A 144,179-nucleotide genomic window follows, 5' to 3' on the forward strand; every position below is an offset into this window, starting at 1 on the left:
CAACTACAATTCCTCCAGTGGTCCATCTGCACTTGAATTAAACAGCATTCTTCTGAATTTTACAAAGTTGTTTGCCCCGGTTGCAGCCTCTGGAATACCAGTAATGTATTCTCTCCTTTCCCTCTCCACATGATTGCAGCATAATCTCCTACTCACTTGATTTATTTAAGCAGGCCTTCAGATGCTCCAGTAATGGGAGTCATTTAGGTCCCTCTGCAGATATGTATTTATTTATTGCTGTTCATTTAAACTGCAGAGCCAGTTGGCAGGAAAGAGACAAGACTGGGGTCACAAGGATGTTAAATTATTCGCTGTCAAAAATAGCTGGTTGAGAAAGTTAAATTAAGCAAGGTCATTCAAGGTCATAGTCAGTCACTGGTGGGAGGAGAAGGGTGTTAATTAGCTGTTTTATTTATGGGGGTCATCGTGACTAAAGGACCAGCAGTTGGTAACGAAAAGGGAAGCTATAGCAACTCCTCTTGTTTTTTGGCAGAAGCAGCTTTTGGAGGAGAAGCCAAACTGCTGTCCTTGACCACGACGGGGAAGTTGAGGCTATTGAAAGGCAGCGTTGCGATGCTCACGGAGACCCTGTGGAGCCCCGTGAGGCATGGGCCAGTGAGTTCCCCCTTGCACAGTCCATCTTGGGCTGAACTTGGTGATGTTCCTTCCACAAAGACACTTGGGCAGCAGCTGGAGAGGTGCTTAGCAGGGGCGGAGGGCTCAGAGGGCATCTGAGATACTTTGGTCGCTCATGCACACAGCTCCTTGCCCAAGATTTTGCCACCTGTCTTGGCAGAGGGTCCAGTAGCTGCGCATCCTTTCTGTTAATACTTGTGTTTCTTTTCCTTTTTGAACTTCGCCAGCATCTTCTTACAGCTATTATCAGAACTTGCAATATTGTTTTCCTCCTAGTTTAAGAACTCCCTAAGATCAGACATCTCCTCCCTTTCCATTCTCCTCCACCACGCACTACCATGGACCAGCTAAGGTAGGAAAATCAGTTGCTAAACTGGGCAGGTATGACCTGGAGTCACTAGGAGCCAACAGATCCACACCTTGTAGCTTCCTGCATGGCCTTCCATAGGAGAGCAGCATGATCACAGCAGCCGGGTCTTTAAGGATAGCAGTACTTGGCCAGAGGAGACCTTTCCATCCAAAGGTCCATATCATAACCTTTCATCATGAAAAGCCCCATTTTTTCCCTATTTCTTCATAAAATGAGAGGTGGAAATCATAAGCCCTGACAGAACCCACCCTCTGCCTCACTGCCCTGGTGAATGCATCAGCCACGGTTCGGGATGCGCCCGTGCCGTGATCCGCACAGCGGCCGGCTGGCAAACAGCTCGCGCTAATTGATAACTCTGCCAGGAAATCCGTACCATTAAATTCTCCACTTAATTGTCTGTATCAGTGCTTACTTCTGCACAGTCACAAATCAGGCAGCTTTTTAATGGGCCAGCTGCTATTAAGCAAGACAAAAGTCAACCAGCAAGAAGCTTCCTTGAACAGGAATGAAAACATGACGTTGGGGTTTATACTGGAGGAGAGAGAGCTGATGTTGCAGCTGAGATCAGAGTGAGAGCTGTGGCCCAGAGAGATGCTGAGAGATTGGCCTTTCCCTGAAAAGCTAGCAAGGTAAGTCAGCAGAGGGAAGGTTATCCATGGTTATATCTACAGAAGGTAACTCAGGTATCACAAATCAAGCTCTGGCAGCCCAGGGCTGCTTAAGCATTTAAGCTCCTCTATCCTGAATCCTCCTTGAATCCTCCTCCTTGGGGGTGACACCAGGTGACACAATTGTGGGGAACAGGGCTTGGGTCCCCAGAACCTTGGCCGTCTGAGCAACAGTGCATAATTAGGGGAGAGCTGGGCATACTCTAACAGCTTTCCTACCCCGCACAGATCTGCTCACCTACACAAGTACTCGCCCGCTTATGAATAAATGACTTCAGAAGAAAATACTGAAGTGCTGAACAAAAGATGGTGTTGCAAAGCCTGGTCTAGGGATGTGCTGCAATATTAAACTCAAATGTGCCAGCCCAGCCCTGCAGCACTTCAGGGTAATCTGCACTTAAGGAGATGAGGTTGGGGCAAGCGTCCTGGCTAAACCCCAGCTGAGTTTGCAGCCGAACGGCTGAGCAGCTAAACTGCTGTGCAGAATGGGGAGACACCACCGAAAGGGCAGCTTGGAGGATGCAGATGTGAGCATTTCCCACCCTCTTAACCCACCATAACTCCCTCTGGGCTCCAGGAGCCGAGTGTGACATGGCCTCTCTATTCCTGGGCTTTCAAAGAGCCTAAACCCATCTTCCCAATAGAGCAGAGAAACCCTCAAATTTTCAAGCCTTCTGGACATAAGCTGATGGACCTAGGAATAGCAGAGAACTGAATAACAGCTAATAGTACACCTTCATCTTACCTGTCATCAATCCTTTTGCTGGATTAATATAGAAAACAAGGAGATAACAACTCCCACCACCATGTCCCTTATGTTCCTCCTCAACTGAAAAGAACAAAATCTTTCCTGAAACCTCAACGGGTTGCCAGGACCAGGTGGGGATTGGTCAGTAATGACGCATGGGTGCTGCCCTCCGCCAAAGCCCTGAGACATCAGCAGATAAAAGCAGTGACCAAGAGCTTCCACCTTGCCAGGGTTTCTCATGGCACAAACAGCACTGGAACGCTTGGAAGTCGATACCATTGCCTGGCCACAAACCCTCCAGGACTTTGGTCATCTTTCAGCCATGACCACCCAGCTGGAGAGGACCAGGGCTCAGCTGTTTGGCAGGGATGCACCTCTGCTTGGGAGCAGACAGCGTTATAGGAGTTCAGTCAATGATCTTGATTTTTCCATGGGGTTTTCCACAGTGAGAAGCAAGACGGTTTGGAAAACAAGCGGGTTGCCAGCAATCCCACATTGCTTGGAGCAGAGAGGAAGGAAAGGAGCAAATAGCACTGCTGTCCTCTCAGCTGCTCTTTATTTATGATGGGTCAGAAGCCACCCTAACAAATGTTGACTCCAAACTGTCCTGCCAAGAGCTTTTTAGGCAATTTTCCTGCTGATTTTCTCCTTTGCCCCAGAGACAAAAAATTGACAGTTTTCCTTTTTTCCCCTCTGTCACCATCTCTGCCTTCAGCCCCCAGCAGACAGACATCTGAAGCTCCCATTTCCAGCAGCTCCCAAGAGCATACAGAGAGCCGGGCAAGGCAGAGCAGCACATCAAGGCTCTTCCACACAACTCTTCTTGCAGATAAGCAGCTTGTTGCAATATTAGGACAACTTCTGATCTTGGCTTTACAAGCCTTAATCAATGCTGGGATTGCTGGAATGACTTTGGATTTACACTGGTGTAACTGAGACCGAATTTTGCTTGGTAACAGCTTCCTTCTGCTTCCAGTCACGCTCGCTGTGCAAACTGGTGGCTTGTTTCTGACATCAGAAGGACTCACAGAAAGGCAGGATTTGCTTTTCCTAAGCAAATCTTAGAAAAATTTTGCTGTGTTTTGAGTTTCTCTTTGTTTCCCAGTCGCCTAACAAAACCGTCCATTTATAATGTGTAGATACATCAAAGCACTGCCTGGTTCCTGTGTCAGAAGAGACTTTGTCCTTCCAGACGGTGATCCTCGGATGTCGCTTCTGGACTGCCCTCCTTGGCTTTTGGAGTGGCCAGCTCTGGGGGGGAGGAGCAGGCAAATGTTGGACCTCATGGGAACACCCTTGACCAAGTCCTTGCTTGGACGTAGAGCAAAGCTCCCAGAAGACGACAGGGTCAAAGATGACTCAGATGATTCCCTACAAGACAAGACAGTAACATGAGTAGCCAGTGGACCTAAAAGGACAAATTTCCTCAGGGACTTACTCATTTTGTGCAACATATTTCTGACTGAGCTACCTCCAACACCCACCAGGACCTGTGGGTTGGCCACTCACATCCATTGCATTTCAAGGAAATGGAGGTTTCAGAGCAGCTGAAGATAATTTGCCATGGTGGCCATGTGTCCCAGCAGTCCCTTCACCCACCTGCACCAGGAACCATGCACCCATGCTTCCATCACTCACACCCCATAAGAACTTGTCATCTGGGAATCTCCCCACCATTTCCAAGGCAGATATTTTCACTCTACAACCTACTCTCCTTCAGCAGGAACACCTCCAGGACATGTCCTGGAGGCTCCTAGGGTATTTCCTTCTACTTATTGCTTATCAGCCTAACCTTAACCCCAACATCAGTGTACAGCAACTCCAGCACTTGTGCTGACTCCTGCACTTGGTGAGGAAGCCAGCTCCAACCTCTGCTCCTGGACTGTCTCCGATTACAGAGCTCGGGGAAGTTCTGTGAGTATTAATTAGAGAGGTCACCTCTACATCTCAGCTTCATCCGGGCTTAGCTGCAAACACTAGGCAAGCATAAAACCATTAGCACAATCAAGATTTATTTGCTGCAGTACAGACTGGCTGGAAAGGTGGAACTGAGGGTGTGGGAAAAAACAACGGCGATGTAATTTCTTCATGTAAACCCCAGCAGCGAGGCACTGCTCAGCATGCTCGTCTAACCCCTGAACCATAATTCAGCTGCTGTGTTTGGGAGTCCACAAGAGCCTTGACATGGGTACAGCCCCGCAATGCATGCTCAGAAATCATCCTCTTTTCTTGCAGTGTCTAGCAATTGGCTTCTGCCTCTTCCTTCTCTGCAAGTTTTATATTTTAGGGGAAAATACTGTACTGTAGCCAAAATGAGTGTGTAGGAGAAGGAGATGTTCCCAAATGTACTTTTTTCAAAGAGATCGTTGACACCAGTAGTTTTTCATTGCTGCCAGTTTGTGAAGCAGACTCAACCATCATTTTAAAAGCTCTGGATACACTTTTTTATCATATACTAGGAAAAGCAGCAATTATCCAGCACCGCTGATGAGACTGCTGGTTACCATCTGCATTGCGCAGATACTCCCCTCACACACCAGTAATACAGATGACAATGATACCAATGGCTTCTCGCATGCCTTGATTCCCCTCTTTTTCATAGAATCATAGAATCGTTTAGGTTGGAAAAGACCTTTAAGATCATCCAGTCCAACCATTAACCTAACATTACCAAGTCCACACTAAACCAATCAAGGGTAGACTAGACTAAACCACATCCCGAAGTGCCACATCTACCTGTTTTTTGAACGCTTCCAGGGATGGTGACTCCACCACCTCTCTGGGCAGCCTGGTCCAATGCTTGACTAGCCTTTCCATAAAGAAATTTTTCCTAATATCCAATCTAAACCTTCCCCGGTGCAGCTTGAGCCTATTTCCTCTTATCCTATCGCTAACTACATGGGAGAAGAGACCAACACCCACCTCACTACACCCTCCTTTCAGGTAGTTGTAGAGAGCGATAAGGTCTCCCCTCAGCCTCCTCTTCTCCAGACTAAACAACCCCAGTTCCCTCAGCCGCTCCTCATAAGGCCTGTGCTCCAGACCCTTCACCTTCATCTCTAAACCTTTCAAAGTTTTAGAGAACAGGGATGTCTCAATCAGAAATCTTGAGGAGAACGTGACACTAATTTTAAATGGTCTGTGTAGCCAGTGCAAGCTCAGGCATTGCATACATGGTGTTGAGGCCCCCTATATCTTCAGCGGGTTCCTGGGAAGGCTTGTCCACCAACCCCAACACTGTGGTATGCCCAAGGCCCACCTAAGCTTCAGCAAACCCTGCTGAGTTAGCTATGTTTTTTTCTTAAAACCTCATTTTCTTAGCCCTCCAGATAGCTTTCCCCCCTCTTTTGCACAACACAACTGCATTAGTCAAGTAAATGAATAATGATACACTTTCTGAGCAGACCTGTGGTGCTGCCAAGAAGCTGTTGCCTCATTAAATCTGTGTCATATCTACTTTCACTCACACAAGGATGCATGCCTTGGCTGCTGGGCAGTGTACGCGAATTGAGAATTTGGGCTTTTTTTGTGTTTCAGATTATCTTTTTCTTTTTTTAAAGGAGACAGCATTGCACAGTCTGTGGGAAGGTCAACGGAGAAGGAACCAGGAACCCTCTGATCCTGCAAAAAAGCAAATGTTAATCTGGCTTTCGGAGAAAAATACATCCAGCTCACAGTTTGCATTTTCTGTTTTGCAGTGCGAAAGGAAAAGCAGTTACTCCAATTCTCTCCCAACTCTGCAACCTTACCGGCTTGTGCTGTAATTATGCCTGATCTCATTAACAAAGTGCTGCCAGACCTGGCTGGGATTTGGAGAGGAGATCTAGGGAAAAGGCAGGTGTTGCAAGAAGTGGCAGGGCTGATTCACAGCTTGGCTATCTTCCCTCTGAATCAGCAGGAAAATAATTAATATCCCAGGCTAGCAACAGGGGACAGCAGCCAGCTAGATGATTATACGGTCCTCCTTACGATCTGAGGTCCTCCTTATTTTTTAATAACTCAAGTAATCTCACTTACTTGCCAGTTGCGAAAAAAGGGCTGTATTAATTGGCAAACAAGTGCATTGTGCGAAGTGTTTGGTAAGGGAAAGTGAAGACAAAATGATTAACTTTGCTTTATATTCTCAGCGGAGCTTCTTATTTCATCTTGGGCGGGTGTTTGCAGCTGAAATCCAGCCCCTGGACTTGCCGTGGTGCTCTCAGTGGACCTCAGCAGGTCTGGGCTGTGGAAGGAGGTATTTCCTGCTGCATGGAGCCAGTGGGACAGGCTCGGGATGCCTGACCGCATGCTGCAGCTTTTGGGAGCCTTTGGTCTTGCTCAAAGGGTTCCCAGGGGAATGGCACTCTCACAGGGGCATCCCTGTGTTTTACAGGGGAAAACAAGAGAAAAAGCAGACCCAGCAGAGGTCATATAGCACAAAAAGACCAATCGCCACGTATGAGGCTGGGAAATCATACTGCCCAAGGATATAAATCCATCCCAAAGCATGCAGATTGTTTCCTCTTTGCACGTGGTGTTTTAAAAGAAGTCTAATGATATACAGAGCCAATGAAATGTCTTTTCATTGCTATATGTCTTTGCCAAAAAGAAGGCATTGATGCCATAGAGATAGAGCAAAAAAGGGTTTCAGAACTGAAAAGTTTCTATTTCAACTCTGAAGACAGGGAAAAAAATATATAATCCAGTTCAGTGATACTAAAAAAATCCAGTTCAGTGACATCAATAGTTTGGAGAAAAAAAAAGAAGATGGAAATCCCCTTCACATTCAGCTTCTTACAAGGAGAAAAGCCCAAAGGAGGGACAAGGCTTGTATCTACTTGAGATATTAGGGAAAACTTCCCGAGTCTGGCTTTGGAGCAGGCAGGCAGGCAGGGGAGACTGTGGCATCCCTGTCCTGGGAGATTTCAAACATCATCTTGGAAAGGCTGCGTTGTGCCGGGGCATGACAGCCGGGGGGTGCAGGTGAGGGGATGGAGCATCGTGCTGGCCCTAAGTGGCTCACCCCGTCCCCCCATTAGCAGGGGGAAGCAGGGTGACCCCCAGGCACAAGCAGCCCCGTGCTTTTGGGTATGGCTCCCACTGCTACAACATCGCTACGTGCCAGTTTTTATCTAGGGAGGTGAGTCCCTTCCTCTGGGCACCTGAATCGACGACGTGTTGCTCCAGTCGTACCCACAGATTGATGCTGTCAAACTGGGCTCTGCCAGGGGAAATCCCACAGTCTGGTATCTGGGTCAGCGCAGGGGATCGCAGAAATCACGTTGGCCACTTGCGAAGAACCGGGTGGGCTACTTCTCATCAGCTAAGCCAAGAACAAAAAAGAAACAAGGCCTTTAATGCAAGTGCAGTAGGGTTTTACTCTTGACATTGACATGGACCATACCTTCACAGCTCATATAGATGCATGTTTCTTTCTGGGACCGATGTATGAGACTTACAACTACTGTTACACCTTAATGAATAACACTGGAGACTCCTGCTCTCCCTAGTTTGCTGACTTCTGAATTGAAGCAGCAGGAGCCATCTCTGATATTATCAGACTGTTTGTGTATATATATAATTAAAATCTGTCTTAGTTGTGTTTCTCCCATTTTGCTCTTTCTCCCTGATCCAAGATCTCTAAGCAGAAATAGCCAAGCTGGGCACGGATTCAGGCAGGAAAACACCAGGGTTTCATTTAAAATCGGAGACTGTAAAGGGATCTTCTCCTCCACCTCCAGCCTTCCCACCTGATAATGTTTCTGCTCCAGATACTCATCACCACCCTTGCTGGAAGCAATTGCCTCCACCACTCTGTCTAGCACTGTTAAATCTACTTAAGGCAAGGATGACCAGGTTTTTATGTTGATTTGGCATTGTGTCTTTAAAAAGATATGTCCCGAGTGGTGTTTAAACATTGATTTTCCCTAAAGCCTGATCCATGCCAAGATCTCGTCATGGGTTTGGACTGGGGTTGTTGCTGTGATGGTTGAACAAAGCTGACGTGCAGCTGCTGATGCGCCCCGAGATGCTTACTGGAGAGGAAGGGGTCTGCTGGGATGTAACATGAATCATGGTATGGGAAAAGCGGCTTTTACTCCATCCCGAACGTGAACACCACGTGATGTGAGCGTATGGACAAACCCACTGAGCATCAGATGTCCTGGGCGTTACTGAAGAGCCACAACCGCTCTGGAGGGGCGTACGTGAGCGCATCGGCTGCAAAGCAAATTGATAGCAAACTCTCAAATTCAGGGGGATGTGGCCCAGAAATCTTCAGCCGAAACAACTCCACAATGTTTATCAGCCCTCCTGCTTCGGTTAATGGCAGCAGCAAGAAAACACAGCTGGAGTTTGTTTGCTTTTCAGATAACCTGTATAAAAATATCCCTTCTGTAACAGCTCTGCTGTGACGCTGTTGTTTGCAGGTTCATTGCTGGTTTTCATCTTGTAACTAGCACTTAACCTTGTTTTCATTCCAGCCAAGGCGGGATGTTAAAAACAAGATTAAAGAAAAACCAAAACAAACAGAAGGGGGAAAAAAAAAAAAAAAGGAAAAAAAACCCCAACCTTGGAGAACTCCAAACGAACAAAATCCTGTTAAGCAATGACTCACAAGTGCCTGGACAGGTTTGCCTGGGTGCAGAGTGGATTTGGCCGTCCTGTTCATCACTTCTCTTACCTGAGGAGAGGAAGTTGGACTTGTCCCCAGGCTTCTACAATACTGCAATATTTTAACAAATTTACTTCGTTCCGCTGTTAGGCAGTGAGTCAACACGCCAGCTATGAGGAAAAAGCAGTGCTAAGGTTAGGCAGCTACATAAATCACTACAGCTCTGCTGCTCGGCTGGCCTATAAATATTAGGGGTTGGGCATCAGTTTACATCAGCAGAGTAATTCAATTAATTCAATTTCTGTGGGATCATGCGAGCTGCTATTCATTAGCATTCACCTACTTGATCTCAGCGATGAGAAACCACTGAGTCAGAGCCCTCGAGGTCTGCAGGTGTCGCCGGGTGCCGTGGGTGCACGGTCCACAGGAGCTGCACACGTGAAGCTCTGGCTGGGCCCCGTGCTGGCCCTACATGCGTGTCGGTGCCATTAATTACTGCTAATTTCATTAAGTCAGCCTGTGCCTCTTGCATGCAAATTACAAAGTCAGTCTCAGTGAAGGAGATCAATGAGGTTGGATGTTTTTCAGTGGCTATTAGGATCGCCGTAGCAGCTGGAAAGCGTCATGCACCGAGACCCTTGGGTGTTGCATGGAAGCAAGGTGAGACACCCAGCTTGGGGGTATCTCAGCTTGGTGAGGAATTTAGGAGCCAGGATACTGAATTAACTATATTGATTACAAAACAGGTCTAAAGTAAGTCCATGCAGTTGCTGCTTGTAGGTTGGGGTGTTTTATCCATCACACATGGTGCTCCACACATTAGGTCTGCGTTGGCAAACACAGGGTCCCTCACATGCACAAGCTGAACGAGGACATCCCAGCTCCACTCCTGCTCCAGGTGCACCGGGGGGGAACCTCATTGAGCTCCAGGTCTCACCACATTATCCCCTTGGACTCTCAGGCAACTGAGTCTGAATCCAGACATTTCTCCTTGTCCTGCCTCTGTTGATCGCCCCTCCCATGCCAGAACAAGCGTGGTGGAGTTGTCTGTCTGTCCTGTCCCCATGGGGACCCATCTGAGGAGCCCCGCTGAACCCCAATCTGGTGTTCAACCTATCCTTTCAGGCAACCCAAGTTAGCCCTCTCTTAGCTGTTGGAGTAAGGGCTGTTTGGGGAGGCAGAGACAGGGCAGATGGCCCTGAAGATGTTCTGAGGACACAGAGCTCTCCCGGGTAGTGCCAAATCACCGATCTCACCTCCAAACAGTTCAAGTCTTGTTTTCCATAAGGCCAGGAGATAACATAAAGCGTGTTGAGTAAGGTAAGAGCCAAGCCAAGATCACTTGGGCTGCCTGAGGTACATTCGCAGCGAAAAGGAGTCACCCGCTGACCCTCAGAGCAGACAGATCCATCGTAGCTCCATCAGTGACTCCATTATCTCCAACATCTCCATGCACGTAGCACCAAAGGTCCAGGCTGGATCGCCAGCTACTCTGTCAAACTGGCAGCAACTGTCTCCATCGCAGGTACAGCACCGAGCACAGCAGCTCTCCAGTTAGAGCCACTGGGATTAAAGTGTTGCAGTTTTATAGCTTCAACTTTAGCCTTTGAACAGGCTGAATAAAGAAAAAACAAGGGGGGAGAAGCGGGGGAAAGAGGGAATGGGAAATTAATAAAGCTGCAAGTAAATTGGCAGTCTTGAAAGGGAACTGTCAAGCTCAAAATTGAATTTTCTGGTTGGGAGGAGGTCTTTCACAGGACCACAATGTTTTTATCCCTGGGGAAATTTCAAAGTATTACTCAGTTCTAGGCTAGCTGCAAGCCCAAAATGCAAAGCTGGATTTCACCTAGCCCAGCATTCAGACAACGCTTGTCTGCGGAGTTTGGACGTGCCTCCGTGTGCAGCACCAACAAGCAAGCACCAAGGGGAGGTGGCACTGCTTCCCCCAGACATTTACACCACTGGCTTTGAGTTTTCCTGCCCTGTGGTTTGGCCCCTGAATATTTAGTTCAAGGTTGTCCCTATAGAGATGTAGCTGCAACAGACACAAGCAGGAGAAAATGGGCTGAGTAGGACCTGGGAGAGGTGCCACAAGCAGGGGAAATACCCGATGGTCACTCCCTGACTCTGGCTGCTGGAGTGTGATGAGACTTGCCGGGTAAGTGCCTACTGGTCCATGATTTCTGCCTGGAGCGGTTCTGCTTTGTAGAGATTCTCCTCCTCTCTCACTGAAAGAAACAGGAAAAGGATGAGGCAAAGGATGTGCAAACCGCACGCTCCAAGCCGATGGCACATTCACCTGACTCCTGCCTTTTCCTCTCCCACCCATGTCAGGCACCTGAATTCCCTTCTAACTGGCGTGCGCTGGGGAAGGCCTCTGAAGGCGAGAAGATCCTGCACTATTTGCAGCCAGCACTACGCCTCCGAGCAAAGTCCAGTGCTCACAGGGTGCCAGCACAGGGCAATAAAGACTGGGGAACCCCAGAGCCTTGCACTGGAGTTCAAAATGAACACAGTCACATCTCCTTTCTTTTTAAAATGTTTCTGCGTTTGCTGGATGGCTGCACGCAAGAAGCCAAGATGACCAAGCTTTGTGCTACTACCACGGGAGCTCAGACTGTCATAGTTGCAGGCAGGCAGCTTCCCCATCACTGATCATACAAATCCTGCTGTTCTAACTTGTGCACCCGCCAGCCAAGACACAGAACCACACATCTACTGAACAGCATCAAGACGAACCGACCAGCCCCGTGCAATGCAAAAGCCAAGAAACACCTGGGAAAAGTTGTATTTAAAACAAATTTCTTTAATAGTTTGCACTATAAAGACACAAATTAGTGCTTGACTGCAGCATGAATAACAAATGTAATACATTAAATATTTCAAAGCTGTGCTTTGCAAAACAAGGTATGCTGATACATATAAGCCTAATGTTAGTTACCAGCTGGTTTGGTACAAAGAATCAGTTCAGTATATCAAAATTGTCAATAAACATTGCTCAATGCAGCTGTGTTTTACAGGTCAGCTGCTATTCATCTGTCACAGTGTAGTTACCTATCTGCAACAATATACTGAATTTCAGGAAAAAAAAAAAACATTACGTTAGAACTAATAGTGTCAATGTTAGAAAGTTTGGTCACATAACACATGGGGTATTTCATGTCCATTACCGGTGGACAGATGTTATTTGCTAAAACAGTAAACATCATCAGTGCATTAAGCTGAGTTCAATAGTCAATATCAAAGAGTCAACATCAATTTGGAAGATCAAGAGAAAAATCAGTTCCTGTTCAGTCTAAGGAGTAACTACCATTTATACTGCCTGAAACCCTCTCTTTCAAAATCCAAGGAGCAATAGTATATACGACCAAAATTATTCCGCAGCGACTGACCAAGGCTTTAATTTAGAAAACATTTTGGTACATGATTTGCTATGAGCATGCGTGAAAGCCCATCTCTATTCAACATCAGCTTTGGAGGAACATATATATGTTCCATGGTTTTGAGGAAAGAAGAATCTGAGATTGTGCTTACAGCTATTCATATGTTTTGGTGATGAAGGAAAAATAATCAAAAAGACCCTTTATCTTTGCATTTGTAAAATCTCAACAATCTGCTCTAAACATCAGGCAGATTCAACTTGTGTGAAATAAGTGCAAAAAAAATTGCAGGCACTGGTTTAGGGTCTTGCATTAGCTGCATTCTGAACTTGGTTCTTAAATCTTTAATCTGCTGATTAAGCAAATGAATGCTTAATCAAATCTAAACACTTTCAACAAATAAAAAGGGAGAGTTCTGAAGTAAAGCACGAGGTTCAGGCATCAACCCTGCGCCAAAAATTGTACATGTGAAGCCCCATATCCCCAGTCCTGTTTGGAGCATCTGGCTGGGAGCTCCAGTAACGGAGCTCTGCATAAAGTGCTTGCTTGGCTGCTGCGCCCTCACACTGCCCGTCGTTCAGCTACACACACTAAAATAAACACCAGCTGAGGGGCTAAATCCCAGGGCAACCAGCTTTCGGAATCTGAAAACATGCAACAGCATCAGGGATGTGGGGTAGTCAGGCTCAAGTTTGAGCCAAGCAGAGGCAGCCATGTACTGGATAACTATGTTTCTGGAAAACGACTAAAAAGAGTGCTGGGACTCCTGCAGTAGCAGAATTTTTAACAAAAACCAAACTGACCTCCCACCGAACAAGGACCTCGTCTTACAGACCCCAGGAGAAAACATAGCCTCAGCTCTCAGAAAAGCCTTGTGACAAAGTGATCAGGCACTTGGCAGCTGTAGGCAGTCGTGAGCAAGAAACTGAACAAAGAAACCCAAACCCAATCCTCACAGTTGTACAGCGTATCCTCTGTAGTTACGTTACGGACTCTCAAACAAAGCTGGCAGAGGACGTACCAGATGGCAAGAAATGTATTCATTCATGTACAAAACAGTCAGTGTCACGCTCCATCCTCATAAAAAACAGCTGAATAATCTACAATGAACCAAATGTAACAGAGTCTACATCACTTCTATGGTAGAGTGAAGAGTCAGCATGGAAAGTTAAATGTATAAATAGGAAAACATTCAAGCTCTTTACATAAGTATCTAAAGTGCAGTTATCAGGAGGGTGGCTGACCTAATACTACGGGATGCTGTGCTTAACCTTTTGTTACTCTTTTTCCATGTAAGATTTCTTAATCTCCTTCTGGCTTTCGCTTCTCATGGGTAATAGACTCCCTCATTTATCCCTCTTCATACTACAGTCTCACAGTTAAACAGTACTTTGCAGTTAAAGCCTCCCACTGCCTACTTATAAAGTGCAGATGGGGTTTCTTTAAAGTAAACCATTTTACCTGAATATGTTAATTTAAATTATGGGGCACATATTCCGCCAAAATTAAGGTGTGTTCCTGGATTCTGAGGTCTACTGCAGAAAACAGCAGTGCTGCTTCGTTAGAGCTCGTCTTTCACTGAGAAGGGAATCCAATTGTTTCACCACCTGCTATCAAATGCCAAAAATACACCCACAGAGTGAAACAGGTTTAAAAAAAACCCCACGGTATTACCAAAATTCTTGAATATAGACTAAACAAAGTGGTAGTGATTGTGAGAAACACTCGTGATACTGGGAGTATTTTCTGTTGCTAAGAGTTTCACATGGAGGAGTTAGCTGAAAAACTCATTCAGCTGTTCAAAACCAGGTGTGGAAGCAAATGCACTACAGCCAAAAGAATCGACTGCATTTCAAATCACACAATTTTTCTTCAGCCAAAAAAGACAGCACAATATTAGATTAAAAGAGAATTAAAGCAAATTATAAAACAGTATTTTCCATCACATCTCTTCCAAAATCATGTAAAACAAGTTATACTGTTTGCATCTTAATTTTAAATGTAGCTTAACGGCCAAAAAGGTTTCACTTCACCCATCTGAATTAAAGTCCTCCTACTCGTATCTCTTTCTAAAGCAGCCAGACTTCTGCACGCAGATGACCAGCAGACTGAGCATAACCTAAAAGTGACAGAGACCGAACAAGTCAGGGTGTTTACGGAGAGTGAACAGAGTCAGCCACGGATCAATACACCACTGCCGCAGACCTCAGGGGCTGCACGGTCTAAGTCAGGCTGCTCTAACGTCTGCACATTCGGGCAGATATAATTAAGGGCACAGGTATTGTACAATACATGACAGAGGTAGATCGACAAGTGACAGACTGCATATTCCAATTCTGACTATGGGGTAGTCTTCCAAAAACTCACAGGTAGCACATCTTCCTTGTGTTAAAAGAAAAAGCATTAAAATGAAGTCCGGAGATGACTAATACTGCTAGCTAACAACACTGCCTTCAAAACACGGATGAGATTCGTCGTGATGGCAGATTTCCATTTATCAGTTCTGGATAATGCATGTCTTGAGCTGTATCCAGAAAATCTAGATTCCCGGCATAAGGTATGGTGTTGATCTGTACTAGGAGAGTAATTTGGAGGGTTTTCTTTTATTTTCAAGGAAGAACTGTTCAGCTCATGGTCTGGAGAACTACTTGCTGCTGATGCGTGCCGAGCTGATGGTCGTAAGGTGGTAGAGTTCCTGGTTCTTCACGGATGTTAAAGACTAAGAGTTCAATGCTATCAAGTCTGTCCAATACATGCTGTAGGATTCAGATTAAATGACACCTGCTACTTCCCGAATTCCCTTTACAGTAGCTGCTGTCTGAATCCTACTCAAAAAATAGGATCAAAGACGACTCACCTTCTATAAGATGTAGTGCAAAAAAAGTTTGGGATATGCTGCTCTAAGGCTTGTAGAAAAAAAAGCAGCATGTCATACAAGTGATATAAATAAAAAGCAATTTAACAAACATTTAACACATTATAGGAGTAAGGATGTATGTCTTTCCAGGCACTAGAAAAGGCAGTCTGAATTTCAGTGACATGCAGTTAAAACTGGCTTGCCATTTTCAATATCACTCACAAGATCAGTAAGGCAGTGAAACCAAAGCACCCATAATTTTAGATTACTTATGTTCAGAAGGATATACATGGAAATTACATTCTTCAGGGCCTAACATAACCTGAAAGAAAGGCTGCTGGAAGGGTGGTAGAGGTGTGCATGGTTTTGGTCATTCAGAATGAAGGAAGAAGCCAATTGCGTAATTTTTTTAAAGATAAAACCCATCAGTGACAAATGATATGTGAATGAAAAGCTAAGAGCAGCATAAAATTAAAACAAGAGCTTTTCAATCTTTTTTTGTAAATCCTGACAATTTAATTCAACAAGATCTGAAAAGAAACATACACTTCCTACTTGCAAACGTGTAGGAGAATCAAGAAATTTTTTAAAAATTTACCACTGTAGAGATGCCTTATCAATAAGAAAGCGGCTTTTCAGCACACTCTGGTTCTTGCAATTACAGGGAAACCAAAGAGAGCCCCCAGATCCTCCAGTAACAAAACTAAGGCCACCAAAATAAAGGCTTTGTTTGTTTTCTTAAAAATAATACCATACCTAGCAGATGTCACAAATGACTGTTGATAGGTCTCGTTGCTGCTCTGCTCCTATTACAGGACTCTTTCCCTAACTTATGAAAACATGTAAACATACTAATAAGAAAATTGGATACAGTGTACAGAAGCATGCTTGAGAGAGCCTGGAGGTGAGTAGGCAGGCACTTATTTTTAAGCTACATTTTTAAAACAGTTCTCGAATCTCTTTACAAAAAAATATGAAATATGCCTTCTGGATAATTAAAGACAGTTGATCCAAGACAGCATTCTCCTACCTCCACACTAGTTATTCCAACATCTTTCAGTCCGAAGATCAGTCAAAATTTCCCAACACAGATGCTGACCTTGTCTATGGAACTGGAGCCTACTGACACCAAATCTGTTTTAAAATTTTCATTCAAGAATCTTTATAGTGGTTTGCTGATTACAGGTTGAAATGCACTGCTATCAGCACGTGCTTAAACTTCACTGAAGTTGCTCAAGGTTAAGTGTCTTTTTCTAGCCCTGAGTTTGGGTCTATTTGAGCCCAAGAGTCCAGGGTCAGTCACATAACAAAAGCCACGATTTTATTTGGAGATTCACATCAGTAGGAGTGTTACTGATGGACACAGAGGATGCAGCTAAACTGCAAACAGGAAAAAAAGATAGTGAAGGGAGGAGACCATTTTAGTCAGCATTGATTGTACAATACAGATTTCAGTCTGACTTTTTCAGCAGTTGGAGCAAGGAAGCTTACGCTAGCCAGGACTTTGTGATCTGGGAGACAGCTTTATAGCTACGTTACCGTGCCTTGCGGCTGTGGGCACGTTTTAAAATCAATACAGAATGGGCTTTCCAATCAGTCTGAGCATTTCCCTTTTTTCTTTCATGGCAAGAAGAATAAAGCCCTCAGAGCATCAAAAGCAGACAAAAACTGCATAGCGCGGCAGAGGCCCAGAGGCAGACTACGTTAGTTGCCCCAAGATCTAAAGAGTCTAAACCACAGCCTCCAATATGAGGTATATTTTGAAAAACTGTGTTAGTTTCATGTTTTCTTTATGCTTACTTATTAATTTCCATCAGCTGCAATAAAAATTGCAGAAACCAGAGGGTTTGTCCCCCCCCATTAATCCCCAAAGTTTGGGTTTAAAAAGGTGGTCAACTTCCCACAGAGTATCATGTGATGGACAGATTAAGAGCAAGCAAAGTGCTGCCAATTATATTTTGGGGTGTCCTCAACATCAATCTTGTTCTTTACTCTTTCTTCAATATTTCTGAATAAGAAGATGCTTCTGAAAGTCAGAGCAATATTTAAGACTTGTAAAATAAGCAAAAGAGATTAATTCAAAGCTGAACTAGAACACATCTAAGGTGTTTGTCAATCTGTAGTATGAATGGGACATGGGGAGTAAAAAGTAGAAATAGAAAAGAAACACATGTAAATAATAATTACAAAAAAAAAAGTGTTTCTTGTGTTTATAGTCACCCTGCAGTCTCCTGATGGATCACAGGTGAAACAAATTAGGAATTCAGTTTCCACACACAAACAAGAACCCCTGCACCATCTTAAGTGTCTTCTGCTGGTCACACCCTGGAACATCCTCCACGATGTACCTCAGTTGGACTAAAGAGAAAATGGAAGCTTGGTACAAAACGAACTAAATGGCACAGGTACCCCAACTGTTTTGCTTAAAATATAAATTGCAAAGGAGTCTGTGGAAAAAGCAAGATAGAATAAAGCACTAAATCAATCATTACATACTTCATTAATTGTATAAAAGTGCAAGATTAAAGTAGTTCAGGTTAAGCATTCAATTCACTATAGGCCACACAAATGCTTCGCTTGGCCATCAATGACTTGTTTTTGTCATTCAGTTACTAGTATTAGTTTAAATCACAGAAAGAACAAGAACTGAATGAAAAACATATGCAATCCACTTCAAAAATGGTTAGTTTTCTGTGACCAGCACGAAATATTAGCTCAGTATCATCAGCTACACAATATATACATAAAAATATTGGGTCTTAATCTTTGTTTTAACAACTTAGAATAAAGCTGTACTAAACATTACTTCCCTAGTGTGCCAACTCTTTGCTCTGTTCCGGCTGGCTGGCCTAGTAACAGAGAAGTCCTTTTGTACCAATGGAACTTGAATCGATCCATAATTTTGACACTTCAGCCATAGTAACTGTTGAATCGCTTTATTCAGCCAGGCTAGGAGTTCGCATGTGACTGCCTAGGTCTCAGTCAAAGCTTCTTGGGCGGCTCCACAAGAAGAACAGGCCATATTCCAAAAACAAACTGTTAAAAGAAAAATAGGAAGAGGGGAAAGATTTCTTGGAATGTTATGTCCCTTGAACAGAAACCAAACACTGTTAACCATCATTTCAACTGCATTTCTTGGGATGTAAGTAGAAATCAAAGATAGTACCCTAACAGGTATAATCAGTGAGCCCCAATGCAAGCTCAAAGCACAAGATACTCAAATGCTGCAGTGCATTAATGGACACAAAATATTGCTTGCTTACCTTCACCTTTGGCCTGTGTTTCAGGAAAAGTGTCCTTGTGTATAAACTGAGGAAAAGGAGAAAAATGTGCTTAAAATTTCAGGTATAAGACAACATATAAAATAATAATGATGTACTAATCCCAGTTTTATTTTCCAACTAGAAGAAAATTGCTTCTGTGATTGCAGAGCTACCCATTCTGCCTAGATTTACACAAAATAGGAGACATTAGCCTACAGTAAATCCCTCTGAGCTAGACTATGATTAGCAAACTAATCTACCCTATCACCTATGTGGGGAGAACGAGAGAAACCCAGAGAAGTAAATTCTCTCTCCACTATGGAAAAGACTAAACAGGGACTAGAGCCTATCATTCTGGAAGGACGAAATTAAATCAGTGTACCACAAAATATAGCAGATGTTAAGGGCGGGGGGGAAGCAGCATAGCTTGATTCTGTAGCTCATTTTTCTTCTTATACACCCTCTCCCCTCAGTAGATCCTGGTGAAGGGTCTGGAGCACAGGCCTTATGAGGAGCGGCTGAGGGAACTGGGGTTGTTTAGTCTGGAGAAGAGGAGGCTGAGGGGAGACCTCATCACTCTCTACAACTACCTGAAAGGAGGGTGTAGCGAGGTGGGTGTTGGGCTCTTCTCCCAAGTAGTTACCAATAGGACAAGAGGAAATGGGCTTAAGATGCGCCAGGGGAGGTTTAGGTTGGAAATTAGGAAAAATTTCTTTACGGAAAGGGTGGTCAAGCATTGGAACAGGCTGCCCAGAGAGGCAGTGGAGTCCCCATCCCTGGAAGTGTTCAAAAAAATGGGTAGATGTGGCACTTCGGGACATGGTTTAGTCTAGTCTACCCTTGATTGGCTTAGAGTAGACTTGGTAGTGTAGGTTAATGGTTGGACTGGATGATCTTAAAGGTCTTTTCCAACCTAAACGATTCTATGATTCTATGATCTTCTCCTGTGTATGACCTCACTTTTTTAAGTGGACATAGGTGATGCCACTGTGTGGCTGAGAAAATACTAGGGAAACTAATGCAGGGAAAGCATGTAGTTTGTGCAAATGCAAATCGGGCATCTGCACGTTCCCCAAGGGCTAGAGGATGCAAACCCAAATTATTTTCTCTGTGCAGCATGCTGGAAAAACCTTGCCTATGCTATCCAAACTCTCTGCATCAGCTTGCTTTCTGTAAGGAATTTTCTTCAAAAGATTATCTCAAGCTGTTCAGGGCAGCAGACAACCGGCCAGCTAAAATGGAGCAGCTTGTTTCCACATACCATGACATATTTTATATATACACATATACATACAGGTACATATAGATACACATCCATATATGTAATGTGTGTACATATATGTATACATTAAAAAGCTATCAGAATAGCTACTGGAAATGTACTTATTTTCCTTGCATTTTCCTTCCACAAGCCATTTTAACATTGGACAAAAAAGGAGAATACTATGTTAGAGGTAGAACATAGAATGTATCTGCTAAACAGACATTCTCTTATGATTAAATGGTAAAATATTATTTCATTACATAATGAACAAACTACAGAAATTCTTCAGATTCCAGCTTGAATTCTATTTTTGTTCCTGGTTCCACTAGATGGTGGTATAGAGCAAAAACACAGACCCAAATCTGCTGGCTGCACCTTGCTAACTTAGGCTGTCATTTCAGTCTCCTTCTAAAACTAACATCCTGCACTTCTGGGAACAGCTCTGCTCCATCCTCTTCATCCGTCACCCTTCTGCTCTATAGCATGATGCGTGCTAGTTTTCAGGAGCGATAGTGCCTATCAAAAAGATTAGTTATGCTTCTAAAATTAAACATGTTTAAGTACTTCAGGATTGCTGCTCAAGAACAGAAAGGCATTAATAGCTTATATTTTGAAATTAGTATACTGTCAAATAGTTTTGCAGTTTAACTGCCATAGGGTTCCCATTTCCAAATTGGATTTTCCTGAAGAACCATGAGTATTTAAAGATTAAGGATTACATTTTGAAGAATATAGATTACTTTTACGGAGTTTTTAGAACAGTTGCAAAGAGGAAAGAAAAACTCCCACCAGTTTAGTAAGAAGTCATTTTCCTGCTCTTCTGGCTGACACACATTTTGAAGTAAATCCAAACCTGGGAACACTAAGACTGCTTGCTGAACATCCAGTTTAGAAAACATTTCCTACCTTAGCAGGATATGAAGGTAAGAGCCCAGCCCTGTGAGAATATGCCACCATGCATGAAACTGTGTCACAGCTCCCACAACAGGAGGCATCTTCTCTCGTAGTGCTCTGTAAGAAAAAAAAAAAAACCACCATGCAATGCTGGTTGGTTTTTTTTTTTTTTTTTCCCCAAGCTAAGCAATCTCACATTGCAGTGCTTCATTGTCAGATCAGACATTACTGTTTCCGTATCTCAGGCACATGCTTCACAAGTGAGGCTTCACATAGTCAGGCTTCCAGCAGGTGACGAACAGCAATTACACCTTATACTGTCAGTATAGAAAGATATTAGCAAACTGGCTTTCTTACACATTTAAAGACAGCACACACTTCATACAATGACTGATCAGTTACTTCTGGACTCAAATTTCATGTAATACATTTGTGGCATCCCACAGTTCCAAATGAGTTCTACCATCCTCCTTCCCAAAACCTGGTGAACCACTGTCCATAGGATAAAACGCTGAGTTTAAGGTTCGAGAGAGGAAATGGGATTTATCAGACATCACCACTTTACGTGTGGCAATCACACCACCTATTCTCCAGCTCCATGGAAGCGTAGCTTGTTTTCTCTGTTGTCCTCTAAAACAGGGACAAACTGGGTGTTTAGTGAGGAAGCAATGGAAGTCGAGGGTCTGAAATACTCCACCAGCATGCTCTGTATTTTGCACAGTTATGGGGTGTGAGCTACTTGGGAAGAGGCTAAGGCAGAGAAAGGAAGGGAAGGAACTACACTGCCCTGATTTCTCCTGCTCACTAGGCTTCTGCAGATAATGCCTATTTTGGTTAATGGCGGAGCAAATGTTTGCATCTGCCCGTCTTCTTTTTTGACTTTCATTTCACATTCAGTCAAAACAAAAAAGGGAAAACAATGATAGCAGGTGTTGAGGAAGAAAAATCTGCAGCTTCTGTAATACTTATTTACTGCTTGATGTTACAGTGTTCAGTCCCCCTGACTAAATGCTAATCCCTGAGCTACTGCTTAGTTTCCAGAGCTGCTCAGTCACGAATATGAACACAGAGCTTCGATTCAGTCAGCCGGGGAATGATTTAGTGGAACAGACAGACTGTCACCCGGCACAGCCTCTGAGCCTTTGGATGGCAGGAAATCTCAAAGCTCAAGTTCAAAAGTGCATGGATCCAACCAGGGAGGCTGAGTGCTATAGATTTTTTGTTTGTTTGTTTCTGTGTTTGGGTTTTTTTGTTTGGTTTTTGTTTTGTGTTTTTTTTTTTTAAATAAGCTCCAAATTTAATGAAATATGAAAAACCAAGAACTGAACCAAAATACAATTTTGAACATTAAAACCAAAAAGAGCAGGTAGGTGGATGACTCACAAGTTAGATCTTCAGAGAATAAAAAATTACAAGGAACTGGAATATATTTTCTCCAAAGGTTCGAGATATAATACAACCTGGAGAAATTCAAGGCTCTGCAGACATCTGATTAAATATAGTAAACAAGCATATATATTTTTTTTTCCCCAGCACCATAACCAAACAAGTATTACAGGAAATATCCTAACTTTTTTTTTCCCTTTGCAAAATGAGGATGGAAAAAGTGCTTCAGCAGCTGGTGTAATCTTTGAGTCTAGGAACAAGTTCAAAAGCCCCACGGACCTGCAGCAGCTCAGCAGGCTTAGTGAATTGGGAGTTATGATCTCACCAGTGATGTGATGCAGCTGCAAAAATCAACCCTAATGCCAATATTTGCAAAGTCACTGTATACCCACCCACTTGCGCTGGCAAATAAAACTTTTCTATGCCATCTGTATCAAGTGTTTCTAGGGATGAGGCACTGTATGTTATATTCAGAACACCTGTATTTTTTAAAAAAGTTTCAAGAAAACTCTGTTGGAGTTAACTTTCAGTTGGCCTAACCTAAGTGTAAGGACTACAGAGTCAAAAGGGACAGATGGAAAACACTAGGTTTCTTTACAGCACACTATGATGCGACCCTGACAAAACAACCTACTAGGACAATTCTGTACACCACAGATTCAGCAGTGTAACAGTAGATCAGACAGTAAAGAATGAATTTTCTGGATGCTGGCATCAGCCTTTCCATCTCCTCCAGCTTGTGGAGGAACACAAGCATCACGACTAAGCAAAAGAAAGGTGCAGTTGTCCAGTTCCAGAGGGACACCCATTAAGGGAACAACCTGTTGGACTGGTGTTCTTTCTTGCATGGAGAGGGTATCTAGCCATATGACAAGATGGTGGGTTCCTACAAGCTTTATCTGGAAGCCTTTTTTACCCCATTTGGCAATACACTAAACAGAGAGGAAGTCTTTCCTGGCCTCCTCTACAAGTGCTAAGCCAGAAGACCTCAGGCTAATAATGACGTCCAAGCACGGTGTATTGGCTCACAGAGTTACTATTCTTTCTGAGATGCTCAAACAGCTGTTGTTTATTGGCAACAGATATATTGCAATAGATGTTTCTTTAACCTGCAGAACTACTGCTTCTCATATTTTCCTTGGAAATGGCAAGAGCAGAAACCACAAAAAAAAAAAGCACGATAAAAAACTCATTCAGATGAAATCAAGCGTGAATAGCAGGCTTTAGCAAGCCACAGATCCTCAAAATTACTTCAGTGACATTACTTTCTCTCAATTTAAATTGAAGTTAAAGAGAAATATCAATTATTTAAAAAAATAAATCTATTCATGGATAAAAGAAACATTAAAAAAAAAACCTGTTGAGTGCTGAATCTAGTCATGAGCAAACTGGATAAAACCCTTGTGAATGTTTTGTAGGCAGCGTACCACGCATACCATGAGATGGACTTGAATATACACCACAGAAAAAACAAGTTTTTATGCTAAAAAGACTATTAAGAGCTATCCAGACAAAATGAAAGAACTCACCTCAATTTATCACAGAAAATGTTGTCCACATTCCAGAGAAAAAATCCCATTAAAAATACAGTTAAGGATGTATAGCCTAGACCTCTAAGCCATGGGTATACCCTACAGAGACAGAGAGAAATAATGCAAAGTTTAGTTCAAGATTCTTTAAAGGCAGATTTTATGTAACATACATAAATACTATTACATACAAATAAACTGCTTTATTTTTTTTTCCCCAAAAGGAAAAACATCAGCTTCAAATCTCATCTATTTAAGTATTGTATTTTACCTCCTCCCCTCTCTCCTGAATTCACATTCTACGAGACTGGTCTTTTAAATGTTTTACTTCTATATTTCTAATTGTTCCCCTAAATACTGCTCTCTCCTAACACAACAATTAAGTGGGAAAACTGAAGTTGGCTAAAAGGTACTAATTCTTCAGTCCCATGTATAAACTTTCAGTTAAAAAATAGCCATGTTACAAATGAGGACCCTCCCAAAAGACGAGGCTCTTTTCCAACACATGATATCCCTATACTAGGGGACTTATTTAAATAAGGTCTTTCAAAATGACTGTAGTCTTTTGTGAATGTAGACCATGACCAACAACTAACCAAATTAATGGTTTTAGAAAACAGTAATTTCATGTTGTATTTTCTCATTGAGTGCTATTGGGGATGGAAAAATATCAATTTCATTTTGGGAGGAAAAAAAAAAAATCCTCTTTAGGATATGGTAAACACACTGAAGAATCAATGCAATACAGTGCACCATTAATAAATTTACCCTCACTATCTGCATTCAGGTTGGACCATGGAATTGTAAACTTCCTGCATGGAAGTTGGTAGCATTTGCTCCTTTCCCACTAATAAAACAAGTTCAAAAGCAAACCCAATTCCAACCCTAAAAGGCCACCATGAAATACTGTTCAAGTTATTTTCTAAGTGTTATGAATGTACGGTTTAGATTCTGGGTTAAAACGCATTCCTGAGCTGCTTTTTCTCCACTGTGTTATACACGTTTCAGAGCTGAACAAAATGTGTAAAACACAACAGGTAGAGCTTCTTCCACAGGGCAAGCTAACCAGATACAAGTTGTACATATTCACAAGTGTACTGCCAATATAAACTAGCAATATTATTACTATTTGTTTAGTCTAATAAATGCATGGAGCACCATGCGGTACATGGCAGAGACTACACTGTAATATTCCCGACTCGGTGCTCTAGAGACATAAGCAAGCCCAGGACATGAAAGAGCACTAAATGGTATGTTACACATGCTGGTAATTGGGTAATTACAGCTAGAATTGTTCAGGGAATTAACGGTGGTGTTTTGTGACGGAATGAGAGGCTGGCATCACTTATTAACGGGGAACGTGCTTTGTGAACAGAGAACAACATTTGCCAAGTTGTAATCTTGGGAAGGAAGCAGACCCAAGAAAGAGAAGAAAAGTGTGGGGGGAAAAAGGCAGGAACAGCAATAAATGATGAGGACAGGAGGAGGTAGCAGCCTGGAAGGAGTAACATGCTGTTCTTTGAGATTTTTACTCTAAGCTCAGAGCGACTTCAAGCCCCACATTAAGAAATGAGTGATAGGAAGCTAATTAAGGAAGTGAAACAAAATAAGCAGAAATTGGGGTCAATATGTAGGTTGAAACATGCTTGGACAAGTGTTAGCACCATCAATGGGAAGACAGGAATAAGGTTTAGCAACACAGGGGAAGTAAATCCAAAAGTATATTTGGGGAAGACTTTTAGAGAAAAGAAAGGGTACCTTCAGGTTGGCACAGCTTCTCTAGCAGAACTAATTTAAAATCAGTAGTAGCTTAGTTAAAATTTAGAAGTAGTTTAAACCTACTTCTCTCCCCATCCCAACTTTCTAACCAGCTTCTGCGTTATAACCAAAGGGGGAAGCAAGTCTTTGTAGGGCCATGTTGCAATGAAGTGATCTGGCTAATTAAGAAAATAACACTTCAAACCCCAAAAATTGAAGTGAAAAAAAATAGGTGGAACTTCAGAGACAGACTTTGCTGGAGGAGAACAATGAATGATACCCTGGGAGGGAGGATGGTGGTGCTACTGATAGTGACAGAAGTCAACAATATGCTTCCGAAATACTGAGAATGCACAAGTGTGTGGAATTTGCAGAACTGCAAAGATAGCAAGCCCAAGGGTTTGTCTACGCAGACAGAAAGAAATTTAATCTAAGTAACTAGAACTGTGCTAAAACCTTGTATAAGAACAAAATTAAAATGACCTGAACTTGATTCAACTTACTTTCCCTTGGAAGTGAATTAAGATAATATCACTTAAGATCTCTAGTTAGGATTAAAATTTCCATGTTCACAGGTTTGAAAAGTGCCTTTCAAGTGATGATTTTTTCTAAAGCTGCAAGCAACACGCTATCAGTTTTAAGTTCTTCTTGCTTAATAGAAGTCTGTGAACATTAACACTTGGTCTGTGGGGATTTCTTGGGGAAAGTCAAACCAAATTAACTGACATTGCAATTGGAAGGTGATTCAATGAATCTACTTTAAATTCACACCTTTTGTTAAATTCTTCCTTGCGTTCCTGAATTGATATACATGTAATTCAAAACAAAGTTTTAACAAAAAGCACATTTAGAATGAAGACCATAGAGAGAAACCACTAATTTTCAGGGGCAATCCCCAAACACAGAACACCAACTGTTCCCAGGGGAGAGACAGGAAGGGGCAACGAACTGAGCCCGAGAGGTAAAGGTGTTTACTCCAGTACTGATTCAATCCCTTTTTTTCCACTTTTACCCACCAAGTCTGTGCTCTGATGATTCTAATGCTTCTCCCAACATTTCTAATACCCTTTTGTTTGTTATAAATAGTTTTTATTTCAGTTTCCACAACGCGTACCTAACTTTACCCAGTCAAAACTGTAAGGAAAACTATCATTTAAACTTCTGTGTTATCACCTTTTACATTTGAATTTTAGATACTTGAGTAGGGAAGAAGAAAGGAAAATATTAACAGATGGTTCAGCTCTGCAGTCTCATTCTCACCTCTCTCCAAGTATCATCATTAGATTTTGGACACTGGCAATAGATTTCCCATGTTACCCAGCAACATGAAGACAGAACTCCATTCCTCTTGAAGTGCCAGGCTAACAGCTGAAGCCACTAGCAGAACACCTGGCAGTGAGCACTGATCATAAGTGTAGAGATCTCAGTTTTGTCTAATGTTATCCCAGTGGCTTCAAAAAAACAAAAAAAAATATCCAAGGAGATGAGCCACTCCCTTCCAACCAAGCAGAGCACATGAGCTAGCACTATGAACCCAGTTAAAGAAATTTTGCCATTGCCAATTTCTCATGTTAAGCCCACCAAAAAAAGACGCAAATGCTAAGTTATACCTTATAATGCTGAACTAAACAGTTACTTACCATAATACTATATAAACAGATCGTAGAACTATAATGGAAACTAGCGTTCCATACATGATCTGGAAATAAAAACAGAGATAAAATTCAGCAGTTGGATTCAAGAGACTTTATAAAACACCACAGGAGTAAAAAATTTTTGAAGCCTCTGTTGATTTTTATTTCTTAGTCTCAGGAAACAGTATGCCCTCTAACTTCCTCTCCAGAAAGTCTTCCATCAAAGTGTCAAATAAAAGTATGATTATAAACCATGCCCTTTATGCAACTGCAGGAAAAGTCAGTTGTGTAAAACCGCTGTTTCACTTTTTTGAATTAGAAAGCAAACACTAGATGGCACTCAGTAAGCACCCTGAAATCAAAATGGTAACTAACTCCTATCATCTCTGCTGTATCTATGCATTTTAGCCCAGGATTGCGTAAGCATCAGCTAAAACCGTTTTTGAAAGCTATACTTCCTTCACTGATATTTGATTAGTACTTTTTCCTGAAAGCAAACACCTGAATAGGCTATGCACTATGCCCACACTGAGCACCAGTATGGAAGAAACTTTCCAGGAAGCATTTAAAACCAACTATTACAGACTGTTGGGATTCAATCTAATTATACAGTAGGAAGGCTGCACGTGCTGAGAAGATCCATGAGCAAAATCTGGCTCACCATAGGCTTGATGAATCTGAATATGATTGCAAGACTTACATAAAAAGTCAAAGTAATCATTTATTTTCTGCCTCGTGATCTTTAAATCACTCTCCCTTTTTTTATTCACAAGCTTAGGATCCACATAACACCATCTCCAGGACGTACAGACTAGAGAAGAGAAGAAATGTGGTCAGTCATGCCTGAAAAGTGATGCAGAAGCCACTGCAGCAGGGAGGATTTTCAGACACTGGTGACATTAAATAACTCTCCGTGCTTTTTATTCTGAACAGTTTTCCTCCTGCCAAAAGGCAGTTTGTTCCAAGCAGCTGTGCTTTGCTCTTTGCCCCTCTCCAGCGGCCCACAAACCCCACGCTATTTCTTGTTTCCTTGTTCACTGACTTTCCTGTCTCATTTTGCTTTTAGTTAACTCCTATCTAATGCTGCCTTGTTTTACATGAAACAGAAAAATGATAAACCTTTGCTGCCTATTTTTAAAAGCCACTAAACCTCATAGAGGTGTGTTTACAAACCAGTGTCCTTACCACGTTCTACTGACCTCCTCATACCTTTCCTTCTTTTAGACTACACTGTCTTCAAGGCAAGGACTACCTCTTACTCTGCTGTAACCGGGGCATTCAGCTATTACTATCCTGCAAGCACACGCATGTGGTTAGTCGTCCGTCATAAAACAGATTGCTGTGATAACGGCAAAGTGAAATCTACCTTTCAAAAGTCCATAAAGGCAAATTTACAAACCCCTTTTAGCTTTAAGGATGAGGTTAGTAGCACACACCATATTATCAGTGCATATATACAGAACAAGACAGACAACAGAGCTCTTACAGAATCACAGAAGGGTTTGGGTTGGAAGGGACCTTTAAAGATCATCTAAGTCCAAGCCCCCTGCCATGGGCAGGGACATCTTCCACTAGATCAGGGTGCTCACAGCCCAGTCCAACCTGGCCTGGGATGTTTCCAGGGATGGGGCATCTCCCACCTCTCTGGGCAACCTGTGCCAGTGCCTCACCACCCTCAGCATAAAACATTTCTTCCTTCTATCTACTCTGAATCTGCCCTCTTTCAGTTTAAAACCATTACCCCTTGTCCTATCGCAACAGGCCCTGCTAAAACGTTTGTCCCCATCTTTCTTACAAGCCCCCTTTAAGTATTGAAAGGCTGCACTAAGTTCTCCCCGCAGCCTTCTCTTCTCCAGGCTGAACAACCCCAACTCCCCCAGCCTGGCCTCGGAGCAGAGGGGCTCCAGCCCTCGGATCATTTTGGTGGCCTCCTCTGGACCCGCTCCAGCAGCTCCGTGTCCTCCTTGTGCTGAGGGCCCCAGAGCTGGGCGCAGGGCTGCAGGTGGGGTCTGCCCAGAGCGGAGCAGAGGGGCAGAATCCCCTCCCTCGCCCTGCTGGCCACGCTGCTGGGGATGCAGCCCAGGATGGGGTTGGCTTGCTGGGCTGCCAGCGCACATTGCTGGCTTATGTCCAGCTTCATCCCCCAGCACCCCCAAGTCCTTGGCAGGGCTGCTCTCAATCCCTTCATCCCCCAGCCTGCATGGATACCGGGGGTTGCCCCGACCCAGGTGCAGGACCTTGCGCTTTGTCTTGTTCAACCACACATGGACCCATTTTTCGAGCTGCCCAGGTCCCTCTGGATGGCATGCCATCCCTCAGGCATGTGAACCACACCACTCAGCTTGGTGTTGTCTGCAAACCTGCTGATGATGCACTCAATCCCACTATGTCATTGATGAAGATATTAAACAGTACTGGTCCCAATACAGACCCCTGAGGGGCATCACTTGTCACTGGTCTCCATCTGGACATTGAGCCATTGACCACTACCCTCTGGATGCGACCAACCAACCAAGTCCTCATCCACCAAACAGTCCACCCATCAAATCTGTATCTCTGCAATTTAGAGAGAAGAATGTTGTGGGGACTGTGCCAAAGGCCTTACAGAAGTCCAGACAGACAATATCCGTGGCTCTTCCCTTGTCCACTGATGCAGTGACTCCTTCATAGAAAGCCACCAGGCTGGTCAGGCAGGACTTGCCCTTGGTGAAGCCATGCTGGCTGTTTTGAATCACCTCCCTGTCCTCCATGTGCCTTAGCATAGCTTCTAGGAGGATCTGTTCCATGGTCTTCCCAGGCACAGAGGTGAGGCTGACAGGTCGGTAGTTCCCAGGCTCCTTTCTATCCTTTTTAAAAATGGGTGCAATGTTCCCCTTTTTCCAGTCACCAGGGACTTCACCTGACTGCCATGACCTTTCAAATATCATGGAGAGTGGCTTGGCAGCCACATCAGCCAATTCCCTCAGGACTCTGGGATGCATCTCGTCAGGTCCCATAGACTTGCGTATGTTCAGGTTCCTCACATGGTCACAAACCTGATCTCTTACAGTGGGAGGAACTTGCTCCCCCAGTCCCTGTCTTGTGGTCCATCCACTTGAGAGGTGTGGAAAGAGAGGTTGCCGGTGAAGACTGAGGCAAAGAAGTTGCTGAGTACCTCAGCCTTCTCCTCATCTGTTGTTACCAGTTGGCCAGTCTTGCTCACTGGGGGGGTTCCCTTTGTTGCCTCTGTCTCTGGTTCTTACCCATAAGCTTTCAACTTGCTCGTGGCTATTCTCCAGAGACAGCTCTTCACGCTCTATTCATTTCATGATGTAGAGGGCAATGCCTCTGGCCCCTCTTCCCTTGCCTGTCCCTTCTGAACAGCCTGTGGCCATTGATAGCCACACTCCGGTCATGGGATTTGTCCCACCAAGTTTCAGTAATGGCAACTGGCTCATAGCTTTCTAGCAGCACAGTGGGTTCCAACTCCTCCTGTTTGTTGCCCATGCTGTGTGCATAGGTGTAGAGGCACTTCAGCTGGGCTGTCGGCCGTGTCACCTTTTTAGAGGAACACTCCTTAATTCCTTTGAGGTGTTTCACTGGTGTTTTCCCTGTTGACTCCCATTACCTCAAACGCCCCTGGCTCATCTCTGTAAGGCTTCAAGTGTGCTGCAGTGTAGGCAGCACATCTCAGAGCAGCAGGCTGAGGGCCCTCGCTAGCACCCCGTCCCTCTAACCTTGGCATGTCATCCCACAGCTTGTCACAGGCAAGCCTGATATTATCCCCCTCCCCCTCCAAGTCTAGTTTAAAGCTTACGTTTGACAACAGGTAAAAGTAAGCTCCAATATTGACTATGCAAAGTCATTCAGCACAGCAGCTCTTTATTTGCATTCAGAGTGAGATCAAACAACTTCAGTAACTAAACTACTACTACTGTGTGTTCTGCTCTGTAGAGCTAAACAAAGCAAAACGATTTGAAAGGCTAATTGGTTCTGGCTTGTACTTTATATAAAACTGTTAGCTAATTCCAGTCCCCTTGCTGGGTACAGCACATAAATTGGGGAAAAAAACCCCAACAAAACCCACTAGACATGGCCTGAGTATCAAGTGTTTATCAGTCCCAAGCTAAAAGTAGAAAGGGGACTGCTCAGGTGTGCTAGGTGCTGCATCCTGGTACACAATTCATCACTAACATTTTGCCTAAAAAGACCCCACCATATAAGAAATACAGACTAAATTTAAAAGTTAAATGCCATTTACTTCATCAGCCTCATTTAAAACAGCCTGTTTCATTTTCCTAATCAAATCCAGTCATTTATTCTAAGAGAGGAATGGCACAGAGGAAGAAGCTCATCGAAAGGCTCCACCGGAACCCAAATCACAGTTTGATGACCTTCGCTTGCTGATCTCCTCCTCCCTACAATTTCCATTGCTAAAATGCTTTTCTGCAGCTGGGACACAGGAAAAACCTCCCCAGGAAGAGAAATTTCTATCATACTTGTTAAGTGTGTGACCACCTTCATGCTTTTATGCAATTTGCTCTTGGGTTCTTTGTACAAGGAGTTAAATAGTGTCAGACCATGCCGAGAGAAATAAGGCTTATAGGCAGCCCAAAGCCCAGGCAAAACACAGGCTAAACCTGCTATTTTTTGCAGTTGCTAAAAGCAGGAAAGAGCAAAACCTAAGAAAGCTTTCTTTGTAGAGCCTCTGGCATGGTATCTCCTACTGAGTTGCTTAATGGCTTGCAGAAGAGGACAGTCTTAACGGAGGGAGAAAGGAAAAAAAAAAAAAACCCAACCTTGCAATGACTGAAGAAAAATGTGCCCACAGCTGACACTTCAATTTCTTGCCTTTTCCGCTCCCCCACACAAACAGGTTGTTAGCAGTAAAACACATTCGTGTTTAAAAGCCTGTGAAAGACTGGAACAACAAACTGTTCTGCTCTGCACGCTCCAATCCTCCTCTTCACACTGACGGCAAGCATCGAGGAGGTGTTGCTGTGATATGCAGAGATTGTAGCTGCAAGTCTTGCTACAGCTGTTTCTTACTAGAGGCCTATAAACTGAGCTACACAACTTAGTTTATACTTCAGGGAGCAGCGCTTACTTTTACTCCTTTACCACCCACAGATTTACTATTTTCATCACGCCAAAAATTTGTTAGGTATTATCCGTCCACCCAAAGAAGGATAAAGTATAGAATAAGAAAAAAAGTCTACCTTATTCAAATAGACTCCTTTTTTTGAATTCCTTTAACTCTCTTTGTTCTTTCTCTTTAACTAACACATCACTTAAGTGACAGATGAAAACCCAAGCAAGTTTTGTGTTATTTTGTCTCACAGTGCCTTTAAATTGTTAGCCAAAGAACAGCCTTGCACTACAATTGAAACAAAAGGAAACAGCAGAATCTCATCATCTTTTGTTATCACTAGACAGTTCCCTCTTTGCTGTTTAAGATGCAAATAAATCTGCATGTATTTCAGCTTTGAAGCCTGTATCTTTGCAATAGGGAAAAACCCAAAGTCATATTAATACACAGTGGATTACCTGGTAAGAAAGCCAAATATGAAGAACATCCTTCTAATTCACAAATGGGAAGTAGCATTTCAGGGCTCGGTGTTTGGCAGTATTTTTGATGTGGAGGCAGTTAAACAAATCATATAGATTCATTTCTTATGCAAGTCAGAGGCAAGGTTGGTACTCCACACTGGGGGAGCATACAGAACTGCTTCTTCGTCTACCCTTCTAGTACAGAAAGCAGCAAGAGCCTGTTATTTCCACTTCTCTGTTTCTTCTGCTCCTGGCCTTCTGCCCATCCTTAGTTAATAAAGTCAATTTATCAGCCTCAAATATTAGTGTACACATTGGGAACCACACTAAGAGTTTTTGGGTTCTTGGCAACCACTGCTTATCTATTAATATATCAACCAGCTATCCAAAGATAGTTAGGCTAAGTACTTGAAGTTGGAAACTGTATTTGCAATTTACAACAAAGAAAACGGACTTCTACATGTTCTTGGATTTCTAGAAAAGAAATCTGGGCAGAGAGAAAAAGGAAGGCCAATTCCACAATGACACTGAAACACCAAGTAACTCAGCATAGTTACGGTTGTTTAATATCAGATGCTGCCTTGACAGCTCCTGAACAAACTAATTCAGACTGACTTGGTTTGGTCCTGTTTAGATGCACGTACGTGATGGCAAAGTGACACACAAGCCACTGCTGCTGCATGGCACAGAGCAGCTCTCCAGAGCTTCTAGGACACTGTCTGTAGCAGTAAACTGAGCCTCCCCTCCGATGACATGCAGAGCTGATCCTTTGGAGAATCTGAACGTCCTTCCACATTCCCTAAGCTATTGTGCAGGTAGAGGTACTAGCCAGAACGCAAGCTGTACTCGCTTTCTGGAAGACATCCCCAAGCAAGCTGTGTAACAGAGTGAAATGTCACTCAAATTAGTTTCATACGTGGTCTTCAGCAGGACTATACCAAAGTAGAAGAAACTCTGTGGTAAAGACATGCCCTGAAAAGGTAATTTTTAACAGCCTGCTTGGCAACCTGAACGTGTAGAAAGTAAGACAACACATTCCACGAAAAGGCACAATACATTAGGCCACAAGCCTACAACTAACTGTTGCCTTAGCAGCAGGAGGGACTCTGGAGAGCTGTAGGACATTGACTGGGTCCACACAGATTCCCCAAAATGGGGAGTCCTGTAAGTTTGAAGAGGTTGTCCCCTGACATAACATATTCTTCATGCAGTTTCAGGCTCTCATATGTACTTCTACATACACACTTCATACTGATTTCACTACCTTCTTTGCATTTGTATATTTAAAACACCCATGGAGAACAATTTTATTAATTTTTTCATTGAGGCAAATGAAATGCCTTTTTCTCCCACACTCACTCACTCCCTCTTACCCCAAATCACCTTAATTGGTAAATCCAATATTTGTATTTTACTTCTATGACTGCTGCAGAAAATTCAGCGGTCATATTATTACGCTGTGATCAGCAATCATATCCAGGCACTCCCTCTCTCCCTCCTTTGGTGATCTCTGTGTAGTTTAGAACAAGAATAGATGGTATTTGCCCATCACTGCATGCTCTGCCATTTTGAATCATTTGTCATCCTAGTCCTCAAGGTTTCTCAGTTATCTCCATCTCCTCCTCTGTACTCAGTGATGCCTCTGAGCTTCGTATCATCACAAGTATCATCAGCACACGACTCTCTTTTTCCTGCTACAAGTCCTTAAATAAAAGCAGTCCCACTACTGATCCCAAGAAAGTCCAGACCGAGACTACCTTTCATCATCTCCTTTAGTCATTTCCCCCTAGTCACTCCCTACTTGCAATTCTCATACTGATTGATCTACTTCTCCAGCTTGCTTAGTTTCTCATGGGACACCACAACACCACCTCTGGAATGTCTATACAAAAGACATTTTTTAAAGTCACATTTCCTAATGTAGAAGAAACAGCTACCAAAAAAAAAAAGCTACCAGGTTAGCCTGAACATTCAGTCTCATTTTCTATTTACCTTTTAATTACTTGTTTGCTCAAAATTTGACCCAAACTCTTGCAGCAGATGACTATGCAAATAAAACAGGGTTTTAGGTTTATTTCATTATTCACATAACTTGGCCCACTGGCTGGATGAGGTTTCTGTTCACTACAAGTGTATAGCCAGCATATGCTATGTAGCAAGTAAACAAATCAGATGGAAAACAATGTGTTGCAGGTGACAGCTTTCTAGGCCATATCATATTAGAAAGAAGGCTACTTGTAAGACCTGAGTAAAAAATTTAACCATCATGGTAGTTTCTTCTATCGCCAGTGCTGTCTTGTATTTGTCTGTCTATGGATTACTCCACAGCAGCAGCCAATCTTCCCCTACCCCTTCCTTGTATAAGCACAAATATACCTGTGGCAAACAGGGATGAGCAACTAATCTGACTTAAAACTAATTCTGAGCAGAGTTTTAACCTGTTCAGTTCCCCAGTCAAATTCTCATCAGAGATTAAATTTGTGTGCCAGATGGGAAGGAGGGGAGAGGCATAGCTGTTCTCTTTGACAATGATGCTGGCTTAAAAACAACTAGGAAACTGGGATGTAGGCTTGTTTAGCATCATGGAAAATAGGCAATAACAGTGCTCTAGCCTGAGAGATTTTGACATAAACAAGACAATATATGCTTGTAAAGGCCACTGCTATTTTTCATTTAATTGATGAAGCTGCAAAAAATACCAGATCAGCTGTCAGGCAGAGAAGAGTTTTTTTCCTTCTAATGATGTGTAGCCTCCAACTGACCAAAACGTGCATCTCATCCCACCCGTGGTTAAAGCACTAAGACCCTTAAAGATCAGCTATATGTGGATGGAGAAAAAGAAGTTGGTTTCTGTTGCCTCTCTGCCGTGAATAACAAACTGAAATCCCCTTCATGCCCTGCTGGCAGTAAGCAATTTATGAGCCTAAGTTGGGAAGGAAAGTAGAAAGTAATTCACTGAAAAATGAGGCTTGGATCCTGGCGACTAAATATAATAGGATCCTTTCCCATTCTTTTTGCTCTCCCTTCAGGGAAAAAAAACACACTGAAACAATGAACAGTATAAAGCTGTCCATGTAGTTATTCCCCTTTTTGCAAGGCTGACAAATGATGATGATCACAGACAAATACCTAGAGGAATCAAATGCTACTTTACATCCTGACGCTGCTTTCCAATACAGTTAGGGACCGAGACTGTGATTTAAACTATGACTGCACAAGCATATTTAACTTTACTTCAAGTCTATGCAACCCATTCAGTTGGATAACGCTTACTGAAATTATACTGAGATTTTTTTTTTGGTGCACTCTAAAGTAAAGGACAAGTATTAAGAAAATAACCTTGCTTAGCTGTGCAGTCAGAGAAATGTTTCCTCTGGATTTACAACATATTTGGCAAAGATTGTGAAAAAATGAGTGCAGTACTTGAACGTTTGGAATTTGGCCATAGCTGTATGTTCTCCATAAAAATCAATTTGGAAAGAGTTGTTGTAAAAAAGTCCAGTACTTTTATGGGCCTAAATCTTTTCTACATTGATTCCTCATGTATAAATTATAACAGGGAATTCATATTCTGAACCTAAGAGAAACTAGATGCAAAAAATTAAAGGCCTGGGCCAACAGTTTGAAGTTTCTCCATTTCCCTCTTTCCTGACAAGTCGTAATATCTATCATCTTAGTATTTGTGACATGGGATGATACCTGTGTCAACGCATCAAACTGGAATATAGTGAAGCTGCGATGTGTTTCTTGTGATAAATGTAGGTTGAGTAGATAATTGATTAAAGAAATAGAAGTCCAATATCAGTAGTAAATTCTGCCACTGTTGTTAACAAAATTACTTGAAGTCACTTCATTCAAAACCAGTTATAACCGGCTCAGTAAAAGCATCAGAAATTGCCGCTGTCACCCCAGCCAATATCTTACTGCCAGAAATGTACGTAGGGGGAAAAAAAAGAAAGGATTTAATTAATATTATCAAAAAAATCCTACACGTTTCTCTTTTTATCTACAGGTAGAGTAACAATTCCTGTTTCTAGGAGAGATTATTTGGAGCAGCTGGGAATTTATTTTATTCATCACTGCTTCACTAATCCACCAACAGGAATCACGTATCATTTTTACAACTGCTGATGCAGCAGGCACATTTTGACAAGCGATGGCACTACAAATTTCAGAAATTAAGGCTTTAAAGCTCTGTCCTGCAAAGAGCTCAGTGCTTTTGCTTGGCAATTTTTCAGCTGTTATCCCTAATCAAAAAATCATAAACGAGGGAAAGCTACTCATGGCATACACAGACGAGCATTTCTAACCTTCTGCGAAGAGGCAAGCGATAAAAGTCCTATCCTCACAGAGAGTGGATGCATATTAATACTCTGGGGCTGCTACAAAAGGAACCTGCATGAAACGTGCCATTAAGCCTGTAAGACCATAACAACCAGTCTGCTACAGAATGTCTATTCTGTGTTTAAATTCAGCTTGAATTTACACAAAGTAAAATTGAGTAGTTAAAAACCAGACTGATATGTTAAAGTGGAGAGAAGAACACGGTGCTAAGTCACCCAAGCCGTGTTACGATGTCAGGTCACAGTTTCACAGCGGCTGCTAATGGAAAGAAGCGGATGAGGACTCATTAAGCCCTCCCTCTCACACACACCTTAGCCCATAGCGAGGGTCACCTCATTACACTTGCCACTGATAAAAACCACATGTAAAATATTAGGTCAAATGCTAAAACACAACACACATTAAACTATTCTAGTTTTTCAGGTCACCAAGTTATAAGATGGCAACATGACAGGCAGCAATACCGCTTAAAGAAAAAGCAAAAGGCAAATTGTGCTTGCCTTCCACCTTCCTGCCAGCTATAAAATCCTGTAAAACATTCCATTAAAACAGCATACTTTAAAAACAAGATTAGCTTCTCCAACAGAGCAAGATTTACCTGATGGAATACAGGCTCTTTCAAATTTAAGTAAATCTGGAAAGATTAAAAAAAGAGAAATAATTTGCAACAGAGAACAACCATAACATTATTCATCTAAATATTGCCAAGATTTGTGCTGTTAGAATCAAGACAGAGTGCCTATCCATGCACTATTAAAGTTGATTAAAAATTTGAAATGTCTTCTGACAAAACCTGAGGTTTTAACTGTGGAATTATTTTAAATTAAGAAGGACAGAGACATTAACATCTAAAATCTCCTCATTTAATAGAGTTGCAACACATACAAAAACAATTAAGATGCAGAAATTACCAGACACATTCTCAATATGCATTGGAAGAAGAAAGTGTACTCTACTTTGATTTGCTATTACTAATGTTTTTGACAATCATAGAATCATAGAATGCTTTAACATTTCAACTCATTTTACAAAACGCTAGTAGGTCTTTCTATTGTTAATGTAATTCATTTAATTTCTGCTTTTGCAGAGAGAAGAGCGCTAGACCTTAGGCATAACATGCCACAAGTGTAAAAAATTTTAGGAGGTACAGAAGAGAAAAGGCACATATTTTCAAGGCAGAAGACCTATAACACTTTTTTTTTTTAAGAAATGGTTATCAATAGAAATAAAGAAGGAGATTCTATCTGCAGTTGATAGCTAGCAAAAACCTCATTTTATTCATAAAAGGAGCACATGGCACTGAGAAAAGGAATCAAGTTAGCCATGACACAGTTAAGTGTGTTCTAGTTTTTTTAACAGCTAAGTTTCTTTCTTATTCTGGCTGTTGTTTTAAAACACCAGTCACTATCCTGGGCTGTGTTATCACAGTTCACTGTTTGCAGTCTGTTGCGCAGGATTACTCTCATTTCTGTAGACAAATTAAAGTGAGGGAAGATGAGGAATGCAGCTGGTCCAAAGACTCATAACAAGTCAACAGTGACTGTCTTTCTCACATTCCTGTTCTAGCAGCTGGATTACTGCTTTTCTTCTTTATTTATTCTATACAGTGGTTTAGATAGAAAGGTTTCAGGTTTCTCTGGCCAGCACATGATTATCCCAACAAAAGAATAATTTGTCCTTCTTGAGTGGAAGTGCGAGAGATTCAGTACTGCCTGTATAAAGTTCCTTCACTGGCAGGAAAACTGTCAACCTATGGGTGAAAATGCCATATTAGAAAAAGTTACTTACTATGCTGACTACGAAGCTGTATGTTATTAGCAAGAAAAGCAGTGGATAATTGACTGTGTTCTTGTACTTGAAACATTCATACCTGGAACAGAACATAAAGGAGAGTGATGACATTTATCACTTACCATATAAAGAACACATTTTTCAAGGTGTATTATCACAAAATTTGTGAGAAAATTGATCCAAATGAGTCTTAAGCCCTCCAAGAAATTGTAGCTCCTCCAATAAAGATGTGTAATTTTAATATAAAAATTCACACTTTTATCAATAAATGTTTTTTAAAAAAAAAATCTAGTGAAAAAACCCCAATAAGCTCATGTATATACAAAAAAACAACCTACTCAGTGAAAAGAGTTTGGGAAGCAGAAGCTTTTTCAGAAGGTGCTTAAGGGGTGATAATGGATGGCAAATTAGAAATGAGTTTAAAATGCAGTACAGCTGCCAAAACCATTACATCGGTGAGCTAAAGGCAGTGTGGGAAAGGGACTGCCTTACGAAACAGTGAACTCTCGAGATCTGTTAAAATGCAGATTGTTTATGGCTTTACTACAGTCACAGTCCAGCACATTTGCTAGATTGGGTACTGGTAGAAGTGGAAGGTAAAAACAGCTAATAGCTCCCAGTATGTAAAACAACTAATTAAAACTAGCTTCGCAATCTCTACGCTACACTTCAGTCACAGTTGTGATGGAATTACACACAAACACATCCCAGACCACACCTCCATCAGAAAAAAGGTCCAAAAAACCCAACAAAAAATGAACTTTGAGAAGCACAAAAGCATTAGGGCTAGAGGAAGTTGTCTATATAACTCCAAGTTATATCTGCCCAGTTTATTTTTTTTGTAAACAGACACTATCATGCATAAATAAAAGGAAACAAAGAAAAAAACATGTAGGAGTATGGGGGGGGGGGATCTACAAGACAGCACAATGTGCTACATTGCAAAATGGCTTGCTAAAGTAATTACACAGCTGGAGAGTCAGTAGGACTGAATGATGTATAAGGGAATGTCCTGTGCAGAACCACCCCGCCACCCACCTTCAAGAAAACCAAAATGATTATTAAAGGCCTCGTTTATGAGCATTAGCTCATTCTTCAGAACATTTTAATTACTACCAAACATACGTACACAGCATCTTATTACAGCTATAAATGCAGTAACAGACTCCAGTGCTTTTGAAGATAATAGAGCAACCATTGCACAAAATAAGCATGATTATTTTTTCAAACAGATTTTTATAGCCACTTCTCATCCTTTTCCCCAATCACATTCAAATCAGACAAAAATGCAAAGGCAATTTCAAGGAAATAGTGGAAATATTTTCATTGCAGCTCCCTAACAGAAGCATTATGATTCTGGTCCTGAGTTTGCACAAATCATACTAATGTATAAATCACAAACTGATGGTAATTTCTACAGATATGGATTTAGACCTATAGCATCCCATCTCCATTGCAAGCTACCAGTAATCTTCAAAGATATTCCAATTTTCAACGGCTGAATATTTGATATGTTCAAAAGCAAAAAGCCAATTTTTTTGTCTTTTTGTCTGCAACAAGTTGATTTATCGTTTGGATTTTCCAAGTGACAGAACAAATCATGTTAAATCCAGGCCCTGCAGCAACAGACAAGAAAAAGCCAACTTACAGAATCTTTACAGTCACCAAATGCTACATTGCTCCCAAAATTAAATGGGAGGAAACATCCTGGCATGGCATTAAGCTGTCACACATGTTTCCAAGACACTCTCCACAAAATATGCACTCAGCTCCTCATAAAATCTTTTTTCTTTAATTTTCCAGATGAGTGAAAAGCAGGTTTAACCAGAAATTTGAAATTTGCATTTGGAGTCAGACTACATCATAGAAATACAGCTCAAATAAATTACAATGTTGATAGTTTTGTAGACATTACTGAAGTTGATTTTATTATGTCTGTTGTTTACATTACCAAGTAACATTGAGCTCTCGTTGCATACCACACAAAGTCTTTAATGAGTTCTTTTTTTTTCCTGCACAACAAACACAGGTAAAACATCTCTAAATTAGCAAAATCTATGACTAAAGCCAGCCTGGTGCTCTAATGGCCAAGTCATAATGCTGTACTGCTAGCAAAATTGAGATCTCACTGAGATCAGTAGAAGCTTCAGTGTCAGCCTCACTATACATTAGATTTGGCTTCACAGATTCTACATTTCAAAAGTTAGTATTTCATAAATATTCAGAAAAAAACATTTAACAAATACTTACAGGCAGTAGACAAACACACAACAACTGTATATCATTGGCAGTTCATCCAACAGCTACAAAAAGCAGAGACATCAAAACATGAAAACTACTTTTAACTCACACGCTTGTGTAAGTTAATTAAGGAGAGAGAAGTCTTAAGAAAACAGAAGTTTTTAAGTCATTTGGATATCCACCTTCTTGACTGTACTTCCGTACGCAGCAGTGTCAAATCCTACTCAACTACTGAAAGCTTGCTGCATTAATAAGCTTATTACTCTGAATCTTTTTAATATTGTTTCCTAAAAAGCCCACACCTTCAAAGAATCATGCCCTTTTCGCTGTTCGTACCTCTTGAAACATTTATAAGAATTAGTTTTGTAAAGTCAGATTGAATAAGATCACCCCATTTACAGCCTGCTCAACACAGTCAGTAGCATTTCCTTACTTCTGTACAAACTTCACAGAGAAACGGAAACAAATTTTTTCCGTAACATAAAATAGAACTTTAGCCCATTAGGAAGTACCTTGCGATGTGCTTCCATGTTTATTTCCTCATTTTGGAAATTTCTTACATAGTTTTAATTCAGAGACAAGTTTTTTTTGTTTGTTGTGGGGTTCTTTGGTGTTCCCCTCCCCCCCCCCCCAAATTATGACTGCCATATAACATTTTATTGTCTTAAATAATTTTTATACTCTGGGAGAAGATTGTCGTGTTACAGCTAAACCAGTTATTTCTCCAGGAACTTGCCACCTTAATGGAGATGGAATTAAAACAGTAATCCCAAGAGATGTGATTTCTCAAGAACAGGTACACTCAAAATTGCCATTTATTTATCATTAGAGGGGAGAAAAAAAATAAAACTCAGAGCATCGTTTTCTTCTAAAACTTTTCTTATCAAAGAACATTAACAAATTTCTGCTTATATACAGTTAAACTTACCTCCTCTTATGAAGGACTGAAAATGATGAAAATGCAAAAACATAAAAATGGATCAATGAAGATGCCTCTGATTGCTAGTATGTTAAGCAAACGTTAATAGTTAGGCATCTTAGAATTATTACACCAGGTTTGACTCTTTCCTAAGAAAAACAAGAACTGGATGCAAACAAGATTTTGATCTTTTTCCATCATCACTCTGAAAGTTGTTGATGGCCACGCCTGTACAGAAATGACCTTCCTACTACTGGTATAGGGTACTTAAATTCACAACCACGTTTTTCTGAATAATGAGACGCATTAAGAGCAATAGCAGCTTACACGAACCCTTTTGTAAAGCCAGCCTTACTCTGCTTCGTTTGGGAGAATTTTTCTAACTGCACAGGCAAAAAACTTTCTTTTAGTTTTGAAATTTTGTTTGGGGGCAAAAAGTGATCTAGTTCTTTACAGAAGGAGAGAGATGTGTTATTCTGAGTGTGAACTATTAGCTTTTCGTGGGTTTTGGTCACAGAAACTTAAGGAAATGTTTTACAGTACTGTTAAACAGATCTACTGACTAGCTGCCACTGAACTCCCAGGTCTTGCTTCCTCACCCACACTCCCACTGCTTCTCTTGAGTGAGGCCGTCACGCTCGTCTGACCCACCGTGAGCCAGTTCCAAGAGCTGATCCAGCACACAACTAACCTTGCAGAAAAAGGTTTAAATCCCTGAATCCATGCATTACAGGCTCAGGGACCGCAATAGGTAGCGCAAAGAAAGTTATCAGGAACATAGATGGCAGTTGAAGCTAACAGGCGTTTCAGGTGGCACCTAGTTTATCTTTGCTGTGATGCCTTGGAGAGGAAAAACCAGTAGCAATAGCTGAACTCAGCTTTACACTGCTAGTTATAAGTTCAGTGATATGCTTTACCAAGTCTGATAGGAATTAGCTGCAGGATTAATTCATGCAGCTCTTTAAGCGTATGAGTCGTTTAAGGCCTCATAGAAGGGGGGAAAAAGGAGTAAGAAATAGAATATAGCAAAATTTTTCAAATTTTGACAGCTGACTACGCTCTTAAGTTCACATGCTGGCAGTATCTCAGGGACGTGACGGTAACATCAAAGAGCCTCTCAAAAGATCCCAGTTAGAATCTGCGTGCAGAAGACAATGGCTTCTGTATCCAAATGAATTAATGCTTCCAGAAATACTGTCAACAGCATGACCGAACATGTCTGAACAATGAAGAAACATGGATAGAAGGAAACTCGGTGAGCTGATTTTGCTGGTTAAGTAAGCATTTTGGATTCTTGAGGAATGCACAATCAAGCACATTCCCATAAAAATAAGAGAAAAAAAAAAGAGGTGATTGCTTCCGAAGTATTCTAAATAACTGCTTTCAAGAACAGAAGCTTTCACATTTCTCTTAATTAAGCAATCTGAACTGACTATTTACAGTATTAAGATTGCGAAACAAATGTAAAAAAAAAACTCTCTTCAAACAGCTGTCAATGGTGACTTTTAATCATAACAAGAGACAAAGTGAACAAGAAAAGACTATTTACTGGTTGAAATGTTTCCTCTGTGGTGATTCGTCAACTAGCAATCAGAGTAATTATGGGCCACGTGCAGATTTCACTTGGCTGCCAAAATAGTAAGTGTACTTCCTCTGTCTCACACGAAGCCTTTTACACCAGTTGGAAAGATGATGCAAGACATTCCTGCTCCCCTCTCATCTACTTCTGTCCTCTCTTTACTTACCACAGTTCATAGGCCCCTTAGTTGTTATGATGCAACACTAGAACTACATGGTAAGTAGCTTAAAAGTGACTTGGATTAAAATAGCCTCTACAGACACACACAAAAAAATAAAACCCCACATAAAAATGTTTTAAGCCTGGATCATTTTAATCATCTGGGTTTCAGGGTGGCCTTCCTCACCTCTGCATCAGTGTAAGAAAGAGGATTTGAGACACTGGCAGGGTTAGGAACAAGCAGCTGAGGGAAGAGAGATGAAAAGGTGGAAATTCAGTACAGTCTCACCACTTAAGAGGATATAGGTAAATCATACCTCAATTTGGGAGGGAGTGGTGAAATGGATCTAGAAACCACCTTTTTCATGCCAAGAAGAGCACCAAATATTCTTACGTGGTGGCAGAAGTACGCTCCATGGAAGCTGACAGTCTCCAGCACATGCCAGAGATACAAACCAGAGCATTATGTAGGCAAACATCACTAGACTGTAATTCAGCTCAAGTTTAAGACACCTAACTTCTGGTGTCGACATATGCAGGGTCTCAGGTCCCATTATGATGAGTAAAAATCCAGGACTCTTCAGTTGCCACGGCATAGGTGCCTAAAGCCATCTGAGGTGCTCTGTCATCTCCAATACACCCATCCAAGACTGGCAGATGTGACGGGGGGGTCTAAGAGACCTGCACCTCCGTGGGATGGCAGCTGGAGGCCAGACAGAACACTCACAGGGTCTAAAATGACACTAAATACCTATATTCAGGCAAACAAATATTATTCAAGTTAAGACTGCCAATGGAGTCTGGAGAATGATTCAGCCCAGCTGACTGGCTCTCTAAACTCCGCTGATTTAAATGTATTCCATTGACTACGGTGGGAGCACTGACTTCCAGCACACACCTTTAAATGTAGGTTTCCTAATTTTGAACTGAATCCCACTTCACCCTGACTTGGATTCAAAGATGAATTTCCTTAATCTTCTCAGACCTGAAACAGGACAACAGGACGCAACTCCTTGCGTCCCTTTAGAAAATGGGAAATACCAGGACCAAATCCTTATGCCCAATGATATCTTACAGAATGCCTTCTACTTGAGAATAAGAGAGTAAGACTCAACTATTGCTACTCAGAAGATACTGACTTCAGTATTAATGTTCAGGTACATCTAGATAAAAAATAATTCAAACAAAACCCATGCAGTAGGGATTCATTTTGTGAGATCACCATTTCCGAACCTTCTTCTTGGAAGCTCATCCTTCTATGTAATGATTTTTATTATTTTTTTATTATTTGAATTTTAAAATAACAACTCAAGTACAAAGATAGTATGATTTCCCAAAGGATAAAGGGTCTTCTACCAATGTAAGCAATTGATTATAGCTCTTATTTTAGATGCAAGTATATCTTCCTGTATATCTATCAGTTGAAAATATCTGATGAAACAAGACCTGCGCTACTCTTTTGTTGAGAGTGGAAGTCACATACAATGATACTTAAGGTATATTATCTCATCTTATACGAGTTTCATCTAGTCAAGAAATGGCAATATGACTATATGGTGAAATACACACATAAAATGATTCACAGCTACTTATCAATACTCACCTGCATTTCATACTTCAGGGTCATGTGGAAGCACCAAGATCCCAATCCCACAGCTGAAAACAAATCAAAACTACGGTTAGCATAAAAGTCTACATGTAAAACATCCAGGTACATTAAGTTAAATGCATGAACTTTACTGGGAAAAAAATCAGAACATCAGCATCCCATTTCAGGGACAAACCCTCAATTTTCCACAGCCTTCTATTTTACACTTTAGTCAGTGATGTCCTTGAATTTTTTTCTTTTGGGGGGGGGGGGGGGGGGGGGGGAAGGAGCTGGGTGTTCTCTTTCCCTCCTTTCAATACTGTCTCCTATGAGCTGGTATAATCTCAGTGAGGATAGGAGTGGCAAGAACCCAGAATACATGGAACATTATCATTCTGTTTCTCTTCTTTTTTTCTTTTTTTAATTTTATGTACATTAAGATTTATCTGTCTCAATCCTTCTATAACGCAAAGCATCATTCAACTGCTAGTACTCCTGCAAGCCTGTGATATTTCTGCTTATTGCCCAGTTTTAAAAGGTAGATTTTACAAGGAGCTTTTTGTCAGCTCTAGAAGCAGAAATTAATAGCTAATAGAACTCAGAAATAGAAATTCACAGCAAACAAACAAAACCCACGCAGTAGGTATTCGTTTTGAGATCACCATTTCCAAACCTTCTTCTTGGAAGCTCATCCTTCTATGTAACAATTTTTATTATCTGAAATACTTTATTTTTAAACTCTAAATTCACTTCTGAAATTAATTTATGAGATATATACTTTGCCCATACACAGCTTTTTCAGTGAGGCAAGGACAATGTTTCTGAGAAGTTAGATTTCACCATTTAGAGCAAAGCTGGTAGAGTATTTAATGTATCATTCATTACTTTGAAATGTTATCGGTTAAACACTCTCATTAAGCTCCAGCTCATTTTTATTTTGCAAGAACGAGTACACTAATGCCATGTCTTGTCTTCCTTCAGGAAATTATGTTTTACCTCAGACTCTAGTTTCAGAGAAAGCCAAGTAATTTGCACTCAAGCCTTGATCACTGGGTAGTGGGGCTGTGCTTTGCCGCAAGAGCATAACCTTTTCTACACGCAACAGCTAGATTTCACTGACGCGTAAACAGACCTCTATCTAACAAACTGCGCATTTTGTAAAGGATTCCCAAGACGGCTGACAGACACTTCTGGAGATGTTTTTTTAGATGCTATTAGACTGGAATTGTGATTATAACACATACTCACTGAAATTAAATACCTAAGCATGTAACTTTACTGAAACATAAAACTGCAATAGAGCTCCATTTAAAAACGTATTGCCAAATACTTGAATGTCATTAATTTTCTGGGAAAATTAAGCATGGCTGTCTACCAGAACATAAACCACCATATGCGCTTCTGTAAGTTCTGATTACATTGTTTTACTTCTGAAAAATCTTTCCAAATGATAAGCAACAACTGTTTTTCACCTTCATTGAGATTTTAATGAGAAATTCTCAAAGCCATTTTTCTATGTATACAGAATATATTGCAACTAATGTTCATTCTGAAGAAAAGAACCCATTAAGATAATCATTAAAACTGTACCATCCATTATCCTGGCTGTCACAGTGACTTCAGTACCTTCATGATACAAACTCTTACAATTTGTAACAAGTGTAATTTTCGAATACAGGCAAAACCATTGTATAGGAAATTTCAAGTGATTTTAAATTAACAGAATATGTTGTTAGGGTTTTTTTGCTGATTTGGGGGTTTTCAGGTTGGTTTTTTTTTTGGTTAATGTTATTGGGGTTATAAATCTCAACAATCAGCTACTGAACTCCTCCCCTTCCTCCTATATGATTAGGAGCAGTTATTTCAAGATTATTTTCCCTTTCCAGTCTTTGCAAAACTCAATAATGCTGTAGATACTAGTGTTTCAGGTCATTAATCCCATGACTACAATTAATTTCTAAAAACAATTAAAAAAACTCTTTCTTCTACGTAATGATCACACTTGGAATTTCTTTGATTATGAAATTTTACTATGCATTGGAAAACGATGCTCTAGCTATGTTGCGTAGCAATAAAATAGTTATCTGAAACAAGAAAAGTTTACAGGGACTTACCATAGGGTACTTCCTAAGTCAAAAATCTCTACTGGAAATGACTGTAATGCTGATTGCTGCAATCCTGACAAGAGCTCACGCACATGGTCAAGTCTGTCTGGTATTTAACTGCATTCAGCAGATAACCCAGGATGTTACATGACTAGAAATTACATGACTAGATTCTTCATCAGATGACACCCTCTCTCTCAAGACTGCACAGACAACATTTCCTCAAACTCTATGGGGTAACTAGGCACAATAGCATGTTTTTGAAGAGATGGTTTAAATGAAGACTTCAAGAATGAAACATGATTCTTTACGTATCCCATTCATACCTGCTTATTGCAGAGGCGTAACTTAAAAGGGTATGTTTTACATTGCAGAGGGATAACTTAAAAATGTTTTACATCTAGAAGTCAAATGAGCTAAGAACCAAGTCCCTCGTTTGCTACCTTTGGCACATGTTATATCTTAACACAGAATTGTGCAAAAAGCTTCATGAATCTGTTCAAAAAGGAGGAATAAGGAAACTGCATTAAGAGATGATGACCTGAACTCTAGCAGCTGAAGCATACATAATACTCTGCTTCACTAACATCCCTATATAACTGCTAAACTTCAGCAAAAGGGAACTAATAGCTAACACTGCACTCACTGGGCTGAGAGCTGTGCTAGTCAGAGTTGCTGTCTCGTGGCTTAAAATGCAGGGTTGGTGTTCGGTGCTGAAAACAATGCAAAGTAAAAGGAGGAAACACCTATCGCAGGCCAAGGATTGCAAGGAAATCTTTATTTCCTCTGCTATGCCCAGAGCACACTACTTTCTTGTCACACTTAAAGTCTAACTTGTAAACTTACAAGGGGCTTGACACATATTTGTCTCCAGTAAATAGTGGTTTAATACTTAAGCTCGAATGTCTCCACATGTAGCTTCTACCTGCAGTTTTACAGGAATGCAGCTATCTTTAGATATACTTCTCATCAGATAACTTCAGGATCAAGACATTTCTAAGGAATATTTACTTCACAAAAACCATCACTGCAATGAGATGTTCTACCAGCTTTGTACTTTTCAAAATATGAGTGAACACGATCACTGCAATTACACCAATTTTCAGTAGAAGGAACTTTCCCATACAGCTATTGACAAACTGAGCAACAGATTTGCTCCTTATCTTGTAAGCAGGGGTTACAGTTTTCATTCTAGGTGTTTCCTTTGGCAAAGGACCTTAACTCACCAAAAGCCGCCTATCTGTTGTGAAGTTTTAACACCATCTGAAGCAATCCCATTTCCTCTCTAACTATTGCAACTCACTTTTCATAGATACTGCCAGTCACTTGGCATTTTTACATCAACGAACCTCTCCAGTTACAGGGTATATACATAAATTATGTAGTGAGCACAGAATACACATGAAGTCACAATATTATGAGAACAGAATAGCACTTAAAAAGACCAGAAATGCAGGTTAGCTGCTATATGTAGACTAAGATGGTCTTTCTTGTCCGGCAGCAAACACAATGTGTGGTTACTGCTGGTTGATAAAATTGTTGTGGTAGTGATGACATAAAAGCCATGCATCTGCAAACTTCACTTCATACACAGTTCTTCCACTGTGCTTCAACACCGTCAAAGACTTCAAGGCAATTCCCATGCTAGAAATAATCTGACGTTACACACGAGATCCAGCTCCATATATGTACCATATAAACTCTCAGGATCTGAACCCTAGAGGGACACAAATATCCCCTAGAAATTTTTCAGTAGTTTTAGGAAGAATCAGAAGTATCACAGAATCAGTGATAATTTATTTCCATATAAGACTACCATCAGCATTCAAAATTCTTCTCATAAGCCTAAAGCCTTTCTAGAAAAAGCAGTTTATTAGGATTTCATAGACGTAGTTTGAATTTAAACTGTACAGGCAGCGTATGAAAACATTCTGAAGGAAGGATGCTCCAGATGCAAACACCTTTGTTTAGGTATCTACACATGAACTAGGTGTCAAAGCTTCCACTAAAGAGAACGGCATTATAAAGAGTAATTCAGCTGGCCAAATATAAGGGGATATTTTAGGATAAGCCAAATGACTCTAACGGGAGACAGACCCCTCTGCACAGGTAGACACACATGTTTAGGTGTTTGAATCCAGAGCTGAATTCCACCTAGAGTTTCTTACAACAATAGAACTGAACCAAGTAACAACATAGTGCATGATAAACAGTCAAAGAATGGAACACGATGAAAAAGTAGAATTAAATGAACAATTTTTATTGAATTATTTTGTTTTGTAATGGTTTCCCTCCACAGCATAAGAGACAGGAGAGACCTTGGTTACTCCAAGGGTACAGCTCTACAAGTAACTCGAGCATGGCTGGGACTGCTCCCAGACACTATAATGCAACCGTCTCCGCTAGTGAATTGTTAGAACAGTTTGCGGCATGAATCTGGCCTGTTCCAACCAGCACTTTCCCCCAGCAGCTCCCAGGCACAGCCCAGGAGCCAGAAGAGTCCAGGGCCTGTGTCCAGCAGGGAATTTGTATGCGGTCACCTTGTTTTGGAGGCTAAGGCGAACAGACACGGGCTGTTCCACACTACTTGGCTTCAGCACTCAGGAATGTTCCCGAGCACATTTGATTTACTAACACTGACATGGCCTAAGCACCTCTACAGCTGCTAGGTAAGAATAAGGGAATTAAGTCTGACTGAAGGGCTTCCAACAACTATTTTCACAGATACAGAGTTTCACTGGAAATGAAGTTTAGTAAGTTGTTTACGAGTTCCTACAGCTATGTCTAACATAGAAAACTTTTTGCATCTTTTTTTCCCTCCACTTCGGCACAGCTTGAATGACCAAGCCCTATCGAACATGTCAAAGAAATACAAACCAGAAAAATCCTTCCAAATTTCAAGTAAAGTACCTAATGAAGTATGTAACTCCACTGACTGCTTTTTCTTATCTTCTTGGGTCCAAAACAGTTACACTCTCTTTCATATATATATATAAAAAAATTGTTTTTTAAATTGAGACGCTTCTAGAATATGAACCATTTGGGAATCACAATTTCCCAGGACACATAAGGAAATGACTTACGGTAGAACCTGATACAATACCACAGCATCATAAGGAACTATCCAAAAACAACTGCTTGTTCTTTGAGATAGTGACAGTCTGATGATTTGTTCCACCTATTTCACAAGATGCAACATGCTAAAGTAATTGCTTAAGATTATTCTCCATAATTTATAAGTTGATTAAATAGTTCTCAAAAGCTTAAAGATCGTATCCAGTTCCTATTGAGTTCATTGACAATACGTCCTTTGAGCTGAAAGGCAGCAGAAATAAGGGCTGAGAACAGTGTGCTTTATCTCAAAGAACTTGCTGAAAAGTGCAACTCGGTCTCGGCACCAATATGAACAAGAAATTTATTTGAACAGTTATTTAGAAATCCTCCTTCTTGTCCTACCAACTTTGGATTTTAACATGTATGTGAAATGAACAGTGCTTCCCTAATTCAAAATGCATTTGGTTCAAAGAGGAAATAAATGTCAGCAAAAGAAATTGTGGGGTATAAAGCATGAAGTGCTGAACATGGTGCGATAAAACACAAAGGAACTGACAATCAGCTAAATGTCTAGAAGCATCCAAAAAAACCAGCTGATTTGGATCAAAATAACGTCTAGAAACAACACTTCTTATGTTCTCAAATGCTAACAGATTTAATTTTAATGTCCTCTTTGACAGCTGTCTTTTAACATCTTGTAAAATCTCCGTAATGATTCAAAGTTGTTAAAACCTAAAGTGCCCTCCCTTCCACCCCCATCTTCACAGCAGAGTTGTTAAAGAATTTCTACTTCAACAAAACAACCCTTAGACACTACTAGCTATATGAGCTAGAAGCTCTGCTATATGGTCTGTAACGAAGCCTGAAGTGAAATCAGCAGTTTGTGTAAAATTCACTAACCATTTATAGATTAAGTCGATACTTGTTTGTCACAGATTAAGTATGTAGAGTGAAATCTGTTAATAAAGATGATTATTGTAAAGGGAAAGAATTCTCTCTGGTACTTTCTTACAAAAAGAAATTTCTGTACACTTACTCTATCTCCACTTCAGTACGCTTCTCATTCAGCCACACGCACAGAAAGAATGCCAATGTTCCTGGCACATTTCAACTATATTTAAAATTTTGTTTATCTTCTCATTTGCTGCTTTTAGTCTGTAGTAGAACAAGTGGTAAGAGGTTTGTGATTCCAAACCATCCTGTTCCTGTTTTTCACTGAGACACTATAAAGCCTTCTATATTCCTTTACATCTTTCAACTGGTGTAAAACAGTCCAGCGTTACAAATACCAAAGTAGAGACAAAACAGAAGAGAAATGTTTTTGGGAGTGACCTTTAATGCTATGTTCCAACATACGAGATAAAAATGAAGCCATGCAAGCGTTTATCACTTCAGACAGGAGTCAAGGGCATCCCAGTCACAGATGAGCAGAGCCCAGCTGGAACTCAGGACTGCCCTCCAGCACTGCTGTCAAATACGCAGGCTGAGCTCCCCTTCATGAACACCCAAGAACAGTATAAAACTGAAGTCTATGGTATTTATTGTGATCAAAGACAGACTTGTTCTTTTTTAAAAAACATTTTAAACATTAAACAGTATATGAGAAATGCCCACTCAGGGCAGTCTTGGTGTGACAGCCTGACATTCTGGTTAGATAGTGGCACACTTTGTCCATCATGAAGTGTCACTGACAGAGGTAGCCACAAGTTACGGTGAAGACCAAGTCTCAAACACAGAATTTTACAATTTTTTTTTTTTAAGTTATAAAGAATGGCAGTATAGAATACTTTGATTCAAGAACATGCAAAGAGTCAACTTCAGCAAATTCTTATACAGTTTCTTTCCCTGTCTTTTAAAAGGAAACCCTGACCTTCAAGAATTCCTTCTGCCAAACTCTTTTATACCGAGACAAAAATGAATAATTACTCAAAACCATAAAAAGCCTACAAATGGCTATTTGGAAAGTGTTCAGACAACATCCAAAGCTGTACATTGCTGCTGCTTCTCTTTCACACATACCAGCAAAGCTGATGTAACTGAAAAACCATGAAGTTGTATCTAGTATGCGTTACAGTTTAATTGGCATCAAGAATACATTTAGCATATGGACATGTGGTTTTCGACAATGTTTGTCTAAATACATAAGTATGCCAATTTTAAAAGTAACATTTACAGTAAACCAATCTCTTACCACTGAGAAGACTGGGAAAGATAGCCACCACTGAGATAGGAGCTATAGCAAACATAGAAAGCCTGTGAAACACAGAAATTCTGTGAAATCTACTTCAAGACCCAACTGCCAAATCTGAACCATCTTCAAACATCATCTTTTCTCATAAGGAACATGACTTCTAATTGCATAATTAACGTTTTAAAGGAAGTTGGTTCTTGTCTGGACTTCGTTATTTTAGAAAAAACAGACTGCCCTTCAGTTCACCCATGCATGAATATCACACCATTCTTCCACCCTTGCAAAACTTCCCAGATAAAATGGCAGTCAGGCTGTTGGGTGATACATGCCAAAGAGGAACTGAAAACAAATTCAAACTCATGAAGGAATGCGTTTCGAGTTCCTTCAATGTCTTGGCCATTTCTTGTATTATGGTTCCATACAAATGACACAAAAATATTAATATAGTGTGAAACTGTTTGGAAGTAAGACACATGAGATATCTTCTGTAAATCATCATAAAAGGACACAGTAAGCTAAGATGCACTAAGTAGGACTTAAAGCCAGAAAAGGATCACTTTAAAAAATCTCATAAAGTTATTTACGGAGTTCTAACTTCATGTCCTTCCAACAAATACCAATTTTCTGTAAACATTAACAAGTATAACAAATTGAGGTTTACGTTTCACACACACAGTATTTGGATTTAACTACTTAGTTTATTTATATGTGGATATTGTTCATTGTACATCTGAGCTCTCTTTATAATAAAAGAGCAAATTAAGTTTTACACATACCTGTAAGACACAAATATGCAGCTAAATACCGTTTTTCAAGGCCATCTTTATAGGTCTGAATCGCACCATAGATTGGAGGTAGAATGAAAATCAGGTTACTCACTGTGTTCCCTGTAGGACAGAAAAGAAAAGCAGACATTTAGAACTGGCTGCATTCACTCATGAAAGATAGGTTCAACAGTTTTCATCCAGAAAGCTACACCTTTTTGGAAGTTGTTATCTGCTTTTACACATGATACAAAGTTAAATTTTGGTACAACACAGTTGACTACTTGAAGGCTAAGAACATTTTAACTCTTCTGTCTTTTTTCACATGTATGGATAGTAATAAAATACTAATTTAACCAAAAAGTTTGACTTAGATGGTGCTTACTTTCTCGACAGGAGGCAGAAAAATAGGGTTACCTTGATTACACAGCTCATGAATTTAAACCCGATTCCTTAAGGAGATATAAGCCCCAAATAGTTCAAGCCTGGTATTTTAAAAGAGCTGTTTGTTTGTTTTTTCTTTTTTTAAACCCATTCTTGGAACTCCCTCCTCCACACTCCCTTCAGATACCCTAAGGTCACCGAGTGATTCGTTCCCAAATGAAAGCAGTTCAGTCTTTATTATTAGTGTGCTAGTCACGGCGCATGCACAGAACAAGCCGGGTGGGATGCTGCATCGCCAATCACAATTTAAGACCAAAGACTGTAAGAGGGTACGATAAGGAATAGCAAAAACTCAGAATCCGCTACTGATCAGCATGAGAGGCAACTGTCAAAGCTTATCAAGAGCCTGAACTTCAGCAAGACACCACTGCTCTCCAACCCTCCTGCTGAAGCTGGGACTCAATGAGAAGAAATGACACATGTTGCAGAGATCGGAGAAAGCCAAGAACAAGCCAAGAGCCCAGCTCTTGTACCGGGGGCATGACGACTCTTCCAGCACTGGGGAAGATGAAGGAACCTTTCTTTTTGTTTTCTTTAAGACTACTCTCCGAGTCCGATTTAGATGTTTATTTCAAACTGTCCTGGCCTATGCAAAAGTACAACGAAATATTGAGAAGTTTAAGTGAAGCATAAGGAAACGGTACATTTCTTGCCGAAGGGATGCCGATTCAGCTTTTTAGTCTAACCACAAATCACAATTTTAAGAATAAACGTTATGTAATGGGAATAAAATGACATGCAATTTGGGAAAAAGAGCAAATCTATTAAAAAAGGCAGAACGTTGCTTACATAATTTACTGCACACTTTCACACGCCATCAGTTAAATAGATACAAAATTGAAACTCTAACTTGCAAATATCTCAATGAAAAGTACCATATGTGAGGCTATGGAGAAGCCAAAAAAATCCCCTATTTCTGGCTCTTCTATTCAGCAGAAAAATCTCAGAAGAGTTTCACTTTCTAAAACAAAGAACAAGAGTGAGCAGGCCATGTCTCAATCACTCCTCTAGTCCAAGCATCTATTTTTCAGGAGTCCTACTTCCCAAGATCCATCCCACAGAAAAATTAAAACTACCAAATTATGAACATACAAGCCCAAAGTTTTACAGAGCCTCTGGGAACCAAAATCCATACTTTGCAGGTTTACAGAAAATTCAAACCCAAATGGACAAAAGGTTATTTCAGAACACATGAAACAGAAGTGTACCCAGTTAACTTCAACAAGTTAGTTCTTCTAAATTCTCACAAAGTAGATTTAAATCTCAGTTTGAGACAGTCTTCTCGACCAGATAAATACCACATCTGATTTTTTTCAGACCTTCTTTAAATTGCTTCCTTATTGATTTAACATCATCTCCTGCACAGCCACAAATTTCACCAAGTTATAACAAGCAAAACAGAGATGTGCCAGAGATCTTGCTCTTCTAGTCAGCTCTGTAGTAAGCTCCTCCACGTAAAAGAAGCCCAGCTGAAATCAAAACAGCTCTGCGAAGACATACAAGTTTATACCAATATAAAAGGCCTTTTTCATGCTTAAATTCTTTGGGGAATCATTAACCTTTTACCACATTCCCACAGCGTTGCAATGGGCAGTGAGTCACTTGCAGTGGAGACCCAGTTTGGAAGAAATCCACTAGAACTCAGTATTGTGTGGTATAGTGACCAATTACCACGTCCTCCCATAAATCACACAAAGATGTCATCCAGCCTCAAAAAACAGAGTAAAGGCTATGTAGTCTGGATAGTGAATCTTCTGCTTTCTAAAGCAGTTCTCAACCATGCCCATTTTCAAAAGAAGTTATTAGACATTACATAAATATCACTGTTCAAGGTCACTTCCTTACAAAACTGTCAAAAGCCTGGCAAAAATTCAAATATGAAAATGCTGAACAAAAGAAATACCATGATGTTTATCCGCAATTAGGAAGGCACGTGACTTTAGAAGAGAATTGCAGTAGGATAACAAACTTCAGATGGATGTCAGAACGCAGAAAAGAGATTCTTCTGTAGGAAAGCGAAGGTTTCGACACTTCCTGTAAAGCTATAATTATGTTAAATTATTGAAAATTTATGAGTGTTTAATCTAGGACCATCTTGCTGAGAGAGGAAATACCATAGACTTAATCTAGCTGTAAATTCCTGCCGCTCCTTCTCTGCACTTTTTGGCCCATATTATTCAGAACATTTATAGCACGGATTAGGCAAGCCTATCTGCAAAACATGCTTATTGAAAGTTGTGTGAATTTTTTAAAAAGGGAAATGGGGGCGAGGGAACAATGAAGTCCTCTGGCATACTGCTAGCAAAATTACTTCTTTCAACAACAAAAACTACAAGGCCTCTTTCAAACCTGAGGTCCCTAGCAGTGCATATTTCATAAAAGTCTAGCTAGTCTTTACAGGATTATCCTCACATAGAATAGCTTATAAATTCATTAAAAGGGATTTTTACTAATTCCATCAAAAACCAGCAGTGGGATATACACAGAGATTAGCAAACAATACCAAGAAAGAAGAAAAAGGTGACACAATTACAGAGCCATAACACTGAAGTTAATTAATGAACAAGGAAGTGAAACAAGTTTTGAGAGAAATAGGTGTGGAAGTTGAAAATGGGGAAAAAAAGTTAAACTGTCAAGAAACCTAATCTTTTTCATCAGATTTTCTTTTTTTTTGAAAAAAAGGAAAAAAAATAACGCAGCAGACCTCCTTGGGAAAACCAGAGATTGGAGAATTTGCAGCTAGGGCATGAGCAGAAGGTATGCAAAATAATTAAAGAAGAGATTATTGGTTATGCATGTAAGAAATACAGTATATCAGAAATCAGACGGATGCATGTGGATGGACCTGGGCTTAACTCTGTACAGCATTCTTATATTTCAGTACAGGATTCCTTGAATACTGGTCCAGGGAGTGATCTAATTTTTCTTTAGTGACCAAAGACTGCTCCTCAGCATTTTCTCTTCAGCATGTCTGTCAACAGAAAGGAGGACTAGATTATCAGAGGAAGAAATGAATGAACTCGTGGACTGAAATGACAGGAACAGGATTAAATATGATGGCCAAGAACATGCCTTTCAATGCAAATATGAATCCTTATTCCAAATGTAGGATTTATCTATTTGAAGAGGCAGAAAAGTGAAATAAGATCGCATGGTGATTGACCATAAGCCATCACTGTAGGCACCAAACCCCCTAAATTTATTTCCAGTAGAGGCAGGGAAAATAGTAATGTCTTCATGCAAGCCAATAGTAGAATACACTGTTCTCTAATTACCAATAAAAGAGAAGAAAAAGCATATCAGGTGCAGAGAAGAGTCACTCAGATGGGAGTGATGAATGGGAGCTTACAACATCAGAAGGGACAGAAATCGCTTAGCTTACCTAGCCTAACAAAACAATGGCTGGGTGGAATAAAACTGCGCTCTGTAAAAACCCCTTGGGTTTTTACAGCCAAGGATGAAAGGGAGCTATTTGAACTAAAGGATAATACTGACAAAAAAATAAATAGATATAAACTAACCCTAAATAAATGCAGGCTAGAATGAAGAGGAAAGCTTCCCACTGAAGAGGAGGTATTTGCAACTGCTTCCCAACAGAAATGGGCAGCATGATGAACCTACCTGCTTTCAGGGTGAAGCTCAGTAAGCTCAAAAGCCAGATTACATGATGTGATGGCCTATCACAGTAGTAAAACAGACACTGTCCACAAATATTATAAATGGTACTAGCTAAAGTGCTAAATTAGTGCCTAATGACACATGCAGGCTGTGTGACTGACCTTACAAATTTTCATAAAAGTCTTTCATGACCATTTTAATACAAACCATTGTTTCAAAATACTGTTTTATTCATTGAGAGGATGTCACACGGTACCAGAACAAAATCAAATTTATGCAAAACATCATTTCAACAGGCTTCTGTCTATGGGAAGGACAGCTGTATGAATGTTAAACCACATTTGCAGCCTGTTACACAAATAACAACAGCAAAACCTGACAAGCCTTTTTGATGAGGCATGTACATTCAGAGCCATCTTCAGATCCTAAAAAATATGCATATTATCATAAATGCACAGAAATCTGTAAGAAGAGATCACCTCAAGGACAAAAAAAAAAAATATAAACTTAAAGGAGAAATAGTATTTACCGGCAAACACAGGCACAATATACTGCTTACTGTTATACAGACAGCTTGGTACAGTTAGAGAGCACACAAATTTGAAGTACCTTACTTTCATAAAGTTTCCATTTCTCCAAATATGTAGTTAACGCTACATTAGAAAGTCACTTCTACAATAAATTTGGATGAGGAGTCAAAAGGTTAAAACAAGTAACGTTGTAAATAAGTCAAGTTGTAACAGAACGCGGTCATAAAGAATAATATGCAGGATGTAAAAACATCAGGAACACAACGCTGGGAGTTAGAATATAGGTGATGTTTTCAGTGAGGGAGGAAAAGTGCTATTATAAAAACAAAACAAAAATTATCATCTTCAGCTTTTGACAAGGTGACCAATGCGACTTACACAGTGTTAAGAGATGCTTTCTCCTATGTTTGTACACAGCATGATTGCAAGATTTACCAGCTGCAAGGATTTTTTCAAATGTTAAAATGTTCTCTCTCTGTCAAACAAAGGAAGATTTTTCACTCTGCTATGGCTTCTACAAGACTCAAAACCAATAGAAATAGATGTTACCCTCAGAGAGCAAAGAAGAAAATTTTCGCATTTAAAGTTGACTATACATAAAAAGCTCATTTAAAATCAAGACCAGCAAACACACCATTCATTACAGGCTTTCAGCCTCCCCTTAAGGACAACTGCACCTCACTGTGAAACAGGAGAAAGTGGCTGCTATTTTCTAAAATAGATACCTAAGCCGCAGTAAAGTCAAAGTGTCCCTTTAAGTAAAACAAACAAGCAAGCAAGCAAGCAAACAAGATTTTGAGGCTGAAAACATCTGTTTCATTGTCTCGATATCATGGTGGCTCTGCACAGTCAATTTTAGTGTGCTTCCTGAATCACGTAGCTTTTTCTTTTTCCATTGTTGCAGGAAGAAAATAAAAATAATTTTAAAAACCAAAGACTGCCAGATGGCATCATGCAGAACTTCAATCGTCCTTCTAGCTGCTTGCAGATGTAAGGAATTCTATCTCATGGCTTTTGTTTCTGGAATCACCTCAAGCAGCTCTGGTGCAAACTACAGCTTGTTATTAGAGGGCGTACCAGATTTAAAGAAATTGAGAAGCAATGCAATTCAGGCATGTTTGAGAGCATAACCGTCTACCATTAGGTAACTTCTCTTTTAAAGAAACATTTTTGTCTTGGAAGGAGCTCTAGGGATATGAAACCAAGGATGGACACAGAGAATAACAGTGAAAGGCAGGCGTAAAAAGGGTAGTCCTGTGGCCCAGCAGCACCAGGTAAGGTGAAACAAGGACAGACAAAAAAGTGTTTGGAAATCAGATCTGAACTGGAGGAGTAGCTAGCTTAACAGCGTAAAGAGGAGGAATCTAGGGTATTTCCTTATAAGAGTAAGAAACTCATTCAAATCTAATACGGGAGACCTTGCTAAGATACATGTACTTCATAGCTCACCCATCACAGCATTCTAAGTGTCAACAGTGGAATTAACTTGAATAAAATCCGACAAGTTTCCGTACAGTATATGCTATATATTATCACTCAATAATAACTAAGCCAGAGCCCAGAGAAGGTTTGCATCATTGACATTTCAAAATACAGGCATTTCATGATTGTTCAGAAGACCCAACTACATGGAATCAGCTGTTTTGGCCACTAACTTCAATCTTGTGTTGTTTTTGCCTACGGCTTATCACCAGGAGGGCAGTATAGCAATTAGATTTTCACTTCCACCAGCCATTTTTAATATCTTCCACTTCAAAGTCCACAATAACCGCACTTCAGAGTGTCAGGAAATGAAAACTCCTGTCTCCATTTGATATTTCAGAAGGACCTCAAGGGAAGAAAACCGAGTCATCCCGATGGGAATTTTGCCAATATGTAATTACTAAACTCCCTACTTGCTAAGGTACATGAAGGATCAATATAAACTTCCTGTTACTCAGTGAAACATAACACAGCATTATTCCAGGCTGGAGCACATGACCAACACTGACTTTAAAAAAAAAAAAAAAAAAAAATTAAAAAATGGGGGGCAGAGGTATTTAGAGTGTTTATTTTTAAGCAGCAAGACCCCTTTCTTAGCTCCTGGAATTCTCCTTTCCAAATATTAAGCAAGCCTTGGTTTTGTTTACCTGGACATTAACTAAAGTTGCAAATTCAGCAATTCAGCTGCAACTTGTATTAGCCACCACATTTCTAATAACAAAATGGGAAAAATACTGAAGGAAACAAATAGTGAAGCACTTACTGAACTGTGTAAGCTATGTATGAAAGCTTCCTGAAGAACTATAAAAATAGGTACAGATGAATAACACTTCAAACTAATGGGTTATTAGAGGGACTACTAGATCTCCCTAGGTGTTTAAAATAAAATCAGAAATCTAAAGAGAAAGTTCATATAGATCATAGGAATCGTAAAATTAAAAGGTAGATAAACCACAGAAAAAAAGCAATAAAGTGAGTACATTACAAAGGAATGCTGCATTAATCTAGCTCTGTATAGATGTTGGCATACTATTATGAGAAAAATTGTAAGGGACAAGTGAGAGGGAGGGGTCAGATACAGCAAGCAGTACTACAAAGGAAAAGAAAGATCTTAAAAAAAAAAAAAAAAAAACCAGCTACCTAAATGTCGGCCAGGCAGCAGCTACAAGGAAGCAACATGAAAGCCAACAGATTTATGTGGGGGAAGGACTGGGAAAAAAAAAAAATATTCATATTACTAAAGAAGAGCATTCTGATCAGCACTAACAGAGCAAAACAAGGAAAAGGGAAGTTTAGGTAGAACATCTAGAAATCGAGTTTATTTGGCAGCAGCAACATCTCTCAAAAGAAGCCATGAATCCTGGAACAGTTTCAAACAAGAGCGGACAACAGGCTGCAAGAAACACGAAGAAAACAATCCACCTTGGGCAGAGAAAGGAAGGAAAGGAGGCAGGAACGCAGCCTCCTCCTCCTCAGCGCTAGCACCACCACCGATGCATACCACTAGTGTGAGCGCACCGCCTTCCAGTCGCACGCGTCTCGGCCCCAGCCGCAACCCAGCGCTGCTTCCAGGAAGTCAACGTGCTGGGACAAGGCCAAAAAACCGAAAGGCAGCGCCGCTGCTGCAGAGCTGGTGGCCAACTGGGAGGTTTCAGTGTTTCAAGTCAGCGTGCAGGGCAGTGCTTCTAGATCTTCTAGGCTGCTTCTCCCTCGCTGGGCCTCCATTGCTCCAGGATATGTAAATGTATGTCAGTATCTTTCTGAAGAGGTAAACCAATCCAGTGATTTAGTGGATTGGGGAGGGGTAATGAGGTAATTTTAGAAAAAAAAAAATTAATTATTAACAACACAATTTGATTTTTATTCTCAGCGCTCATTTATGAGCGGTTCCAACATGCTGTGTCAAGTAATACGTTCCAATTTATGACGTTACTTTATATTGCAGCTGCAGAATTCATTCCCTTGGCATTCACCATACTAGTTCAGCTAATATTTGTGTAGCTGTTTTTACTCTGATTACAGTATTTCATGTTACATTTGTGTTCTTCAAAACAATCAAAAGGTAATTAGAAGAAAAAGCTCTCGACACTCCTGACTAACAAAGCACACGCAAGAAAGCTCAGTTCAAACCTGTAAAGCGTGGGTGTATTTTCTAATGCACAAGCCTCTTTGGTATGCACGTCTTACAAAAGCACTTATTATTAAACTGCTTCTGAATTGCCCTAGGTTACAATTAAGCTATCCTTTTCTTTACCCTCACCTCTCTGCAAAGTGCTTTGCTACTGTGGAGTGAAGACACTAGAAAATTAGAACCTAACAGGAGACTGTACTAATGCTGACCTTGCTTCTTACGTACATTATACTAAAAATAAATGAGTGAAAGCTAATACTACACAAATCCAAATTCTAAAGCTCCGCATGTTTCTTCATAAGAAACCGATACCCTTGCAATCTCAGAAATCCAACATTCGCGTTCGTAATGCAGATTCAAACTTAGATGGTGAAACATTCATTGCTGGGCTAAGAAGTTTTTTTCTCTTCCCCCTCAAATCTAAAACGTACTGGTTACCTATTTAGTCTCCATTACTGCAGTGTCTGAGCAACCCCAGTCTTCTGCGTACTTATCCTCAATACCCTTGCAAGAAGAGGGCAGGCTAGAAGAGGGTGCCTGACTCACAAAGAAACCTGCATAAAATTCAAGCCAGGACTTTCAAACACCGAAGTGTTCCTCTAGCCACTAGACCATCCTTACCTGCCACAATAAAAATGAATGAGTTCACCACAACACCTCTCGTAAATAAAGCTTCAAAGTAGAAAGTACATCAGAGTGAGAACTGGGTACTTTCCAGAAAAAACATTTTTGTTGCCAGTTCTTACAATGTTTAGCGTAATGGAGTCGTCCTCCTCCTACTGGAATTCTTAAAGACTATCACAAATGAAAAAAAAGTGTCTAAAGACCTAGAGCTTGGATTGATGGGTTTTTTTGAGGAAGGATAACTGATTATTTTTCAGAGGGATCTGTCTTGAAGCCTTTCATGAGTGAGTCCGAGGTCTGCATGAGATACCGTTCCTCAGAGGAGGGTTAATAGGTCAGATTACAAAATGTGGAAGACCGACTGTGGAGTTTAGCAGAAAATTATGAAAGCAACTGCAAGGGAAATATTCTGAGGTTGCAGGCCAGAATAAAGATAGCTACAACAGCTAATTCAAAAAGCCATGGTCCTCACTTCCAAAGCCAGTTTTGCTAATTATCTTACTGTGGCTCTAACTATGTCTATCACACCTAGGCCTGTCACAAGTGCAGGGCATTCTGAAGCATTAATAAATGTTTTTGGGGTTACCATTTAAGGACCATTACATGGAAAACAACAGTATATAAAGATGTAACAGAAGTGCTAGAATCTATCCTTGGTCATTTTTTGAGACTGCAGGAAGCAGCCTGGACAAATATGATAGTACAGAGCTGTTTACAGGACATTTTATTCCCAATCCAAGATATCCACAATTAACCAGACTAGGAATAAACATCCATTACAATTAGCCGATATGCTGGAGTATGGGAAGCCTTATGGAAAAGAAAGCATCAGTTCCCTGATAAACATGCACCTAAGATGATAGCAAGCAGACTAATTACTTTGAAGTACACCTGGAAGGATTTTGCAAGTAAATTTAAAGTAAAAACAGTTGACATAGGCAGATCATTTGAAATATCAATCTAGAAATCTCACCGAAAGCAAGTGCTTACAGCCGGGAAATGCAATCAAAGTCTAAAGAGATTAAGCTGAGATGATGTAAAGTTAGAATATTACATGCAATAAGCTCGTTGCTGAAGGGCAGATTTGCTGCTATTATAGCTTTTACTAGAAAACAAAATAAAACATATTTTAAATGTTATTTTAAGCCAGGCTGACGGTGTCAGACTGGAAGGAAACCATCAAGGTGGGGAAGCTTACTCTTCAGCCACTGCTAAAACCAAGCAGTGACCAATATGATGTTACAGCAACCATCCATTTAGTTTTCATCATACTTAACTCCTTCCAGTTCACCTTTCTTCTTCTATGTTGGTGTCAGCATCCTGGCTTCATGTTCAGTGTCCGCACCAACTCCTCTAAACCTAAGGGTCTGTCCAGAACAGAAAGCACAGCTTTTGGCAGCTGACAGTTTTGAGCTACCATCAGCTCTAACATCCAGCCCAGCATCTGTCGGCTCTCACCACAAATAGAGATACCAACTTGAGGCACAGTATGCTGACGGTATCATCTCAGAGATTCTGTAGGACTCTTGCAGGCACTGCGCAGTGAAATACGAGCGCTAAGCATTTGGGGAGCCCAATATGCTCACTGGATGGTGGGTGGCAGAGAATAATGTCTGTCAGTGCCCTCTTCCAGGTATTTGTAGCTTTATTCGGAGTAGCCCTTCTTAGAAATCCAAATCCTCTTGCTTTCCTCCCTTTCTTGCTATCAGCATGGATCTCCCCTGGGTGTCCAGAATGATTAAATCTCTCCTACTAATGACTCATGCCATTCTTTTGCATTTTGCCCTACTTGGATGGTAAGAAATGAAAGGTGAGATGCTATGTGACAAATGTATAACAGAGCGTGTGGGGATAATAAAACTAATCAGCAACCACAGCCTGATTCAGATATACAGCAATCATTCCAACATTGATTGGTGACAACTCTTCTCTTATCAGCAGTACTAACAGAAAACCCCATCTGTAACTATCTTTTTTAGCAAGACTGCCTTAAATGAAAAACCCTAAGGCTACCTGGAACATGTGATAACAGAAAGGCACCTGAAATTACTCAGACTTTTTTTTTTCCTCACTCCTAAATACGCAACTTTCTCTCTTTTGTGTAGGCACTTCTTTTCTCTAAAGTCTTCATAACCTTCTCCACTTAATATGACAACCTCTGGCAAGAACTTTCAACAGTACCCAAATAATTCATTAACCCAAGACTCGAAGGTTGTCGCTCCTGGTCCACAACTTCTAACTTCAACTCTATTCTTCAGTCACTGTCCAATTGTCATTTCAAGACAACTTTCTTGTTCTTGCTTGAAAAATTACAAGAAAAAAACTGGCAGTTGCCTATCCGCCCACAAGCCTTGGCAAAAGCTATTTCTCTAGAGGGAAAATGAAGACTCTTCTCCACAAAGTAAGATCAAAGTCCAAATCTTAAGTATCTCACAATCTAAACCAAATACAGGAAGAGGTACGCAACACACTGAAGATTCGATCTTTAAACACTGTCTTTTTGTTACAAATATAACTTAATATAGTACCTACACAGGAACAGTTCATAAAGTGAGTGGCAAGCATCGGGGCAGAAGTCAGTTTTACCAAATAATGATATGAAACAGTTGAAAACTACACAAAATCAACCAAGTTCCCAGCACAAATGGTGGCCCAAAGACTGGCAGAGGAAAACTTTCAGAGGACAGGTTTGAGACAAACGTAGAAAAAGTACCATAAAAGCAGAAAAAAAAAAAGTTAATACGAATGCCATGAGGAAATCAGCATGGAAGAATTTAAAGGCAGGAAAAAGAACTGAAGAGCTTGGAAGGGAATGCGTTCAAGCAAAGGAAATGCCTTTAAAATATTTCTCTGCAGCCTAGAACAGAGAAAGAAAAAAAAAAGACAAGAAAAATTAAATTGGGATGCACTCAAGAGTTTTAGCATTCGAGTACTGTGCTGATGTTAGACATTGTACTGAAGACTATATTCTGAGGGGCCTCACAAGATGATAAAACTTGGGCCTTGAAAGATTTAACAGTCACCAAACCCCAAACCTCTGAGTGAAAAGCAACTGTGATATCACAGATCACAAAGCCATAGCAGTTTGTTTAAGTGAACGAAAACAACATCTGCTGTATGATTTCACTACCACGGTGCACTTCTCTGCTGCCTTCCAAGGCATCTACACAATTCAATTGAGCTGGTTCTTATTAGAGACTGCACTCACCAGCTTGAAAGAGGCACAAGCGATACAAACTGGCAACGCTCATCTGGTTTTCACTCCACTTCTTGTGAAGAAAGCCATGAACTTCCACGCTGCTGCTGCTGGCTGCAGCTTTATGGAGATGGCATTCAACTGCACCCCGTTGCAGAAGCCAGATCTGCAGGCACAGGGCGCTACGAACAAAAGTGCACTGCCAACCTTCTTTCTAAATTTCTGTTACTAAATGGACAAAATAAAGAAAAATGCTTTGCTTCTCCAATTTTTCAGTCTGTTTCCTCATGCACTGGTCAGTACACCGCATACAGTTAGCTCTCTCTGCTTATATGGGTCATTTCCACAACTGCGAAAAGGACTTGGAAAAACCCAAAGGGCGGGGGGGAAGGAAAGGGAAAAAAAAAAAAAAAAAAAAAGATGAAGGCATCAGTTTTCATTCATGAGCAAAATATCACCTGGAGCAACTCTGAGTTTATATATTTTGTAATTTTTTTTTTTTAAGTCTACATGATTTAAAACCTGAAAAAAAAGAAATCTGTATCCTGTGGGAGGAATGCAGGGAATATTTGTAGAAATACACCCTGCAGCTCTCCTCCCGAGTGTAATAACCCACAGAGCAGGCTCTGCAGCTTGCCTGCTGCAGTCTGGGGCCAGCGCTGGACCAGGCAGTGGCTGGCAGGAGGAGAGCGCTGGAAACTCCCTCCAAGAGCAATCAAGTCTATAATGAGAATCACACAAACATACCCTTTCTTACACAGCAAACCTCGTTAAGTACTTGTAGAGGAAGAACACACCCATTTTACCTAGAAGAAATGTGAATTCCACTCTGTGACAATAAAATCAGTTCTTTGGGTCATTTTTGCTCCCTGTTGCAGGTAACCCATTTGATTTCAGAGAAAGCCAGATCTGCAGATCCTGTTTCTCAAAGACATTTGAGTAATTTTTCAGGTATCCCTGGGCTTCCTCATTGTAAGGTCAAAACACCCATTAGAAGGGACCACAGTAGCATGATTTCCAGTTAGGAAGTAGGTCTCTGCCTGAACAAACAAATAGTGTTGACCAGGGAAGATGAAGAAAACCTGATGAACAAATCGCAGATCCAATGCAGAAATACTCTGTCCCAAAATTGTCAGTGTCCAGACTATTTTTAATGCTCAACTATGCTACACAGCTCTACAGGACTACTTCTTTGATCTAATACTGCATCTGATTCCTAGAGGTAGATCTTCTCCAAACGAAAATCCTTATCCAACTGGAAATAGCAATTACTAAAAATCCAGCCTACAGGGTAGTAGCATCTTGAGCTTCCACTGAAAATAATGAGCTCATTAAAGCACTGTATAAATCAGAGAGCTTCCAGGGTCATGTTTTATGACCGCAAAGTTGATAGCTTGAAATCCTACTAGTTGGAATTCATACAAAACGTACTCTGGTGTCCTGTGCCATACACCCATAAACTCACAAAAAAGCAGATGTGAAGGAAGAAACTGAGGGAGAGGCATGGCTAGCATGAGTTATGTACACTGTCCTGGCTTCACTCACCTCGTGCTGTTACGTATAGGCAGATGTTCAGCTCACCCTCAAGACCATGTCTTTTTCTAATTCTGCTTGTCTGCTTTCCTGCCTAAAGATGACCAAGTCTTGCCTTCTCCCCAAACCTAAAAGCCAAGTCTCAAACTAACGTCACGAACCTTGTCCAGCTGAACAATCCCACGCGCTTGTCCCCTTCTCCAGCTCCTCTGGTTAGAGAGGAGAATCAGGGCAACACTGCCTGGACTAGGCTGCAAGGGAACATACCCTCTTGCTCACAAAGCCAGCTGGAGATCCCTTAAGAGACATGCATCCTGCACACATCGTTCCTGGGTCACTCCAAGGACACTGGATTCTGAAAACAAGTCCAAAGGAACCAAGGAATAATGCAAAGCCAAATAAAATACAATAAAGCCCGAGGTCACAGCTGGGAAACAGATACACTGCTGGACACTAATCTCAATTTTGAAATAAAGTTTGTAATTTTCCTCAGGAAAGCTCTGCAACGTGGAGGGCAGGTTGACTCAACAGTTCCTGGAAAGGCAAAGAACTGCAGTGGAACCTCATATGGCTGGGGAGGGCACAAAGGATGCGTCTCCCCGCTGGGACTGACAGAGGGGGGCTACTTCTGCCTCCCAAACTCCGGACATGCTGAAGTACGTACTCTGCCAGAGCTCGATGGACCTTACTGTAAAGGACATAATGATCCTGCAGATGCTGACCGCACTGATCACCTAGAAAACGTCAGTTTTTCAGTCACTGATCACAGTCCCTATGCACTGTATTTCTTCAAGGAAATTAATTTTAAAAACAGCTAGGAAAAAAAAAAATCCTGGTCAGATACTTCAGGTTTTTGAGCTAGCACAAAACCCCCAAGTATTTTACAGTTGCATTTTCAAGGGCACAAAAGGGTCTGTGCCTGAAGCCTTAAATCTAAACGGTGTCCAGCAAAATCACTGCAACTCTACCCAGAGCTTGCCTATATGGGGATATTCAGATCAATTAATGGTAAAAGATCGACACTAAAGCAGTGCTGTTCTGTTTTTTTTTTAATTGTAACATTCTCTAGAAACTTCTCTCTTCCTGACACCTTCCTTCCTTCTTCGCAGCACTTCCACAACCACAGAATAACCAAGCACCTTTAATTCATGCAGCAGCTCAGCTTCCCTGCTACCAGACTGAGAAGTGGCAGTAATTAATGAGGCAGGTGTAAACAGCCCCACACCTAGAAAACCCAAAGCAATCAAAGGTAGGTAGCTTTTCCCTGATAACCACTTGTAAGTGGGTTCCCTTCTAGCATTATAAATTTCATTTTTTGATACATACTTTGAATTAAAAGAACTCTTCACATTTTCTTAACTTTTGTGATCCATGAACCTTTCTGTGATCCTCTTCATGCTTTTGAGATAGTCAGAGACTAACAGTCAAGTGTGTTCGCGCTTGCATGCGTTGCAAGATAAAATGCCTATTTAACTGCTGAGCTGTTAGGACTGGAGACAACTCCCAGAGTTCCTTTGAACGTTTTTGCAGCAATTATTAAATCTTTCTTTTGTTTAAAAAAACATCTTCCCTACTGATCTGTGAAAGGTTCCAGCAAATATGGAAAATGCATTACATAAATAGCAGTTTCACAGACACACACACAAAGACACAACAAACCCCAGATTAAAGACATTTTTGTCTTTCAATTATGACAACAGTCTTCTTTTATCTGTGACTAAGGGCTCCATTAAAGGCATTTAAAAGTCAGCAGTGTTCCTTTACCATAATTTATTTTACATTAATCTTCCCATTGCTAGCTACAAATATATATTCTTCAAATTCATATCATGCAGTTTATAAACCTGTCTGCCTTAGTTTGCACATAAACAAAATTAAATTGTACAAATGCCACTGCTCTGTTACCATTTGGAGTGGCAGATGTCCAATTGCCAGCTGTACAAGTACTGAATATGAAGCATTAATTATAAAGTAATCAAACGCTTTGTTAAACCATATTTAAAAATTTTGTCGTCACTTAATAACTACACAAGTATTAGTAGATAAACACACATGTGGTCCATTACCACAGCACCCGTCAAGTTTTAAGCATATCCATAATGTGATGGATGAATGAGAACTGTTGATTGGACAAATGTAGACTTCCCAAAAGCCTTTGTCCCTGTCTTTCAATGAAAGCTCTTGGGAAAACAGAAAATTAAGCTGTCATGAGATGGAAGGTAGAGTTGCATCATGGATTAGAAAGCAGCAAAGAGACAAAAAAAAAGGAAGAATTTAAAAAAAATATATAAATCATTAATTCTGGCAAAATGCATCAAAACAGTGCCACAACATTATCTTCAGGCTTAAGTCAAGTATATATTTTTATATATATACACACTATATAACCTGGGAAAGGAAATAAATCAATGCCACAGTATTTGCCACCGACTCAAAATAATTTAAAATCATTACAGAAAAGGAAAGCATGACAGCAGAGACCATCCATCTGGCTTATGAGTTTACTTCCACTATATTATCCTTCGAAGGAAGGAACCCCCCTTTGAACTTCTCTTTTGTCCGCAGCACAAAAAGCAAGTTAGAAGTGTTCATCTTAAAAAGCATCCCACAGCTGAGCACTGTTCTGTACACTCCACTTGACTTCACAGCCACCATCAATTAGTTCAATATTCCCTTTACCTTTTCATCAGTCCTGCCCTCTAAGTTGAGGGAGCTCCCTCAAGGAGCCTGATAAATTTAAAGAGGAAACCTGTGATGTGGCTTCCTGCAATTAGGTCATTAAAGTTACACACTCAAATCCCTTTCAGTCTTAAAGTCTGTGAGGCAGTGACATCGTCTTCTCTTACATTGCATTTTAGAACTCATCTATGTCACAATGTCTTTAAATAATTCAGCTGCAGCCAGGCAGTTGGGCTGATCACACCCAATTAATCCTGATGATTCTTCCTTCACCTGCCACTTTATTACTGAAAGAACAGACAGAGCTCTTCAAGTCAGACAGAGTTGGCTTTATTTTATTTTTTTTTAACTCAGATATCTAGCCCAACAGTTGCTGGCTGCTTTCCAATGTCTCTGGTAAAAGAGGCAAAATACAGCAGGATGCCCAAGAGGAACAGGTGACAGTATATATGTGGCAGTCAAAATTCAGTATTCATGACATTACTCTAATTTAAGTAAATTTTGCAAGTTGTTAAGTTCCAAGGTAACGATCCCCATGCAAAACAGAGATCTGTGCATCTTTGACAGCTGTCTTTTTTGAGCAAAGCTTAAAAAAAAAACCCAGTATTTTTTTTGTGTCATTGTTCACAATGTAGAGCATGCTTGGATGGCAGTCTACGGGTTCATGACAGATCTCACATCTAATAATACAGGTAACAGTATTAATCTCTTATCTCTTGTCTGAAGCAAAAATAGGAAGGATTTAAGGAAGAGCAGCAAAAGTGGCTAGAAACATAGGCAGATTCACATGATTTCCCCGTCCCCCCCAAATAAGGATCCCATAAGGAAAGCACAGTTACAAATATTTGTTTACCAGATCTCTAATGAAAACAAAAAGCAATGAATTTAACTCTGGTAATTAAAAAAAAAAAATTTTTTTTCGTATATGAAGGTAGCAGAATGTACTGAGGCAGCACCAGAAGCCAAGAAAGAAACAATTTCACGAATTCCTTGAGAAGCCTGAAGCTATATTCCACATGCTTGCTGCTGTAAATACCAACATAAGGATATACGATCTCAAAAGCAGTCATGTTGTACACGATACATATTGCTCAGGACAATCATAGCTCAAGGCAGTATTTCACATACCTGGAAACATCACTCAAGTTTGATCCAAACTGAAACACAGCACTGAGTTGGTAACAACAAATTTGCCCCCACGATTCTCCTGACTAAGACTTATAAACCCTCGGGTACCACACAGGACTCCTTTGAATTTAAAGTATTTGTTTAAATTGCTACTACTCTCCATGTTTTCAGCAAAGCAAATCTACAAAGATTAGTTATATCCACTCCTCATATTCTACAAGACAAACCCTTCTTGGAGGGATAACAGTGAATGCAAGAAGGGCAATACACTTGTCATACAGACATTCACGTCAAAACAGACCCCCAAAATGGAACACTACCTGGGCTAAACTGGCCTGAATCATCAACCCTGCTAAAATAAGGAGTAAATTGTAACATTTAAGCACTTAGTGTTAAACAACAGCACTTACATTTGACCTTGTTCTGTTTGCTTGGGTGGGAGGAAGCTGGTTTTTTCCTTTATTATTATTACTTTGCTTAAGTTGGTGTACAAACGGTCAGGGAATTCAGCATACAAGCACTGGGAGCTGGAAAAGATTAGTTGGTTTGTTTTGCTTTTTTTTTTTAAAAAAAGGCATCCCTACTGTTTGCCCTCTAGCACACAGGAGTCAATCAAACTCCTGAGAAACCCTGAAGAAAGAATAACTACACCATACAATAGATTTGATCAGTGAGGGATAGAAGAGTTATTTTAGGGCTTAACGTAGTTAAGCTGGTGAAATAATTCTTTTCAACTGGTTTTCCATTTCAATTGGTTTAATACTCTACAGAATGACGTAGAGCAATTAGTCATCCACCTCCACAAGGGAGGAAAACTGGCTAGGTGCAGACTCAGAAAGGCAAGAAAAAGCATTTTTCATTATTAAAAAAATTAATCTTTCAATACAGGTCATTGTCTTTGGGGTACATCAAGAGAATGCAAATATGAAGTGCTACAAAAAAACCTTACCTCACCTTCACATCTCTGAACACCTACAACTGATTAGCTGCCATAATTTACACTAGTTCTTTAAGGATTGAATGGCAAAGAACTGCACTTAGGCTTCTGGAACACAATGTAGCAATTTATACTAAAATTAGCATATTAAAACCAAATTGCTAAATGGCACAAAGACATAATTTGCACAACAAGCTTTCAGTTTGGCTCTTCAGCCTGCAACCTAAGGAAAACATAGTATTTGATTTGGACCTCTCAGTATCCTTCAAGCTTTGGGCCTCCCAACAGTTTCTTATAAATTATTTATAACAAACATTTAATGCAAAATTTTTAAATATACCATCAGCTTAACTGAGTGGTACCAAACCAGCGAGAAATCAGTAACCGATTTTCACTCTTCTGTAAGGTAAGACTTAAAATAATACAGGCTATAGGTAAGTTTTAAAAACAGTATCAGCAACATCACAAATTAGCACAATGAGAACTCAGAGATGAGAAAAATATTTTTGTACTTTCTGGTTTGTTTGCTCTCTGAATTTAAATTTTTGATAGAGTAAGGAGGCCATAAAGGGACAGCAACTGACAGAAGACTGCTGGGCCACACAGACCCTGAATATACTCTCAAGCTCTTCTGCTAAAGCAACTGGATTTCAGGGTAGCATCTCTCTGATATTCCAAAGTAGTTAGCTTCACATTAAGTATTTTAGAGAAAGTAGGGAAAGACCCCTTAGTTGTTTTATGAAAGATATGTTGCCAACCAACTTTTGCTGGCTAAGATTTAAATGGAGTAGGTTCATATTCTCAAAGAAAAAAAAAAGAAAAAAAAATTTTTTTCAAAGGGCAGTTACAGAATTATTGCTAATTTAAACCATCTTGACATCTCTACTGAAATTATCTACTATTAAGCTAACCCTAAAAGAAAGTGGGTTTATTTACTGTTTTGCTTTTTAAACTCGGACCATTTAAATGCTTAATTTACAGCACAGCCCTTATACGCATTTTTTTCAGCGCAGCTGACAGACCAACAAATTGTGGTCCCAAACACTAAAACTGTAAGGAGGGACCAGACCTTCTATAGTTAGTCCCTTTTTCACCAGAACACACACCTTTCCACCTCCCACCATTAATCTCATCCTCATCTTCCTTCTCCTGCGTAATCTAGAAGCAGATGAAAAGTATCAGTTCACAAGGCCAACAATGTGGGGATTATTTAAAAAAATTTACATGCTAGTCAAATTTAATTTTACCTGGGTGAAGCAACAGAGCTTCCTCTTCCCTATGAAGATTATCTCACAAATTACTTTTACCATGAGGAAAACACAAAGATACATACTCTGCAAAAGTCTCATTCTATTTAAAAACTTCTAAGTTTGTCCCATTTTAAGAGTATTTAATTTTGTTCTCTTTTCAGCCGGCTTGCCTCTTCTCGGCCATAAATCTACACACCAACTTCCTTTTTCCTCCGAGTTTCTGTGCCGCTGATGCTGCTGTTATTCAGATCCTGTACTCCTTCCCATTCCCACACTCTGAAACCTCTTTCACAACTATTCATTTTGGTCCTTCACCCATGTCAGTGTTCGTAACCAGGAGTCAGCCTGGCACGGACGCCCAGAACCTTCTATCTCCTGCATGCCAAGCTCTTCCAAAGCGCTGCTGAAGCATCCCAGCTATGTGAAGGGCCTCCTCAGATTGCCCACTCCAAGCACTTCAGGGTAGGTGAGCCTGTTCACTTCAGTACTGTTTTCCTAGGATCTTAACACTTCAAAAGCAGCCGCCTATCTTATACGTGTGAAAGCTTAATTGTAGGACAGGGCGTCTGGCAGGCGGCAGCACGTAACTACTACTACTACACCCTTTAAAGCCGCTGCCCAGGACACAAAAACATTTAATTTTTCAGCAACACATCAGTGAAAGAAGGCTTGATCCTTTACCAGCTACCACAATGTGCTCCCTTCGCAAGCACCTGCTGGATGACCCTGCAGTCCAAGCACCTTCTTCTTTCCCTAACGCATGCTTGAATGTATCTCAATTCCTGACTACCTCTGAATAACAAGAGTTTGGAGGACAAAACAACGGCCTGCTCTCTTAGGATAGCTCGCAGCAATGGTAAAAGACCACCACCTGCAAGAGAGCAACCCTTCGAGCTACTCTAACTCCCACCACCTGCAACAGAGCAACCTGATGATGGTCAAGACCCACCAAAGACCAGCTGGTGAAGGTGCCTCTCCTGGACGAAGGTGTCTCTTCCGTACAAAGATACCTTCTCCCTCCCTGCTCTCCCTGAAGAGTTTCGCACAGTTTGACCGTCCACGGCTGGGCAGATGCTCGCATCTCAAGGGGCGCAGAGCTGCGGACCTGCACGGCTTCCCAGCGCGGCACCCCAACCACGATTTGACCGAAAACTCCCCTCTTCAGCCACCCGCGTAGTGCCAGGCAACCACCCCTGCTCCAGCGCCAAGCCCCCCGAGACCCAGCTCCGCCGGCTGCCCCACCTCAGCCGCCCCCCAGCCCCCTGGACACCCACCGACCACCGCTTCGGACACGGGCCAAAGGGACAGCCTTGGCATGGGGGGGCCTAACAACACGCTGGGAGTACAGGGGGCTACACCCCCCTCTCCTTAGGGCACGCATTTTGGGGGGAAGGGGACAGGAAAACACCCGCTTCCACCCGCCGGGGCCGGCTGCGGGGCAGGGGCCCCGTCACGCCGCCATTTGCCCCCCTCAGGGAAGAGGGGCCATGGAGGAGGGGGGGCTCCCCTGCCGCGGGGCCTAGTCAGTGGGGTGCAGCACGGGGGGCTGGGGGGGGACCGAGGCGGCGGCGGGACGCGGCCCCCGGCCCGGGGCGGCCACTCACAGAACTCGGCGATGTAGTAGGAGACGGCGTAGTTCTCCTCGCACCACTCCAAGGTGGAGGTCGGCGGGCCCCAGTAGCCCTCCCGGTCGGCGGCCGGAGCCATCGCGGCACCCGCTTGCGGCCAGAGCGGAGCGAGGCGAAAAAGGGGGGAGGAGGGAGAAGGGCGCCGGGCCCGGAGCGCGGCGGGAGCCGGGGCTGGGCCCGCCCGGCCGGGGGAGGAGCCGCGGCGGCGGGAGCGGGGCCGCCGCGTTGCCATGGCGACGGGCTGCGGCCTGCGGGCGCGGCGAGGCCGGGCCGGGCGGCAACGCCGAGGGGGATAGCTCGGAGGGGAGAAAAATATTGAGGGGGGAAAAGGCAGATTTAGGGAGCATCTGGGGGGAAGGACGGGCTGGGGGCACGTTTGGCTGCGAGGGCCCGCGGAGCGGGGCAGGGCGAGCGGCGGCGCGGCCTTGCCGCGGCGGCTCTGCCCTCACCCGCTTTTCGGGCCAGACACGCTCCCCGGCTCGCCCCGGTGGCAACGAGGTGCTTCCCCCCGCTCGGGCTTTCCCTGTAGGCTGCAGGGAGGGTTTGTAACGGGAGGGAGGCAGCGCGCCGGCTTCATGTTTTTAAATGAGAAGGCAAGTGTTTCTCGTACTCGTGGGCCGGGAGGAGGAAGGAGGTTTTTTATAGCGCTGCCTACTCCACGGGGGTTTTCTCTCATCTGATGCCTTATTTAGCTTCCTCAGTGCTTACTACGCATACTTTACTTACACCCAGAATATGCAAAGTGCCTTTCAAACGGAGTTGGTATCCAAAGGCAAATACGAGTCTAAAAAGGGGAAGACTTGAAACAATGGAAAAGAATAAAACACACAAAGGAGAGGCCTAATAACATCCCGTGTTTTTTATGTTTCAGAAGAAGGTCCAAAGGCTTGATGAGAAGCTTCGGGGTGACCCTGAGGGCTGTACACAGCGCTTACACCTGCTGGTCAGCAAAATTTATTATACCTGCATATAAGCACACAAACTTCTTTTTCCACCTCTTTTTTCTCCTCACCTCCCCTTCTGTAAGCGAAAAAACTCCAGTCTAAACACAGACCTTTCCTAGTGTAAATGCTGATGTTTTGTATTGCATACATCTGTCGTGAAGAATAACCTGCCTTCTGCAGTTCAGCTGGTATATAATTGCTTTCAGCGTCAGGCAGAGAGGTATTTAACGTTTTTCATGGTGAGATAAAGCCTTCAAAGCAAAACTGGTTTTAGTGATGGCAATGATAAAATACTTAGATTGTCAAAACATCGTCAAAAGCACTGTGGATTTTTTTATGCAGGCCTGTCTTTTTATTTCTTTCAGAGCTAGATTATCCTCCCCAGATTTAGACTTTCAGGACTGAGCTCTGGAAGAGTACCAAACTGATTCAGAAGCACAAAACTGGTTGTAAACAATGAAGAGGATTCTAGCCTGATGCGCATTAGCTTTTTGGACTTTTGAAGGTTCAGTTTATATAGTAAGGACTTCTGTAGGGCTCTGATCTATCTTTTGTTATCATGGTTAACCATTTTAAGATGAAAAGTTCTTTGCAGAAAAATAATTCCAAGTTTGAAATTGCAGTTGTTCGGAAACTAAAGTAATAACTATTAAATATCCCATTTGCACACCAGGAGCACAAAATGGGAACAATGTGAGAAACCAAGCAATTTGTGTAATATTCAGTTACAGTTGGCTTTAAATAAATAATTGAAAATACTGATGCTTGTTTCTTTTCTCATAGCATGCTGGACATGAGAAGATTTGTAACCGCAATAAAAACAGAAGTCAGGTGTGAAACCGGCTTTAAAACTGGGCAAAGTAAATTAATGAAAGATCGTATGGGGTAGATAACAACCACAATGTGGGTTGTTGTCCATTCTGTTTTTTCTAGGTAGAAAGACTAGCGAAAAAAATACCTAGCCATTAATTTGAATCATTGGGGAATTTTTATTTGTTTGACACGTTTCTGTAGTATTCTCCATCACAATATGCATTTACTTCTGACTCATTCCTTGGTTTGATTCTCTGCTTTTGAAGTCTGGCAATCCTTTCAGTCTTTGCACTCGGAAGAACAGTATTGAAGAGGCAGCTACAAACCGTTACAATATGCGCTTTTTACCCCTGAAATTGTTTTGTAAAGGTAAACTCATCTTCCACAAAAACAACTTTGACAGTTTCAGCTGTTATAATAATAATAATAATAATTATTATTATTATTATTATTTAGTAATAACATCATATATTGTATTAATATCATATATTGTATTAATATTATAATGCTATATAATAATAATGTGGTGATTTATTATAAATAATATTAAGAGCAATGCTTTTCCTCTGTAACCTTGATCTACGCTTTGTAGTATACATTACTGCACTGGATATAACGTGACAGCCTGAAGTTATTTACAAGCTGGAGAGGGGGGCCTGTGTGAACCTCATGAGGTTCAACAAGGCCAAGTGCAAGGTCCTGCACCTGGGACGGGGCAACCCCCGGTATCAATACAGGTTGGGGGATGAAGGGATTGAGAGCAGCCCTGTGGAGGACTTGGTGGTACTGGGGGATGAAAAGCTGGACATGAGCCATCAATGTGCGCTGGCAGCCCAGCAAGCCAACCCCATCCTGGGCTGCATCCCCAGCAGCGTGGCCAGCAGGTCGAGGGAGGGGATTCTGCCCCTCTGCTCCGCTCTGGGCAGACCCCACCTGCAGCCCTGCGTCCAGTTCTGGGGCCCTCAGCACAAGGAGGACACGGAGCTGTTGGAGCGGGTCCAGAGGAGGCCACCAAAATGATCCGAGGGCTGGAGCCCCTCTGCTCCGAGGCCAGGCTGGGGGAGTTGGGGTTGTTCAGCCTGGAGAAGAGAAGGCTGCGGGGAGACCTTAGTGCGGCCTTGCAGTGCTGAAAGGGGGCCTATAGGAAAGATGGGGAGAATCTTTTTAACAAGGCCTGTTGTGACAGGACAAGGAATAATGGATTTAAACTAAAGAAGAATAGATTTAGACTAGACATAAGAAAGAAATTTTTTATGCTGAGGGTGGTGAAGCACTGGCACAGGTTGCCCATAGAGGTGGTCGATGCCCCATCCCTGGCAACATCCCAGGCCAGGTTGGACAGGGCTCTGAGCACCCTGCTCTGGTTAAAGCTGTCCCTGCTCACTGCAGGGGTTGGGCTGGGTGAGCTCTAAAGGTCCCTTCCAACCCAAAGCATTCTATCATTCTATGATTCTATTTGCATGTAAGCATGGTCTATCTGACTAGACAGTCAAACCTACCTATGTCCAAGCGTTGGATTTTCTTTGTTTGATCCGTTCGACCTATGGAGGGAATGTCTTGTTTCTGAAATAACAGGAAGAGAAACAAACATAGAGCTCCTGAAATGCTTGTTTTCAGTATTACTAAAAAAAGGTACTTGACACGCCAGCGGAGTAATTTCCTGTGGCCTCTGGTTGCCTGTGACAAAGGATCCTCTTTCCATACAGTTTTATGTTGCCCTGAAACCTCATGGCTTAATTGATCAGTTAGGTTAATTGAGTCATGTCAGTTTACCCCACTGGTGGGAAATGTCCTGTAAATTTAGTATGTAGAGCCAATAGTTTTTTGCTTGGGGAATGGGAAAGGGCTGCTGTTCAAAAATTGCACGTGTTCAGCTGTTTCTCTGTGTGATCCGTGAAATTCAGGGAATGACACCTGAAGAAGAACGTTTTTCTCTGTCCCTGCTCTATGCAAACACTTTATCATGGCTTGTGCTGCTGGTTAATTTCTGTGTAAAATGAAACCTAACAAACAGATTGATTAGAACTCATTATGGCTACATGTGTTGGAGAAGATTGTACATACTCCCTCTCATCAGTATATGCATGCGAAGGGGGAGATAAAATTGACACAAATCTTGAAGATGTTTTCACTACTTGGTTCTAATAATGTTAAAATAAAGGTATCAGCCATGTAAATAAAGCTGAATTTTGTGCTACAAATCACCTGTTCAAATCTTACGTTAATTATGAACCTGTGCCTCTTCTGGGATCTTATTTTATTGGGTTGTACTGTATACAGCATCTCAGGCATGGAATCCTGAGTCAGGGTTCTCGGCTCAAAAGTCTCACATCCTGTGATAATGTCGGCTTCCAAACGCTGCAGCTCAAAATGTCATTATTGGCAGCTTTCTGAATTGTCTAGTCTGTACCGGTTAGAGGAAAAGGTCATTAACACCTCTAGATCCTGCAAGCCTGGTCCTGCGTAACATGGAATTTATCCCATTGATTTATATGCAGATAGTGTGAGTAAGATGCTAAAAGCTGGATTGTAAGAGGCTGAATCAGACTCTTTGTAAAGTGCCTTGAAGTTTAAGGGCTCGTTATGAGCACTGTTGTTGGGATGATGATAATTATGCCTGAAGTAATATCAGAGAAATTTATTGGCACCTGAATGAGTGAAAAAGAGAAGTCATTTCCTAACATGAAGAAGGATCTGATCCAAGAAACTTCAGCAGACTTTAGCAGAACTGATTTCCTATTCATAGCTCGGTAAAGCAGAAATGACTGCGCTGAAGTTAAATGGAGTCATGAGTTTGTAAAGCATCATCAAGGGGACTCGAGCCCTAGAGCCGTATAAATAAATATTCATGAGCTCACCCATGTAATATGGCTGTTCTTAGTCATATTTTCAATGCTATTGTATGCATTTTGGCAAATGACTCTGGTAGCGAATGACAGCGTCACCGGTTTCAGCTCTCTGGATGCTGTGAGCATCCAGCACTGAAGGGGCTCAGATGGGAACACAACGACCTGAGTAGCATTATAAAGGGTTGATGAAAAGGGGGGCTGCCAAGCGCAGGTATTCAGGAAAGGAGGTGCGACCTGCCCGGGCAGGACATTCCCTCATGCAGAGGCTGGATCAATCCTATGTCCAATCCTCAAAGCAGATTTTAAGGAGGCATTTTTCTTTTCCATCCTTTTCCTAGCAGAAGCCTATCTGATCCCATCTATCGAGATGTATCCCAAAACTTTTCAAATCAAAAGCTCAGGCAGGTGATACCACCCGCGGCAGGTCCCATTTTGCCAAAATCAGGATGTCTGCTTTCTTGTAGCAAAGGATTAAGCTGAAGCTTATCTGCACCCAGTGGTTACCACCCTGAAAGCAGCAAGCATGCGTAGGTGTCTCCAAGCACCTGGAGCTTTCAACCCATTGTATTAGCATGAGATAAAATTGATGTCAGTTTGCACTAATTTGCGGGGCTGAAATTGGTACGGGAGGAGATAAACCTGTTCAGCCATTCCCGAGGGAGAAGCAGTTGACAGTGGGAAAAGGGTGGAAGGAGAGCTCAGCTTAGAAACTATTTCAGTCATCTGAGCTTAATTCACCCTTTTATGTGAATCAGAGCCCTTCTGAGCTGCACAATGTCTATGGTAAATGTACACCAGTTTAAGCTGAAATAGATGAAAATCTACCAGGGGAGGGAGACTTTCCAAAAGCACAAATAGCACGTGCCTCAATCTCATTGACTTTCAAAGGAATCTGGGAATCGCTCCGTGCTTGTGCTTTGGAATTCTTCTCGTGCTTTAAAAAAGCAAAAGCAAATGCCTTAACAGTTCATTGTTTACACTTGTAAACAGCTTTCTCTTTAGGAAAAATACAGCAAGCTGTCTTTTTCTGCCTGCTGATTTACATATGCAGAGCTCAATATGAAGAGGCTTGCATGAAGTTTGTAACGATATTTAAGTGTGTTAATCTCCATTTCGATCCTGCCTTAAAGGCCCAGTTCACTTCCTTAAATGCTGGCATCCTTTGTCATTCGAGATTCTTTCAGAGCAGCAGCCGAAGGCCGGGCAGGATGCCCTGGGGTCACTGGATCTTCCCATGATCTTCCAGCGTCATAGCCCATATGGCTCCCAGCTGCTTTGTGTCCAAAAGCATTAAACGTCTATGCTTTAGCAACTGAATTGAGCTTTTTTGGCTGGATGAAGTTGGGTGAGGTCATGAATCCCAAGTCCTTACCCTCTTCTGAAAGCACTCTACTCTGGTTTGAGGTCAATGAAGCTCCTGTTACGTTTTCTGTACTCACAGCGTCCATGGAAGGTGCATACCTAATTGGCACTTTGCTTTGACCTCAGTTGGCTGGGATTGAGACATTTATGGGAAGCAGCCTTTCCTCTGGATATTATACCACTCATTGGAGTCACCTGTCCTGAGGACATAAGCTCCCTATATGAAATCTGGGAAGAGGGATATACCAGAGGATGAGTGCCACAAAATATTGGCTCTCTCCAGCACTTTAACAGGCAGCACTGAGTCCATTTGGGACCAAAAAAAATGGCAGTAGCCATTTTCACATGGTGAGAACAGGAGCAGTGCTCCTCTCTTTTTTTGTTCCTGTCCTAGCTCCCTCCCTATGAATGGAGCTGAGAAGGGGTTTGGAGGAGAACGCATCGCTGGTTCTCTTACAACCAGCTACTTTTGTTGGGGAAAAATAGAAGAAGAAGGGAGGGCACTGGCAGCTTGCAGTTTAAATAAGAATCTGTACGTAGTATCATGATATTGTTGTGGCACAGAGGAAAGACAGTTGTTGTACAACAAACGTATTTTCAACCCTGCAGGAATATTTTGAAGTCTCCATATTTTATGTGACTTGACAGTGTCAGAAGCCATGGGGTGAATTAGGCAGGACTCCCCTGGTAATAGCAGCTACCTGGTGCAGACAGGTGGCCATAAAGAACAAGCTTTTGGGTGTCAGCATCGGTCTGCTAACCTGTCCAGCTAAAGCTCCTCAAGCTGGGGCCTCCTCCCATCTACCTTCATAGAATCACAGAATTGTTTAGGTTGGAAAAGACCTTTAAGATCATCCAGTCCAACCATTAACCTAACACTACCAAGTCCACCACTAAACCAGTTAAGGGGAGAGTAATAATTTCATGTTTCCTGGCTTGGAGGCTGGATTATTTTTTAATGAAAGTAAAAACTAGGAATTGTTAAGGTTGGAAAGGGTCTCTGAGATTATCAGTCCAACCATCAACCCAACACCACCATGCCTACTAAACCATGTCCCAAATGTTGGTAAAATTTCTGGCACCACTGATTTCAAATGCCAACTCCTGGTGTGTATCCATCCTGACACCAGTTTGGGTGTATGATCAGATGGAGACTGGGCAAAGACTGATCAGTGACCACCTACTGCAGGAATGGAAGTCCCAACAATATAAGGGTGACTTAAGGCAAATTTTGAAGGCAAGATATTGTCAAGAAGCAAGAAACCGGCTGGAAGACAGGCTAATCTGAAGTCTGTGAGGGATAAGGGCTGAAGCTTTTTTACCCCAAAAGCCCAGTGGGAATGGATTTAGAGGAACTAGCTATTGCCAGTGTCTCACCCTTTTCTTATAACTTCAGTTTAGGGAAAAAAATGTATCTTGCATATTGAATTAATTAGTGTCTGAACCTGGAAGGCGATACATCCCACACCATGCTCCATAAACCCCTTGCCCATCCAATTGTGCCCTGCTTGGCATTTGGTCTCATTGATAGGGAAAGCTATTTCCTCGTATTGCTGCTCTTGGAAGCCTCTGCAACAAAAGAGGAAAACCACTAGAAGCAAGCAGAAAGTCTCAGTGGTAAGCAGATACAGATATATTAAAATGTCAAATGTTAAAAGAATTTTTAAAAAAATTGAACACTTGAAATATCTTCAGCTGTGCAGCACCTACAGTGGGGAAGGCAGCTGCTATTTTCTTCCTTGATCTCTGGGAAAATGGCATATTTACCCCAAGCATATGCAAATTTTTCTACCTAGCTTGGAAATGAAGTACGTTCTGCTCATGTAAAGAAACCATTATTATATTTCTCTCATTTACTGCAGGAAGGAGGAGGAGAGGAAAGAGATCAAGTCATTCTTTACTTGGCAAATATCCTTTGTTACTTTTCTGGATATCAGTTAATTGCTAGTGAGCTAATCAACTTACACCTCAGCCAAAGTCTTTCTTTAACAAGTCATTAATAAAGGAGACTGCTCAGACAGTTCAAATTGACTTTATTAGCATAGCTTGGATATTTCAGACCTATGAACTAAAAGGGGATAAAAGGAAACACAAGGAAGTACAGTAATACATTTCCACTTGCAGCTTTCTTCTGGGGTGACTTATGTCCCATGGTCATTCCCACAGTAAACGTTTGATGATCAGCCTCAATAGGACAGCTCATTACTAGACAGAGAAAGAAAGAAGTTTTCTGGAGCTTTTGTAACGCTGACCCTACTTTCTTGGTGGCATCAGCTCCCAAGAAGTGACTCACTTTAGCTTGTATTGCAGAAAGCCGTTTCTTTAGCCACCTTGGTGATGCCCTCATGCTTCATGAATTCATACGAATGAGAGCTGGCTTCTGGGCATGGTGGTGTCCAGGTGTTTGGCACACCAAACTTCATACCTCTGTCCTACCAAAACTGTAGATGAGAGTGGGTCCATCATGACGCTGAAAAGTTTTGTCCAGAAGTCTGACATAATTATTTAACTACAATGTGAATTACCTAATTGCAACATATGAAGCTACATCGTACGTCTGAATCACATGCTGAGTTCTGTCTGTGTTAAGGCATTATGGCTGCAATGGTACGTCAATGTGATACAATACCGAATTGCTGTTTCAGGCAACTTCTCTCTGTACCGAGTGCTGAGTGCGGCAGCTGTGGGCAGTCTGAATCACTCGATGGTTTTCTGAGTTCAAATGCCACGGTAGGTGTGACCTAAAAGTTAGGCAATGCTAATACATGGTTTAAACTTGATGCAATATGCTCAGCACAAGCCATAGAGCACCCTCTGTGAACGCTGCGTGATTTCTGCGATCCATATTAATGGCTTTGTAGCTTTCTGGTAGAAACTGGAGTGTGACTGTCCCAGGAAAGGGATAGAGTGACTCTCCCTTGTATACTTCAAAAACCAAGCCTAGGTTTGCCACCTGTAAAATAAGAAAAAGGCCCTTAGAATAACCACTGCTGGTCCCAGGGCTGGCCTTTCTCTAGGAGCATCGCTGAACAAGACTGGGGGGCTACTCTAGGACTGAAATGTCTGCATCACTTCTGCAGTCCAAACCATGTCCCCCATCCACTATCAGGGATGACTGATACGGGTCAGGGGACTGCTGGTGCTCAAAGGAACGGGGAATAAAATTCAGCCAGAGTCCAGCTCAGGTCAGCTGCTTTCTCATGCCAGTCTTCCCAAAGAAAGCTGCGATGTGCTCGGAGGTCGGTCCTGTGCATGAGCCCATTTGATCAAATGCTAAGCAGTGTTTCTGGGTGAATTAATTTTTTTTTTAAATGCCATCAGAGCAAAGATGCTATCTACTATTCAGTGCTCCTGATGTACTGGAGCCAACCAGAAACAGTTTAACACCTTCCTTCTTGTATTCCTCTTTTAAAAGGAGCATTTCTACCCACTGCTTCCGTTGCCAGAGACTCTGCACTATTCACATGGCCATCTCCATTTTTGAAGCTGACGGTCTCCGAAGGCTTTGGAGGCCAGACAGCTAATCTCTTGACAAGCAAGTGTATTTCTTGACAGTGTGATTGGTGTTGGCCCATCGCCCTTAATGGCTTGGCCCTCTGACAGTTGGCAGTGATTTTCTGACGGCTGGAGCTCCAGTCACATGCCCCCTGACAGCAGTAGAATAATATTCTCATGCCTACGATAATGGTAAATGCGTTCGGAAAGCTCATGAATAAAATTCCCTTCTCTGTCTCTTTTTATAACTCTGACATGCTTTTCTGTTGCCCAGTTTCTCCTGGTTCTTTTTTTTTTAACTCCCCCCCCCACCACCTTATTTCTCCCACTCTATTATTATTCCTCATCTTATCGGATTGGCAGAGACAGACACTTCTAATTTCTTCCCTGCTCAAGGCTCAATGCTCTTTCTTTTGCTCTTTGAGCAATATTCCCCAGATACTGTTGGCAGGAGGCTCTGTCAGTGCTGGGTCCTGTGTGAAACTGCCACGTAAAGCCCCTCTTAGTTTGCTCCTACCAGCTTCTAACAATGCTGGATCGTCTTCCATCGCCCTCTCTTGCCAGCTTTGATATTTATTTTCAAAACATGCCTTTGACTCTTGTGTTTTCTCAGGAAAGTTTGGGCTTGGTTCCACAAGCCTGACATACCTCCTAATTCAAAGCACGGCGAGGAACCTTGAGTACCGGGAGGCAGGGGAAAGGGGGATCTATGGTGTAAAAGCTGATTTTTATTTTTGCCTTAGCTCATGGAAAGTCTGGTTCACCCTCAGCTGAGCAGGAGGAGGTGGCTGGGGCTTATAGCTCAGCTATGTGTCAGAGCAGGAGTTGAGGAAGCAGAGTCTGGGGATTTTGTTAATGGGACTTATTTATTATCCCAGAGAAACTGGTCGTAGGAGGGAGGGGATTGCTGCCAGCATGCGGGAAACCTCCTGTTTCAGCAATCTGGGATGACAGATTAATGTCTAATTCTCTAGGGGTTCTGGTAACATAGGAAAATAGATTATCTTGCGCTTTCCAATACCCCCCTCAAAATGAACGTCCGTCACTAAACCAACAGTCCTACTTCTTCTTCAAAGGTGGGACACCACCTCACAAGCCCAACAGGTACCGTTGTGCATAACAACACCCCACCCCGGCCACCCCCCCATTCTGTGATACCTGTTTTACGATTGCATTCGTTTAGCAGAGGTCAGTGGTGCTTAACGGGTCTGGCTCCAAGGCTGAAGCAGTTCCTGAGCTGTGCTTGCTCTCTGAAAAGAGGACTCAGACTCGTAAGTCTTGCAGTGTGGGCACTTTGCTGGCTCTGAGCCTGCCTGCAGCAGAAGTCCAAGACTTCCACACCGTGTTTAGGAATAGCTGAGCGGAGAAAACTGCTCCCTTGCCAGTTCCCATGTCCTCCTCTGGGTAATGTGAACAAGAGCTGGGACCTGCATGACTACACCCAACATGGGCTCTAGCCTTCCTTTCACAGCTGTGCCCCAGGTTGTGCACATGTACATGAAGAACACGGGCATCAGCCTGGTCCTGAAAACAGGCTTAAACCCAACAGTCTTAGGGACTATTTGTACATAGGACAAAAGCAATGCACGGGGAGACAAAGACCTTTGGTATTCCTAAACCTTGTTATGAAGGAGATCCACAGCTGGAGCACGAAACTCCTTTTGCTCACAAAGATGTGCCGGAAATAGATGTTTTAGCTGTTAGCAGAATAACTTGGGCATGCAAGCACTGTAAGGGAGAAGGACCTGAGGCTCTTGCATTGAATGAGCTGTTCTGGGCTCGGCTGTGATTTCTGTTTGTCTTTCTGCTTCTTAGTGGGGATACTAGTTCCTACTGGCTTCTGCTGGTGAGGGAGGAAAGTAGGACAGCTTTATGTCCCATCTGAGTCTAGGTCAGCCCTGGGAGCACTTCCATGCACAGCAGGACCTGTTTTCCTGGGGTTCCCAAGAAAAACCTGCAAGCTGCTGTAGCCTGAGCTCTCCCAAAGGCAGGAATATGCTTTTTGGAAGTGTTTGGTAGAACTCCAGGAGAACAGCTTCTTTTGGAGGCAAGGAAGTCACTGCAGCTACCTGTTCAGCCAGGTGGGCGAGCTGAAACAAGTGGCTCCCTGGAGCCCCCATCATTGTATTTGGGAGCGCAGTTAGGACAAGCTTCTGTTCTGTGCTGCGTGGGTGTCTCAAATTAGGAAAAATACCCTGCAATTTCCTCCCATTGCTGCACTATGCTGCTGCCAACAAGGGGCTGCCACAGGGGATCTCACTTTATTTTATAGAGACTTTCACATAGGCTGTCTCCCAAAATGCTTGGAGTTACCTCAAGGGTGTTTTAAGTGGGCATTTGTGAAATACTCTCTGGAGCACTTACCGGTGGTCCAGGAAGATGATCTGGCTCATCAGGGGGTCTTGGCCCACCGTAGTTTTCTGTTCTCAGATATTGGGATGCTGTAGGATGAAGCAGACCAGAGCCCAGTGCTCTCCTGGACTCTGGGCATCGTAGTGCCACTGGGGTCTCTTGTCTTCTCTAAAGGTGTGCTGTGATCCAGTATTGCTGTTGGTAGCCACAGCTTTGTATTGAATGTGTAAGGCCTCAGGACTGAGCCTTGCCAGGTTTTCTGCCCAAACTTTTTTTCACCTCCCTAAGCTTTGTTTTACTTGGTTTAGCTGTGACAGCAGTTTCTCTGATTGACCAGGTGTCTACGGCTGATTTGCTAGACTTTCGTATAACCATAGTTTACATGAGTAGCAGTAACAAGCAGCTATTCTATGAAGAACAAGACACAGCTCGAACACCATGATGTATTATAGAGAAATACAGGGCTGGTACGATAGCAGACACCTTGAGAAGCGGAGATACAGGATGTGGCGCTGAGGAGTGCAGGCATGGTATGAAAGAAGATGGGGCATGGGCTGGCACTGGAGACCTCATGGCTATAAACAACTCACCCATGGGTAGTTATAGGAATGCAGACCTGGATCGGGACAAAACTAGTTTTGGGGATAACAAAGAAAACAAATAGTATATGTATATACTATACGTATATATAATATACATAATATACGTATAGTATATTCAGATGTTACCTGGATACAATAAGTAACAATAAGTTCTTGGCTTTTCCTACATATATGATGTGCCTCCTCTTTGCCCTTGCACAACATTTGGATTATAACACTTCAGAGGTTGAATTTTTTGGATGAAATGCAAATATCTACAGAGTAGGCGTTTCCATCCAAGCTGGTTACCACAGATGCCTATTATTGTCAGCGGAGACTATAATTTAATCTTAAAGTAGAAGTCTAAAAAGAGGTCAGATTCATCATGCTGTAAGACTGTCTCCTTTTTTTCTGTTAATTATACACAGAACCCAGGCTGACTGTCTTAGACAGAATTGGTTTAAGACTTCAGATGTCTTGAAATTATGTGAATCCAGCCCAGATGTGCACACTGTTCTGACTTCACACGATTTTGTCTACAGACCTGAGATATCCTTGAGACAGGTGATGGAAACCCTTCCTAGAAGGATCCATTGGTCATGTAGTGTTGCTGCAGGGGTAGAAGGGGCATGCAGAAGCAGCTGACCAGGCAGCTGACAAGTGGGGTCAGGTCCCATTTGGGAAGCTAGGATTTCCTCAAGGTTTCCTCAAGCCAACACCAGAGCATGGTCTTGTGTTTAAATAAGTGAATTTGGATGCAAATGTAGGCTGTAGCTGACACCCCGAGCACCGTGGTCATAGCTATGCTGGTGAACGACAGCGACAGCTAGGCTTGCATTCAGTTTCCTAATATCATCCTGAATTTGTTAGCGTGACTTTTCAGTTATCTAATCTGAGGCACCTAAAAAGACCTGATACTCAGAAAACACTATTCCTTTCCAAGACTATTGAAACACTGACGTTACGGAGAGCTGCCACATCAACAAACCAGCTTGTCTGTGCTAATGGATGCAATTCCAGGGAAGGACATGCATACGAGTGTGTCTAGGCTGGAGCTCAGGCTTTGAAGATCCTACCTGCCTGAAGCATCTGTCACTGAACATATCAGTCCCTCACTGTTAATTTATTGGGTGTATTTACTTTCCTCCCCTTGCTAGCTGATAAGACCTGCTGCCCTGCCCCTGTTCTGATTCAGACCTTACAGCCCTTCTCCAGGGCCCCCGGTGGACCCTGATTTATCATAGAATCATAAAATCATTTAGGTTGGAAACAACCCTTAAGATCATTGGGTCCAACCATTAACCTAACACTGCCAAGTCCATCACTAAACCATGTTCCTAAGCAGCACATCCACACATCTTTTAAATACCTCCAGGGATGGGGACTCAACCACTTCCCTGGGCAGCCTGTTCCAATGCTTGACAACCCTTTTGGTGAAGAAATTTTTCCTGATATCCAATCTAAACCTAACCCTGGCACAACTTGAGGCCATTTCCTCTTGTCCTATCACTTGTTACCTGGGAAAATGGGTTCCTGTAATAAGGGGCTTATCTTTCACGCTGACACTCCAAGTGCCATGTCAGAGAAAGCACCACATTTCAGGAGGCCCCTGCAGCATGCGTAGATGGAGTAGAGATAGTTCAGCTCAGAGATCAGGCTTTGAATCTTGGCATCTTCTGCATCTCAGGGCACCTTCTGCACCTCTGGAGCCTTCATTTCTCCATGAGGCTGCAGTTTCCATCCTGCATTCCTCCTGCGGTTCATCATCCCTTCCTGGTTTAGGGCTATGCGGTGGGTTGACCCTGGCTGGATGCCAGGTGCCCACCAGAGCCACTCTGTCACTGCCCTTCTCAACTGGACAGGGGAGAGAAAAATACAATGAAAAAGCTCATGGGTCAAGATAAGGACAGGGAGATCACTCACCAATTACCATCACGGGCAAAACAGACTCGACTTGGGGAAAATCAGTTTAATTTATTACCAATCAAAACTGAGTAGGGTAATGAGAAATAAAACCAAAGCTTAAAACACCGTCTCCCCACCCCTTCCTTCTTCCCGGGATCAACTTCACTCCTGATTTCTCTCCCTCCTCCCCACCAGCAGTGCAGGGGGACAGGGAATGGGGGTTGCGGTCAGTCCATCACACGTCATCTCCACTGTTCCTTCCTCCCCAGGGGAGGACTCCTCACACTCCTCCCCTGCTCCAGCGTGGGGTCCCTCCCACGGCAGACAGTCCTCCACCAACTTCCCCAACGTGGGTTCTTCCCACGGCTGCAGTTCTTCATGAACTGCTCCAGCGTGGGTCCCCCACGGGGTCCCAATTCCTGCCAGCAAACCTGCTCCAGCCTGGGCTCCTCTCTCCACGGGGCCACAGCTCCTGCCAGGAGCCTGCTCCAGCGTGGGCTTCCCCTGGGGTCACAGCCTCCTTGGGGCACATCCCCTGCTCCGGCGTGGGCTCCTCCCCGGGTGCAGGTGGATCTCTGCTCCCCCGTGGGCCCCCATGGGTGCAGGGGCACAGCTGCCTCGCCATGGGCTGCACCAGGGCTGCAGGGGAATCTCTGCTCCGTGCCTGGAGCACCTCCTGCCCTCCTCCTGCACTGACCCTGGGGTCTGCAGAGTCCTGCCTCTCACATATTCTCACTCCTCACTCCAGCTGCAGTTTTTTTGATGTCCTTTGTGGTTTTCCCCCTTCTTAAATACGTTATCCCAGAGGCGCTACCACCATTGCTGATGGGCTCGGCCTTGGCCAGCGACGGGTCCATCTTGGAGCCGGCTGGCACTGGCTCTGTCGGACATGGAGGAAGCTTCTAGCAGCTTCTCACAGAAGCCACCCCTGTAGCCCCCCCGCTACCAAAACCTTGCCATGCAAACCCAATACAGGCTAGCATCAAGCAGAAGCTCTCAGGATGGCTTACATCTTGCGCATTACCCTATGGATGGAGGATGGGTCCCAGTGCACTGCAACTGATAGCAAGGCTAGCGACTGAAAATGACCCTGCTGAACATATTTTACCAATGCAGTCAGGGCAGGGGGAACCAAAAGGCCTTTCCTCCAAGAGAGTTTCTTTGCATGAAAAGGCAACTGTTCACTGAAAGAGGAAAACCTACAACTTTTCCTTTGCTTTTTAATTTGAAATGGAAATTTTCAGTGGAGAACAGTCATTTCGCAGTGCAGCCTGTGTTAATCAATTGCCCCACATACCATTTTTTAATTAAACAGACAACTGGAGTCAATTAGGGCAGGGAGAGACATATGAGGAAATTTGGGTTGCAGATGATCGTGGGGTGATGCAGTGAACGCTGGCAGTCAGGAGCTTTTGAGTCTGTCACCATCTCAGCCACAAAACCTTCTGTTTGACCTTGGGCACCTTCGTAGCCTTGAATCTTTACATATCCCTCACCTACACAATGTATAGGTCTTCAGGATGGGCCCTGCATAGTACCATCCCCTAGGGACTGAATTGTGACTTGTGGTTGCTGTAGTGAAACAAAGAGATATTGCAAAAATGCTGTAACACTGCAACTGTTAGAAATATTCTGTGTGCAGGTAGATAGAATATAGTGGCCTAAAAGCTCTCCTGTAGGATAGTGAGGATAAGGCTCACTGAATCAGATTTATTTGTGGTTTAAATCCACTAAGGATTAATTGATCTCTACCATACTAATTCAGAGGTGTTTATTTAGTCCATCTTTGCTTCAAACAAAAGTTCCTCTGTGCTAACTGGGAATGTATTTTTGCCTGCATCAGGTCTAAAATTAGTTAGCAGTAAAAACAAAAGAGTTGCCAACAAGAGTGTTTCAGGAAGAAATGCCCTGTGTTGGGACAGGACCGCTCGTGAAAGTGGTCTTATTAATGATGTGATATTGATGAAGTGTTTGCTGATTACTGGACATCACTCTGTGAATCCCAAAGGCTTGTATAGATTCCTGAACACACACTTATTAATCTCAAATTGCATAACATTTCTTAGAACTATTTTTTTGCTTGCACTGAAGACCAGCATTTGCATCTAAACCCAGAATCTTACTGAGCTGGTCAATGTACAGGTAGTCCCTCCTGGCAAAAGTGTATGGTTTGATAGAAAAGACAGAGGTGAGGGGGACAGGACATCCATGGAGATAGGGTTATCCACCCACGGCAAGCCAAGTGACTGAAAGACCGGAGCTTTTGTCTCCTACGCCCAGTCTCATCCAACTGATGGCATGTGTTCTTCTCCATGTTTCCTATTCTGCTGCTTCAGATCTGCTTTCAGGATGGTCTGTTGGTGGCCACCACATGAGCCCCAGGTCCTGGGGCAGTTCTTCTCACTCACCACCTTAATTTTAGAGGAGCTGGCACCCGTGTCCCATGTTGCAGAAGACCTGGGTGAACTGGGGTTTTGCTTCCTACCATATCTCAGCTCAACAGGGGTGGTTGAAGCAGCTCACTGGTTCTCCACTCAAGCCATGCTTCCCCTTGCCAGTTATGAGATTAAAACACCAGTAAATTCTGTAGGACTTTTCTTCCTTTTTTTTTTTTTCCCCATAAGAGGTGCAGCAGCTTCTCATTTTCCAACTTTTTTTTTTTCCTACAGCCAAGACAGTTAGAAATGTACTTAAAAATTCAGACTGAGAATCTCCTGTATTCACACAAACCCAAGAGCTGAGACTCACCCCGCTTCCAGCCCTGTGTCTTCACCTTCCCACAGTGTAGGATGCACAGTAGCACAGAGGAAGATGAAAACAGTGAAAGACTCAATAGATGATGATTTCATGACTCATATTTGATGAATGCCTCGCAACCAGCTTTACGTGGGACTGCAGTAGTTTAACTGCTTCAGCCCGCTTTGCATCTAAGGCAGACTAGAGTCCCTTCTGCTTTGTGGCAGCAACGCTTCCAGTGCCAAATGTTGTGCTTTGTTAATCCAAGTGTATCAAGAGACAACTGCCTTTTGCTATTTGCAGCACGTAAAAATCAATATGCCACTTACATATCCTCTCTGACTGTCATCCCAGCCACTTCTGCTGTGCTATTACGTGCAGGAAGTTTACCTCCTTCAAGCAGAACGCTGTCTATTTTCTGCATGAATGCAAGAAATGCTCCAACATTATGGCCCCATTTAAATTATAGGTGTGAGAAAAGGATTTATGAAGGATATTACAGGATGGGTGGCTTGTGAAAACAGAGTATAGGTCCCCATGAACAAGAATATCCTTTCAATTTCCACAGCCCTAAGCTTTTACTGAGAACCAAATTTCGATCGTACACAACTGTAAGGTGTTTGTAGACCTCTGTCTTGGAGGTGTGGTGGAACAGGTGAGGACAAGATGAGATCCAGGAGCCAAGAATCCCTCATATAGACCTGTCCTATCTGATCTGCAACACAGTAGACTATTCTGGGGCTGGAGAGCCAAGCTGTTGTGCACAATATATGAAAGACACCATGGCCTGTGGGACCAAGGCCTTAAAAATAAGGTAGAGGGCGAGAGGTGCATGGAAAGGGAGCAAAGGAAAGAAAAGATTGTTGAGAAAATGGTTGAGAATGCCCTATGGAGAATGAGCTGCTTTGAAGCATGCAATGGCCAAAACGGTGCACGTAGACACCTAATTCAGCTATCTAAAGCTTGGAACAGGAAAATCTTGGAAGAGGAAAGCCAATGCAGATGCTAAGTGATACACAAGAGGGCTCAGATGCCAGGTCCCCTTGGCAGAGTGGGGAAACTGAGGTAACTGTGCAGTGGGAGGGCGGGCAGGCAGTAGAAAATGGGAGCCACCAAGCTAGGTAGTAGGCAGCACCATGGACGGGGCAAAATCCTCTGGCCTCTGGGATAGATGTGCCACACTGAGGTCTCCCTCACATGGCACATAGAGCTCAGGTCTTCTCCCAAAGTGGAGCAGACAGAGAGGTTGTTGCTTGCTTTCCACCACTTAGCTACACCTTGGAAAGCCAGAGGTTCAACTCCTTCCCCTTCCAGCAAGGATTTCTACCCAGACCTGGGAAATGTGCCTACCAACAGCCTGCTGGTCCCGGGGATGGGGTGGAAGTGGTCTACCCTCCTCCCAGTGACACCCAGCAATTCAGCAGCAAAGGCACCGCACTGAAACAATCCCAAAGCCTTGCTGGGATAGTGGGCTCACCCAAACAAGCCTGTTCTGGCCCTCCTTGCCATATGGCAGGAGCCATCATCCCCTTCTCCATCCCTTGCCCTCTCTGCCAGGCAGATGACACCCACCCCACCTCAGTGTTTGTTCTGATTGCAGAGACAAGAGTGGCGTTTGCCTGTTTTCCCTTGCTCCATTCCCTCATGGAGACTCAGAGGAGACCTTGGGGTTTCTCCAGCAGCCCTTCTCTGCTCTCAGCAGTGCCTCCTCTGCAGTCCTGGCCGTGGTGACTGCTGGCTCTGAGCCCACCCCGGCTCCTTCTGGGGGAAGGTGCCAGCAGATGGTGCTCTAAGACCCAAATTTAGCTCTTCTGCCCCACATCCCAGGGCAGGACTACCTTAGCACAAGCACCCCGCAGCACCGTCTCCGCTCAGATCTTTCCCACCCTGGGCACTGCACTTTGAAGTTTCTGTAGGGTCAAATGCTCAAGACAAAGTTTCAAAGTTATGCATGTTATAACATCTTCTAGCTCCATCCCTTTCCCAGGGCGTTTCATACCAGTAGCATTTTTCCCTAGCCGGGGGGATTTCCAAGCTAAGATGAAAATGGTATTAACTTATTTCATCAGAGTTGTTCTATTCTGGAGAAGCTCAACTAATTCTTTCCTCTAATTCGCTCATAAAAAACTGTGGCACACATCCTACCAGCATATCCTCATATAGCAGGTGCTGCTGACTTGATGATGGTGCTTTGATGAGACTCTGGTCCAGCTCAGAGATGTTCCCAGCAATCCTCAGGGATGGAAAAAGCCATTTTCTGATAAAAAGACAAATTTCAAGGCAAAAAAAATCAGTTCAGCTGATGACAATATACCCTGGACTCAGGCAAAAAAAGGCAGTGCTGGTAAGAGTGAGTTATAGCTGTGCTCTACAGTTTATGGGAGAAGTAGGGTCTGTGTTTAGCAAGCAAGAAGAAGAATGTAAGAAAGTGTTTTTAAGCTGTCAGCTATTTATGTCCCTTGCTTGTTTAATTATGGACTAAATATAATGGTGGGAGGGACCAGAAGGTGCAAGTACTTGGTACCTTTGCACAAAAGCAGTGCAGAAACTTCAAATTCATGCTGCACTACTGTTTGCTTTATGGTGGTGATTTGTGGGGAAGCGATAGCAAGAGGTGAAGGTTTGCCTGTGTTACGTGGGGCATGGCTGCTTGGGTATTTGGGCTGGGAGGTAAGACAGTAAGTTTTGTGCTCTTGCAACTTGTAAGTCCTTCTGTTCAATTGCTGCTATGAATAAATTTATTATTTTGTGCGGGATCCCCCAAGCTCCCATTTCAGTAACAACTCTTCCTCACTGGAAACCAAGCTGCTGTTGCTCACCCAAGAAAAGCCAATGCTATGGTGTTTGCTCCAAAACTCGCAACTGGTTTTCGTGGCCAAATCTACAGAAATCACTTTTCCCCAACAAAATGCAGCTGTCTCCGAGATAAACCACAGCAGGGGTTTAACGCTGTGCAACTGCTTAGCAAGAAGATGCATGCATCCTGCTGAAACTGTAAGGGGGAATTTGGGTTAGCAGGATATAATTACCAGAGCTGGAGTTGGGCTGTGTGACTAGAACTAACATCCTTTCACTCCAGAAAATTGCTGTGAAGGATTTGAGGCAAATGTGAGTCTCGTTCCTGAGTCTCATCCTGGAGATGGCAGCTCCCGCAGTGGCTGTAGCATCCATCATGGGAGGAAGACGATGCTGGAAATGCTGCTTAGGAAGCCCTGCAATCCTCCTGCACCTTTGCTTTTGGGAAGAGGCTGGGGAAAAAAACAAGCAATTTGATAGAAAACAGAGAAATACGCCAGTAATGAGATAGCTGTCAACACTCCCTGTGGATAACCTCACAACACCAGAATTATTTATAGGCAGAAGTGTCTGAGATCTTATTTTCTTTGACACTGTGGCCGTGGCAGAGTAATGGATAGCTCTATGGGATGGGTTTTCAAAACCACTCCATTAGGAGCAATGAGGTGCAAAATTACATGCGCAAAGAAATGGAAACATAGATGTTTGAGATGAAAAGGGCCTTGCTGGCTTGCCAGCACCACCCAGCTCCCAACGGGGCAGTAAGAGAGTTCTTTTCTAAGCACCCCAATGTAAAATTGTCCTTCTTTATGGATATTTTTGAACAAGTGACTATGAGATGTGGAGCCTGAAAACTAGAGACTGTTGGGTTATTGTTTGCTGCTCTGGATGCCTGTGTGTGTATAAATCCCTGTGTACACAGGGAAACTGGTTTCCTTCTCTCCAGAGGAAGAAGGCTAGAAAGAACTCCGTTTAAAGTGGAGTTCCTGTTTTGATTCATTCCTTGGGATAAGAGACAGAGTAGCTTTTTCCAAAAGGGCATATCCATCTGAGGAGGTCATCAGACAGAGAGCTGATCAGAAACGGCTCACTTAGAAGTCCAGCCAGCAAGCTCTGCTTATTTTTATTCTTCCTTTCCATTGCTCACAACCCAAAATAAAAAAGTATCACTAGCCTGAAAACTGGTGGTCTTCTCCTTGGGTAAGGAAACATTTTGCTCAGGGATGGATAGGAAGATTTTATCTTACTGCTAAAAATTCATTTCTCACACTGAACTGGTGTTTACTGACCTTTGGGATTTTGGAGGATCCAGCCTTTCAGATCACACTTAGTCTCTGGGAAAAATATCCATCCAGTTCTGCTGTTTCTGATTACTGATGAACTTTGGTCCTGAGAGGAGTTCGCAGCTCACTTTATTTTGGCTCTTCTTGAGGCTTGTGCTGGTCTTTATCCAGGATGTCTCTTTTGCTGAATTAATTTCAGGAGAAAGAAGGGAGGAAAACTGGTACCCACTAAACCGCTTGCAGTAGAGACATTTCCCTTGCTGTGCTGCAGCAGAAGGTGACATTATTTCATAGAATAAAGGGGCAACCACCCATTAAGAGTCATAAAGATGCCCTGGTTGTTATTAAGACTGAATTGCAGCTGCAATGATTTGAATGGCAAAGGGCTCCAAATCCAATCAGTTATCTCACGGGGTCACCGTGAGTGTGGTCTGCAGGCTGCGTGGCTCCTTCTTTCCTGCTTCACCCTCTGCTTTCTTGATACAATCTCTATCTTCTTCTGTGATGTATACATACAATATAAGAGTCTTTGTTGTTATTCCTGTTTGCAGTAGTCATTACAACACTGGGGGTTAATCAGCAGGGCAAAATCCAGCCAGGGAGTGGCAGCAGACCAAAGCATAAGCATTTGATCGTGTTTTGAAGCCTCAGCATTAGGAGTCAGATGTGCTGTAGCAGGCAAGGAGGAGAAGTCTGAGTGCTATCTTGTACTCTTTTGGGGAGTGTTTCTGAGCCCTTGGACAGATGGGTAAGCAGCAGCTCTGCAGTTTGAGCACTGACTGTGTTTTGTGTGGTTGGCCTCCTTTTCCTGACCCTAGCCAGCATCCTTGTGTTGCTGTACGCAAGCTGCGTCCATCACAGGGTGGGATTAACTTCATTTTCCTTCACACATCTAAATGCAAATGTCCCCATTTGATTGACTCAGCTCCCATTTTTAGTCACAGAAGAGAAATGGCCACTGCTAAAGCAATTCCCCAACCCATTTTAGATGCCTGCCTTAGGATAAGTCAGATGATGTATCATGCCTCTAAAATAAAATGAAACAACTCCTCGCTGACTTGGGTTGCCTATGCCAATTGTAGAGGATTGAGATACAGCCCCACTAAAGCTTCACTGAGCCTCAGGTGCCTAATCAGCAAAAGGATTTTCCCCCAAGCATTTAAGAATGTAGATAAAGATCAGTTTAACATAGCTATTAACCCCAGACATATTGGGCACTGCTTTGGTTTTCTCTGAAGGTCACACTCCCTTTTGGTGTGCCAGGAGAGCAGTTTAATCCTCTGGTCTGCACATATTTGTGAGTCCGTGAGACCTCCGCAAAGGGCCAATGGAAAGTAGAAACAACAGGTTTAGCCTTCTCAGCTGTTGTACAAGAGTCTGTAGCTCCATGGGGGAATTTGTCCAGTCCAGGCTGAAAACCACTGTCAGAGGACATGTCCTCTTCTGGGCTGTCCTGACATCTGTGTTCAAGCCAGTTGATGATGGCAAACCCTGTCCTCCATCATGATTCTGACTCGGTGGTGTTGGTTCTTGCTGTTATTGCAGCTGTATACCCAGGGCACGTTGATTTGTCCATCTAGAAGAAGCATGTGTGGGGTGGTGTTGTGTCCTCCCCTGTGTGACCTACGCCTGATGGAGAAAGGTGCCACGGACCATGTGCCATCCCTCAGCCACGGGCCAAGACTCAGAGTGATTGGAGACTCCTGGCCCAGGAAGAATTTGTATCTGAGGCCAGTGGTAATAAAAGGGCAGCCAAGACATCACTGGAGACAATTCCCAATTTTATTCCCAAATTTTTCCCTTCCCTTAATTTGCTGCTTTTGGCCCATCCCCAGGCCAGACCCCATGCTGGGAGAGGCGGCTGTGAGTAAAAAGAGCCATCCCCTCAGGGCTGCCCCAAGCTCCAACCTCTGGACTCCTACACTTGAGCTGGGTGGCACCACCATGTTGGTCCATGCCTGTGGCCCTGCCACAGGGAGGCCCTGCCTCTCTGCACCGTTGGTCCCATAAAATGAGCCGTGTTCAGCCATTATGGATGCGGAGTGTGTTGGCGTGGAGGGAGCACCATTCATCAAGGGGCTCTGGTCTCTACTCATTATGTGCTGGCTACAATGAATCAACGTTAATGAGGCAATTTTTGGTCATTTCCACTTTGTATGCACAATAATTATTTTCCACCCTTGCAAAATAGTCCCTAATTAAACTGATGGATTTCAGCGAGGTCTTGCAAGACTAAACCCTGTTCCTTTTTTATAGGGGTAGCGTGGCCTATGAAATACATCGTGACCGAGCTCTGCAAGGCACAACAGAGTTTTCAAATGCCTCCCTTTGCTGGATTTTAATAGGCTGAACAAATGGAAACCTTTGGTGAAATCAAAGATAAAGAAAGAGGCGACGTGTCTCTTTCTCGTGGATTAAAAAAACCAACCACCCAACCTAATTCCTTTAAATGCCCTAGGATAATGTGATAGCAAATGTGCAGGAGAACAAGATGAAACTCATTAATTCACTCAAGTCAGAAATGCCTGCTTATGAAAATGCAGGCAGGAAACTGCTCTCTTTTTAAGGTCTGAATTAAACAAGGGGCAACGTTTCCATGTATTGCCCCCTGCTCTGTAAACATCCCCGTTGCAAAGGGACCGTCTGAATGCAGCATCTCCAAGCTGTTGCGCCACACTAGAGTCCTATTTCTTCTCAGTGATAGCTCTTGAACCAAATGGAGGTCAAGAGCCTATTACTACCAGCCTTAAAGACAGCAGTGCTCTTTGAGGAGCCTGGAGGAGCCTATGCTTTAAAGCTAAATGGTCCCACTGTCAAACTGTAACTGCTGTCCTTGGAGGACGCTGTTAAAACGGCTTCGGAAATGGTTGGTGCTTGTTGCGTGAACAGATTACAACAAATCAGCCGAGCCACAGCAATTTCTTGGGTGTAAACTCAAAAGCACTGTTATTGGTCTGAGCTTAGCTCATGAGCAGGGAAGATGAGCCTAAACTAGATTATGTCTCATTATCTGCAGGCTGGAAAGCTCACAGAAGCAGCCGATGAGCAGCATCTCAAGACAGAGTAACGTGACCTTGTGCTCATGTCTTCAGGCATTAGGAACATGACATCTGTGGCTGCTTGTTTATTTGGGGGTTGAAAGCAAAAACAAAGAAGGAGTCTAAGGCCTCGTGTAGAGGCTCCTAGCCCATGTGCTCTGAGACCAAAAACCACTTTGTGGGGAACCTTCATGGAAGACATATGCAAGCCCAAAGCCAGCAGCAAATTGGGAGTGATCCCTCCACACCATGTAGGAGCTCATCCCTTTACGGCCCAGAGTCTACATCTGTTCCTAAGGGATATATAATTCATTCAAGCGCTGAAAAGACAGAGGACCTCAAAGCTGAAATGTGCAGGGCTCAATCAATGGCATCGATAACGATATAAAACACCTGTTCACGCCAAGGGCAGCACTGTGGCAAGTTGAGACATTAAACACCAGGACAGGGCTGGGGTAGAGGGTAAGTACAGCAACTGTGAAATTCTCACACTTGCAAAACAATGCCTATTCCAGACCAATGCCTGTTGCAGACCATTGCTGCCTCTCGCTCTGCCCATCTGCAGCAACCATGCCCTGTACCTTTCCCTCTCTTCATCTCAGCATCTTATATGCCACCTTTCAGCCGGATTTTCCTTTTTCCCCTTTTTATTTGATGTGCCACCACCAAAGAAAAGACAAAACAGAGAGAAAGACAACCGAGACCTTAAGAGGCATGCTGGCAAAATTGTGCTCAGAGCAGAAGTACATCAGTTTGGATATGGTGCATTGATTTATTTTTATCACCCTGCTTATTAACTACACAAGATTTGCTCTTAAGAAAAAATAAATCAAAAGGAGCCTAGAGGAACTGTGAGAGATAAGGGGAAGGATGTTTGCTCAAGTTATTTCTCATCATGAAATGCTTTTAGCTCCAGATCTTAGGTAGGGAGCCAGTTCCCCATCTTTCTTTTCAGTAATTAAAAGAAAAAAAGAAAACCTGGCAATTTACCATACATTCTTTACACATAGAATTAATATCTTTTTATCTTCCAGAGATAATACATTGAGCTGGAGGAGTCAGATCAGAACATCAATGTCTTTCTTGTAATTCCACCTCAAAGAAGCATTTTTGCTGTAATAAAACCCAACAATATTAAGTGGCCTTGATTTTCCATTGCAGTATTGTGGCTTGGTGCCTGAGTAGCATCACATGGCTGGATCTTCAGAGGGGGTAAGCTGCTTGGTTTACCAGTACGATAGAAGCTAAAGCTATTGATTTAACTGGGACTCTATTGCTCTGATTAAACAAAGAATCTAGCCCATTGTTTTCGGTAAGTTACCTTGAGGTGATGCAGCAGAGTATCAGTGCTAGAATCAAGTTGCCTGGCACTGGGGACAAAAGACGCAGTGAGACAATTAGTGCAATAAACAATGCAAAGGTACTGGAAGGAAAAAGTAACCCAAGGAAAAAGAAGCAAATTCCTCAGGTGTGGAGACTTAGGGAGACAAACAGAAAGTCAGTGAGTTTGCTAGAAAAGATGGTGTTGAACAGAGTGTCCTTACACTAAAAATATAGCGAACCTGAATCTCCTGCCAGAGACCAATTCCTAGTGAGCAGCCTGAAGGAGACAAAGCAACACCAACACCCCTCCCCCCCTCCCTCCCAAATTCTTTTCTTTGATTGTTTGTTTACCTATTTTCATATCAAAGACTCAACTTGGGTGTCTTCCATCTTGGCTATCACCATCACCAAGGAATGAGCTTCAAATCAACCTTCTTGGAAGCTGGCTTCTCAGGAAACTTTCTTCAGTAACAGGTTTTACATGTCTTAAAATCCCTCTCAGAAGCATCAAAGTACCCACTAATTGCTGTGCCCTGCCTCACAAATACCTGGATCTGAATTGATGCATGGGACCTGTTTAGAATGGATTACTTAAGAATATTTCATTATTTCACTCTCAGGTAGACAATAAGGAGTCAGAAGAATGTTGCTATAGTCAAGTGACTTTGACTGAGCTAAGCAACTGAGCGTTGCTCCGCACCTTGCAGTCTTCATGTTTTTCCAAGGTCTTCATGTCATTCATGTCATTCCAGTCTTCATGTCATTCCTGAGAGATTCCCGAATCTCTCATCTCCCTGTACCAGCTTAAATGAGCTCAGGGAATCACCCACTCACATCCTAGGTGGAGGAGACCCCACGGTTTGATGGTTGTGCCTTGAGATCCGTTGTTGCTTCACCACATGCAACCTGGATTCCAAGACCAGATCGCTCTGAGTGTCTACTCCAAACAAAAAGGAGAAGCCTCCGAAATGATCTCCATGGATTCTGGTTTACAGACCAGTAATCTGTAACGACCCCATAGGCAGTAACATCAAACTGTCTGTTTCCATCGGCAATGAGAACAGAGATGGGCACAGAGAGGAAACTACCAGACTTAATCAAGTTTCAGCTGCAGTTTCTCATACTCAAGGCTGTGCTGTAAAAACCCGGGCCATGGGTGTCACACAAGTCATCTGAGTGCCCACCTGGCAGGATGGCTTGGAGATACAGCTCCTGCATGCACATAGCACGTGAGCCAGGAGAGCAGCTCATGGCCAGCCCGTTTGGATGCTGAGCCCCTTCACAAATGGGACCTTCAGTTACACGCAGAGAGGAAACAGAGCAGGCGAAGCGTTTGCTGTGCAACAGACACCTGTTAAATTAATTGCAGGGAGATGAGCGCTAATGAACCGATCGTGCTAATGGGAACGTTGGATTTTGGCAATGCGTTTGTTTTTTTGAACAGAGAGAATTGTGGATGCTGGTGTGGAGGATGAGAGAATGCGATCCTGAGAGATTTACGGGGGCTCCGCATTGCCGCTCCAAGAAAATTATTTTAAAAGCTTTTATATTAAAAAAGCTTTTATATTAAAAAGGCAATTACATTCTAACAAGAGAATAAAAAGCTGAGACCTTCCGTTGTCAGGTGCTCTCTGAGGTTTTCAGTTCTGGTCTTGCTGCCACATAGAGTAATGCTTTTTTTGTGTTCCCTGTTATTTACCTGGGAATTTATGACAGTTTTAAGTCCATCACGCTGATTCAACCTGAGATGCACTACAGATCTCTCAAATTCCCAGAGGTCACCTAGGCCTGTGTTTGCCACCAGATGCACAGCAGTTTCCCGATCCTTGGTTTTTCCTAAGGGGTATATGTGCCTTCAGAGAGATTATTTAAATGTTACTAAGAAGCGACATTGGTTAATGAGATTTCTCTCTCGTTTCTGCAAGTCTCATTCCTTCAGGGATCTTATGAAGGACAATTTGATCAAAAATCTGTTCCCATTTTTCAGAATTAATCAATTAATTAGTGCCAGGGCATGCTCTGAGGCCTGGAGCATCCATTCAATTATCTCTTGCTACATTGCCAGACTCGTCTGTGGCTTGGCTCACACCTCTGCTGAATTTCTGAGCAGGTTTCAAGGGATAACGTGGGGCAGGAACCATTCCCAATAGGCAGCTCAGGTCAGTAATGTTCATCTCCCCATCTGCTGACAGTCAGGGAGCACAGGCAGAGATGCAGGGGCTCTATCACGGTGTCATAGGCATTTATATCTCTGCCACACTGGACAGCTTCTCTTAGACCAGACTTTTCTATTTCCCCTGGTGCTCCAAGCTGTCTGGGGCCACCAGGACATGGTTAGCACTTACAACTCCTCTGTGTAGGGACAGGTTCAGGAATACAGCCACACTGCTTGCAGCCCTGGAGCATGGGTGAAGAGGAGACATCTGCCTCAAAATCCTTTCCAGAGGCTGGTAAGGAGACAGAGACTTCTGCACAGTGATTATCAGCAAAGTGTAGGTCATAACTTTATATTTTGTTCCACATCTAAGTAGATTCATCATTTTAAAATAACCACCTCCTCTCTGAAAGGCTGCACCCGTGGAGTTGTATGACAGTGGGAGGTGGTCCCATGTTTCTAGAAGAGGGTTGATGATGCTTTTGCATAGAGGAGACCCAGTTTTCCAGCCATTTCTGCCTGCCCTGCTCTGCCAGCCTGCTGTCTCACTAACTGACACACGTGGCAGCAGGCAGCATCCTTGGCCCACTGGGACAGGAGACAGCCAGACCCACTGTCGTGGTTTAGCCCCAGCCAGCAACTAAGCACCACGCAGGCGCTCGCTCACTCCCCCTGCCCCAATGGGATGGGGGAGAGAATCGGAGGAGTAAGAGTGAGAAACACTCCTGGGTTGAGATAAGAACAGTTTAATAATTGAAATAAAGTAAAATAGTAATGATAATAGTAACAATATAATAATAATAATATACAAAGCAAGTGATGCACGACGCAATTGCTCACCACCCGCCGACCGATACCCAGACAGTTCCCGAGCAGCGATCGCTGCTCCCCGGCCACCCCCCCCCCCCCCACCCCAGTTTCTATACTGAGCATGACGCCATATGGTATGGAATAGCCCTTTGGCCAGTTTGGATCAACTATTCTGGCTGTGCCCCCTCCCAGTTTCTTGTGCACCTGGCAGAGCATGGGAAGCTGAAAAGTCCTTGACTAGCATAAGCAGTACTCAGCAACAACTAAAACATCAGTGTGTTATCAGCATTCTTCTCATCCTAAATCCAAAACACAGCACTATGCCTGCTACTAGGAAGAAAATTAACTCTATCCCAGCCGAAACCAGGACACCCATCCATGTGCACAAATGCGATTTCCAGGTCCTCCTTGTCTCCTGCACCTTCAGAGCTCCGGCTGTTGTGTCCATCTCTTGGTGGGTGTCAAGTCCCGTGTAGGGATTTGGCCCTGATGCAACGATCGTTGTCAGATAAAATTAACAGAGGTCATCTCATCCACACGGAGGCTAGTCAGCTGAGCAGAGCTGCATGGCAAGCTTTAATTAGATCCACAATGATTGTCCTCCCTGGGAGAGTTGTTTGGTAGCTTGCTCAACACATGCAACGTAAGTGGCTGGTTTCCACCACATGCTGGAGGGCAGCTCCCAAGAGGTCCCTTCTAACAAGAGTGAGGAGAGATTTGTGTGAAACAAATTGGGATGGGGTTTTGGGATTGTTTTCCTTCAAAGACACACATTTGTGCTGTTCCCTCCCACAATCGTGTGTTTGCTCCCACTTTTTCCTCCCACATATGCACAATCGCACTTTTGCACACCCTATTTCTGCTGGTCTCTTTCTCTTATGACCAAATGCTCTTTGGTCTTTCTCCATTCTGTTGCTCACAGGTCCCCCCAGTTCATCTCCATCATGTTTGAGCTCTTTTCATCTCTCTCAGGATGAAGTCTGATCACACAAATGCTCACAGATGAGTGGGTTTATGGAGAAAACTCCCCTCACGCAAAGTTCTGCTGCAGGAGACTGATGGGGAGGCAGGCTGGTGTGACCACCCAGGTAGGTAGGTGGAGAAGATGGGTGCAGAGAGGTGCATATGACCTTCAAAGGCAGTCAAGAAATGCCTTCTGATATCAGCTGCAATTGTGTTAACAGTCAATTAAGTTACTTTGGACTATGGCCCAGGTTCAGTAAAGCCATTCTTTAGAGTAGGTCCAACCCAAAGCAGGAAAGAAATCATAAAATATGAATGAGCAGGTCATAGGCTTACAGTTCTCTCTGCTCCAGGCTCCTACACTTTAGCTGATCACACTGTTTCTGCCCTCCTCCCTTCTTCCCCAGACCTGGCAGAGATCATATTTTGGACAAAGCTTTAGGCACGGTCTTACTGGGTCTTCACTGATCTGTTCAGTATTTTGACAGCTGGCAGCAGGAGCCTTCCCTGAGCAAGACCTCTGAGCTTTGGTTGGTGTGGCTGGAAGGGAAGGGGAAAGTGGGCATGCTCGCGTTCCCACCGGGACAAGTCCTCTCCTCCACCCATGCTGCAGAACAGCAGCTCCTTATCCTGCCAAACCCCCAATCTCCTTTGCAAGCTTCAGATGGCTTATTTTTGTTTAACTTTCCCTTTCCAGTTCTTAACAAACTTCCTTTGGGCTTTATTTAGAGCCAGCAGTGGTTCCCACTGGGATGTTGCCAGGCAAGGAACTAATTTGTTTGGAAAGAGGTATGAGGGGTCAGTGTGGCTGTTGCAAGTTTTGACAAAGCTCAAATGTTGAACTGGCTGGTCATTGTATCTGGCTGTAGTGGACTGGCCTGGATTTTTCTTTAGGAAGTCTTTGTGGCACAAATGGGGCAACCTGGAGGAAAAGAAATGCCAGAAGAGCAAGGATCTACCTGTTCTCACACACCTTTAACAGCAGACTTTCTTACATCTCCAGTGTATCTGGCATTCAAACCCATACCCTATCTTCTTGTAGCAGATATTGCTTCCACCAGAGCCTCAGCCTTTTACTGTGCCACCTTACCGCTGCCCGACTATTACAACTCATTTGTCTGGATATTGTAATGAACAGAGGTGACAGATGATACTGAAGTCTGTCTCCTTTGCCAGGTGATATGTGAAAGAGCAAAACTTCAGTGTGACAAGCTGTGAAACAGCTCTTCTGGAGGAGAACTTCAGTCATAACCATTGAAACACGTGGCTGAGAGCACCTGCCCAAAGCATCAGTCTCTGAAAGAGGCAATCATACAATGAGACTCCACACAGCTTCGCTTCAGTTCCTAAATTTTCTCACATCTTTGGTGGCTATTGGCAAAATGAGAAATGAGGGAGAAAAGAGGTTGGCTTGGTTGATATCTTTATTTCCATTCCCATCTTTGCCTGCATCTCTGTTCCACTGGGGAAAACCAGGTAGAACTGCAAAAAGTCTGGAAATTAAGTGGAATCAGAAAGACAATGGGACTAATTTCTTCTTGCACTTGCTCTGAAATTTTGAGTGCTGGGGGCAGAGATGGAAGAAATTGTTTCTCTGAACAGCCCCACAGTGGGACTCCTTTCACCTGTCTGGATCGTCATGGGGCTGGTCACCGTGGGCTTCAATGGAGGCAAATAGTCACTTCTATGGTGTGATTCATCTGCCCTGCTTCAGATCTTCATTCCTGGGCGAGCTGTGTATATATGAATATACACAGCAGTGCCTGTTCCCCTATGTTGGGTCTGGGCTGCTAGCTTGAATGGAGATGTCTACATGGGATAAAACAAATCTCCACCTCCTGCCACTGTATGTTGTCCTGGCTCCTGAGCTCTCTCTATTTTTGACGCAATGTGCTCAGCTCTCATGGTATACAGACCCTTAGTAGTCATAGCAGGGTGTCTTCTCAAAGAAGTCAGAGTTTCATAGTAAGTAGCTCTAAATCAGAAAGACTCCTGCTCAGTGTAACACAGCTCTGAGATTACATGATGGTACTGGATTAGGCTCAGAGGTGAACCTTGAGGAATTCTCTACTCTGCTCCATTGGGAAAATGCAGATTTCCTCTCTTTTTTGGGGTGGTGGAAGGCTGCTTTCTAGGAGCAGCTTGGTTTGGTGGCATAATTTCTGTTGCTCTGGGTTGTGCAGGTCTCACTGAAGCCCATTGGCTTCTGGATAAAATTCTGAATGCAAAGACAACTCAGAACCCAACTTTCACTCCATTGCATTTGCCTCCACAAGAAGGAATGAGTAATCAAATCTGAGGGCCCTAACCTATCCAAAAAATAAAAGACAAGGAAAACCAGACACAAGAACAAACACTTAGGAGGTAGGAAAGGAGTGAGACAACATAGCAAATGCTCCGTTCCCTGGTTAGTTATTGACTGTGTCAGTCTTCTGTAACATCACCCCTTGCTTAGCTAGCGCTAAGCAATCCTTCATCATTTCTCTCCTGTGGCCCAAGGACAATAATGCGATCTCCAAGGTCAACGTAATTACCTGCTCCTTCTCATTAAAGGAGTTGTCAAAGTATCCATTTAAAATCATTAGCCTCCCCACCCCTTTCATTGCAAATGATTTATGAGGAGGTTATTTATTCCCTCTTCTTTTCTCCTGAACACCTTTCTAATTAGGAGTGGCACATTGAGGTCCCCCATTCTCCCGGGTGGAATCATATTTATTGCAAAAGGGGGAGCATGGCAAGCTAGAAAATAAAGCAGGCAGCTATTTGTTTTAAAGGAATAAAATCCATCTCATGGCTGATACTAGAAAAACAGCTCTGGCCCCAAGTCCTCTGCTAACAGACCATGGGACAGAGCAAAAACCAGCTGTGTAGGGGAGGGTTTAGTAGAAGCTGGTTCAACTCTTGGCCATGTAGGAGAGAGGACGATGGAGTGAATCCCTTCATCTCTTAGTTTCCCACCCACCAAAAAGGCAATAATTTTGGCCCATTTAAGCTGCTTGGAGGTGCGTGACTGTCTTCCCATTTTTAAGGCTGCATGTCTTCCTAGCAACACAAAACAGCAAATCACACTTGGACGCTGGCTATTTCGAGCCAGCAGAACAGTCATGCTTGGCCAGGCTATGGAAAACAATCTGTAGATCCCCATTAAATGGGAGAATTTGAAAATTTCAGCCTTGCGTGGTGATGCTGGGAGCTGCCAGAAGCAACAATAGTCTTTTGTTGCAAGTGTTTGGAAACTACATTGCTAATGTTGTGACAGTACAATTAGCTGTAATTTTTTCAAGCAATTTTAATGCTCTTTCCTAAGACCACAGCTATATGCCATCTGAGACCTGCCAGCACTCAGCAGACCCTGTAGCCAACAATGTTATTCATTTAAACGTAATACAGTGTGCATCTTGTTACTGCAAGCCCTCTGTTAACCAGCTGTAGGAACCAACTCATTTCTTTTCTGGGTAATCCCAGGAAAATCCTTGTAGGGAGAAGGATGAAGAAGCAGCTTCTGGGTCCCATGTATTTTGTCTGGCGCTGTAATCATGGTGTGAGGATCTCAAGAGCTGCACATGCAGCTAAGCAGCGCAATTTTTATAGCAATTTCCCTGCCAAGCTGTTAACAAATGTGTCCAGGTGATGGAAAAATGAGCGGGGAGCTTCATGATTTAGGGGTCGGTGCTCACACACTGCTGCCATCCCCCAAATCATTGCAAATAGCTGCAGGATAAAAGCCAGGCACATGCAGGATAAACGTAACTCTGATAAAGAAGAGGAGCATAAAGGGACTGGACAGAAAATCAGGTAGAAGTGGTCAAGTTCTGGTTTCACATCAGTTTTGAGCTCCTGTTCCATGGGAAGGAAAGAAGCAATTTCTAAAAGCTCCCTGACTGTGATTGAACAGAAGGTCTTGGTGTAAGTATAGATATTAGCCTGAAATCTTTTAAAATTAAAAGACTTAATTAAAATTAAGAGAGTTGCATCTCTCTTCTTGGTCTCAGCAGCCTAGCTTAGATACCCAAGACCTGCCATTTCCTCCAAGTGTCTTTTTTTTCTGCCTGCAAATGAAGCCTGCCTTAATTTACTCACCTCCAACGTCTTTCCATTACTGGCCCTTATAATTACAGGATTGGCCTTGCAGGGTGTCCATTGGGAATGAACAGGCAGGAACTTATTCCTGCTGCTGCCTTGTGTTGTGGGAGGTGTTATGGGTACATTATGATCCTAGCTCTGCTTTCTGCCTCAGTTCCCCCACCAGTAAAAGGAAGATAATGACACTGGCATTGGAGAACATGGGGAGTCAAACACCTAGGACAACTGTTTTTGTGGACTTCCTGGACATGCTGGGCTTCACAGCCTCCTTGAGCACTCTTCATTTGAGGTCTTCTCCTGCACCAGAAACAAAGTGCCTATGGCCAAAAGAAGGGGGAAATCAGCTTTCCTAGCAGTGCTTTTCTGCAAACACAGAGGGACCCTCAGACAGGAGGGTGGAGTTTGTGATTGCCTCCTGAGCCTCCATCACAGCCCTGCTCCATGTCTGGGGCTTTCTGAGAAAGTCACACAGGTTTGAAGGGAGACCAGTCAGGTTCATGAAGAGAAATCCACTGAGGGCTGCTAGAAACCCCCCCCAGCTTAGGAGCTTCTTGAGGATCCAGGGCTAGAGTCAAGGAAATCACTCTGGGAAACAGCGCCTGCGCTTGCCCTCTTCTCATGCATTTCCTGGGACACTGAGGGGGACTTTTGATCTGGCCATTACATGTTTTTATTGTCCCTCCCTCCTACCAGGCCCACCCCTGGTGATGTGGCATGGTCACCCCTCAACATTTGCAGGACCCCTTTTGCCCTGTCACTGCAGAGCTGGATCAGGCCCCGCAGGCAGCAGGGTCACCTTGCAGTAGGTTCAGCCCATGGGAGGCAGGATCCGTGCAGCGTCATGCAGGAGAGGGTTAAAAGGATCCTATTCCCATTGGGAGCAGGGAACTGAGGCAGCAGAGGAAGAAGGAGAGATGGAAACCCTGCATGCCCCGATCCTTGCAAACATATTCCTGCGGTGTGTAAGTGCGTGTGTGTTCACTAGGACCGCTCCATCTTCTCTCTGCTCCTGCCGGCACAGGGATGCAGGGGCCTCTGTACCACCAATACCCAGGGCTCTCCGAGAGACCTGAACTGAAATTGGATTTTGTGGTTCAGTGACCAAAATCAAGAAGATAAAAAAAAATCAGTTCTCTTTGAAGCAAAAGGGGTCTTCCAAGGGGGTTTCAGCGAAATGATTAAAAAACCCCACCAAATAATAAAAACCAACTAAAGTGACTTCATTGTGGCTTGATGCTCAGTGTTCCCTTTCTGTCCATAATGAAACATTTTATTTTTATTCTGGATTATTTAGCATGTCTTAGCTTTACCTTTTTTCCTTTTTCTTTTTTCTTCTTTTTTTGCCCCCTTTGAGTTACATCATAAAAGAACTAAAAAGAAAAGGAAAACACCCGCCTGGACTTTTTGTTAGACTTCATTTCTGACACTGCTGGAATGGGATTTTTGAGCATCCTCCCCAGCTAACATACGAGGCCACACAGCAACCTGGTTTCACAGGCAGTTTTTGGTCCCTCTGAAATTCCCTTTTCTCATTAGATGAGCTGTAGAATATTCTAGACAGATTGTATTGAAAGTCCTTTTTCACAGCTGAGAAACTAAGTCAGAGAGAGCCCTTTGCCTTAGAGAAATATCTTGCTGCTGTGACCGTTTCGGTCTTGGCTTCTTGTGGCTCTTTGGGGTTCATCTCACCTGACATCTGATGTCTCAAACGTTAATGTCTCCATCTGGGCCAATCAACCCTGGCTCTCTTTAAAGTCAGCAGGGAGAAACAGGCATTTTCAAGAGTTGCTCCCTCTGGCATATTTTGGCACTTGTCCATATGGCTGGATGACTCCCAGCCCTTATTCTTGGTGGTTCTTGGCTGTTCTCTTCCCTGGAGATGACACCATCCAGAATTTTGCCTTGTTTGGATAGATCCTGGCTTTGGCCACATCCCGTTGGTGCTTGCACCCCTTTCTCCATCACAACCACTCTATTTATCTGTTTTTTCAAGGTCTGTCTGCTTTTCTTCCTCCTGTTTCTGGCACAGAGGAATGGTTTGCATGATCTCATTGAGTTGTTGGAGGACTGTGTTTGCAGGCTGCCACTGACGAGTGGGAGGTGACTCCTTTCTCGCTTGCCTCGTGTCCTCAGCAAGATTTTAAACTTTGTTGGGGCAGAGGACACCTTTCCACCCCTATCAATTTAGCACAGATTCCGTCTCTTTATTGCTGTTGCAATATAAATACCAGGCAAAACCAAACCCCTCTAAGTAGTTCTGTGATTCATATGAGGTTTGAAGAAATGTGGAGGCTTATCTATCTTCCAGTAGGCTAATGGGATAAGAGCCAGAAATTTCTGAGCTCTCTTCCCAGCATTGGCCGCATGCTCTTGAGCTGGGATCTCAGCCTGTATTATGCATTTCCCCTTCATTTGCCTGACACGTCATGTACCAGATGAAGGTGGATCCTTACACAGGAGAGTTTACGCTTCCTAAATTCACAGATTGCACATCCAAAAGCCACCACGAGGATCATCTTATCTGACCTTCTGTATACAGAAAATAGATTTTTCCCAGAAGTTGGATTAGATACCTTTCGTAGATAGCTAATCTTTATTTCAACATAAGAAGGACTGGTGACTCGGCAGCCTCCCTGATAAGCTGTTCCCATATTTAATTATCTTCACAGCAATGAGTTGGTGTCCACTTCAAAGGTTGAATTAATCTAGTGCTATCTTCCACCCATCATGTCTTCTTATCCCCCTTATCAGCATGGCTGAAGAACCTCCCCTTCTCTGCCTCGCTATCAGACAGCTTTCCCCTATGTAAATACCATATGTAACAATCCCTCTCAGCCTTCTCTTTGATGAATAAGGTTACGTTCCTAAATCTTTATGCTGAGAGGTTGTGCATCTAATCCCTGGCCCTCTGCTATTTCCCCAGCCTCTGGTGTGTGGCCAGCAGAGCTGACCCATCACCTCCTAGCAGCCCTAGCCTACTGTCCACTAAGGCAAGAAAGTGTCCTTTCTGCAGGATCTTTCTTCATTTTTGATGCCCAAGACCTTTGTGGGCCTCTGCTGGGCTCTTACCCATCCCCAACTCACTGCAGTTCAAAGCAGTGAGTTCAATACCCTCTGAAGGGGTATTTGCCCTCCAGGTTGACACCCCGTTGACTCTCTCTCCTTCCGTGGATGCACCTATGTATCAACCCAGTACATTTCCCATCCCACAGACCTTTGAACTGCTTCCACAAACCACATCTGCTTCTCAGCCCATTCAAAGTCCTTCTGCACCTCCTTCCAGTGCCTCCTCCCCAGCCCATCCTCCTGAGCCTGCCTCTGGGCTTTGAGCCCTTTAATCCTCCATGCCTGGACCTGCTTCCATCTGCTGTCCACAACTGTGGTTAGAAAAGGGTTATAGCCTCATCCTTTTACAGCCACATTTCAAGATCTGTCAGGGGGCCAGTTCTGACACCATTTAATGCATGTTTTGTTAATCTCATCTAATGCAGTTTAGAAGGAAAAAAAGCAGAATGCCTTGGAGAAACTGCGATGTATTAAACCATCACAGCTGACTTTATCAGCAGAGGCTCAGAGGCTGAAACGTGATGAATGCTGATGAAGGTTCTCTGCTCTGCCATCTGACTGTGTTTATAGACATATGTGCATTTGTCCAGATTACAAGCTCGTTGATGAAATCCCAAATTAAATGCTCTATTGTTTTGCTAAGAACCAATGGTGCTCACCCTCCTGGTTGTCCCCTTCTCCTCTGCCCATGTTCCCATGACCCATGCCCTGTGCATTCCTCTTCCCTGAGGTTCCCCAAGACTTGTTAGATTTAATGTTAATGGTTCTTCGGGTCATTTCTTGATGGCTCCTGGCAGTGAGTTATTCAGACCTATGGATCTGAAAGATGTCCTTACAGCACATAATTCTCCCTTGCTGCAGATGGTTAGCTTTTGGCTCCATCCACCTTGCCATGGTGCCTTCTTCCAAACAGGGACTAGAGAGGTCTGTCAGGGATTTCTGAGTCACTGGCTGTGATCCTGCTGAGCACATCCAGTGATCAGCCTAGTCCTGACCTTGTGCTCTTTTTGTATGTATGAAATTTTTAAAAAGATGCCTCTGAATCTCAGGCCTGGAGCTTTCAGAGCCCCAGCCAGAATGTGGGGGCCCCATCAAAAATCTATCAAATGAGCTGAACATCTAACCCAGTTTTAAAGGAAATCACACCCGTGCTCACCTAAACTTTTCTGCCAGAAAGAGGTTAACTTGAGCCAAGGGCTGAATCTTAATTACAACTCAGTCTCTGTTTCCAGCAAAATCAATCCTTCTGGACAAGATACATCAGGAGGAAAGGGCTTTTGCATGTCGTTGGGGCAGAAAGAGTGTGGGTGGTCCCCTTCACTTCCCAGTGCCATTGCCTTTAGCCCTGATGGATGCATTCTTCTCCGGTGAAGTGCCATTTCTTTGCATGGATGAATTTGGTGGCTATGCTACTTCTCTGGCAATCTAGCTGACTCATGTCAATACAGGTGTCACAGGAAATTTGCAGGCACTGTCTGACAAGGTGATCTGCAGACACACACATTAGATCTCCAGGCTTTTGCTTTGGGAATGCCCAGAGACTTGCTGTGCTTTGTATTTTGCAATGACTTGCATCCGTGATGATGCTAACACTGGACCCTCCTCCTGGCAGCAGAGTTGGCACCCACCACCACGAGGAGGTGTGGTGGCACATCTTCCTGACAAAGTTATCTCAAGGCCAGAAGAGGTATCAATATTTACAGAAAGAAGTGATATCTAATCAGTTCTTTTCCCCCATGAATGCATGCAATTTCAGAACAGACAGCAATAACCCATACCGCCCTGACATCCCCCTTGGCAGTTCAGTGTGTTGGCAGCACTGCTTTGCTGCAGGGGCTGTGAAGAGGATCGATCCACAGGCTGCCACCCTAACCAGACCCCAAGCCCCTTTTGAGCCTCACTTCTACCTCTCCCAGTCCAAAGAGATCCTGACTGGGGCCAGCAGAAGCTCTGCCTCTTGCCAGCACTATTTATCTAGCAATGGGGCAATTTCTGTCCAAGGCCACCATCATGGGGCAATTTCTGTCCTTATCTACTCCCAACAGAGCATCCCCTTTGTTTTCTGTGCATGCTGTCTGCTCCCTGTTTAACCTGCAGCACGTAGCAGCTGCCTGGGAGAAGAGCAGGTCCCGCAGTTAATGTCTTGCAAAACTGATAAAAATGCTATCTGCTGCGTCCCAGGCTGTGCCTGGTGCTGGAAGGTGGTTAATGAGGGAACCAGCCTTCAGCAGCGGCTCAGCGGTTCAAGCATAGCTGATAGGTAGCGTCGCTGCCTGTCAGTCATTAATTTCATGACCTCGTCACCGCGTCTGTGGGGGTAAGGACAAGGAGTCACCTGCTCAGGCTGCAGCTAGGGAAGATTCAGTTAGAGGCTGGGGAGTAGTTTTAGATTAGACATAGGGAAGCAATTTTTTATGATAAGGGTGGTGAGACACTGGAACAGGTTGCCCAGAGAAATTGTGGATGCCCATCATTGGAAGTGTTCAAGGTCAGGTTGGATGAGGCTTTGAGCAACGTGTCCCTGCCCATGGCAGGGGGGTTAGACTCAATGATCTTTAAAGGTCCCTTCCAACTCAAACCATTCTATGACTCCACAATTCTATGATGAGGAGGGCAAAATAAAGGCTGAAATATGCTTCTTTAAAGAGGATACAGCATCTCTGTTGCTGCAGATCTGCAAGAACAATGGAGACACACTCCTGCCAGAAAGTGTAAATCTGGCTGATGCCAAGCTGATGCCATGGATGAGTGGGCCATTGAGGCCCCTGGTTCTAGGACTTGAGCCAAGATGCTGGGCTTTATCTATAATGGAGCAATGCGATTGCAGCAAACAGCTCAGGGTATGCTGTTAGCCCTTAGCATCCCGGCTGCCCAGAGCTCCCAAGCTGAAAGCAAATGTTCTGATGTATGAGAGCGTTTCTGTGGCCTTCACACATGGTAGGCGTGTGAACAGAGCCGAGGGTGTGAGGGATAGGGGATATTCTCAGTGTCTTTGCTGTGTGGTGGAACCAGCCCTGGAAAGAGTCTCTGCCCAGCCAGGTGTTGGCTGTGATGGGGACAGCAATGGCACTCTGACAAGGACAGCAATGTGATAACTTGCTTTGGGCTTCCAGAGCAGAGACTATCCTTTCTGCCACCCCAAGGGTACTTCTGCCCAGGACTACTCCGGTGGAAGAGGCCAGGAGAGAAGAGAGGTGGGTGTGCAGCAGGACTGCCATGGGCGCAGGCTGTCTTCCTCTCTCCCTAGCAATCATAAATGGGGTTAAGAAATAGAGTGTAGATTTTTGCAACCATTAGGGAAGATCTGCCATGTACTGGATCTCCAGAGCTGTCAGCTTCTGGGATTTTGTCCTCTCTTTCAACTGCTTGTGAGATTAGTTCAATCCTGGGAAGAGCCATGCAGCTTTCCTCTAGGCTTTCAAACATATCTTGAGTTTGAAGGGGGGAAGATAAGCAATAAAAACAAATACAGCAAATTGTTCATCTCTGCTTGTGCCCAGCTGCTCAGCACCACCTTTGTCAGACAGAAGAGAAATCTCTGTTCTTGGACAACCAAGCACTTTGCAAGGAAGTGTTTGAATCTCAGGGATCTTTAGATATATGAAGAGGTTTGGAGTCTGAACAGCCCCTCTAACTCCCAAGTCTGTAGCTATGCCCACTGCTCAGTTGGGCAGGCACACAATCTTGCTCTGTCCATGCTGAACCAAGAGGGTAGGGAAGTGTGATGAGGAGAGACCCAAGCTGGTGGGACAGAAGCCAGGCAGGTCCAGCTGCAGCCAGAATGCCTTGGCCAGGTGTCAGCTGAGCTCGGTGCCAAAGCTAATAAGCCTGCCAGGAGCCAGGACTTCCTTGCTTGGATGAAAAACTAGGCTAATGGTGCTTGGCTGGCTCCAGAGCTCTGCTGGAAGCTGCATAGTTCTGCTCTGCCGTGTGAAACTGCTGCTTCAGATGGGGCAACCAGCTTCTCTTCTGCAGCAGATAACACAGGGATCCGTGGCACTGAAATGGGGACATGTCCTGACATAAGGGTTGTGCTGGGGCCCTTCTCTTCTGCTGTGGCTTGAAGAGAGAAAATGAAGGAATTACCACCTCATTTCCATCAGGCTGCTGGGGCTGTTACTGTGATTTCAATATCCCCTTGGTGACTCTAGGATGGGTCCCTGCCAGCTGTGGTGCTTCCACTGTTCTTTGGGATGCCAGCACAAAGCACACTTTATAGCTCTCATTTTAGCTTCAGGAAGGGGGAAGCTGAAGTAATTCCAGACAGAGCTTTTGCCTGCCTAAACTGGTTGCCCCTGGACTGCAGGCTGCGACTGGGGGATGTTCTCCATGTGCAAAGGACCTACCACTGCTTTTCTGGGGCTGCTGAAACCCAGCAAACAGTATTTGCAGAGCCACTGCAGAAAAGCACTATTTTTCCCCCAAAGCAATGAAACCCAAACCCGTTGTGAGCCTGATAGTGCTCTTTCCCTGGCATCACCAAGTGTCTACACTCCTCCTGTGGAGCAGACACTCGCCTGCTTGTGTGTGAACATAGAAATAGCTGATGAGCAAAAGTAGAGACAAGAATATTCTTATGGGGAATATTTCTGGGTGAAAAGGTGTCTCACTGGTGAGTTCAAACCCGGCTGTGAAATAGACTCCAAAGAAAGAAGGACTTGTCAAAAAGCTTAACACACCATTAGGGCAATCTTACAGCAAGCAGATACAGACTAGGTGGAGCCAGTGTGGGTTCCTAAAGCAACCAAGGAAAAAATACAGCTTTGTGATGAGTCTTTGGGAAAACTAACAGTCTTAAACTTCCCATATTTCTGTGATAATACCTTCTTTGGAGGGCTTCTCCAGTTGCAAGATCTCTGGAGCAGGATCCTTCCTAATTTAGATGTGGAGGAGCGTTGGTCTTGGGAGGTTGAGGACGCTGCCACAGGACATTTAAGAAACAGTGGTAAAAATAGCATTGTGGCATAATTGCCACCATGGATTGCCCAGGCATTTCCCATGGGATATCACAGGGATGTGTTCTGTGCCCTCCTCCTTTCCTGTTTATTCAAGGGGATTTTCACCTCTGCTGTCTCTAGGATGCAGGTCCCAGATGGCACTATGACAAACACACAGCTGTTGGGTGGGGGTTTTGGTAGTTTTTTTGGTTTTGTTTTTTTTTTTTTTAAGACAAGCAATCACTTTACAAAAAATTTAAATGAGAAAAATTAATACTTCTGGGGTAAATGGAGAATTTTTATGCTGGTGATTAGGATTAGTAGCAAAATACAGAAAAATCTTGCCTCTTGTGTTCCTGCAAAAGAGACTGCAGATAAGGACCAAACAGGAATCTGTTTTCCTTGGCATACCTCACAGGAAAAGCTACTCCTTCTTCAGGAGTTTCTTACCTTAGACAAAGACAGCAGCTTAGCAGGTCTGAGAATTACCTCCAGAGATGCCCAGTTCTTCCAGCAAATAAATCTATCCACTATTTCAGGTTTTGTAATCACTGAAGCGATAAAAGAAATGACTGCAGTGAGTACTGGTAAAGCAAAAAAAGACTAGAATATTGTTCTTCAGAAATATCCTAAAGGTTATGGAGCAGCACAGATTGATTTATGCTTTAATATGAGTTCTCAGATGTTTTATCAGTGCAATGAGGTTTTATGAATACTGGCTGACCTGTGGTAACTATACGCACTTAGTTCATTGCAACCATGAGGTAGGACGTATTAGCATAAATATTTGACTGAAGGTTATACTGGTGTGCTCTCCCTCACAACAGCTGAAGCTAAGAGCTTAGATTTGGTCAGTGAGCAAGGCTCAGTTGAAATCTAGAGATTTTCTGAGCTGTGATAATTATTGTATGGATGAGTCCTACAAAAAGGTAAGTGCAATGATTGGCAAAAGGGGACATAACAGCCTGGTGTGGTTGAATTAGGGACAGTTGTAGAGCCGTGAGGACATGGAAGACTTGCCTTCTAAATTCAAGGGCAGCTGAAATAAAGTCAAAATGAGGTGAAAAACAGCACTGGCTGGAAAGAGCTTCAGGCCTTATAGCTTTCGTCAGAGCTGTAGAGGTGTGTGCCCCATGAAGGACCTAAAATTCAGTTTTGGGGTCATGCTCAGAGCTCTGCTCCATCCCTGACCTTCTTCCTCCCATCATACCTGGTTCTGTCCCAGGTGGTGAGAAGAAGGTGTTGAGATAGTTCCTCTCAAAGACTTATTGAACATGCTCCAGCCCCTCAGAGATGCTTGGTAGAGCAACTACCATGTGGGCAAAGAGGATAACTAATGTGAGCTGAGAAAGCATCATTAACGTGTGAGGATTTTAGGACCATAGGTCCAAAGATGACCCTGGTTGCCAATGGAGACCTACCAATGCAGGTGTCAGTTCTGGTGATGCAGAGCTTGTCTTTCAGGACATTGTCTAATCTAATGTCCAATGCCTCACAGTCCTACATACATTTATCTTCACAGCAGCCCAACCAGGGCCAAGTTACAGGTTGTAAGCAGGCAAAATGCTCAGAGGCACTTGGGAGCCTTCAGTCCACCCGTTTTGAACCTAAAATGGTTACAGACATCACTCTTAGAGCCCAGATATTATTGTGAAGAGGCACTCAAAGTGCTCATTGTGCAAGGCAACATGCTCTTCTTGCTGTACGTTCCTGCTAGCAGCTGCATGGCCACCTGATGGGTTGGTTCAGCTCACTGATCTGTCTGAAAACTGGTCGACTTTTTTCTTTTTTTGATACAGTGAAGGGCTGCACAAATCCCGGCTTTGATGTAATGGAAAGGAAGGTCAGGACAACATCTCTCTGCTGCCCTGCAGTCACAGGGTGCCTTAAACTACCCGTGGAAACACACCTCAGAAAAGCTGTCATTCATGTGCCCAAGCCCACGCAGAAAGTCCAGAATGGTAGAGAGGCTTGAACCTAGTTTCTGGGTGAGCGACCCATAACCTGTGGCCCTTCCTTGGTCCTCCGTTGGCTGAGATCCCCCCACATGCTGCTGGAACAGCGACATTACGTGCCTCTGCCAATCCCTTGGCCATCTCTGGACCATTCCTTTACCTGCAATCCCCTCCGAAATCAAGGGGCAGCTTGATCCCACCACAATGCATTATCACACACCACTTAGCAGCACGCCACCGCCAGCATCATCGCTGGTAAAAAATCACCGGCTCTAATGTGCCGGGCTCCTGTCAAAAGGGGCTCTGGGAGGAAGAAGCCGTGTGTTTCCTTTAACCTAGAATAAAGCGAAGCAGTTCAAAGAGAAGGAAAAGGAGGTTAACAATCTTTTTGAAATGTAGGTTCAAATTCCCAGCATGGGCCCAGTCAATTACCAGCAAGCGCTGTGACACACATCCACCACTAACGAGGAAGAGGAGGGGAGCACGTGGCGCAGAGGTCCAGGCAGGCAGCGGCAGGGGTTAAAGGACAGCACCACGGTGGTGGGAAAGTTTCCAAGGGCAAAATGTTGGGTTTTTTCAGGCTGATTCATCCCCCTGGGGTGCACCCAGAGTGGAGGCTGGACCACTGGAGGGGATGAAGCTGGGTAGGGTGGCAGCACATCCCCCTGCCCAAACCCCCTTGCAGCTGGCAGGAGCTTTTTTGAAGGATGCATAGCGCCTGCCACAGCAGGCTGCTGCTCTCTCTGGGGTGCTCCTCCATGGCAGAACGAAAAACTTTTATTTTAATGCCATTAATGAAAGGCAGTGCAGGGGTGGGGATGGGACAGGAGGGGAGCGGGCTTGTTCTGGCACTGAGGGATGCGTGCACACAGGCATACAAATGCTAGGGGACAAAGACTGTGGTTAAGGGCCAGTGCTTCGACTCCCTCCTTATTACAGGAAAGGATTTATCTGATGGCCTAGTTTCAGTTCCAATTTTCCTCCTTTCAATCAGGTCCCCAGGTCTGCTCGTCTACTCAAAAAGGGAAGGAAGGGGATGTGTCAGAGGTGATGGGGCAGGAATGATGCTACAGCACTGCCTCTAGAAACATGCGTGGGGCAGAGGGTTTTGCTGCCCCAAAGCTTTCCCAGGAGGTAGATGCCAGGGCAGCCAGAAGGATTATGCCCAGCCACGCAGCATTATTTTCTGGCATGGCAAGCGTGCATCCATGCTTTCCAGCCTGACCAAGCCAGGGTGTGTGGAACAAACGTGCTGGAAATAAAAACCTCCTGCAAAATGGAAAATGTAGAGAGGAGCAGCTATTTTTAAAAGGGACGGCACCTACTGCTGCTATGAAGTTAGTCACATAATCAGTCAGCAAGGGACTTCTGTAGGCTGACAGCTGACAGCCAGGAGAAACAGCTCCAACAGACCGGCGAGAAGAAAAATGGGAGCTTTTGGGTACCATGAGGTGCATCTTTTCAAATAAAGAGAAGAAGGCTGTCCTGTGCTGCCCTGGGCATGAGGTGGATGGGGGGAAGCAATCCTCGATGTCTTTTCCAAGATGCTGAAAAGTGGGGTGAGATGCTGATAACCTTCCAGGAGACAGAGTGCTACAAGCAAACGCCAGCTCAGCCACTTCTTCCCCCCCTAACCCAGCCTATCCTTATTGCCCAGCCTCCGCTGAGGTTTTCTTGCTTCTAAAAATATTCAGCCTCTAATTAAAACGCCCATCTTGCTTGCCAGGGCAAACGTATCCGGCCACAGATCTGAACTGGTCCTGGAGACAGCCAGAGCTTGCAGCTAACCAGCCTGGCTGGTTTTCCTGGCATGGGTGACTCGGGTGATGTCTGACACCAGGGTTTAGTCCGTCACGCTGTGTTATCGAGCTGACAGCAGCATCAGGAAGCTGGCGTGAGGGCCACCTCAAATTTTCCAAGCCTGAAGCCACTGTGTGCCTTTTCCTCCTCTGTGGGGACATTAGTGCTGTGTTTCAGCTGTCTGGGTCCCGTGGTGGAGAGGGACACGTGTGGGTGACATGGGGGCTCACACTGCCCATGGAGGCTTGCATGCTTCTTCCCATGCAGAGGCCTTCAGAAAGGCTGTGTAAATAACAGCAAAAAATAAATAAATAGCAAAAGGAGAAGAAGTTAAGGCAAGGGAGAAAAGGAGTACTGCGAGGGACAAGGTCCAGCACAGCGCTGGAGCATCATATAAGTGGGGCATCCACATGGAAGTGGGAGAAGCCAGCTTCAGACCTGTTACTCCCTGGACAGTGTCCATCACCTGGAAGACTGGGACAGCAGGACACTCTCCACCGCTCCAACTTTGCCTGTTGTCCCAGGATCCCACCCAGAAGGATCATGGTGGTATGGCCTAATGGTCACAGCATGCAATGGTGGACACCAAGGGAGCAGTCATCTCCAAGGGCTGGTGATGGCTTTTCCCCTGCAGTCCATAACAGTGCTGGGAGCAGGATCTGGCCTCTCCTGGAGATGTTTCCCCCCAGGTTACAGTCTGACTGTACCTTGCATGACGTCCTGGAGGACAGGGCGGTTTTGGGAAGCAGACGAAGAACCAACAACCTCTTCCAGGCAGCCTGCAGCTCTGCCTGCCTGGATGGAAGATGGAAGATGCAGTTGTTCCTTCAGGCTTGGGAAGACTGGGAATGCTGCAGCTTCCTGGGGGTGGTTTCCTCACTGGGTGTCTGCTTGTATACACAGCCTCGAGAAATGCTTAAAATTAAATTTGCTATTTCAGAGCAGGCAAAGCCCTCCTGAGATGTTTCTGGTTATTCTTTAGCTGCAACGGCTCTGCATGCTCTTAACCCTCCATGTAGCAGCCCCTGCTCCTTGAGAGCAGTGCCGAAGCTGGACCATGTATCTCATTGCCGAAAGCTCTGCAGTCTGGCAGCGTACAGCTTTCTGTGCCGTGGCATCTCTCCTGCACCCATTCGCTTCCTCCCACCCCCATAGTCTTGTGAAACAGCTTGTGGGCTCTCCCTGCATCACCCACTCTGCAAATCCAGCCTTTCAATCCTAGCAGACCGTGTCCCAGATTGGCCAAATCCATGAAGAGATCCCCACCATCTCTGACAAGCTTTGGAGCAGGAAATTTGCTCCAGATAGTCTTGTGCTGCTTCACTGCCACGTGTCCATAATTTCCTTTGAGTCAGCCAGTGAAGCTCTGAAGCCTTTCTGCCAGTGAGAAGCCCAGCGAGCCAAACACAGAGGGACAAATCCTGCCCCATGTTTGGAGATGCAGCACTCATGAGGCTGATGGGGCTGAGCAGAGCAAGGAGAGAAGCCGTGTTGCACTTCAGACCCAGCGACAGCTGCCGCCCTCCCAGCACTAAGGCAATAAATCCGGGGGATCTGGGTTTATTCTCCTCCAAATCACTTTATTATATTGTGAGTAATCACAAAGCCTTACAATGCTGCAGAGGTTCTTTAAAAAAACAAACTAACACAGCAACGGTATTTGCCAGCTTTTGCTAAGACTTATTTAGCTAGCAGCTAGTGTGAGATTACACAAGGAAATCTTGCAGTCTTCAATTGGATTGTCACACTGGGTTTTAAATTTACCACAGTGGCGCAAAGACAGTAACTTTGATGGTATGTGATCCCCGAAACATTTCATCTACGTACAGACTTACAAAATTAAACAACTTTTTTAAAAATTACATTTTCTGCCAGCAGAAAAGAATTCTCTTAAAAAGGCAAGTTCCACTAAAAAAACACCTCCTTCCTCCCAAACTGCCCTCGTCTTGCACTGCAGCTGGTTGCTGTTCCCCTCCAGATCCCTGCCTGTAGGCAGTCCCATTGCCTTTTTAAGAAAATCAATGTTTCTTGTGACTGTGAAGGCTGGTCGAGCTTTGCAAAGGCTCAGCAGAGGGGGAAAAGCCCCAGCACTGAAAGAAAGAGTTAAAATCCCACCCTAAGATCAGCAAACAAATCATTGAAGAGGAGATGGATGAAAATGTGGGGGAGGGAGGGATTTCGGTATCCAAAGTGAGGTGTTGACTGGCTTTTATGGGCTCAGCGGGTTTCAACCATCCCTGGAGACAGCTGCTTTGGGCAATAGCGTTTCCATTTGCAAAGTCCTTTGGGGGTGTGAGGACAAAGCCTGAGCTCCTCCCAGCACTCCCAAGGAGGGTTGTGGAACGGGTTTATCTCTGCATCACCTTTGCATGGACCACCCTAAACCACCTTCAGGCATTGAAGGTTGCCCTGATGCAAGGCTGGGTTTAAAGACCAAGTTGCACACCAAGCCGAGCAGGACCCTCATCCACAACATCCCCTCCCATCCCCAGGACAGAGCGTGCCAGATGTGCCAGACCTCAGCAGACACCCCCACTGCAGGAGCTCCTAGAAGCAGGTTGAAGGCTTCACAGACGGCATTGAGTCAAGCTGTGCTGCTTTCCCCTGCTTTCTCCTATCCTGGAGAAGAATGAGGGTGCGAGGGCCTCCCCTTTGCTTTGCCAGCATTTCAGCAATGGAGGAAAAAATGAGTAAATCTCTGAGCACCAGGCTTTTTATCAGCTTTTGCTTGGCAGCCAAGGAGATGTGTGAGAGAAAGAAAAGCCACAACTCTGGAAAAAAAAAAAAACAAGATCTTTCCCCTGATAGCCAAAGCGCTCCAGGGTCACAGGCGTCAGTGTTAATTCTTCCCTTGGCACGTTCTGGAGAGTGTTTTGGCACTGGAAATTGCCTCACACAAGCCCAGCTGAGTCGCAGATGTTGCATTCAGATGGGGGACGTCAGCATGGAAACAGCTTACTCTCACATCCTCTGGGTCTGCGTCTTGGTTTGATAAGGTCGTCAAGATGAGAATCCTTGTCAAGGTTTTTTTCCAGGCTTCCCCAGAAAGGGAGGAGGTGGGTTTTTTTTTTTTTGCTTGTTTGTTTTGTAAGCTAGGCTACATGATCTCTTCACTTTGCAGCTCAGTTAATTTGCTTCATTGGAGGCTGGTTCCTGGGTGAGATGCAGCTGTTGGCAGACCCCCTGCTTTCTTTGCTCTGCTGCACATCGTCTCTGAGCAATAGCTTGCTACAGTTAGAAAGACGGGAGGTTGCCAAGGTTGGACCTGAAGTGATTTGACATGAAAAGGATTGAGATGGGAAAACAGGGAGAAAATTGTGGGAAACGTTCTCAACTTACTCAATGTTCATTGCACACCTATGCAAATAACATGTAAAAAGCAGCACATTAGGAGCACCCTGTATTCAGGTTTGTCTGGAAATGTTTCTTCAAGACTGAAAGTGCATGACAGGGTACAGGGTGCTGCTAATGAAGGCAACATCCAGAAGGCACTTCTTGGGGAGTACTAATTAAAAAAAGGATGATGCGTGTGTTTGTAAGCAAGCAGCTACGGAGTCAGAACATTTTGGTGTGTGCTCTGGAGAGACAGCTTTGCTCCTACAAACATGCCCGGGGCATGAAGATTTGCTCCAGACCAGCTGTTCTGCCCTAGGACCTGCAGAGCCGCTAGGTCCCCGTTGTCCAGCATCACTGCTCTTGAGCTAACGGGCTGTATGCAGGACCTCAATGCACTGGGCAAAATCTGGAGCCTGCAGACGTTGTGGGCCAGGATTTGAGAGTTTATAAAATCCACAAACAATCAAGTATTGGCATATACAAATATATAAATTATTGACAGTTTTACAAAAGGCACACTGCAAGCCGTCTCAGTCCGACACCTGTACAAATCCCACAGCCCCCCACCCTCCCTTCCCCACCCCTTCTCCCCAGCTTTCATCACGAAACGTAAGGCGCTGCTGCTACGGACCCATGGCTGTCGTGGCAACTGAGGACCTCTTTTTTGGTCAGCCCAATTTGTCGGTGGTACTGTCCTTCTTTGATGGTCTTAAAACACTGTATGTCCTTCCCCAGGGTGATGCTTTTGATGGAAGGCAGGTATTTCAGCACAGTCTTTGGCAAGGATGACACACCTGTCCCAGAGAGGTTGAGCTCTTGTAGGGAGTTCAGACCAAAGATAACTTCAGCAGTCAGTGACTTCAGGTTGGGATTGCTGGATAAATCCAGAACTTGGAGGGCTGATAGTTCCTTGAAGCTATAAGGAGATAACTCTCCAAAGCCATGCAGACTGCTGATGGATAAATGAATCAAATCTTTCAGCCCCATGAAGTCTCCTTTCTCAATCTTGACTAGAGGGTTCCCGTCAAGATTTAAGTATCGGAGAGGAATCCCTTGAAGGTTTGGCACAGACATTAGCCTGTTTCCAGAAAGATTTAAGTTCTGGATGTTGGGGATGCTCTTTTCACGATGCCTCGTAATTGTGCTGAGCATATTATTAGATAGATCCACATTCAGGGGTTTTCCTTGACCTTTTGAAGCAAAAATGTCTATAGCTATATCCAAAAGCTTGTTATTGCTCAAATCTATGTCGCCCAGAGGAGAACTGGAGAAACAGTCCTCTGGAAGGACTTCCAGAGAGTTATGACTCAGATCCAAGGACTCCAGGTACCGAAGCCTGGAGAAGGTTGTGGAGGAAATCCTGGCAATTTTGTTGTAGCTCAGGTCAAGGCTCACCAAGGTGGTGTATCCAGGGCCAGTAAGCATTGATTCATTGATTGTTTCCAGTTTGTTTGATGATAGATCCAAGTAGGAGGTATCCAGAGGGATTGGGACAGGAACAATGTGTGAGCCTATTCCACTGCAGTCCACCTTGGTCAAGCTAAAGCTGTCAAAGAGACCAAAGCTTTCCACTTCGCAGTGGCAGCCAGGGAAGCAGGTTTTGGTGGTACCAAAACAAGGAAGGAGAAGCAACAAATTGAACCAGGCTAGGAACTGCATTGTTGACCTGGAAAACAAGACAATAAGAAAATAGATTTAATTGCTGTAGAAATTAATTTACTGAAGATGTGTAACAGTTTGAGTTGTGCAGTCTTCTCTGTCTTTCCAAAGGGATAGAATAAGTATACCCTTAAATGGCATGGATGTCCCAAACACTTTGTCTCTCATGTTGTAAACCCCACTGGAAACTTCATGGAGAAAAAAATGTTGGGTTAACAGTCTTTGCAGATATAACCAAGTTAAGACACAACTGGAAATTAGCTGTAAGAACAGTAGGCTGCCTTAAAGCAAAATCTATCCAACACGCATCCTTTTGACTGGACCATGGAAGAAGCTAAATGACAGCTCAAACCCTGAGTCATTTTGCAGCCTGGCAAACTTATCTCACAGAGGTCTTCATGTCAGGGCATCCCTGTGAGATTTGGGAACGCTAAGTTCAACCTGCATTGACAGGTTGGAGAAATCATGTAGGCTGTGTGCCCAGGGGGAGCCTTAGGTGTCTGAAACCCTGATCCTGGAAGAAAAACCCAAAGCTCCATTAAAATTTCCTATAGATAACAGAGATAACGGCATCATCAGAACATCCTTCAGCATGAACAGCTAGAAAGGCTGGCTGCCTACTGCCTGAATGGACAACACATCTCCCTTGCTTAGACTTCAGATGCAAACGTAGAAGTAGGATCATTGCTTTATGTCAACTGGCTAAAAAAGAGAGCTAAAACCAACGCTCCTCGGGCTGGTGGCAGGCAGGACAGACAACGGCCACTTGGCTCCTCACCTGCTGAAGCAGAAGAACCAAGGACTGCTCTATCTAACCCAGACTCTGCTGTGGTCGGCCCAGAGTCCCACACAGAGATCGAGTGGAGCGAGCCAATTTGTTTCACATAGAGCCTCTGGGGAGTCTTTGCTAATTACATTAAGTATTCTCTCTGATTAATGATGCTAGCAAGCAAGAAGCTCTCTCCACTCCTCTGGTTTTGACCCTCCTCCACCTAAGACATTTCTGTCCCTCCATTGTCACAGTTGAGGGAGGAAGAGAGCTGATCTGCACCTCACTGGCTTTGCTGGACCTCTTCAGATTGCATCCTAACAGCTCCTCTGCACAACTGTGGGCAACAGCAGCTGTGTGATCTCAACAGCCAGCCAAAAAACCTTTAGCTCTGCATCTCTGGAGAGGGTAAATTGGAGCGTGCCAGCATTCTGCAGGTCCGCAGAGGCAGCAAGGGCTGTCCTCATTGGTTCCCATTGCAGTCATGGGTGATGGCTCCTCATACCTTACAAACAAGGTCTCCAGGAGGCTGGCAACAAAAACTCCCACCAAACCAGGCAAGCGGATCCATCAGCACTGCTCTTCGGCTACGCTGCTGGTGATAAACAGAGACTCATGTGCCAAGCACTCATTTAACAAAAAAAAAAAAAAAAACCCAACCCAAAAACTCCTTTAAATGTGTGTTCCCATCCCCACCTCAGCCCCCCAGTCTCTGTTCTCACCTTTCCCACCACTGTTTAATAGCACTTATTAACTTCCTTGCAGTATCATCTTTCCCACACACCCTTTGATCTGGCTGAGGTGCCTTCCCCACAGCCCTTGCACCTTCCCTGGACTATTTCCTAAAAGTTCACACTTCACCTTCCCTCACCCAGCCCTTGGCAGCAGTTTCTCTCCCTTTTCAGCATGGTCTTCTTGGCCCTGCTCTCCTTTCTGGGAGACCGACCAGGGACTACTTGCCAATGTGCAAAAGAAGTGCAAAGGGTAAAAAGCGTTGCAAAAATATTGTCCTGATCACTGATATGACTTGTCTGGTGGTAACTCCCAGACCTTCTGCAAATAGAGAGCAGAAATTGGGAGTCTGGCCAAAAAGCCTACAACCAAAGCATTGCTAAAGGCCAACACACAATCCTCCAGGGTCCATTATTCTGTAGAAACAACCGAAAATCAGTAAGATGAGCCCTAATCCCAGCCCATTCGACTGTTTTTTGAGAAAACACATATGTGTGCAGACAGGACGCAGCGGGTAGAGCTCCTTCCACAGACACGTTTCCAGATATCCCTTTCCTAATGATATCAAGGCTGATCCCCTCTGGTCCTGTGCAGACAGACCAGAGCTTGCTCCCTTCTACAGTCCCTCTTAAGCAAAATACTACTTTTTTTTTTCATGAAGCTGCATTTGGAATGCATTGAAATGTTTTATTACCAGGGGAAATCGTAGCAGTGGGGAGCTCTTTGGAAACGCAAAACGCAAAAACCCAAATGTTAAGTGTCTCGTACAGGGAAGTACCTGTGTTAGTGTCAGCTCAGTCTAATGGTATTTCTTCTCCCAAATCCCACCCAGTGGCTATTCCCACTTGACATCTCAACAGGGAAAGTGCTTCCTAACTTCTCCTTTGAAAGCCCAGCTCGGTTCCTCATGGCATCCTCTTGGCTCCCGTGGGGGCTGGATCAGACCCTAGCAGGTCCAAAGACACATCAGTGTGAGACTTGGCTTTCTGAGCACTGGTAAGACCTTCATGAGCTCCTGCTGGGCCACCTACAGAAAAGCAAGAGGGCAATCTCCAAAGTCCTAGTTTAACTGAGAGAAGAATCAAAGCCAACACTGGGCTTTGATATGCAGCTGCTCAAACCCCTTTTGACATGGGAATTCCCTTCCCAATCAGCCTCAGAAATGATTGCCAGAAGTGGGCAGATAAGGTGACTCCCACTGCAACATCCATGGCTCCAGCCAGCAGCAAGCACGAAACATTACGCAGCTGAAATGCAGTACACAAAGCTCAGCTTAGGTATTTGCACAGCATCTATTGCCTCTTCCCTCCTTGCAGCACTGCCCCAAATTCTCCCTTAATGGCTCTGCAATTGCTTTGCAGATGAGATGCAATCCATTACGACCGGTTAAAAATTCCCTTATGGAGCAGCATGAAGCATTCATAGCCTAACAAGTCACTTGGCCAATAGCTCTGATAAAAGACAGGGAGAAATAAAGGTACTGGTCATCTTCCAGTCCAAGAAAGAGACTCCTGCGTTGCCAACTAAGAGCTTAGTCAGGTACAGGCATGCTTCATCATCGCATGGAGCAATCAATAGCGCTCTTTGAAATAAGGAAAGAAACATGCCGCAGGCATTTACAGTTCATCTGTGTACAGCATGCATTTGAAACCGCATCAAATTGCCTTTGGATTGCTGCCTACGAGCTGCTCTGTTGATGAAGGCAGGAAGCCAAGGTAACCCCTTGTAAAAGGAAGATGAGTTATGCTTCTGCAGCACTGGGGAGATTCACCTGGAGGAAACAGCACGGGCCAGAAACCACCAGCCCCATCACCTGTGATGGTGAAGGCAAAGCCACCCGGAGAAAACAGCCCACTGGTTCAGCCATGACCTCTTCATTTCTATGGCTGTTGTGGTGTGGAGAGATCCCAGGGATAAATTTTGGCCATCTGTCAGCTCTGGGGGGCTTGTTGTACCCACTGATTTCAACAGCAGCTGCTGGGGGTGCAGCATTATCCCCAGCTTTTCAGGTGCCCAGGGTGGCTGCAGGGCTCTGGTCTTTGTATCTTGCTCGTCCTTTCTGCATGACAAATATCCTGAGACAACCCCAAGGAGACCCAGTAGTGGGCAACGGAGCCAAGGTTGGACCAAGCTCCTAGCAGGGTGCTAGCCTTCTCCCCAAATCCCACACCTCTCCCTGAGCCTGCAGATGCGCTGATGCCTCCTCCCTGCCCTGCTCATCCCCTGCACCATCACGTGGCAGGACCTGGGTGGAAACCTCACATTGAGATTTCCCTGCCAAAAAAATGTTAAAATCTGATTTTAAAACTAGACTGCGAAGGAAACCCAGGTCTCAGCTGACAGTCGGGGAAGTGGGAGAGAGGAAAGCCCTGTTAAGGTGGTGTTGCAAATTCACTCTTCTCGCTGCACTTGATTTCCTCCCTCTCCTCTTCCTTAAAGACTTTTCTCACTAGTCTTCCCCGATCCACACCTGAGACTTTGCCACCTCGTTCCCACCCAAGGGAGATGTGCTAACACATCCCACCCTGGATGGAAGCCCATTGCTTGGGGACTGGTCCGCCCCTCAGGAATGCGGAGACGAAGAGGATGCTACCTAGGCTACCTCCAGTTGCCCTGGCAACCACCAAGCTGGAAATCCCTATAGCAAAAAATCAAGGACTAATTAAAAAATAGTACAAGGGGGAGGTGTTTGAAAGTTTGTTGTTTGATGGAGTTGGGAAATGCCCCCCCTCATTCATGCTGCACCTCTTGGCCTCCCCAAACCTGTCATTTGGCAAAGCATCAGCTGAAATCCAGCTGAAGTCAGGGCTGAAGACCCAAAGCCACCCAATGAAGCTTAAGGTACATAAGTAAGAAGTGCAGAAACCCCAGGTTGTCTCCCCGGTGGTGTGAAGAGAAAGAAATTGCCCAGAAGGGGATAAACTTAAGACCAGACCCATTCTTGGAGATGCCCCATCTCTCCATGGATGATGGTGGAGCGGGACACCTGCTCTCCTTGGGCTGCTGCTTCCCACCCCACCCCTGGCTGCAACCTCCAAACTTGAGTTCCACCCAGCAACCAGGTGCACCCAGGATGAATCAGTTCAGCTCACTCATCCAACAAAAAAATCCCTAATCTTCCTTTTCCCCCTTTGGTGGGTCAGTTTTCCAGCAAATCAGGCTGCCCAGCTGCAGGGTCACCAGCTCTGACACAGGAATGGGGAAAACAGGACCTGTCTTTTCGACAGCAGCCCACCATTAGAGCAGATCACGTATGACATCAATCCCTGCATGTCTAAGGCATGGTGGACAGATCCTGGTAATTTCCAGGTTTCTTGCCAACGTGCTGCTGGGTTAATTCTGGAGTAACAGCAAATAGAGCAACCTTTAAAGGGAAGAGGCAAAAAGGAAGGGCTGGAGTCCACCTATGTCAAACAGAGTTGCTGTTCTAGCAAAAAACGGAGGATCTGGATTAGCAACAATGTTTCATCAGAAGGAAAATTTGGGGATTGTCTTCTGTCTCTTGCGTCAGCCAAGTAAACAAAAAGCAAAGTCTTTATAGCAAGGCCCGTGAGGCCCACTTGGCTGCAACCACTAATTGGGGGCAGGGGAAAGGGAATGCTATTGGAAAGAGAAGCAAACTGCATAGGATACGATAGAGGCCATAAATCCTTCAGACTGCAAATAATAATAAAAAAAAAGATAGTTGACTCTTTCTTTCTTTAAATACTGGGGAGGCTCTGAGAGGCAGCTGGGATGGCGGCTCTGGAGCACCAGGATGCTCCTGAGCTGCTCCTCTGACAATAAAACTACTTCAGAGACCTCCCCCCCAATTAATTAATCTGTAAAATAAGAATAATTATCGACTAAAGTGCAACACTAGTAACAGCTACAGTTTTCCAGTGTGGACTCTCCCAGGCTGAGTCCAAATGACGCCACAGATGCAATCGCACCCTGGTCTCCAGATCCCACGCGCCAATGTGAGCAGACAGCAAAGCTGGCTCAAACCAGCCTACAACCAGAGACTACTAATCCCTTAACTCGCAAGCACGCACCCCTCACATGATAAAAAAAGCTGCTGCTGACAAGGTTACTCTTTTTTTTTGTGTGTGTGTGAATCCATTGAAAGTAAAGGTCATCCAGGCTTTTGCTCTGCCTGCTTCAGACCGGCTCTTCCCTGCAGAAGGGGTCCCCACATGCACGCAGCGAAGACCTGTGTTTACGCCCTCTCTAAAGCTTATTAAGCCAATTAGTGCTTCCTCACGAAGGAGTTTTGGTGTAAATGGGAACAGGTCTTTCTGACCCAGTTGTTATTTTTTGTTGTTTGCTGGTTTGGGGGACGCTTTGCAAATACCGGTGTTTGTGACTTCTTGGATTTAGGGAGAGGAGAGCTAACGAGAATCCAAGAAGTATCTGCTATTTAGGTTTGATCCTGCATTTGCTTTACACGGGCTTGGGGGAGTTCAGTGGAGCTACTCTAGGTGTCAGTGACAGCAGGATGAGAATTAGTCCCTTGGCTCTTCTAAATTCAGCTTGATTTCATGGAGCCCTCCATCAGGAGCCGTTGCACAAATCGCTTTTTGGTGATGAGTTATCACCCTTCACTTCACACTGACGGTTTTATCAGTGGGAAGTGAAAAGCTGCTTAGACAGCAGAGCCATCCCCAATTACCCATGAGGATATAAAGAAGGGGATGTGTAACCCAGTCATCTCCTTCTCCTCACCCTATTTCCGCCACCAGTGCATGCAAGCATTGGGATTGGGGGGGGAACTCAGCCACTGGGACGGTGGCTTTAGCCCTTATGGCTCAATGTAAAGAGACATCGAGGGCCTGAAGAGGAGCTAAAATCATCCTGCAGGTGCCTGAACACTTTTTATTCCATCTTCCCGCTCACTGGGGAAAATCAGAATTAAATGCAGGGAATGAGGGGAAAAAAAAAAAAAAAGATTTCTCTATGAATTCCTTTCTGCTTTAATGATTTCTAATAATGGATGTAAAAGCACCTCCTCTGCATTCAGTCAAGAGTCCCACCACCAAAGGGGGAGTCCTTAGCAAGTAATTAATCCAGTGGTATCAGGAATCTACATTACCAGGCTACGGAAGAATAATATACAATAGGCACCAAACTGGGGATGGAAAGAAAAAGCTGTCTCTCCTCAGTGCAGAGATGTGGTTGTATTTAAGGCAGACCAGGGTGGGCGGTGCGATGGGGATGGGTGGGCTCGGGAAGGGATTTATCCTCTGACCTGTGGGTCCTCAGGGATCCCAGGAGGTAGCCAAGACAAGCAGATCTGAGTCAGTGGTTTATTTGCTCTGCAGGGTGCTTTGTCCCTGTTCAAGTGATTTCAAGAGGGGACAAACCTGCTATAAACAGAGATGAGATGCTGCTCCCAGATCTGGAGAAGAACCCTATTGCTCTGCATTGAGTCTATCTTTGCAAGACTTGAATCTCTCCAAAAATAACATGGAATTTCTTATGTGTGGACAGCCAGAAGGGCCAAGGAAGGAAAAAACAAGACACCGTTCCTCATTTTCCCCATATCTCAGTTATCTCCGTTCGCTTTTCTCAGCTCTGGACACAGAGAAACTGCTGAACCCAAACCACAATCATTAACCAGCATTCCACCGATGCTCTCCATCCTTCAGGGAGATTTTCATAGATGTTACAGGAGATGGAGTAGATAAGATTAGCAAGAGCAAAGCCAAATTATTAAGCATCAGAAGCATTTCACAACCCCAAAACCAAAACCAAGCAGCCCCTCAACCCACCACGCAGGCTTCAGAGAAGACATATGGGATTGATTGAGAGGAAACCCAGCACCTCCAAACTCTACAGCTTCATGCTGTGGGATTGTTTTCAAACATATGATGTCCCTTGCTCAGCTGAAACAGCCTCTGCTCTATTTTTTCTTTAAAGTTAAAAAAAAAAATAGAATTATCCTTTCTTTATAACAGAGATGGGAGAGTGCTATTAAAATAACCTTTGCTCCAGCTGTTAATGTCACAAATCCCATCTGCTTTGCAAAAGGCCAAGGGTAATTTATCATCCTGGTGTTTAAATAGCTAATAGTTTATTCCACTTGTGCAATCTCCTCCCCCAGCATCCCTCGTCCCCCCCCCCAAGGAGGAAATCAAGGTGCAGTGCAGTGTATTTTGGGCTCTGACAAAAGGAAACCTGTGCGGGCAGGTCTGCCAGCCCATACAGCGAGTTCCAGCTGATTTAAAACCGCAGCTGAAATACGGATGATTTCTGCTGCCCCGAGAGCTGCGCGCCTCAAAAAGCCACATCTTGGAAGCCAACAGCAGCCCAGCTCCTGGGAATTTCGCCTCGAGTGGGAAAAAGTCTGTGCTACCTCTAGCACAGGGCAAATTATGAATTAAACCACAGCAGCACCAGGGTTTTGCACAAAAATCCCTCTTCCCTGCTCAGCCCAGGAAGCCATCAGGTTAATAGCGGTTTTATTTGGGATTGAGGAAGTAGTCTCCCATGGCTTTTGAAAGCAATTTTGCTCACCAGCCTCATGCCGAGCTGTGCTTGGGCCCGGAGGAGGTGTTCTCGAAAGGAAATGAAGTTTGCCAAGCCTCCGGAGCGGCTGTGAGCAGGGGAAGGCAGGCGTCGGTGTGGCGTGGCACCTCCTGGTAGCACCGGGGGGGTTTCATGGGCCTTGCCGGGACCGGAGGGGATGTGAGCATCCCGGCCCCACCATTGCCTCCTGGCTATGCCAGCTGCAGGACCGCTCAAACCGGGAGCATCAGCAGCCGCACACCAGTTCCCAGCAGCCCGGGATGCATGGGGTCAGACAAGGTGCCCACAAGAGATGCAGGAGCTCAGGGCTTTCTCCTGCGCCAGCATCACCCTGGGGGTGACCACCCCAAATCCTTTTCCCCACTGCGACAGCCCCTGCTTCCCGTCCTCCCCCTCTGCTTTTTAACAGTGAGCATTTCCAGGAACAGGAGATCTCGCTATCCCAGCACTTGCTGAGGCTAACATAGACCTCATCTCAGCCGGGAACGCAAATATTTTTTTAACCGCCTCAAATTCAGCCCAAACAGGATCTTTATCCCAGCAACACATCCAAGAAGGGGAGGTCTCCGTTGCAGATGAGTTATTTTGGCACAAATATGTTTACGAACCAGCCCTTTGGCATGGCGCTTCATAACAAAGGGAGAGGTTTACACCGAGTTTTACACCATCCCTAATGCATTTTGCTGTGGAGGGACCTGGTGAAGCTACCAGCAGATCCCCCTGCCCCACCATCTCTGATGCCCAAGGGCTCGCTGTCATGCACGGAGGGAGGCTGCGAGTACCCAGGCTTTACCCAAATCACGGCAGTAACCCTGGGAGGATTAAAGCCTCCTTCTTCAGGCCCGCATCCCCCTTTGCAAAAGATCAATTTAAAAATGTTGGATCACAGCTTCGTCTGCAACGTCAGGGTTGCACACGCTTCCCCCTCCTCTCCGACCGTTGCTGGTGTCAGACTAAGAAAGCCAACAAGCTGACGTGAATCTTTAAAGCATAAAACACCTGAGGCAGGACCTTATCTCTTAACTGGTCAATTATTGAAAGCTAAAAAGATTCTAGCAAGCTTCCTCTATAGCCTCAGCCCTTGATGATGCTCTCCCACACCTGACCCCCAACCCCAGCCAGTTCCTGTGCCAGCTCCTGCTACGACGATACTTTTTCATAGCACTCCAGCTCCCAGAGACATGATATAATTCAAGAGGAATGCACTCCGGGACGAACACCATATGCCAGGCCAGTGAGAAACGTTAAGAGGTGCAGCATGGGGAGAAGAAACCTCTTAACCATGATAGACGCTTCTTGGTTTTAACTGTTAATCGAGCTGCTCGGCCATATCATCGTGCCCGGCTGGGAAATGCCACCTGCCATGCATGTCCCTGGAATGGCACATGCCACGTCCCACCCCAGGAGAGCACAGGTTGCAAGGACCCACCAGCGGCTGTCTGGTTTGTAGGGGAAGGTGTGATGTCTATGGATGTGCCCCTATGGATGTACCCCACATCCCTGACCTCCTTTGCTTTCAACCACTCTGGTGGGCTGGCCTGAGCTGCTGAAGGACCACGCTGCATGGATGGGCATCGACGGGTTCCCCTGGAGAGGATGAGCTGGGCAAGGGGAAGGGAGAAAGAGAGAGGAGGGAGGGTGCCAAGGAAAGGTGATACAACCCAGGGTGATGCCTCTGCCCTTCCTGGTGAGACACAGCCCACCAGGAGCGAATAGCTCGTACGTAGCAGCCCCATCATCCTGTATCTCTACGGGCTTTCCAGCTCTTCCTCCTTGAAACAGAGGTGGCTGCAAATCAGCTGCCCAAACACTGCCTCCGACAGCGTGTCTTGGTTATGGTGCTCTGCCCGGCTCCAGCAAGCAGAGGCGGCTGGCACCAGCTGAAATCATATGAAAAACAGACGGAAAAGAAATTTGCCCTGGAGGGACTCTGGCTGGGCAACGCCTCCAGCCTTGGCAGAAGGGTTTTAAGAGGACCCCATGCAGCTTTAGCTCTCTGAAAGGCAGCAGCTCCCAATCTCCTTTCTCCTAACAGTTCTGCGGGGCTGCTGGCTTCAATAAGGGAGAGTAAAGCGAGGAGACAACGTTAGGCTGGGTGCCCCTCGGCGCTGCCCCAGCCAGCCCAGGGCTTCTTTGTGGGCTTTTTATTTATTTTTGTGGTTGGGGTTTTTTTTCATGCACAGTAATCTCCGGGCCTCTTTGCTGCCTGTGGCTCTCAGCGTGCAGCTGCAGACCCTCCACTGAGGAGATAATAAATACAATCCTGGCCGTCATTGTTGCAAACAGCACAGCTGGAGGCTCCCGTCTCATTCCCCTCCCGGCCTTTCTCTTCCCCCCCCCAATAATTCTTGCAACATGACAACAATGAACGCCAGCAGAAACGCCCAGCAGAGCATCAGCCGGGGCTTCAGGAGCTGCCCCCAGCCCAGCAAAGCGCGTGAGACATTCGTTACCCCCAGCGGGTCTCCTACAAGATTTGGGAAGGGGGGATTTGGGGAGGGGAAGGGTGTCTGAGTAAAGCTGACAAAGGGTTTAGCAACAGGGCATCGTCCCCACCGTGGTTCCCACCCCAGATGATGTTCATAGATGTTACAGGGGATGGAGTAGATAGATTAGCAAGAGCAAAGCCAAATTATTAAGCATCAGAATGCCTGCCCCAGTGACGTGGTCTTGTGGCGTCTCCTTAGCTCTTTGCCTCCCCTCCCTGGCCCAGGGTCCTCCAGTCCATCTTGGCTGGCATGGGGTTTTGGAGAGAAAGGTCATCTAAAGTGGGTTGGGAGAGCCACATCCCTGGCTGGACCCATTTCTCACCACTGATGTTACCATGAATCTCTATTCATGTGCCTCAGTTTCCCTCCTGATGCCTTAAGGTTGACTAACCCCAGGTCTTCATTCCTGTGTAGGGATGGGGGTACCATCCCCAGGTTCAAATCCCACCAGTTTAACTGGGAACGGAGCACAAGCCAAGACGTCCTGGTCCCACCTCATGCAGAAACCCCCAGCCAACGCCACCACTGCCACAACTGGTCCAGCCAAATGCCACCACTGTCTTCATGCACCACATCCAGCTCCTGCCTTGCCTGGACACTCCGGGGACGCCAGCCCTGCTTTGCTCTCTGCAAAATGGGCAGCCAGGCTGGGGGACAGGGAAGGGGACACCTGGGGCGGTGATTGTGGTGGAAAAGTATCTAAGCACCTCTCAAATCACTGTTTAAACCATGTCTGCAGTCTCAGTGGCTGCCAACAGCAGGCCTGCCTCTCCAGGGACCTCTGCCCACCCATGCTGCTCACCTCCCCTGGCCCCATCCTGTCCCCTTGTTTTGGCACAGCTCTGTGCCACTTCTGCCATGCCATGGAGATGCCACAAGTCACCCAGGACACACACAACCATCTTCCTTTACCATTTAACCCTGTATTAAGCCACCTCCTAACTCAGTTTGACCCGATTTCACTGACTGGCAAAGTAAGACTTCCCAAATTACAGCATCTTCATACGCGTCCCCCATATTGGCTACATGGTGCTGGCCCCTTGCGCCCTGTTCCCCTCCCCCAAAGCCAGGGGAGGCCACCATGCACCATGTTGTGAGCACAGGAGATAGGGACATCACCATGGGACATTTGGGGCCAGTCCAGAAGAGCAATGGTCCCCGCCACGCATGCGGCTGGCCAGGTTCAGAGTTACCCTGTGATCCTGTAACCCTTTGAGTTGGAGAGCCCTTGCAAGAGGTTGCAACGCTCTGGTCCTGGGTAGATACCTTGGGTGGGAACTGAGCCTTTACACCAGAATTAAAGGGTTTTGGAGGAAGGGTCTCCTCCATCCTGCTGTGTGAATCTTGGCCTCGCCATGCCCCCTGCTACAGACATCTCATTCTCAAGGACGGGAGGAAAACGGGTGATTTTGGGGTCAGGGATGTGTCGTGCCCCACTTGGAGAGCTCTGCGCACGTTTGTCACTTCAGTCGTGGGGTTGAGGAATCACACCTGCTTTGACCCACCTGCCACAGCAGGGCTTTGCGTTTCCTCATCAGGAAAAAGTGAGACTTAATCTCTTATTCAAAGCCAAAATAAAAAGGTCTTTATTTCTCTCCCTACCCCTGGGCTCGAGCTGCCAGGCACAAACCAGGAGAAGAGAGAGGAGTCAGCATCACAGATACACGGACAGCAAAAAAGAAGCAGGAGGAGGGAAAGGGGAAGGAAAAGAAAACCCACAGATGTCAGCACTCAGATATTACACACAGCACATGGCCCTTCACTTGGCTACGGCAAAGATAACGTGTTTTTTTTCCAGTTTGCCACTGCTCCAACAGGCAGATTTCCCGCCTGGTTAATGCAACTCCGGAATGTCCCGTGCTAAGGCAGCCAGGTTGGTTTAATCTCTTGCAGCGTCTGCAAGCTGGGGGGAGGCCAGGGCAATTCTCAGAGCATGTATTTCCTTTCCCCATTCTCCACATCTAAAATATGCCAAGAGCGAACGACGGAAACTCCCCAGGAAATTTAAAAAAAAAAAAAATTGCAATACAAATGAAAATCTCAAGGCTTCCCTGTCATGGATGGCTGAGCCATTCATACGTTCCCCTTGATAGGTCCAGGTGCCAAGTTTTAAGACAAGAAACGGCTTGCTCAAGCCAGCCGCCTTTATCTCTTCCCAGCCCTCAACATCTCGGCTTTCGGAAGTTTCTTTTGATAGCCTGCCAGGCAGCCAACGCTGCTGCTACCGCGCAGGGCCCGGGGGTGCCGGGGGGTCAGGAGGGCTGCTGGACAAGGATGCCTTGTCTTATCCCACCCTCCAGCCTCTGCTTCTCCCCACCAACCAGCTGACAAGCGGGGAGGAGGAGGGAGAAGAGACTGAAAGAGGAGAAAAAAAGCAGTTAGGGACGGAGGGAAAACTCTAAACCTCTGAAGACAGTGGCTCACCTTTTTTTCCCAGCTCTGTCTCGCACCGGGGCGGCACACGCTGCTGTTCACTGCGGGGCTGGGGGAGCACAGGATGCTTTTTCCTATAGCCAAAAAAAAAAAAAAAAAACCCAAACAACTTTTGCATGCTCTTTGTTTTACATCTCTTTTCTCCCGATTTCCTCCCACCCATTCAATGCTATTTTATTCCTTGCACTCAATCTTAAAGAATAGGGGTGCAGGAGACCCTCGCCCTGACCCTGCAGCCTTCCCTGCCAGTTCACCTCACCGTCAGGAATTAATGTCCCCTGGGATGTCCCTCACGTCCTCGCTCCCTCCTGGCATTTTGTAATTGCTCCCCACTGCCTCTGCAAGCAGCTGCTCAAATTCATTCACAAACCAGCAGCGTCTCCCCGCAGCGTGCCGCAAGGGAAAGCCACCCAACCTCCTGCCGACCCCGGCCCCGAGCATCGCGGGGTGCTCACCCCGCGCACCCACCGCATCGCAGCGGGGACGGGCGACGGCCGAGCACAGATCAGGGCCTCGCCGGGCCATTTATAACCCACGTGTGAGCGAGCACCTCCCCTGTCCTCTCCGGGACGAGGGACTGGCTCCCGTGGGTCACGAAGGGACACGAGCCGTGCCCCGCGCCAGCGCGACGGCAGACGCTAACCCACTTCGCCTTTGCAGCGCCTGGCTGCCGACAGCGAGCAGCCAGCCAAGTTTCGACTGCAAATTCTCCCAGGGACATACCAGGCTCCCTCTGGTCCTTTCAGCATCTAACGCATCCAGCGTGTTCCTTATTCCCGGAGAGATCGGCAAGGCGTTGGTCTAACCCTGCCTTTCCACAGCTCTTCTCTCGGTAGTCGTTCTGCTTTCTACCGCTGCAATAAATCCCCGTGCGCTGCCAGGCGAGCTTTGGAGCGGCGATCAATGCGATATTTCAGCGCAACGCCAGCGACCGGCACCGGCTGCTCTCTGCAGAGCAATGGCACAGTGTCCACCCCAGACAAGTTTCCTACTGTAACTTCAGTGAATGCGGTTATTCACGCTAACGGCAGCTGATTTATCATGGCAGACACCCGGGGAAATCTTTCGACTCGGGAGACCGGAGGCTCCTCGCCCGGCTGCCGCGATGAGCGCCGTGAGCTCGGCACGGCTCGCCGTGCTCTCGTTATAGCCGTGCTCGAACGCCTTCGCCGCCACCAAATTGCGCTAGCTAACCGCGATGGAGAGCGTCGGTTAACGGAGGCGATGCCACTTCCCCACGACCCAAGCCACCAGCTCCATCCGCGCCACTCTCCTCCCAGCCTTCCCAAATCCCAAGCAGAGGAGTAAAGTTGACGGACCCTTTTGTTCCCAGAGAGCTGGCACGTGTTGTGGTTTACTGGGCTAATAAATCTGCCGCGGTCTGCGCCTTTTAATGACTGCAGCATTAATAACAAGTTTCCATGGAGCTGCTTAAAAGTTCACAGGGCATGTGTGTCATCGGGGAGCCCTGTGCTTTCTGACCTCCTGCTTCAAAAGTCACAACCGGCAGCTTTTTTTTATTTTGCTTTCTTTTTTTTTTTTTTTTTTTTTTTTTTGCGTGGTGTTTTGGGTTTGGGTTTGGTTTTTTTTTTTGGCAAGAAGAGAACAAATAAACCCTGGTCTGCTTCCTCTCCCTTCGCCTCCCGCCCCCCTCCCCAAACACACCTTCCCCTCCAGCTTAATCCACTTACAGGCATGGGAAATTCCCATCTTTGCCTTGCCCTTATCTCCGCAACCGGGGGGAGAGGACCCCCCCTCTGCACCTTCCAGCCTCTTCACCCCCCTCTAAGCTTCACCCCCCACCCCTTCTCCTTTCTCCCCTTACCTTGAGTGAGCTGCAAAACCCTGCGAGCCTCCCAGCACCAAAACCCGACCAAAAAGCTTCTCTTTTCTCCCCGACCGCCGTGCAGGGAGGGGAGGGCCGGGGCGGGTTGGGAGGAGAGGAGGGGAGACAGGGAGCCCCGTGTGAAATCAAAGCCCCGAAGCCGGGCACGGGAGGCGGTGCGGAGTCTCCAGCTGCTGCTCGGATTACTTTGCAGCCGTGGCAATCCCAAGCACTCTCCAAACCACCATTTGCACCGGGGGGAAGGAGTAGGGAAGAGATCCCGGTGGGAAACTCTTCATTCCGCCCCCCCCCCCCCGCCGCTCCCGGCTGCAGCCCTCCGGGGCGAGAGAGCCGGGCTGAGGGGGCTCGTACGCACCCGCTGCACCCCCAAAATTCCCCTTTTGGGAAAGCCAGAGGTAGGGAAAAAGTAGTTTACCTCCACCCGAGACCTCTGTCTGTCACCCCCTCTAGCACCCGAGGTGTTTTGGAGCCGAAGCCCCCCCCGCACCGCCGGCCGCTGAGCCCCCAGCGCGAGGCAAACTCATCGCACCCAAAAAGTTTCCCCACCCGAAGGCTGGGGGGGGTCCCCAGCAGACACCCCCCAGGGCTGGCCCTGCGCATCCCCCAGCTCCCCGGGAAGGCGGCAGGGAGGGCTCAGCCCACCCCTATACAGCGAGCTCCCCCCCCCCCCAAAATGAGAATTTGGGGGGGGATGGGGGCTTGCAACACCCCGCGGCTCCGCAAACCGAGCCTGGGGAGAGGGGATGGGGGCGGCAGGGGGGGACTCACCGGGGCCGGGGGCGGTTTTCGGGGCCGGGGTCGGTTCCCCCCGCCGGGCCGGTTCCCACGGCGGGGAGTGGGTGCCGCCGGGAGCCGGCAGCAGCAAGGCTTGGGGCCGGGTGTCCCCCTTCCTCCCTCCTCCTTCTCCCTCCTTCTCCTCCTCCTCCTCCTCCTCGTCCAAGGCGTGCAGCTGGCCGGGCAAGCGGGCTGCCCCCTTCCCCGCAGGAGGAGGGAGGAGGGAGCTCAACAGATGGCTGCACACAAGGGAACATCTGGGAGGAGGAGGAGGAGGAGGAGGAAGGAGGCAGGAGGCAGGACTTGCGCTCGGCTGTGCCACTCCTGAGCTGGCAGACCCCCCCTTATGGGGGAAAAGGGGGGGTGTCAAGCCGGCTTCGCACACACACACTCCCCCTCCCTGCTGCTCTGCATCCCCCCCTGGCTAAAATCCCTTGTCCTCCCTTTGCTTTCTTGGGGATCGCTCCAGAGCTACCCACACAGCACAGCCTTCTTTCCAGCCCTGACCTCTGCAGGGCTGTATTTGCAGGAGCGGATCCTATTCCTGAACACCGCCTGCACCCAGTTTTCCAGGTGTGCAGGGCCAAAGTCAGCTCCGGCACCCCAGGGTGCAGAGTAGGACAAGGCAGCACCAAGGTCTGAGCAATGCCAGCAGGCAGGAGACTGGGGCTTGTAAACTGTTTGGTGCAACCCCTGAAAGAGGAAAAAGAAAAAAAAAAGAGGAAGAAAAAAAAAAGCAGGTAGTAATAGTAACCCCATCACTGTAGGACAGGCAGGCTCTGGGGCTTCTCCAAGGGGGCTGTGAAACAGCAGCCCCGCACCAGAATTTCTTGACTATTAGGTGTAATGGCCCAGCCGTGGCTCGAGTTGTGATGCTGGTGCTGGAAAAAGAATCAGGAGCCTACTTAGTGTCACGATGCTGTGACACTTTGGACAAAGGAAAAGAGACCTCAAGGGTCTGTGAGTCACAGGGGACTCATCCTGCAGCTGGCTGCGGCTTCCCACACCGCAGCCCTTGTGCTAGCCATGATCAGTGGCCCGTGCCAGGCCCATGCCAGGTCCCAAGTTTAGGTTAAGAAGGCACAACCAGGCTCCCTGTGTTTACTTTTAGCAGCGCTGGTGCTTTGAAATATACCACATGCCCAATACCAATGCTCAAAGTTTGCTCAGACTGTGACTCTCATGCAAATGGGTCTCTGAGATTTGTGTTTAGCATCTCTTTGTGATGAAAACGTGGCGAAAAGGCAGGTTTTTGCTCTGCTCAGCTGCTTTCTCCAAGCACGTCACTCCACGACCTGCCCAAAGATTTGCAGGGTGACCCCCCCAGCAGCGAACACAGCTCTGCTCAGAGGGCTGGTGCTTGAGGCAGGAGATACCGGGGGCATCAGGAGGAGATTGCAGCAGTTCCTCTCCACCCTCCGAATTTCCGAGCATGCATTATGTACGCACTCTGTACCCATGTCTCAGGAGCTGCTTTTCGGGAATCACCATCAGACTCAGAGAGCTCTGCCAAGGTGGGGACGAGAAACCCTGGGGAGCCAGACAGACGAAATCTGTGCTCAAGACTCAGCTGAGCTAAGTGTTTTTTAGGGAAAACCCTGGGAAAACCCCTTAATCTGGGTTGTGATTTTCCATGTAAAGGTGGCAGTGATATCTCCAGACATGAGCAGTCTACTGTAAGGATCTGTTCACCCAGGTCTTTACACTGTTCATTATTATAGCTCTGGGTAGGGGAAGTTGCTAAACTGGAAGCTTTTGTTTAATTTTCCATTTCGTTCATTTTTCCATGCCTCATGCTAGGCCTTTGCCATGTCAAAGTTGGCCTCAGTAAAGCAAAATGCCAGTTTGAAGCTGGAGGAATTGGGAATTAAACTCCCTGGCTAAGATAAAGTCCAGTGGTTAGCACTGCCAGGTCTGGTGATTTGAGAGGAAGAACTGAAAAACATGAACCTGGCTTAAAACCTCTGAATTTTGCTAAAGAAAGATCTTTAAATTTTGTTTTCTTTATTTGAAGCCTAAAATGAGCATGCTTTGCAGTAGCTGCTGCTAGATGGACATGGGAAAATTGTGTGCTCGAAGTTCTGTTGCTCAGATGAAAAAATAAACAACTGAGAGGTATTCTGGCTTCAACTGCTAATGCTAAGAGATATTTTAATAAAATTTCCCCAGTTTGATGGAGTTGGCCAAAATCATGCCAGGGAGAGGGGTGACAATTTAATTCTGGATGATCTAGGGGTAGGGATTAGCCCTGGTGTGATGTTAACACAAAATTACCCTGGGTGTGTGTCCACCTCTGCTTCTTAGATCCTGCAACCGTCTCCCACTAGAGATCTGCACTTCTTCTGGAAACTGGGGTGTCCTCCTCCTGGTGCTCAGTCCATGCCCTGCAGAGATGGATAACAAAGTGATGCCTCCTGCTGTCACAGTCCACCTCTCTGTACCATGAAACCCTCCACTGCAAAGTGCCTTGACTGGACAGTCCATAAATGGATGCTCCCTCCAGCAGATCAAACCAAATTAATTATCATGGTAACACCAAGGTCATTTTTAGAGGACATTTAGTCTCAAGGTCATGTTTCCCACCATTACTGTTTCTATTCCTTTGCTGCTGGGCAGCATGTCTTCTTAAAGATAAAACACGGTTTTTCCAGAGCTGTGTGGTCCCATGGGCTGAACCTTCACAAGCAAAGCCAGCCACACTGTGTTTGGACAAATTTCCCGATGTGTCTCAAACAGTTCACTGCCTAAATGCACCAGGGTAGGATGAAAGATGGAAATAGAAAGGGATTTGCTTGCAGTCATGCAGCACCAAATGATGCTAGGACCTCACCTGGGGTTTTAGGTACTGCTGTAGCCATGGGTTACCCTCCTGTTTTGCTTTGGAAAAGTAGATGAGGGTGGTTCCACCAAAATTACTCCATTTCACCACAATTTTAAGGTCTAGATGTAATATAATTTTGCCAGCAGGGCATTGAAACATCTGAAAGCTGAGAGCCAGATCTCTGTGCTGTCCCTCAGCCCAGCTTCTCTCCTCTCTTGCTGTCTCCAGGTGTGAGGGTTTGGTCTGCATTTGTGGCCCTTTTCTCCAGCTCAGCTCTACACCAGCACAGATGGATCTTCAGTTTTCTCTCTGGCCCTGCGGCCCTGAACAGCATCACTCCAAATAACCCTCATATACTGCTGCTGCAGAGACCCTAGCAGGTCTGGGGAGCATAAGACATCTTCTCCCAGCTCAGTTCCTCCAGGGCCTTGCTGAGCCTTCCTCTGACCTTCTGTTCCCAGAAGACACCAGCTCAGTTTCCTTGTTTCTCAATATCTGATAACATCATGCCTGATTTGGCTTGTTAAAACCCAGACAACTCTTAAGCCAAAGGAAAGTTGTCTGAGTCACTCTGAATTTCTCCTGAATAAATTCTAATAGACACATATCAGGCAAAAGGAGTTAAAGAGGGAATGAGGATGACATAAGCTGGATTAGTAAGAACAGCTAGTGTCGGAATTTTGCCCCGTGATGTTTGAGTCCCTCCCTAAGATCTCATTTCCCTTACTCTTCTTATGCAATCCCAGGAAAGGAGATTTCTCATGCACCAAACTGTTGGAAAAAACCACAAAGCCGGATGGGTGCCTTGCAATCCCCAACTCTGATTTTCTCCCCTACATGTCCCCCTCTGTGGGTATTCCTGCAGGGGAAGGAGCCCTCCCTTGCTACTGTGCAAGAGATTGCTCATGAACTCTCTCCTTTGTGGTTGAGATAGAGCAGATGTCTTAGGAAGTTGACCAAGCTCGATTGCATTTGATGGGATTTCTCAGAAGGAAGCACCCACAGCAGCAGACAGCACGATTACTTCTGGAAGAGTTTAGTTATTGCAAGAAGTTAGAAAAAAAAAAAAAAAACACCTGAAATAATAGCAAACAACCACCACTAGTTCCCACTGGGAAAATGTGAAAGAGGTACTTCTATCTGT

At 44.4% G+C, this 144,179-nt stretch overlaps 2 protein-coding genes across 3 annotated transcripts; both read right to left on the minus strand.

The window, feature by feature from the left end:
- Nucleotides 1-14,458: 14,458 nt before the first annotated feature.
- Nucleotides 14,459-74,502, minus strand: ACER3 (alkaline ceramidase 3). 2 transcript variants are annotated; one of them, XM_075717780.1, is made up of 11 exons: nucleotides 74,400-74,502; nucleotides 53,256-53,366; nucleotides 45,145-45,197; nucleotides 40,894-40,946; nucleotides 38,641-38,722; nucleotides 37,451-37,486; nucleotides 26,986-27,044; nucleotides 23,588-23,689; nucleotides 20,685-20,789; nucleotides 18,515-18,560; nucleotides 14,459-18,287 (listed from the first exon to the last, which is right to left on the minus strand). In XM_075717780.1, the coding sequence occupies exons 1-11, from the start codon at nucleotides 74,500-74,502 to the stop codon at nucleotides 18,234-18,236; spliced, it is 804 nt and encodes a 267-aa protein (XP_075573895.1). In that variant the 3' UTR covers nucleotides 14,459-18,233. The 2 variants fall into 2 exon arrangements, with proteins under 2 accessions (XP_075573895.1, XP_075573901.1); XM_075717786.1 differs by lacking the exon at nucleotides 53,256-53,366.
- A 48,293-nt stretch (nucleotides 74,503-122,795) lies between these two features.
- Nucleotides 122,796-124,664, minus strand: TSKU (tsukushi, small leucine rich proteoglycan). Its single transcript, XM_075727736.1, is given in 3 exon segments — nucleotides 122,796-122,848; nucleotides 122,851-122,893; nucleotides 123,633-124,664. Coding segments are annotated over 3 exon segments (1,128 nt in total).
- Between the last annotated feature and the right edge of the window lie 19,515 nt (nucleotides 124,665-144,179).

The sequence above is a fragment of the Pelecanus crispus genome, chromosome 1 (assembly GCF_030463565.1).
Source record: "Pelecanus crispus isolate bPelCri1 chromosome 1, bPelCri1.pri, whole genome shotgun sequence".
Classification (NCBI taxonomy): Eukaryota; Metazoa; Chordata; class Aves; order Pelecaniformes; family Pelecanidae; genus Pelecanus; species Pelecanus crispus.

Bases quoted from the DNA above. Each gene is read 5' to 3' on its own strand.
- ACER3 (XM_075717780.1), bottom strand. From the start codon at position 74,502: ATGGCTCCGGCCGCCGACCGGGAGGGCTACTGGGGCCCGCCGACCTCC. The intron at 40,947-45,144 runs GTGAGTATTGAT...TGCTTTTTGTAG, and splicing joins CCCTGAAGTATGAAATGCAG to CTGTTGGATGAACTGCCAAT. The intron at 38,723-40,893 runs GTAAGTATTTGT...GTTCTGTTCCAG, and splicing joins TGTGTGTTTGTCTACTGCCT to GTATGAATGTTTCAAGTACA.